The sequence below is a fragment of the Sphaeramia orbicularis genome, chromosome 12, assembly GCF_902148855.1.
Source record: "Sphaeramia orbicularis chromosome 12, fSphaOr1.1, whole genome shotgun sequence".
Classification (NCBI taxonomy): Eukaryota; Metazoa; Chordata; class Actinopteri; order Kurtiformes; family Apogonidae; genus Sphaeramia; species Sphaeramia orbicularis.
In genome coordinates this window covers 51,120,466-51,264,644 of record NC_043968.1, presented here as the reverse complement: position 1 = coordinate 51,264,644, position 144,179 = coordinate 51,120,466, and the positions used below count along the sequence as shown (strand labels likewise).

Here is a 144,179-nt window from a genome sequence, read left to right as displayed (position 1 = left end):
ATATGGAGCAGCGTGGCTGGGGTGTCCTTGCATCGGTCTTTCATCCCTGTCCCTCCACCTCTCATCACCACTCATCTACAAGCACTGTCACTCTGAGCCAGGCCTGAATGGACATTTAAATGGTGGAGGGACAGACAATAGGATGGACATAGATGTAGAAAGACACAGAGAGAGAGAAAAGTGGGAGGGGATGATGGAGTTCTCCCATGACATCGCGGAGACAACGAGCAAAGCGAGGTGGCACTGATGAATGTCACCCGAGATAACCATGCTGATGTGTGAGCATGTATCTGCCTGTGAACCCTCTTGTTTGTGCTTCCACTCATCTTGTCATTCTCTCTATTCTTCCTCTTTCACTTCACCACTCTGTCTCTCACTCTATCATTGTTCGTTTATGCTCCACAAACATTTGCTCCCATCTCTGTCATCCGTCACTCCCCCCTCCTCTGCTCTGTTCTGCATTGCTCACAGAATCGCTTTAGATATGTATTGTCTCTCTTTCCTGACATTTACAGTGATGCCACTAGCTACGCAAAAGATAGCTTTTAAGTGAAATAAAACATACATACTACTATCATCCTGGACCAGAGACAGTGTCCTCCTCTATCAAAACAAGTGTGATGATATACAGGTGAAAAGATGCCCACACAGCAAGTTGGACCAGATCTGATTGAAAAGTCAATGGTCTACATGAAAAGTAAAATATATCATGTAACTGCCTTCCACATATACAGGGGTTGGACAAAATAATGGAAACACCTTCACCTCAAGATGATAATGCCCCAATCCATACAGCTAGAATTGTTAAAGAATGGCATGAGGAACATTCTAATGAAGTTGAGCATCTCGTATGGCCGGCACAGTCCCCAGACCTCAACATTATTGAGCATTTATGGTCAGTTTTAGAGATTCAAGTAAGACGTCGATTTCCACCGCCATCGTCTCTAAAAGAGTTGGAGGGTATTCTAACTGAAGAATGGCTTAAAATTCCTTTGGAAACAATTCACAAGTTGTATGAATCAATAACTCGGAGAATTGAGGCTGCAATTGCCGCAAAAGGCGGACCTACACCATATTAAATTATATTTTGTTGATTTTTTTAAGGTGTTTCCATTATTTTGTCCAACCCCTGTATGACATATGGCTTTGAGAAATTGAGATGTTCTTAACTGGCCAATTTGGTACCCACAGTTGAGGAATAGTCCCATCTCCACATTAAATATCTCAGCAAGTTAATAAGACCAATATTTTGGGAGATATTAGTAATTTTGGAATACAATAGCCTCACAATCTCATTGCATTGCCTATGACGGTTGACGAGAAGTGCAGGACCACACTGCATGATGGGAAATGAGGTTAAAAACAGGATGCATTTCCTAACAGTCCCTAGATATCGGTATTAATATCACCCGTGGTTCCCCTCAGGTCAACGTGCTTGTATACATATATTAACATTAATGTCATGTCTGTGCACTTAGTTCAGAGGAGGGGTTAAGATATTATTAAACAAGCATTGCTAAGGCTTGTGATCTTTAACATTTTTATGGCATCAACTGAATTGTTTAGGTACCACTGAGTATCAAAACATGCCGAGTAACATTAGAGAGAAATATCTAAGGAGGAAATATAATCAGTGTCAGCTTTTATGCATTTTTATTAAATGATATTACTTAAACAGACAACTCCAACTAAATATGCTTATTTATAGATGCATCTATGGTGCATCTCTATTACATCTTTATTAGATTAAGGCCCATCTGTTGGGCAGTCCCCATTAAATATGATATCTCAAGAAAGATTAGACAAAATATCTTCAAATCTGGCCCAAATGTCCACAGCATGAACAGATTATGATCAATGGAAAGTGAACGCATCTGACTTAACGCATTGTTCTAATTTATGTTGTTAACCTCCTTTGAGTGCAAATGAATGATTTGTGTATGTATTCTGAAAGTATGTGCAATTTTCTTGTTGTTAAAATGGGAAGTTGGTACAGAAAAAATACTGTTTGCTGGTAAACCTGTGAACAACCCCCTGCCCTAAGCGTGACTTGAATGGTGGAAAAAGTTGGAGCCTTAAATGCACAGTATTTAATTTCTGCTGATAGAGCTCTCTAAGACAATACAAAAGCAGTATGATGATGTGAATTACAGCACAAGTGCAGATGAAATCTATCAGGCAGAAATGATGTTTACAGACAATACAATGGATTTAAGTTTTAACATTATGTTTAGTGACATGTACTGTCATTAAATCTTTCTAAATGAAAGATGATCATTAATATTAATGATGCAAGGTCAGTGATAGGTGACCAAATACAATGGGTCATTATAGTGAATAAAAATACAAAATGATAGTAAATGTCACACAGGAAAAGTAATTTGTTATACTTTTAATTACATGCATAGAAAATAACCCTTTTTCAGTCACTTTAGCCTGCAAACTCTATTGAATGAGTAATATGTGACATCCATTTCAACGGCATCACTCCCATTTTGATGAGTACAGACGACCAGACAATTTCACAACCATTTAGAAAGCTTTTAGGGTTTAAGGGCTGGTATTTGTGTAGAACTGCATCAATCCACTGCCTCACCAGTTTAAACCCAGTCCCAATTCCACACTGGAATATAGTCTGTGAAACTCACTATAACTTGAACTTATCTTTCCTTACTCCTTGTGTCCCTTTCAAAACTGTCATTACCTTCCATCACCATTTTTACCTTGATCTCCCAAAGCACAATTACTCCTCAAAGAGTACAGACTGATGTTTTGCCACTAAATGCATCTGTGACTATTGCTAAAAGCATTATGCTACTGAACTCAATTGTTTTCTCATCCTTTGTGATGTGCTGCCTTTAAGACAATTTAACAATGCATTTTTCTGTGCCTTATAATGAGGTAAAAAGCCCCAGTTAAGCCATTATATCAAGGAAGGTGCTCATTATTGTGATTACAAGCAGGGTAGTGGCACAGCTGTGTATAAGGTACCATAGTTAAAAGAAATTAAAGCATAATTACAATAAATCAATGCACTCAAAAGGGAAGGGTTCACTGAGATGGTTCTGACACCAAAGGTAAGTAAGTTGAGGTTGCCAAGCAACAAAATGTAACTTCAGCCAGTAAACAGGGTAAAGATTGCTTGGCAACTGAAATAAAGCCCACTAAACAACTGGAGATGCAAGATGCAACAGAGTAATAAATGTGTGCACTTTTATCTGACGGTTTTTAAACTGGAGCTCCTATTGTCTTACACTGCCGTGCCATGTGACAGTGACCATGTTAACATGCCCATCAATATTCCTCTGAGGGCAGATTCTGGATGTGACAGGGGTCATGAAAACCACTTATTCCATTCTGAATAAGGCCCTATTCCAAATGGAGCATCGGCTGACTAAAATATGTGAGATATACTGATATTCCTGTTTTACGAGGATTCTTTGACCATGTATACAGCACATCTAGAATATGCATCTTATTTTCAGGTTTACCACAAGTGAAAAGAAAAGCACCCATTTCTGGTCAAAAACAGACACATCTTGTTTTAAACATTACGCAATGGAACATCAACAGGACTTTGGATATGCATGAATATCAAAAAGCTTCAAAGATGAAGTTTGAAGAAAGAGGTAGACTGTGTTCTAACAGCGGAACGTCTGTCACTGATGGAAAATGCTGGAAAAAAACCCTTTTCTTAATGGAGGTATTCACAGCTGCATGTAAATGAGAATTATAGTATAACATTTGTTTTCATCAGCTATGCAAACAGCATAGTAGGGCAAAAAAAAAAAAATTGTTGGGCAAGGTAATGTAGTTGGTGAGAGGGAGATTTGTGAGTTCATGTGTGTGCTCTTCTGTAACAGAATGAAAAAGGATCTGTCACAAGTAGTATCAGTGGAAAAGAAAGATGTGTCAGGTGAAAGTAGATGGAAACATGGGAGACATGAACAGTAACTACTGTTCAACTCCTGCCTTGATTAACAGTAGTCAGTAACTTTTTGTTTGTGAGCGTGCCTGCATGACTATAAATGTGTGGTAGGTACGTGCGTGTGTGTGTGTGTGTGTGTGTGTGTGTGGGGGGGGGGGGGGGGCGGCACTGGAAAATCCTTAATTATCAAGTCTGGGGGGCACTGGAAAATCCTTAATTATCAAGTCACTGCTACCAGGTGTGAAATCAGTGATGCTGAGCCCATTTCAATGAGCTCATCTCAAGCCCACATTAATAACAGAAACTACTCAACGTGTCGACTCAATACATATTTCACAAACATTATGTTTGTATTAGCTTGGTATCACTTTAAAAAGCCAATTAAATTAAACTGTAAACTCATCAGAATGTCTGCAAAAAATAATTTACCGAGCTGAATGAGACATCCTCAAGTGTTTTCACACAACAGGGGTAGAAAACTAAAAGAGGGGCTACCATTTTTGTAGAAGGTAGAAATAACTCTGAGTATGTGCTTTTCATTTATAAATATCATAATACAAAACAAATAAGAATTATACCTCTATGTGGTTATTTTGTTTTTAACTATTTATTCACTGTATTTACAGAGGGTGTGCTACATAATGATATATTTTGTTAACTGGCTATGTAATAACCAAGATCAGGATATTGGATTTTGGGCATAATTGTGCAGCCCTTAATGACAAAATATTAAAAGTATAATAATAGTAGTAATAATAACACAAGTAACTAGAAGCACTCGGAGAGCGCAGACCTCCGCCAAGGCTGATCAGTGGGCCCCCCCGTAGGCCCCCCCACCCCCGATCACCCCCAAAAGTTAATCATTTCTTCCTTATCCCATTTCCAACAAACCCTGAAAATTTCATCAAAATCTGTCCATAACTTTTTGAGTTATGTTGCACACTAACGGACAGACAAACAGACAGACAGACAGACAAACAAACCCTGGCAAAAACATAACCTCCTTGGCGGAGGTAATAATAATAGCATTAAACTCTATGTAGTAAACATTATTGAGCATATTTGAGAGTGACATCAGGGAAAACTTTACCTTTTTATTTTTTGATGATTATAAAACATGGTTCATCATTTATTTTCTGTTGATCTGTGATTTGCATGAAAAAACAATCAAAGCTATTTAGCAAAACAGGTATTAACGTATGCATTGCAGGACAATATGTAAAAAGGAATAAAGGAAATCAGAAGTTCAATGATAATAGAATACAGTTAGACAAAAACATGAATGCATTTCTGGAACATAAATCAGAGAAAAAACATCTAGGAAGGTGTTCATTTAGTCATTCATTAGTCCTCTCCTTCTCTGCACCTCTTATCAGTTTGTCAGAACAACCCTTGAACTGGACTGCCGGCTCTTATGCAATAAAAAAAAAGTCTACCTAAAACTGTAGACTAATGTTGATGTCAATTACTTGGCCCCTCACACAGCCTCTGACCGTGTTTTTAGACCACTGAGGTACTCACATTCCACCCCATATAATGTCAGAGGTAAACTTATATGTAAGTGTAGTAATGGAGTGACTCTGGTGGTTCGTATGTGTTTGTTTGCTCTCCGTGGACTCAAAAATGAAAAGCACTCCATTATTCATTTGTGCCTTGAGAGTGTCCACAGAGACCGGCAAACACTGGGTCAGAGTCTGAGAAAACACTCTTGGGCCGTTTTTTCTTGCTTGTTTTCGTCCTCGTTCTTTAGGCATCTACTTAGAAGACTCCTCTGACCTCTCAAGCTTGATCATTACATTGTTGCCCCAGGGAGTGCTCTATACTACAGACTTTTTAAAAGCCTACAACCCTCAGTGGCAATTAGGGATGCAACAGTACAGGTTATCCATGGTTCGGTACGTATTGCTATTCTTGAGTTACGGTTCACGGTACAGTACGGTTCGGATGCAGAGGTCAACTGGAGCCTGGCTGTGCACCAAAACGTAACTGGAAGCTGATGGAGAGCTTAAGGCTCATTCATGCTCGCTTTACATATGTAAATAGGTACGTCTGTGTCTAACGTTGTCATGCATCACTGCCTTCATACTTCCATGCGTCCAGTGCGTTAGAATGAGCGTTTCTCAATCGATCCACCAGAGGGCGCTGCTCTTAATTACTACACTGGCCAAACACCATGAAGAAGAGTAAAGTTTTTTGAGAAGAAGAAAGTCAATAATAACAAACATGGCGATGACAGAGGAGGTTTAATTAATGTGGATACTAATGCTAATATGGATGAGGGTAGTTGTCATAAATATGTCGGTAGTTTTTCACTAACTCACACTGTCGCTCTTTGAAAACTGCCACTATTTATGGAAATTATTCTGTTCAAATCTCAACACTACTTCCACTGTTCCCGGTGGTACTCCTCCGTATTCTCCATCTGGATACAGATCCAAAAGCTCCCGGAAAACCGACACAATTACATACGTAATGTACACAGGGGACGGACCGTCTGCGCCTTTAATGTCAGACGGGCAGGGTGCAGTGTGCAGCCAGGGCTCTGGCCTGCTGTGTTCAGTGCACCCAACCTGGGCTCCGTATCTGGCTCAAACCATTGATAGTAAAATTCCGTAAGTCAGTCATCTTGCAAAGCTCTAATATAAATGCGAGTTGTCAGAAAAATGTCATTTGAAAATGACAAATGAGCCGTACCGTGATACATGCTCATATTGAACCACTAGGGGCGTACCGATTGGTAGGACAGTACGACATGTACCATTGCACCTCTAGTGGCAATATTAACATTTATTAAGTTAACAACCTGCTTTCCAAATATAATAACTTAGAAATACAGTAGTTTTTTTTAATACAAAATGAGAATACAGACTGCTCTGGCCACAGCTGAGATGCATGTAATTGTCTGTTTCTTCTGTTTTAATCCCAGCATCACCTACCAGCACTGTTGAAGCCACAACCCAGGAAGAAACCTCTGACCTCTGGAGCTTCTCCCATCAGCGGTTTGTGGTCTGCTGTGAATGATTCTGAGGACACACACAAAGACACTATGTGAGCAACACTAGCATTAAAAACAAGACAAGTTCCCTCACAACTATGGTGTACTGAGTAAAGAAATAATACTCTAGTCTTTAAGTGAAATTCAACCGTTGGTTAAGAGTGAATTTTACTAAGATAAGGTCACAGGTGGAAATCTCAGAATAAGGTTTTTTTTTCTTTCAAGATGTGAAGAATAGTGGTCGAATAGGAGAAGGTTTAGGCACTCATGGCAGCAATCATCATTTCATTTCCAGATCACACATGCCATGATCATATTAGAATTACCACTTGTAATAATCTAATAACTAATTATTGGTTATATAAATAAAAATGGACTGAAATGAAACTGAATCAAATATGTGTTAAAAACCTCAAGAATTTGGAGGTTCCATGATTATGTTGCATGTAAATTTGAGTCAACATGTGAGTATGCATTTACACACTGTTAAACAGTCTGTACCCAGATGCAGAGTTATTAGATAAGACCCCAAAGTTCAGGATTTCTGCCCGTTAGTGGAGATGTGAGTTTAGGAGTCACAGATTCTGACAGAGGTTCCACTGTTTTTGTTTCCAATACATTATGTGTACAAACTAGACCTACGAGCAACAGAAGTTTTTGTGGAAGTCTACTAGAATCTGAGTTTACGGTCCATGTATCTTGAATGAACAGGCTACACGTGGCAGATCTAAGGGGTGTTATTGCTTATCTCCGTCAACATTCCACAAAACAAGTTGTCAAGGATCGATATGCATATATGCAGAAATATGGATCTGAGCTGGAGATAAAAACAACTGCTGGGGCACCTTAGCAAGTGTAAGATTAATTTGACCAAACCAATACATTTTCTTATTTGACATGTTTCCAGCAGTGGGACTATCTCAAGAGAAATGACTGTTAAAACAGAGATATGGTTGTTTGTAAGAGTCAGGCACCTTGTTATAAATGCATGTCCATAAGTATAGAGTACTGAGAGGTATATTTGGGGGGGAGGGGGGGCGCTGTGAGTGAGCAAACAGTTTTCAATTTCATGAGTCTGGATGTTCCATCCATCATGGGCAGTGTTGCAAATCAATGAGCAGGATTGATTTATGGTAACACCAGATTATTGTTTGAATTGTGTGTAAATGTGATGACATTTCTCGATTTGTTCAGTATTTAATTAACTCAAATGTCAATCAAAGTCCAAGAAATGTCTTTGCATCCTGATAAATGTTGAAATTCTTGTATAACAACAGGGAAAGCAATGAGAAAGTTAATTTGAATGTACATCTCTTTGTTCTTTTGGGTCACAATGTAAATGACACTAACCAGCTCTGAGTTTCCACATAGTTTTACATGATTATTGATGATTGAATGAGTTAATAAACTAATGATTAATGAATTAATGAGTGTCCAAACCAGTGCAACAAATATTTAAAGTTTAAATATAACTATGCTTCAATAGGTGTGGCTACATTTACAAAAATGCATATACTTTTATCTAATATGGATGCCATAATAAGAGGCTGATCAATCATTTTTCCTTTAATATTGTCTTTAACCACATTTCAACCATCTGATTTCTTTACATTTGTAGGTATAACATGACATGTCATTTTTTTCTTTACATCTCATGAATATTTAGTTTTTCAAATCCATTCTGTGTTTATGGTTCCCTACTTTAATTTTTTTTTTCCACACTGATCTACCCTTCTGTGGTTTCTGCCCACTACGTCAGATTTTGGGTTTGTACAGAATATGTAAATGAACACTTCAGCTCATTCGTTTCAGTTCATGAATCCATTCTCACTCTTGAAACTAAGCTGCATTTTTTTGTGATGTTAAAAAATCCAATTTGATACAGTAAGTCTTGAGACAGAATAGTTACAGAACTGTTCACTCAACCAGAGACAACTACCTTGACTGAAAGTCACAATTTGCTGTAATCAAACTATCTCCTGGACAAACACTTCACACAGATTGGTAGTTTTTATATTCATGAGCAAGTGCTGTACGACAAAAATAACTATTTCACAAATAGTTCACAGAAGAATGCATCACACTTTTAAATTAGTCCACTTCTGATTTAAGAAGACTCCTGAATATTGTGTGTTGCCTGCCATAATGCATACTGTTGGAAGCAGAGCACAAGAAGGACTAGCAGTACTTGCACAAATATTAGATGCATCAGTGAATGCGTTATGTGTGTACCTGGTCCACAGACTGTGGACTTGATGCCAGTCTGCTCTAGAACAGGAACTCTGTTGATTGCTCCCTCAATATGTTGCATAAATACATCCCAGTCCAGGTCAAACAAGCTGAAAGCAAACTTATCCGATACCTGGGAAATTCAATGAACACAAACAGAAAATACATGACAAACATATTTTCTCTAAAACCAATATTTTATGTGAAAATCAGGACTACAATACAAATAAAATACAAATAAAAATAACTGTGTTACATCAAGTGGTTTTGATACTATGTACTCTCAAAGATAGAATGATAAAAAAAACAAAACATTTTCAAATTAACAGACTGTTTCTGTCTTTTCAAAGTTTTCTCCTGATTGAAAATATTGATCTCTAATAAGGGGCTTCATTATACTTCTTCGATGAAAATTTAAGAAAATGTAGTCATAATGTAAAGAAAAACCTAGTTTAACAATACACTGCTGAGATTTCTAAATGGATTTTTGCATCCATGTCTGAATTACATAATATTTTGAAGTCTGGCTTCTTTTTAAATCTTGTTTTAAGGAAAAAATAATCTGCAGTAAAGGTCTTGATAATATTTTCCACAAAGTTCCAGCCTCTATAATGAGAGGTTATTTGATGCTCTTGGTGCATGACGGATGTGCCCTTTTCCTTTTTCTTCCTCATTGCTATTTGAGGAGTACATTATGACCCAGTCCAAATAGAAGTGCCCACAGTGTGTGAGTGAAACACACACTGCAGCCACAACACAACCCTGCAACATCTGTTGAATTGCCACTTTCTCACAGGGGAATAAACATCTGTCAAATCAGACCTCTTCCTCTCAGTTCCTTGTCCAAGCTTTAATTTTCTCCCATCTGGACTTCTGCAACTCCCTCCTAGTCAGCTGGGCCAAAATGTAGTCTTTAGCTCCTACAACTCCTGCTGTGCACTGTGGACTGCCTTGCCTTAAAATGCTCCCCTCCTACACTAATCTAACTGACTCAGAGTGCTTGGATTTAAAAACTTGGTGCCTTGGCCCACTTCAGCACCACCACCACCACGTTCTGAGGAGGAATTTGTAAGTCACGTATTTTTCCTTTGGTACCAATCTGGGCTTTACTCCATTTGAACTCCTCTTCTTCTGGGTTCTCAATGGTGTTATGAAATTCCCATTTCCCACAGTTCTCTTTCTTTTACAGGGTGAGTGTAGATAGATATTCTCAGTTTTAATTTAATGTTATTATATTTTACATGTGTTAAATATAAGTACCTCTTTCGATTAGAAGCCTGGAGTTTGACAGAATCAATGAGTGAAGTTTCTGTGGTTTAGCAGTCAATGTCAGAGGCGACACTTAAAGTTCTGATTTAGTCTTTAACGTCACTGGGATGAGCCAGTTGACAGGAGCTGCTTTTATATGAACAAAGAGCTCTGCATTATTACAGAGCACTGACTCTCAGCTGGTGCTTCTCAAGAGTTGTGCTCTTTGTCCTTGACACCACAGATGTGTCATTCCCTCCAAAGCCATCGATCCTGTTCATCTATACTCAGTAGGCATCCGCTATTCTCTCTCTCCCCCTACTAATTCTCTTCATTTCTCTAACTCCGCTTTCTTCCTCCATCCGCTTCAAGACATCAAAGCAGCACTCAGCTGCAGAACGGGAACAAAAGAAACTGGTTGTGCACAAAGAAATCCTCTACAGTCACTAAGGATGTGTTAAGAGGCAAGAAGCCAGGCAGAAAGACAGACATGAAGGCAGACTGAGATATCATCAGTGTCCTGTAAAGGCCCTGCCCTAAGTGCCAAAAGTTGTCAAGGTTATAAGACAAACACAGAAATATTTTATGCTGGGTAAAATTGTATTAAGTATATAAACTGTATTACAAGTGCATAGTTTAAGGAATAACTGAGGACACTAAAATGGGAATTTAACAATAAAGGTAAATGTGATCATAGAATACCAAGAAACATTTGGTCTCTATAAAGCACCTTTTAGAAAGACCATAACAAATTTTAAATCAAATGCTTTTAAACAGATCAATCTCTAAAATCAGACGTCCCAGAAATAAGTCAGTCTGGTCCATGATTAATTACTCTTGCCAAAAAATGGTTTTGTCCTCCCAGACTTTTATAATTTAATTTATAAAATCAATGCAGACTTTAAAGTTGAGATGCTGCAATAAAAGTGAAGCAAAAGTAGAACTGATGGTTGATGCAGTAAAACATACAGGGATGTGATCCTACTAAGGATTTTTCAGTATTCTAACAAATATTGGGATACCATTTTCATTCATTAATACTAGTTCATTCATTCATTCTTTTTCCAAACTGCTTAATCCTTGGGAGGGTCACGGGGTTGCTACAGCAGCAGTGGAAATACTGAAAAAAAAAACCCTCCATTTTACCAACATTTGCTCAACTACCATGTATTTGCAACATATTATAACTAGTTACAAGATAAATGGGATACAACAACATGAAAAAAAGTAATTTATTGGGAAGCACTATGCTATTTCTAGAGAGTACATAATTATTATAGAATATATATTTTTGAGGAGCTTTATGCTTTTATTAATGAAAGTTGGACAGAGACAGGAAGGGTGGGAGAAAACATGGAATGGAGGCGGAGACTTGAACCCTGGTCCCTGTGGTAAAACCTGAACCAAATGGTTTCTGGTTTTAAGAGGAGATTTGGAAATATGTAGTCATATCTGAGTTATTATCAATTGACACAGAAATACATGATCCACATTGTTGGGAAATGACTAGTTATATGTATATGTAAATCATTCACTCATTCGTTTATGTACTTCATCAAACTGTTTAATCGTTTTTAGGTTCATGGGAGCTGATGCCTATCCCAGCTACCAATGGGCGAAGGCGAGGGCACCCTGCACATGTCGCCAGTTCATCACAGGGCTGGCATTTACAGATAAACAATCACTCAGTCTCACATTCACACCTACGGCTAATTTAGATTGACCAGTTAACCTATAAAGTATATGTCTTTGGACGGTGGGAGGAAGCTGGAGTATCTGGACAGAAGTCACATGTGCATGGGGAGAACATGCAAACTCCACATAGAAAGTCCCATGCAATAAAGCTGTGTATGACTTTTGTCACCAATTTTTCATCAACTCTGTAAAACTCCAGTGACAGCCAAAGTATAACGAATCTGTTAGTCTTTCCATAATTACACACCTGAATCACTTCCCTCATGGTGAACAACTTCAAAGTTGACTCCATCACAAACACTCCATTTGTTTACATACCAAACCGGAACCAAACCAATATGTCACTCAGGCCTTTTCAGAATTCCACACAGCCACAGCAGCAAAAAGTAATGAAGCCGTTTCCATGTTTGTTGCTGCTGCGGCAATACTGTGGCTGTATGGAATTCCAAAAAGGCCTAAGTGACATATCGGTTTGGTATGTAAACAAATAGTGTTAGTGATGGAGCACACTTCAACATTGTTCACCGTGAGGAAAGTGATTCAGCTGCGTAATCACAGAAAGACTAATGGATTGGTGATACTTAAGCTATCACTCGGGTTTTACAGATTTGATGAAAAAATGGTGATGAAAGACGTAAACCGCTTTAAAACTAGTTGCTACTACTTAATACTAAGAATCTCTTCCTATTCACTATCACTGCCTTAGAAGACAATATCTCATCTCACCTTAAGGTATAAATTATATATACTGCAAGTGTGCAAATATTGTTTTAGCTAACTGACCCAAAGCAAAAAAAAAAAAAAGACAAATTTAGATATTTTTAAAAATTAGTGAGCGAATGCATGAACAGGTACACATGCAGAATCCGAATCATCTTGTAAACATAATGTGCTGCGCACTTTTAATACCCCATGGCCAAATATAGTGTAAGATTCTGTTGAAAGTTACTGCCGTATAATTTAGATTAGACTGTCTTTGTCTTTGTGTAAAACTTATTACATACATATTTATATGTGAAAGTACTCAGACATCATAACTGCACAAGGCCATTTGACCTTGAAAAAGTAGAACATGATCGCCTATTTTCAATAGGCTTCTGCTCCATGCTAAGATTCATCAATAATATAAATTTTGTGCTGATATCTCAATGCATTCTTCAGATAATGTGATTATGTCGCTGAATGGACAGACAGACGGAAGGACGGGCGGGCGGAGAGAAGGACGACAAAACAATTACAATAACCCTTTGGCCAGAAGTTGGCCGAGGGGTAAAAACAGTTGACCTCCAAGCAGTTACTGTGGCACAACAAACTAAATAAGAGCTAAGGTCAAACTGGCACACACACAAAGAGAAGTATATTGACAGGATCAATGTTAATTTATCAAAATATTTGATTTACTGGTGAGACACACAGACAGACAAGTTATTACCAATACGGAAGCTCACCTCATCCCAGAAGATAGGATTCTGCTCATAACCACCCACGGACAGGGCATCACCTTGAAGGCGCAGGTAAACTGATGCATCATGGTCCCTCACATTTGGCATGTTCTGCAAGAAGTGAAACAGAAATCATAAAGTAGTCCAAACAGTAAAACATAAGGGAAAAAAATAAGGAAAAGAAATTATAGTCACACCATCTACATGACCAAATGAGATGTCTTTGCTGTTGTTGCTACACAAAATGGATAAAAAATAATAATAGTTTAAAGCTATTAAAGTAGAGACATAATGTACATTTATTTTAAGACTGGAACAATAATAGTTGGAAACCCAGGGAAAACTGTGAGAAACCTTGAACTGAAGATGTATTTTCATCAGATCAGACTTAAATGAATTCATCTTGGTTTTTCTAGTGTTTTTTGTTATGTTTCTTTCAATTTCATATTCATTTTATTCATGAGTATATATCGGTAACACATTTCCTCCCATTTTAATAAGTCATTAATTATTTTCAATTGATTTATCTAATTATTTTTCAACACTGCCTTATTCATTTTCACATAGCTATAGTAAAAAAATATACAATGTCCACTGTGTGGTTTGCTGATGATTATTATTATTACATAATCAATGTGTTCTTCTACTGTAAAACACTACTGATGTTGTACAGCTTGTATACCTGTTTCAAAACAGATAAACAACTTAACAGTTCTGTGAAATAACTCCACAATAATAACTGTAATATAAAAACAGGTCAGATTATGTTTAGGCTAAAGGGAATTAGCATGCAGTGTTAATAAGATACTTTTAAGGGAACCTATAAGTAAACAATATTGGTGTACAGTGGGGACAAAATAACTGCATTTATATTTTTGCGAATGCTCAAGGATGTCAGTGGCACATACACACAACGCTGCTTAACACCACAGCATTTCTTCTTGTACAAAGTAATTCAGCTGTGTATATTTTGTGTCATTTCTTCACCTTTTCATCAAAATTCCAAACAGCTCTCTGAGTGCAAAGCCAAAATACCAGAAGAGGCTGACATTTGGAAAATGCTTCACTACGTATGATAAAAAACCAGTCTGCTTCTTTTCTTGTGATCTGCACTGAATACAGACCGAGCACTGCACAAGACTCTCCTTCACAGACTCACACAAATAAAAAAAAGCACACATTACTATTGACTCGCCTTTAGATCCTCACCAGGCAACAACAAAAAATTTGCGTGTATTTCCACAGAAAAACATGATCAGCACAGCTTGTTTGACCTGACAAGTTGCACAGCGTGATGTGAACAGATTTCCTGACGGCGTTCGGATGGGCGAATGTGTCATTTTGTGTGTGGGCTGATGTCTGTGTAAGTGATGTAGCTGTAATGCTGGTTAAGCTGCTCTTAAACTACATAACACAGTGACAGCGAAGCTCTGACAGTACAGCTAAAACCACAGGCCTGTAGAGGATGAGTGCAGTTATACATGTGTACACTAACTAAAGCTTTCACACACTGCACTATCAACCGCAGAGTTGCAGTGCATCGTGGGTACAAGCCTGTCAAACATAGGCACTCCCCTTCATCCCAAAGACACACATAATCAACATTAATGGATATGAACACAAGTCCATGTCTCTCTGTCACAAACAAGTACACATATCTCATTCCAGCACACAGCGGACCAATCTGGACTATAACAAGTTGAAATGAGTGTTGACACAGTGCCCCCTGTTGGTCATGTAATGTTAGTACAGACAGATATCAAAATGTTTGTTTCTATGGGGAATTCTGTGGCTAGCTCAATTAAAGGTACAACGCACATTTCTATTAAGTCACCCATCGGATAGATTACTCTACATTAAAAATAAATGAAAATAAAAAAGTATAACATTTATTTGATTGTGCATGAGCAAAAATTAGATATGATTGACACCAGTGGTACCTCTATAAATCCTACACCAGGAAACAATTTTTACATTACATTACATTATATTTATGCATTTGGCAGATGCTTTTTTACAAAGCGACTTACAGGGGAAAACCAAAAATTTAAAAAATAAATAAAAAATAAAATAAAATACAAGAACAGATTAAACACATAAAGCAGCTGTGCAATTAAAAACAGTGTTGTACAGAAGATTTAAAAGCAAAATTATAGACTAAAAATACAAGAATAGATTAAGAAGACATAAAAACAGCTGTACAATTAAAACAGTGAAATAAAAATACCAAGTAAAACGACAAAATAACCGTAGTAATACATTTAAATGGAATGTTTGAAAGTGCTAGGACAGGAGGTGTTAGAATTAAGAATTATGTCAGAATTTTTCTGACATAACTTTGATACATGCGAGAAATTGTAAATGGACTGCGTTTATATAGAACATCTCTACCTATTCATTTACAAAGCACTACATAAGACATCTCATTTTAACACACACAGCCAGTCAGAGTATGTTAGCATTCACTGTCTTATCCAAGGGCACTTCAACAAAACTGAGCGACAGTAGCCTGAGGCAAACAAGGTACAAGACTGCAAACTTAGCAAACAGGCAACAAATTAAAATTATGTTTGTCACCAAGATTAACAAAATGGGTTGCTAAACAATATCACAGACAATAACTTGCACCCAGTTCGTGGCATGGAGGTGTTTCAGCAGACAACCTCCAGGACCAGGCTGATCCCACCCAGATGTACGACTGAACGTTACAGGAAATCCCTCCTGCCAGCAGCCATCAGGCTATTCAATGTGCAATAAAATGGAAGTGTTATTTCACTGTCACTGCCCTTGTTTCTCTTCTTTACATTTCCATGGTTTTATTCATCTCTGTAGTTTTTGCATATATAATATATTGTAGCTCACAACTGTATATTCTTGCATATAATCTTATTCCTTTATTACCTATTACTAAATCTTTTTCATTTTAGAGTATTTTTTATTATCTTAGAGTGTTGTTTTAATAATTTCCTACAAAGGATCAGTAAAGTATCTCTATCTATTAAGAACCAACAACATCTATTTGACACTGTGTGGTAGCAACTACTCCTGAATGAATGGAGACCAACACTATGTAAACTAACACTTCAGACTCTGGATTGAATCAGTGCAACATTTTTAACTGGAAAATGTCAATAATGAACCACCAACATAATATCCATATTGGATCAATTTTAATTTGACCTGTAGTGTTTCTTAGTGATATAAAAAAAAAGTTAAATAAATAAAGTTGGAGAGTTTTGTTTCAGGATTGTTAAATGAAAATGTGTTAAATGTGTTACAATGTACCACAGGGTTTCAATGGGAATAACTTACTAACACTGCCAGTCTTTTGGTGTATAATTAACGTAACTGTTTGGCACAGAAAATGTAACGTCAAGCATCTAATCTAACTAATGGTGAACTATGTACTGCCAGGTCTATTCTCTCCAAACATCATTTTCAAGTGTGGTTAGGCAAACATACACCAAGCGCTGCTTTACAAAAGACCAAAAGTCATGAGTTTTACAGAATCTGCTGATCTAAACAACCAGGTACTAGTCACAGGTTTAATTCCACACTGTATCAGAGAGGGGGAAAAAAGCTCTTACTGGGAAAAAATAACCCCAAAAAGGCAACCTATTGCTGTTCCTTAAATGTGGACAAAAGATTAATCATAAAGAAACGCATTATAGTATGGGTTATAATTAACAGTTTGCTGAGTTAAAGATTTAGATTTTTCTTTAGCCATTGGTGTTTCATATTTAACCCATAAAGACCAAAACACTCACTGACGACCAAAACCATCTACTGATCTAAACTGTTTGATACCTGTTGATCCACTAATCCTATCAATACATGTAAATAATTGGGGTAAACGACAGTTTGTCATCTTTTCATGGTCATCAAATATGACTCATTTGGATGTTCAGAAGCCCCGCTGTTACCCTGGAAACCCTGTCATCTTCTACAACATTGATTCACCAGTAAAATCCATGGAGTTGGATCAATGACAGTGGATGGACACAGTTGGTTTTACATCCAGTTATTGATATATTTTGCTGAAAAAGTCCATTTTTCTTCAGTTTTCTCTGTTTAGGATAGAATAACCCCCAACTTTAATCTGAGCTTTTATGAACATCTACATGATCAATGAATTAAATGTCAGAAAATACATGATTTTTACTGAAAAAACACAAAATACAGAGGATAATATTCAAATTAGCAGTGATAAATTGCTTAAGAAAGGTTAAAGCAGCGTATGACTTTTGTCACCGTGATTACTAACCTGAATCTCTCCCCTCACAGTGAAGAATTTGGAAGTGTACTCCACCATAAACAGTCCATTTATTTACGAACAGGGCCAGTATGTCAGTCGGACATTTTTGGGAATTTGTCGCAACGTGCATTGTGGGAAGCAGAGCTACACACAGCCGCAGTAGCAAGAGTGTGTGGCCCGTCTGACATACCGGCTCTGTTTGTAAACAAATGGATTGTTTATGGTGGAGTACACTTTGGAATTGTTCACCATAAGGGAAGAGATTCAGGTGTGTAATCACAGGAACATTCACGTATTCTTGATACTTAGGCTATGACTCAAGTTTTACAGATTTGATGAAAAATTGGTGACGAAAGTCATATGCCACTTTAGAGAGAAAAAAATCAATTTGGGAACTGCCACTAAAGTAGCACTGGGTCTTTATGGGTTAAAATTTAATCTTAATGTATTTTATTTTTAAGATGCATATTTGAGAGCACTTAAACTGTAATTGTAACTATAAAAAAACAAAACAATAGATTAAATATATTAAACTCAAAATTATGTTGATTAGAGGCTAAAATGGTCTAAAATGAAGAAATAATTTTAAAAAAAATCTATGCTATGATTACAGTGGGTTTTATGCTATTATATGTTATTTACATTATTAAGACTCTAAACAAATGTAACTATCATTAAGGAAGCAAAAGTAATGTGTTACTTTGTATAAATGAGAGGTGGGGGTGGAATTTAATAAGTTTTCTTCTTCCCACTCCTTTTTGAGCAATACTTATTGAATTTATTTTGGTATTATTAGTGTGCATGGCATATATTATATATTGCTATACTGTCTTGATCACTTCTATTTATTATTATTGTATTTGCTCTGCTATTAGTTCCTTGTAAACATAAAAGTTTTGCTTTTTTCTTCTGCTCAAAACAAATAAATGAATGAAAATGAATGCTTTGTGGGTACTTTATTCGATGAAGGTCTTACCTGAATACCTTCGATTCTCTCTGTCACTACATAGGCGTGATGCATTGCAATGAGAGGCACCTTGACCCCTGCCATCTCCCCCAGCTTGGTGGCCCACACACCTGCACAGCACATGGAAAAAAACATTATATAACCACAGCTTCTTTTATCTAATCTACACTAATGTAAAATTCCTCTGCTACAGTGTACAAAATTACCCATAACTCACCACTGCACAGACACATTAATAAACTATGTTTAATTCACATGTCAAATCTTCACTAAACCACGGTCCTTTCAGCTGTCCTTTTCAGGACCTTGGAATATAATTTAGACCACATCTGACCTGCACAGTTCACAACACAGGGTGTCTCAATGGTCCCATGAGCCGTTTCCACTGCTTTCACCCTTTTCACTCCAAGGTCATCTGTCCTGACTTGGATTCCAGTCACAGGGCAGTTCTCAATCACCTATTTTAGGGAGGATGGTGTTGGAAAATTGGAAAAATCATATAAATGTCTGTAAAATAAAGAGGAGTTGTGCATAGAATGAACCAAATACCATTAAATCACACCAAAGTCTATTGATTATTAGGGTGGCTAAGAAAACTAATCAATAGTTCACTCTGTACTCATTTGGACACAATGAGTTACAGATAAGTTGCACACAAGATTATGACTTATATCTATCTAGGAAACACTATCGTGCAGATACTAGTGCTATTTTTGAACTCCTGTGTTTTATTGCTTCAGAAAACTAATGGCAGCTTTACAAACTTACTTTCCCAGAGTACAATTGATTTGTTTACATATGTGCAAAAATTAGATTTAAAAGAAAAACAGATGCATGAAGACAGCATGACAAACCTGGCCATAAGTAAATGACATACACGTGGATAACAACACTATAATTACACTTCTTTCTTCTGTAATATTCAGCATGTTTCCATGAATAGAGCAGGTGGGTGCAATGTGCTTTGAAAGACAACATCCAATCAGTAGATGAGTGCACATTACCATAGCTCCCCTGGCCGAGGCAGCTCTGGTCAGGGTCGTACATGTTCCTGCTGGGTCCATGGTGCCGTCTTTTGGCACATACAGGGTTCCATACAGATCATCAACATTCATCAGAGGATACAGGTCCTTGGTCTCCGCAGGTGACAAGACATAAGACTCGATGCCATAAACCTTACCCAGCTACAGTTGAGGAGAGATGACAAGGTTTAGAAGCTATGCTCTCAGCTGCAAAATACATTTACTCATCCGTCTCCATTACAAACAATACACTTTCTCAGTAAGTTTCACATCAGGCTGATTAGAAAATGGTGGATATGCTGTTATTACTGCGATGCTGCTGATGCAAGACCAATGGTGATGTCATTAAATTACTGTTCTCCACAAGAGTTGCTGCATGTAATTCTGTCAGACTTAGCCTCATAACTCTATTTATCATTTAACATTTCATAAAGCTGAATCTCTTTGGAACCACTTTTTTTCTTTAGGGGAGAAGCCATAACTCAACGTCACACTGCATAGTTGGTCTGCAAATGTCTCTTTCTTTAGTTTCTTTTTCTGCTGCTCTCATTCACTTTTCTGCATGTTTCATGAGTAATATTGTTTAATATTAAATCTTGTTTTCAGCACTGCAGTTGGATCCAATTATTACCTTTTTTGTACCGCATTAGTAAATAGCCTATTTGGCCTTGAAAAAAATGCTAAACGGTCACTTTTGCTCCCAGTGACCCTTGAGTTGAACATTCTGTTGAGATACACAATAAAACTCTTGCTAAACAGTGCAAATATTCATCTTGACACTGGGAAATTTTGTATCCTACTAATCTAGTTTTCTACTGATAAGTACATGCAGCTTCTGATCATAAAGAAACTTTGGCTCTTACCGACATAAGGCGCTTGTACTCATCCAGCCTCTGCTTATTGGAGGCTATGAAGAGACCTCCATTCTGGATCCAGCCCGTGTGGAGACCCGTCTCTTCCTCCAGGTCTTTACTGATCACATTTCTGGTGTGGGCCAAGAGCTCTACCTCAACATCACTGGGACGAAGCTGCCACAGCAGGCCTTAAGACAATATACAGTACACATACATTACAGACAGTTGCCTGTACAGATAAACATCTACAGGCTTGAAAAACAGATTAGAAATCAGGAGTAGGCAGATAAAAAGGATATACATATATCCTTATATTTTCTACTTTACAATGTGTCATTTTCACCCTCTGGGACACACTAACACACATTCACACACTGGCAGCTCATCCTCTGGGAGCAAATGGGGGTTCAGTATCTTGTCCAAGGACACTTTGCTATGTTGACAGGAGCCAGGGATTGAACTACCAACATTCCAGACTGTGAACAACCTACCTGCACCAATTTGGCAACGTTACAGCTTCTTTTGTTGGATGAGAAATGCAGGTCAGTTCAGCAATCACAGAGCTAGTTGTGCAAGATCTAAAATAACTGAGGTGACTCTGTGTGCTTGTCAGTGCAGCCATCATGCAAACAACTCAACAGTGATTGGATTTAGGTCATTAATGAAGACTGACATCAGAATGTGAATGTAAATTGCAGAATTCATCACCCTGTGCTGTCACGGCACGTTGCAACAGTTGGTTACCTGCAGTGTGCCAGGTGGTGCCAGCAGTTAGTCTGTCTCGCTCCAGCAAAACTACATTGGTCATACCCATTTTAGCCAAGTGATAGACAGTCTGACAGCCCAGACTGCCACCTCCAATGACAACCGCATCCGCTGACCTGAATCAGAAAGAAGATAAAGTGCAGGTCATCTGACAAAATTGTTTTAATTACATGACTCACATGAATTTATCTGGAAAGCAATACTAGCTTTCAGCTCTGCACAAGTCCTTTTTCAGCTGAAATATAAAATAACATTGGAAGTTACATTTTACTAAGTAAATCAATGACTCCAAAACTTCTTCATACAAAAACATGTCACGAATTTCCATTGATTTACATTTTTAATAACTCTTCCAATATCAAAACACTGTCTGTAGGTTTTGGGTTTTTTATCTTCTTGTATTTTTTCATTTCATTTTAATCTTGTTACATCCTACACATTGTATTTGTCTTGTAATGTCTTCAAGGCTGGATGTGTATTTTATTCTTTATACATGGTTTTTGACTTTTGTCATTTATATTTTCGTTGTTATGTATTGTACAACTGAGGCATCTGTTCTAAATTTTTCATGGCTTTAGTTAACTTTATAAACTGCTCCAGGGGTCACTTTTATTCTATTTTAAATAGGAAAATGAATTCACACTTGATGTCTTCACAATACATTTCCCTGTGCCAGTTGGCAACCCACTAAAAACTGCTCCACAACCCATTTTAACTGCCTTAAATTTGTCATGACTGTCATTTTTCAAAAATTAATGTCATGCGTAAATGTATAATATTGTGGATAAGAAAAGGACTTTATTTTTTGTGCATTGTGTTGCACGGGGGAAACATTTAAGAGTCACACAGAACAAGTGATGAAGGTTGTTGTGCCATGTGTATTTTTCACTGACTTAATCCGTCTTAATGCAAAGAATGGCACTCAAGATTAGTTGAGACTTTTGATAGGTATTGCAGTGTCTCTAATAAGCTAATCAATAATTCTGTCTACAAAAATGTTTATTTTCGGACCCTTGGATCTTGTGAAGATGAAGTTGTCTCCTTCTTGACAGTACAGCCTGAGTTTGACTGTCGCTCCCTGCAGGAAATACACTGTTTGGCACACAGGTGGATTTTATGGAGATAATTTGGAGGAGTGAAAAAAAAATTCATCAGTGTGCTGAACAGTGGTCCTGTGTATTTCCTGGAGGGAGTGAAAACTCTCAGAGCCACAAAATTTCAAAGGTGGTTAATTTTATCTGGTATATTCCTTGTTTTGAAGTAGATTCCATCCACTTTGACCCACAGTGCATTTGCAGTTTGGGTAATTGTATTTGCTTATATTAATTCAATGATCACAGTCATGTGCTGGTTTATTCCTTTGTCCATTTATATACAAATACTATGTATATATTTATGCACGACTTTCCAGCTTGATGTAAGAAGAATAAACACCATTTGTACATCCATCCATCCATCAGGTAAGCTACCTGGGTAAAGGCTTGGTGGGCCCAGAGGAGACTCCTTCATCCTGTTTGAGTGTCTTCTCATAAGGAACATTTTTCTCCTTGGTTTGCTCTGTGCTGTATGACCGGGTGCTTGTTCGGCACAAAGGAGACAGTGGAGGCCGGGCTGCCAACACCACACGGCGAACTGCGCTCCCTAGAAAGGCCATGGACCCCTGTGGAACAGCAGATTAGAATAAATGTGACAACCATGTGATTTCTATCAAAAACCTGCAGGACTCCACAGACATCTAGATCAATGTCATACACAGATGTGTCAGGCTTTTGACATGTGTGGGGAGTTGTTTTTCTGAAGGCAGAGTCACTGACATGTTTCAGTCACATAGAGGGTATGGTTTAAAGTTGAGATTAGGCCAAAAGTGGTTAAACAAAAGATTAATATGTAACATTCACAGTGAGACAAAACAACACCACTTTAGGGAGGAGATATTTAGTATTTACATTCAACTGTCGACATTTATGTTGACAGAGGGTCAAGACAATCAAGTTGGATTCAGTTCCAGTTCAACTGAGGACCTGGGGAGGCTTGGCTGGCTGTAAAACGTACTCCTTACGCAAAGACGCACCAACACCTCATATGAACTTCAGGTTTGTTTTCATGCAGTAAAAAAAAAAAACACCCAGAGGTAATGGATCGACTGGTAAAAATTAACATGATCATACAAATGACTATGTATCACAGAAGAAAACCAACCTCCCACATTATGATGCTATTTGTAACATATATTTACACAAGCCAACCTTCGATCTGCATGAGTGGAACTTTGTTGTATGGGTGCTGCACGCTTCTCACATGCTTACCTAAAGTCGGCTCCGCTTGCAAACTCAACCGGAAAACACACGATGCAGAGTGTAAGGCTTTCAGAAACCGTTTGCAAAAATGGCCGAATGTTTTCGCAAACCAGAAAGCCAAAGTGCGTCAAAAGTGTGGCCGGGGTGCAGTGGTTCAGACGCTGTCAGAATGTGCTGAAATGAGGTTGGACTTGGAGTTCCTGTCTTGACTCCGCCCACTTACACTGAACCAGTCCAGTCTGTGGCTGATCCGCAGATGCACATACGTGGAAACTCTGGAGAGGGCGGGCCATCCAGGACCAAGCTAGAATTAGGGGGGGTTGTTATTTTGCAAAATTGTAGATAGCATAGATGTACCCCCCATAAAATATGTAGAAGGTCCATTTGAAAAAGAAAATACCAAATTTTGGATAATCAGTCCAGGATAACCCCCCTGTACATACCCTCTGGAGTTCGGAACATTGTTTGCGCATAGAAAATTGTCATTTTTGTCATTTTGCTTATGGTGTCTTTATTTTTCACACATAATAGTCAAACCTGATTTATCTAATCATCCTGAAAAACATTTTACTGCTTCATGTGCATCCACATGAAGCCGTACATTGGAATATTAGCCCAAAATATGCATATTTTGACCTAAAATATGACAATATTTTGAACCTGTAATATGATGTATGCTAACAGTTTCTTATTTTCAGGTGAATAATGGCTACAACTAGTACAAGCATGTCACTTACAAGGTCTCATGCCAAAAAGACTCTAGGTGCTGTGGATTATCTCCAGAAACCCGAGTTTCCACATGGAATGCTTCCTACTGGCAAGGGCATTATCCAAAACATGCTGTATCTTTTACGCCCGAATCAAGCAGGCCAAGCTCAGCGGTCCAGAGTTGATGCAGCCCAGTTGGTAGCAGAACTGCTTCAAGAGCACTGGCTCCTCTGCAATCCCTGCACAATTCACACCAGACATATAAAGAATCATATCTTAAAACTTTATGGTGACTTCACATGCCTCATTCAGACCAGGAAAAGCAGGCAAAATGACAATTTCGCAGAAACAAAGATCTGGAGGCATTGAAGGAGTTTGGAGGTCCTTTCACATCACCTGCTGCTGTAGATGAGTATCTTGCTGATATTGGCATTGATGATAGCACAAAGTTGGGACGTCTTTACCTGGAGGTTCGTTACGCTCGAGACACATCGCTTTCGTTGCCGAAAACCAGCGACCTGTTCCGCCTCATGAAGAACCATAGGAAACTCCCAATAGAAACTTATGCTGTCAATCTGAAAATTTACCTTGGCAACATTATTTCTAGTGCACAAGTCACTCTCGATGATTTTACTGAAGCCATGGATACAATCCTGGATCAGTAAAGTATATTCACTATTTTCTGATAAGCTAAGTCAATGTTGCTTTTGGATTTTTGAACATTTGGGCTTCAATTTCTGTTAAAACCCTGCATCAGTTTCATGGACATTACTTCACTTAACCTCTTAGAACATTTATTGCACATGTTTTGTGATTTTTGTGATTCAATTTAAATTTGTATTATTAAAGTTCGTCAAATGTCTGAAAAAAATGGATTTTTACAGGTGTCATAACTTCAGTGGGTATGTACAGGGGGGTTAGCTTTGAGCAATTTCATAAATTTGTACTTTTTCATAGTCAGAAAGGACAGGTACATATTTTGAAGTGGGTAACTGAAAAATTTTGTGTTAACACCTACCCCTACTAGAATTTAGGTCAGCCACTGCAATTTTAGGGAAGCCGAGAACGGCCTTGGATTAACACATAATTTTATGGTCGTTATCTAGTGATAACGATTTAGTTAATTTGTTATCATGAGATAACAAACTTCGTTTTCTCGAGATAACGAATTAATTAAGTCGTTATCACGAGATAACAAAGTTCGTTATCTCGTGATAACGAATTTATTTATTTCGTTATTTCATAGTAGCAGATGCCAACAGGTACCACTTCCTCCTCATCTCTGCCTCAACAGCTGTTGCTGACATGTGCTGTACAGAGCAGAGCACACATTCAACAACAAGTTACCGGTAAGTTACAGTAAATACAAGCTCTGTTAGTTTGTTTACTGTGTGTTTAAGGTTCAAGGGGTAATATGTTAGTCTGAACAGATGAGAGTTTGACCAAGTTACCAACTAACATCTATCCGTTTGCTTCAGCTAACATAATGTTAGCTACTTGCTATTGCTCAAGTAATGCTCATGGACACTTTACTGTCAGAATCGCAACTTAACTTCATGTTAATGTTATCGATGTGTTAATGTGTTGTAGTTACAAGACGAGACCAGTAGGTAGAGCTCTATGCTAATGTTTAGGCCAAGAGTCACGTCTCTTCTCAGTCAAAGAAATGTGGGAAGAAGAAAGACGTGTCCTTGTATCTATTCATTATTATTTTCCTGTTCCAGGTATGGTAATGTTATAAAAATGATAGACAACAACCTCAAGTAATACATATAGAAGTTTAGGCAACTGCAAACTAATTCTTACGAATTGTAAAGTGTTGTTTGGTCTACATACTTTATTATAGAAACAGCTTGTTAGCTAGTTAGCATCCTATCACTATGTTTATTACACTGAATTAGCTTCGCTAGCAAAGTTAGCATCCTAGTGCTAATGTGTTAAATAGGAGTTGTATGGTCGTATGTGTTGGACCTGATTGTGTGGTGTCATGCATGGTCATTTATTTGTTAAACATATATTCGTGTCCATGTTGTACAATGTAATTGTGACATAATTTCAGTCATAAAGAAATGTGGGAAGAAGAAAGATGCGTCCTTGCATCTATTTATTATTATTCCCTTGTCTCAGGGCATTGACACACTGGTTTATGTAGGCTAGCTTAAATTTAGCGGGATGTGCTGTGTAATGTTTAATCAAATGTTTATTTATTCCCCTAATAGTGCTTTGTGTCTTATGTGTCATATGTACGTTATGCTTAGTGGTGCAGTACAGTGCGTTACAATCATCAACTCAAAAGCTAATGTGGCTATTAAAAACACTGGAAGTATGACAACCCTTTTGTATTTACTGCTAATGAAGGGCCAGCAGTCAAAAGGTGAACAACTTTTTGCACCTGGTCACAAGTATGACTACATTAACTTGTCTTTTTTTTTTTTTTTTTTATTTTACAAATCACCATACATATCTGATGATACATGGCCTCTGAAGCTTCAAGATCTCCCACATAAATGAATGAGAAGCCTTTCATCTTTACGGCCCTCTGCCGCTTTAAGTAGGTTACCTGCAGGTAGTGTTTCACATTTTGAAAGATTTTATCTTCTTTTTCTGTTAATGTCAGTAAGATATTTATTTTTCTCACATATTAGGCAGCCAACTTGGAGTAGATGTGACACAATCCTCGGTGGACGGGAACCTTCCAAGGCTGTGCGCAGAATCCTAAACTTTCAGGCACTATCATCAGTGATGGACAGTGAATGGGACTCGTGTCAGTTGGTCGTCCCCTACATAATGTAATAGCAATACAGGTATGAGGTACAGCGGTGGAATGTCTGCATTAAAGATAACTTTGAGGAAGCTCAAATGCCGTGTTTTTGTTGAGATGCAGATTAACTCCTTAATGTTTAATTACACAAAAAAGATTTACATTTTTATGGTGCAGATGTCTTTCAAGACAGTTTGTCAAATATTGCTCTTATACATTGCTCTGCCATAGTACACTGTATCTGGATAAAGTTCAACAAATACTGTAATGTGGTGTGTAGCTGCCTTATTTTAGGCATGTGTACCTTGTCATATTTACCTTATTCCAATATTCAGTTACAGTAGTTTCTTCAATCTGACCTCAAGATTATTTCACAGATTAGATGGCTTGCTGTGTTTACCAGGCTGCTGACCACCAACATTTTATGATTGGCAGTTTGTGAGTAAAGAGTTTTAATCCAGGAAGTTTTAGGCTACTCCTAAGTGTTCCACAGACTTCCCACCTGTACAAACATTTGGCAGACTTGACAGAGAGGTATATGGTGTTCTCCTTGTGTATAATTGTCAATTGTTTTCTGAAATGTATTTATTATTTTAATGCCTGTTTTTTTTATTCATGTTTTATCATTATCAATATTGCATAATTATTTTAATGCCTTGAGTTTTTTGTAGATACTGATGTATGTAGTACCTTGCCATATCCTGTTGTCTCTATGAGAAATTGTATTTTTGCAATAATAATAATAATTAAAAAATGATCAGTTGTGTTGATGAAAACTTGCATGTTGAGTGATTGCTGTGGGTGCTTTCATTAAGTCTGTTGTGTAGGTTACAATGCACTAATTGAGAGGGGCACACGAGTTATTCATCAAACAAGATATAATTTATTTGAATAGTCTGTGAAGTCACAAACCATACAACATACATACACACGTACACATATACATACATGTAGTACACATACATGTGTATGTCATTTGTGTTAGGTTCTCAGGATGCCCCTTTCCCTCAAGCCTGACAGAAACTGCTCCATGGTGATCTGTTAATAAAAAAAAAAAGTTAATGTTGTCATACTTGTTAGCAGTTGCAAAAAAGTTTATCTTTTGACTGCTGGACCTTCATTAACTGTAAATACAAACGGGTTGTCATAGTTCCAGTGTTTTTAATAGCCACATTGGCTTTTGAGTTGATTATCGTAACGCACTGTACTGCACCACTTAGCATAACGTACATATGACACATAGGACACAAAGCACTATTGGAGGAATAAACAAACATTTGATTAAATGTTACTGAACACATCCTGCTAAATTAACGTTAGCCTCCATAAGCCAGTGTAGAAAAGCCTGACTGGTGTCTGTCGGCTCGATAACATTAACATGAAGTTAGGTTGCGATTCTGACAGTAAAGTGTCCATGAGCATTACTGGAGCAATAGCAAGTAGCTAACACTACGTTAGCTGAAGCAACCAGATAGATGTCAGTCGCTAACTTGGTCAAACTCATCTGTTCAGACTAAGATTACCCCTGAACCTTAAACACGCAGTAAACAAACTTCACAGAACTTGTATTTACTGTAACTTACCGGTAACTTGTTGAATGTGTGTTCTGCTCTGTACAGCACATGTCAGCAACAGCTGTTGAGGCAGAGATGAGGAGGAAGTGGGACCTGTTGGCATCTGCTACTATGAAATAACGAAATAAATAAATTCGTTATCACGAGATAACGAACTTTGTTATCTCGTGATAATGAATTAATTAAGTCGTATCACGAGATAACGATAATAAAATTATGTGTTAAGCCATGGCCGTTCTCGGCTTCCGTACAATTTACCTGCAAAATTGAATGTTTTTTTTTTTGTGTGTGTTTTTTTTTTTTTTTTTTTTGTTTTTTTTTAATACTTTTTTTTTTTTTTTTTTTTTTAACCCTTTCATGCATAGTGGTCACTACAGTAGACAGTTTAGTTTAGTTTAGTTTAGTTTAGTTTAGTTTAGTTTAGTTTAGTTTAGTTTAGTTTAGTTGAGTTTAGACACAGACATAACATAACAAAACATATGGAAGAATAAATAAATAAATAAATAAATAACAATACACAAATAAAAAAAATCAAATAATAGAAAAAAAGAACAACTGTTGTGCCTGAAAGGGAGTAGGAAGAAGCCACTGCTTATCCAGTCCTACCCCCTGATTCCAGTCCTCAAACTGTTAGTGCTTAATCACATGATATACAACATAAGATTGTGATTATCTATAAACACACCCCTACCAACCTGTACCCCCATACAGTCACAAAAACTTCTACATACACACATACAGTCACATACACTTCTACATACACACATACAGTCACATACACTTATACATACACACATACACATACACACTGTACATCAACACACATCTGCACCCCTGCACAGTCTGCACAGTTATTCTACAACTGTTCTCTTGTATATTCATGGATTTTATTGTTTTAGTTCCATATGCCAACGCAGTGGACGCTTATGCATCATCTCATACACTGTAATCCATGCCATTACTATAACTGCTGTTCTTGATAAACCTGATCTGCATTAAGATGTTTGAGTGTAAATCAACTGCTAGTTGTTATTAGACTGTAACAGTTTTCTTAAATAAAGTTGTTGTTTTTTTTTTTTTTGCATATTATCTCCATGAAGTCAGTAATAACTAGTATTACAGTATGATAAAATGTGAGAAAACATCAGATTAGTTGCATTAAAAAATGTATTTCATAGTTTTCACACAGTTTATCACTTTTTGATATTGCATTTTAAATTCATGTTTCTTTGCTTCAAAAATTAAACGCATGGTGTCCAGCTGAGTGGACATTTTTGTAACTCCATAAGAAATAGGTTCATTAAGAAATTTCAGTCACATTGTTTTGTTCATGCCTAAAGAGGAAAAAAAAACATTCAGGAAAAAAATCTTGACTAAGGTCCTCATAATTCATGCATCAAAGGGTTAATTGACTTTCTTTATTGGAAGCAGTTTCACAGGCAACAACACAACAGTGAGAGAGGACTTCCATTCTTTCATGTTTTCTTTACCTGCAAAATTTATCAGCAAATGCAAATAAAGCCACAAATGAATAGTCCTTTTTGTGGTTTTCAGTAAGAAATTGTGTGGAAGCATATGTGAGGGGGGGGTGTATGGGTAGCAGCTGTTTCCAGTCCTCAAGGTCCACAGATCAAACCAAGCAGAAGTAGAACATCAGAGCAACATCAACTGTGTCATGTATGCACTGAGAAAAGGGGGATTTTGTTTTATTAAGTCAATGCAAGCGGGAAATCCAGATCACTGATCACTGAGAGGCCAAAGAAGGGAAATATCATTTAAGTAGAAAAAATCAATCCAACACACTTTTTTTAGTTTTCTGATCAAATTTTTACACCCAGCTCCCCAACCCTCAAACCCTTTTATGTAAAAAAATTAAATAAATAAATCAGTGTGTTATCCACCATATGATAAGATGCATGCGTCCAAAGTTTGACAAGATGTAAAGTTCACACATTTGTACATATTGTTCTTTTTTGCACAGCATTTAAGCTTAATAAACAAACAAAGCAGGGAGAAGGTCCTCATTTTTGTGTCAACAGAGGAAAGCAAGCAAATAAATAGAGCAGGTTGGTAATCTGACAGGTGAAAACACACCTCTTGTGTTTGCATTGAAGTATAAGGCAAGCATGTTTTGTCCTACAACCCTTTACTCCATGGGTTGGCAACCTTTGGTATCTAATTTGCCATTTGAAGACAGAAATAAAATTTAAAAAAAACCCTGTCTGGAGCCAAAAGAAACCCTCATGTTTTACCTCAAAGTGGTGACTGTTAAAGAAGCTCTTTAGGATTAATATGTATGGAATAAGTAGAGAATAAATCAACATTTCAGTGCATTTACAGAACTAATCCCAGAGTAAATTGTGTGTTATAGTTGCTCAGTTACACAGTTAGAACAAGCAATTTGTGCAATAGGCTATGTACTAGACAATTATTATCAATATGATAATAAGTAAACAGCAAAATGTTGTGTGTAATTATAATTATTATTAATTCATTATGTGGTTATAAGGAGAATTTATACAGTAGTAGTAATAGTGTTAGTAGCAGTAGTCTACTTTTACTGCTACTACTACCACTACTTCTTTTTTTTATTCATTTGGAGTAACAAAACATAAGAATGACTCTATGGCTGTGACAATAATAGAAATGCTTGGGAGGGTGGGGAGGGGGGTGTTGACCCACTTGAAAGGGGCCCAAGAGCCACATGTGGCCCGAGAGCCACAGGTTGTCCACCCCTGCTCTGTGCCGTTCAGGGCAACGACTGGGCCAAAACACTCAGGACATTTCTAAGCCAGAGAGTGTATGTGTAGAATATAAAGGCTCTATTTATTAAGAGAAGAGAAGAGAAGAGAAGAGAAGAGAAGAGAAGAGAAGAGAAGAGAAGAGAAGAGAAGAGAAGACTCTTCTGCATTATGAAACCTCTCTGTTGCTTGCAGCCATATGCATTTTCTACATGCCATGTTTGCATCATGTGTCCCCACCTCCAACCCAGCAGCCAATAAGATGCAGAGTTTAGGTTCCCTCCTGTGAAGAGGAGTTCTCTCCAGTTCATACAGCCTTGAGCAGGACAGGAGCTAGATCTAGGAGCTGCAACCAATCTTTCCGTGTATGTCTCGCTTTGTACGTTCTGCTGAATGTGTGAAACTGAGAAAATAGCTTACGACCTTTAAACTTTGCTTTGTCCAGACCCTTTTTATCATTGAATAACACTGTGTGGCACATGTGAAGCTATGTAACACACACCCACAGTAAAATATGCTTAGTGTTTATATCTGAACAAGAAATGACAAATCTGAATTAAAATGAGAATTATGCATTTTTACAATGAATTAAAATGCAAGGGTTTCCTGTTGCTTTCAGACTAATTCCAAATCACAGAATGAAATGGCTTAAATTAAAGTCACAAATATGGGAAGGTGTAAAGTTTCTATAGACTTATGAAACTCGAGAATAAAGCCTCACTGAGGCAGCTGGTTATTGAATAAGATAAGTTATTGTTCCCCCTTGTGATGACTGTTTGTCACTACAGCTTCTTTCTATTTCTGCACCACACCAGGTTTGTCTCCTGAACTGAGGCCACTGTTTTAACCCTTTCATGCATAGTGGTCACTACAGTGGACGGTTCAAAACTGTTCTCTTGTAAATTTATGGATTTTGTTGTTTTAGTTCCATATCAGCCAACACAGTGGACGCTTATGCATCATTCCACACACTGCAATTCATACCATTACTGTTACTTTGCTGTTCTTGATAAACCTGATCTGCAGTAACATGTTTTAGGGTAAATCAATTGTTAATTGTTAGACTGTAACTTTTAAGTTTTTTTTTTGTTTTAAACAAAAAGCTTTTTTTTCTTTTGCATATTATCTCCATGAAGTGAATAATATCTAGTATTAGAATATGTTAAAATGTGAGAAAACATCAGATTAGCAGCATTAAAAATGTTTTAATTTCATTGTTTCCATATCACTTTATTCTATTGGGTTTTATATACATGTTTTTTTGCTTCAAAAATTAAATGCACAGTGTATCTGAGTGGACATTTTTTCAAACTAGATGAAAAAAAAAAAAAATTGATCACATTGTTGTTGTTTTTTTCATGCCAAAGGAGGAATAAAAACACCCGAGAAAAAAAAAATCTTGACTAAGGTTCTCATAATTCATGCATGTAGAGGTTAGAGAAATCAAACACAAGAGTCAAAATAATTTTTTATTCAACATTTGAAGACAATCTTCTGAACAGTTTCCCTATTTCATTTCATCTGAATATCAATGGTATTGACATTTACGTGCCACAGGCTTTTGACAGAAAAGTAATTGCACTTAATTCCATGTTGCACATGACCTTATGTGACTCAAATACCAACAACATAAAGTCTCAGCAAATAAATTAGGACATAGGCAGCAAAAGAAACACACATATAAAAGATAAAATTACACATGAAATCATACCATTATAAATGCTGAATGGAAGTTAAAATGAAGGACATCAGAATTACAACAGTTGCTTTCATTGCAACAGATGTCAAAATTCCCAGTGATGCACAAAAAAAGTCCTAAAAGTATATGTTCTACTACAACATAAGTGAAACATTCTCTTTTAAAACCACATGAGACACAAAACAGCATATGAAAACAGAAGGCACAATACTTAAGGTGACATTTTGTTTGGAGTATCACACATCTGCTGCTAACAGGACGGGTTCACACTCCATCATACCTGACCAAATATACCATGGTTCACATTGCCCCACTTGTGCAACTGTGTCTAATTAGCGTTAATCTGCAAAACATGCAATTAGAAAATACTGGTGGCAAAGTTAGTAAGATTTTAATTAAGAGTATGTCTCACTTTGGAATGCAAAGGTGAAATAAAGTTGAAATGGATTTGGTGTCAGTCTGAGGGTTAAGTTTAGTGCTTCTCCTATGTTACAGATATCATCTGATGCTACAAATATGACACCAACTATGATGTAGAAGTCAAAATTTGGGTATAAGACATCAACATTAATCTAGTAAGACCTGTGAAGACACTTTATCAAAGCTTATTGTTAAATTGCAAACATTCAATGTGTTAAGGCTACTTAAAAGGAGATGCAACCACTGAAACAGTTTGATACAGTCTCTAGAAAACATGAGGTACTTGAAAACTGTTAATAAAGCAGAGAGAAGTGTCACTTAAGGTTAATTACAGAGTAGACACAGTTACTGGTTTAGCTACAGAGAGAATATTTAGCATGGAAAACGCAGGCTTTTCTCCAACATTATAAACATATAATCATAGAACTCACACACTGTAATCTCACTCATACAATCAAGCAAAAATGCAACAATATCCACCACACAATAAGTACAAAAAAGTAAAAAAAAAAAAAAAAAAAAAGAGAGAGATCGAAGAGGGGATAGTACTGGTGACAAATCAGTTGTGCAAGTTCTTTTGAAAAACTGTGCAGAAAAGGCATCTGGACAAGTAGTAACACACCTGTATTACATGTCTTTACAGGCACAGCCTTAATGAAAACTTTTATGCATACGAACCTCAAATGTCAGCACCACACACTTAACAAACATGCTTTCAAGTCCAGTTTAATTGACACTGAGCATGTCTGAAGGGTGACATGGAGGAGACTGACATAATGTCTGAGAACACTTTCCTTCTCCACATTTGTCTCTCTGACCTTCTTGCCTTTTGACCTCTTGGTTTTCCACCTCAGTGCCCGCTCCGCTCTAGAGTTCATCTCTGTAGGCAGCTGACAGCATCTCTGGTGGCGGAGACCCTTTCAGAGTCTTGTGGGAACCTCTCCAATCGGTGCGTACTGCGTCATCATCCCACAGAGTCGATGTCTCTGTGTCACTCACCCACTCGGGATCCCCAGCGTAGTAACATGGCTGCACCAGGAGGGGGCGTGTACTGAAGGCCTGGAGGTTTCTGTTGGGGAAGTGGGACTTGTAGTCCTCACTGTCAGGAGAGAGCAAACTAGATGTAACTGTAATTTTTATACATTTCTGAATTTTAAACACATTTAGTGTGCTACAATAAAAGACTTTAACTCCTGACAATCACAAGAAAAACACACAGTGAGACGTGCAGACTTGAACTTTCGCCTTAATAGGACAGTTTATCAGACAATAGCTCAGGTGTTTCTGTTTTTAGGCTGCATGTAGACACAACATGTCTCCGTGCAATATTTTCAAGACTAATTTGGAGCACGCTGTTTTTAATGAGAGGTGGAGACCGATTTTAAGAGGCAGCTAAGTCACTTTGTGAATGAAGAGCAACAGCAGGACCAATGTGTGGCGTTCTGCCGCGCATTCTTAGCAAACTAGTCAAGCATATCAAATTAGAATCAAAGAGGTGAGTGAGAGAGAGAAAGTGGGCTGGCCTAAAGCCCGTTTTCCACACATGATGGAGCACACAGACGCTGCCAAGCCTTCTGGTCTGCAGACCCTTTGGTCCAAGGTGCATTTCATCTCTTTTTAGTCAGAGACTTACATGTATCTCATTTTCTCTGTAAGATCATCATTTCTGCATGTAGAAAACAAAACTGGCTCATTATCTCCGCCAAGGAGGTTATGTTTTTGCCGGCGCTGGGTTGTCTGTCTGTTTGTTTCTTTGTCTGTCTGTCTGTCTGTCTGTCCGTGTGCAAGACAACTCAAAAAGTTATGGATGGATTTGGATGAAAATTTCAGGAAATGTTGATACTGGCACAAGGAGCAAATGATTAAATTTTGTTGGTGATCGGGGGGGCACTGATCTGCCTTGGCGGAGGTCTGCGCTCTCCAAGTGCTTTTCTAGTTTCAAAGGTGTCTCCACTATTGCTTGCCAATCACATGTAAAATGAATAAGAATAACACTATAAATACATTTACATCTACAAGTACATGGTGTGAAGGAATTAAGGGATAAAATACAAAAGTAAAAGGAGAGCAGTGGATGTTTCACAGTGAATGGGAGGACCACCTGTAAGACAGATGTTCATATGGTAAACACACATTCAAAAGACAAATGCTGAAACATACACACATCTGAATCCTCTTTGTCAGAAGTACAACTGGCAAACATGCAACAAAAAACTGGCAATCCCTCTGGTCCAAAGTCTGAACATCATAACCAAAAAATGTGAAAGATTACAGATTTCTTTCTCAGATGTGTTCTGTTCCAGCTTAACCAGTGCTACAGCTTTTCAAAGACACTAACAAAAGTAAACCACAGACTTCGCTATAGTTCTTTAATCTAAAAATGCCACAAAAGGAGCCTAAATATATAGCATTTCTGTGTCTACACATTTAGGCAACTATAAGAAGGAACAGTTATGGGATTGCTTTTAGCTTTATGGGTCTGGCAGCAGACAGTGGCTCTAAAGCGGTGAAAAAATACCATATTGTGCAAGTCAATGAATATAAACACAACTGATAACAACCACTGTCACCAAAATATCCACAGAGGATGAAGAAGAAACAGATGAGGTGGATGAAAGCACATTTGAGGTACGTACTTTGGATGCTTGTCGTACATGATGGGGAGGAATTCATCAACAGGAAGCATCTTGGACAGCGGTTCAGCATTGAGAAGTTTTTGGGCTCCTTGCAGCGAAATTGCATAAGACAGAGTCCAGTACGAGTAGTCGGCCACCACCAAGTTCCGAACGTTTTCCACCATCTCCTCATTTCCGGGGTTAACCTGCTTCCTGCCGAGGTATCTGCAGAAACATAAATCCATATTGGAAAAAAGTAAGGAAGACAAAGAGAGAAAGACTGAAATCTGTTGCATTTTGGAAAACTGTCCTGAATACTTGAAAATCATAATGAAAATGGTTTCAATTTGTGGCAAAGGTTTTGTCCAATCTGGTCTTTTTCACTTTAATCAAAACCATTTGCATCCATGTGCTGTAAACACTACACTGACACACAAATACACACATCTAAACTTCTAAACAGGCACAGCCTCACATTCCCCAACACATACAACACAGAAAACATTATCCTAACCTACCTTATTCTTACTGAAACATCAATTCAAATGTTGACTATGATTAGTGTGTCGTCTTACATGATGTCCCAGTCCAGCTCCGCCAGCTCCACCTCCTCCATCAGTCTGAGGAGTCTTCGTTTGAAGTTTGCTTGGAAGCGAACATCGTCCTCAAAGATCAGAGCCTTATCCATCTGCAAGTCCACCATCTGAGGAGAGAGATAACAAACCAGTGTCACTATGAAGTTCACCTGTAAAGTGTGACGGAGAAACCAACCATTCCAGATCTATGTGTATGCTATCTCACCTCCTTCCAGATGTAGTAATGGCTGAGGAAGCAGCCCACCTCTCCTTTGGTCAGAGTACGTCCAGAGAACGGATCATAATAACCTGGCAGCAAGTCCACACCCAAGATCTTAATGTCACTGCTGTTCAGTGCACTGCATGTACACACATAGAAGGAACCAGTGTCGGAAAGCGGTGGAACAGACATATTTATCAAACAAAACATGGGAAACAGGTGGAAACCACAGAACAGTTACATTCTGAAAAACAATAGATTTCTTTTTTACCACTGCATTAGTCAATATCAATTGAAAAGGCATTAATAACTGTCCATAAACCCCTGATTAAAACAAAGCACATAAGTGTATTTATACCATAACAGGCTATACACACAGTGCAGTCTACCTATCATATACAATAAATTGCTTGTTTGGCTAAGTATAATAATAATAATAATAATAATAATAATAATAATAATAATAATAATAATAATAATATTCTTTATTCATGTTCTTTCTGTTTTTCTAATATTTTGTGTCATTTGAAAAGGTACAAGATGCCATTTCTAGTGCAACTTTTATTTTATTTTAAGAAAATTATCTGCAATGCAACAAAATGTACTTCAGACAATATGATATCATGAAATTGCATAAATATACAAGCCACGTGTTATCTGTACACATTATAAGCTTTCCACATGTATGTTCATGCCACGTCAAATACCATACACTGAGGGTTAAGGTTAGGGTTAGGGGTTACAGATATGTGAACTGGAGATCTTGTTGTAAATTGACACGCAATCAAATGGCATTGAATAACATGCAAAAGGATGAAAATGCGTATGTATAGCACACCAAATGCCATAAGAACTGACGTGACATACAACGCAATTTCATGAGATCAGTCTACTTCAGAAAACAAGAGGTATTTTTTTTTACTGCAGAACTGTAAATACACATTATTCTTTGTTATTTATCTACATATATATTTACATTTTTGTTTACTGCCTTTTCAGTGTAACTAGATGTTGAAGAAAATAAGAGTTGAGCAAAAACTGGATCTTTTGTCCTCTTTCATCCTGTGATGAAGAGTGACTCTAGGATCAGTACACTTTAAGCAGCACTAACTACTAACACCAGTAGCACTAGTACTGTTACATATACTAATAATGCACATCATAATAATGTAAAATAATATTGATGTAATCCAGAGCATTTGCAGTAAACTGTTACTCCCTTTGAATTTGTGATCCGAGAGAATTTAATGCCATGTATTCTGTAATTCATTTAGAAATACATTTTAAACGTCCCCTCTACAGCACTGGAGCTGTATTTTCAGAGACAACACCAGTGTACACTGTTCATCATCCTCTGAGCAGTGCTTCCACGAGCTTGTTTGTCTTCACATACAGAGCTTTGCAACATTTACTGGACCAAGTCTTTTCCCAAGAGCATACTCACTTTCCATCCACAGCGTGCACCACCTTCACGTCAATCTCCAACTCGTTCAGAGAAAACAACATCCTGTCTCTGCGGTCAGGACGGCGTTGCAGATTTATGAGATATATCTGGAGAGAGCCGAAGAAATGTAATTGGTATATACTGCAAGTCTGAACTGACATGCCCAAAATGTGGCTACAAGTTCTAAGGATAAGATTCATTTTAATGGACAGACTCCCACAATATACTGAGATGTAGCAACCCTCCATATCAGACCATACACACAGAAGGTCCTGAGTTATAATCTACACTTTATACGCTTTCATTTTATTTCATGAGTGAGAGAAGAGAAAGGGACAAGGAAAGAAAAGAGGTTTAGGGAGATAAGAAAGACCAGGCATGAAGATAAGATTGGAAAGTAATGTTCCTACTCTGCTTTATCTGAGTTATGTCACTGTTCTTAGATTTAGATATTCTTAAGTTATTTTTCATTTAGTATATACACATCTATCCTATCCTTGTCAATTTTGGTGTAATTACCCATTCTTTTTGTTTTATAGCTGTGAATAAAGATGGAAGATTATCTTAGAACTTTCTCCTGTAAATAAAAATGTTAAATATCCTGTTTGTTTTGGCTCAATAAAAGTATTTGATAATCTTAACTGTCCTGTTTAACATGTTATCCCTCCATATAAAAACTTCTATGAACCAAATCACCAAAAAAAAAAAATTTTAAAATCATCTGTTACTCACCTCATCAAAGCCCATGAGGTCTCTTTGTTTGGGAAACACATGGACATGGCGAGACACTTGCATGGGAGGACCATCAACTGTTTTATATGAGAAATGAGATGAGAAAATAACTGAATAAACAAAGCCAAAGTGACAAAGGAGTTTGTTACTTGTTGTCATTTTGTTTCCCTTCTTGCTACCTTAGTATTTTCCATTTGTTTAAATATGAAAAAGTTACATTTTTAAGTACTTATAAAACGGAGTGAATGCAGATTGTACTTACTCATTGACTCCAGATGGACATGAACAAAGTTGAGTCGATCATCTTCCAAGCTGTGGTTAGGTTTTGCTGGTATATTCAGGTAGCCGTAGCGCTCCTTATTACACAAGTACATCTGTATTTCTGATTTGCACCAATGTTCACAACACCCAAAAAGAAATAAGAGAATTAATACGCAGTACTTCAGAATTTAACAGTAATTTAAAGTTTCTGTTCATTTGACCAAAGCCTCAATGCTTTAACCTGCAACTAAGTGTGTATGCATGGCATTAGTGCATTTATTGTTATTCTACGTCTCACTGTGTTTTAATGGATGTGATTCAAATAAAACCACTGACAGGCACAGACAAACCTGTAGCTCGGCAGGAGAAGGCAAACACTATAATGTCATCATACGGCCAGGAGTAGTCCTGGTGGGGAGGGTAGAAGGCCAGTTTCTTCATGCCCTCCTTCCTTAAGTCCAGCAGCACCGTGGAGTGGACCATGGGCACCGGAAAGCAGCCAGTTCTGTGACGGTGGCGGGTGGGGAAATATTCCGCTGTTCGACGATAGTACCCCTAGGAAAAAGATGGAAAGGCATATGAGAATGTCCGGCCAAATTAAGAATACACAGACTCACACAGGCTCATCTTAGACTCTAGACTTGGGACAGCTGTGGCCTAGATGGCTGGAGAGTCGGCTGGAGAGTAGGCTTCTGACTGAAGGGTTGCCGGTTTGATTTCCTGGACTGGCAAAGTTGTTGGCTGGTGTGCCCTTGAGCAAGGTACTTAACCCTCCCATTAGCTCCCTGGGCACCTGATAAGACGAGCCCACTGCTCCTAGTATACAGTGTATGTGATGCATGATCTAATGATGAGTTAAAGGCTGAAGACAAATTTCTGTGTGGTGCATGTTTACGTGTGTGAACCCCTACTGACAAAATAAAGATTCTATTCTATTCTATGCACAATTTGAGTCATCTGTCTCAGCCCCAGCAGGTCCAGATAAGTGACACAGGTCTGTCAGAGGATTTCTCAACTGTAAAAAAGGTTTTCCTCCCCTCCATCACCTTGGCCTCACTCCTGGAGGATTTGTTGGGTTTCCTCTCTATATAGTTTTTTTAAGGCCTAGACATAAATTTGTGATGTACCTTGAGATAATAATGTAACACAGTGGTTTTCAACCTTGGGGTCGGGACCCCACGTGGGGTCACCTGGAATTCAAATGGGGTCGCCTGAAATTTCTAGTAATTGATAGAAAAAAATAAAAAATAAAACAACTTAATTAAAAATATATGGTGAGTTGAGAGAGACAATCCCAATCCATAAAAGACATGACAAACTCTGAAGCTGAAACTGAAGCACTGTGGTACTGTTTATCTTTCAAAAGTTCATTGTGGTCGGTTTCAGATGCTGCAGCTCTTTCATAATTCATAGTTTGAGTTATTGTTTGTTCAGTATTAATTGTCAGTCTTGTAAATCCAAGCTGGACTGACTGTACATATCCTGACCAAGGAAAATAAAATTCTCACTTTGTGCAGTAATCTACACCTGGCTTTTCTGCCTCTGTCCAGATTAATACACATTATATAGACTAAATGTCGTCTAAAATTAATATTTATTTGCAACATAGTATAGCAAACTATTACATGATCAAAAACAAATTCATTTTAGCAAAAAAAATTCTCTGTTTTGAATGTCTGGGGTTGCCAAAAAAGGTTGGGAACCACTGATGTAGCATGAATAGTGCTCTATAAATAAACCTGAATTGAAATGAATTGAAATGAATTGTCACCAGCTTGCCTATCTTGAACTGCAGATCATGTTGGAATGATTGGTTCCCAACACTCAACAAATGTTTACATTGATTCTTAAACTAGATTGTTACATTAAACTATATAAACAACACATTACATAGATCTAAAAATTGCAATATATTGTTTTTCATAGGTAGCTGAAGTGCTGCTTTCATTTTGGTTTAAAAACACAACTTTACGATCACCAGACAGTTTGCGAAGCAAAAGTAATGACATAAGATTACAAGTAAATATAAGACATTACTATATAATTATTACAATACGGTGCTCAGGTTTTAAGATTAAACATATAAAAATAGAATTAAAAGAGATGTAGGATGAGTAGTCATATGATATTATCTTTCAGAGTGAAATCACTGAGGATATGAAGAAGTTTGTATCTGTTGGTTTTGATTAGCAGGTATTGGTATCAAAAACCCAAAGGCAATCTCTGAAACTCTGGGTGCCGGATCGACATGATGGATTCCACTTTGTTTAAGAAATGTTTAATATACAACTCTGTGGATCTTCTCTGTCAGTGCAGTTTTTGTCGAAGACTGATTCATGGATAACACATAAAAGAAAGAGTAAAAACAGACTGAATAAAAGACCACCTATGATTGTCAACCTCAAACTTACAGTCTTAAACATCCTGACAACTTAGGGAAAAATAACTGTTTAACATTGTAATATAAACCAGACCATCATAAAATAGGATTTGAGATAGTTTGGAGTTAGCATTTGTTCCTGGCTTCTGCACTCTGCATAAAGAATCACAACGCTAGACATTTATTTCCACTTTGCTCATGTGTCAAACTCTTAAGCAATAGCAGATTTTTCCACAACAGCCTTTTTTTTTTTTTCCAAAATGTAACCCTCTATTACATGGTGAATAATACATTCATAGTGTGACATGTTGCTCACCTGTGGAGTTATGCCACACCAGTAGTTGGAATAAGCTCCTGCAGAGTCTAGCATGGGTGCAATGACGGACTTGTTCTCTGCTATTAGCAAGTTAAGAGTGTCTGGGTTGGTGATGATGTTGTCTGTGTCAGAATACTGAAAGAAACACACAGAAGCAGCAGGAAAAAAAGACATGAACATTGTAAGAATCATTGTCAAGACATTTCTACAGATTCAATAAAGGCAGCAAACTAGGGACAAACTTTATCCAATAAATCTGTGAATGGACAGACATGACTGCTACACTGCTGCCACAGGACAGATTATTTAATATTTACCAAGATGTAGTCAGCCCAGCGTTTCCTGGCAAAGTTCAGTGCTGCCTGTTTCAGTTTCATCACATACTCATATCTGCTGTTGGGCCAGTGTTTAGGGCCCATCTCTCCAGGATAAAATCTGAAAACAGACCACACATAATATTCTGGGACACTGATTTGCCATTTTCTCATGATTTGCAACCAAAATACATTTAAATTCAAAACTACTTTATCAAACCACTTCTCTTAAGTAAGTACCAAGTTCAAAAAGATATTAACAGTTAGTATTTATTCTACTAAAATATGTTTTGGCACTAAAAATAGGTTAATATGGCATTTTAAGTAATTGTTTAATAATTTCTAGAAGTCCAGATTTAACACAAACCACGCAGATAGGCACATTTTAGTGACCCACTAAAGAGTCGACTTTCTGTACTAACACCTGTGTCTTTTCATCCATGTTTCCACTCAGATTTAAGTGCACTACGCAAACAGGCTGAGACGCGTGGCATCATTCCTGATGCTACCAAAGCAAAGGTAATTTTTCTCCCTCAGGTAATTTACAGCTTCCACTGTGACTGATGTATGAACTACAGACTCAGACGCATAGTGTATATGCAAGAGTTAATTACAATTTCAGTGCGTATGACAAAAAGGCACAATGCTACAAGTGTGTTAGTTTATTTTGTGAATGACAGGATACTTCTGGGAACTCTTGGGTGTCATTCAGATCTTTTGTTCCTTGTCTTTTTGCGTTTTATTTTTGCAAAATGGACACGCGTCTCCTTAAATCATTACTTATTCTTTGCCAGGTCAGTACTTTGTGGCTGGAAAAAATGTGGACTTACGTGGGCTGATCCATTGGTCTCCATTCAACATAATGGTAAAACTTCTGCATGACGGTAAGCCACTCTTTCAGGATGGCTGTGGTGTTGTCTGTGTTGTGGTCTGTGGCTGCCCTGAGGAGCACAGAAAGAAAATAGATTACAAAATAGACTGCAGAGGAAGCGACTTGTTAGATGTTTCACCTGATGGGTTTATGAGCAACTCTAAATTCCATTTTCTGTTCTTGGTTGCAGCTGCATATTTTACCACTTAGATGTTTAAAGATTTTTGATCAAGTAATGTTATGTATCATGGCAAAGACAGAAGTGCAGCCTGTAGAAAAATGACTGAAAAGCATATAGTATAAATGGCCAAAAAAAAGTACTGTGGACCCTTTGAAATTCCCTAGTTTTCTACATGAACTGGTCCCAAGCACAGACAAACACAATATTCTTAACCTAATATGACACAATTAGAATATTTAACATCTTCATTAACACATACATACAGTCACGGAAAAAATTATTAGTCCACCCCTTGTTTTCTTCAGTTTCTTGTTCATTTTAATGCCTGGTACAAATAAAGGTACATTTGTTTGGACAAATATAATAATAACAACAAAAAATAACTCATAAGAGTTTAATTTAAGAGCTGATATCTAGCTATTTTCCATGTTTTCTTGATAATAACCAAAATCACTTCAGTTCTTACATCAATGTCCGTGGCATTGTACTGCCAAAAACAGTGCTTTCAGGCATTCCGTGTTTTCTTTTCTGTCTGTTTTAGTCACATGATACACACAGGAGTTAATACTCGATTGCATCACCATTGTTTTCGATGACTTTTGATGGTCTAATATTTTTTTATGCGACTGTAGATGCAGATCAGATCACATTTTAAGACCGATTCATGCACTAAAGTGAATTTTACATACTTTTTTCAAATGCATTAGAGAACGTACTCATAGCTCCCACTCTTGTTGGAAAATGTAGCACCACATGTAGAATTTCAATGCCACTACATCAGTACTCATCATCCAAAAACAGTGCTTTTAGGCATTCCATGTTTTCTTTTCTGTCTGTTTTAGTCACATGGCACACACAGGAGTTAACACTTGATTGTATAACCATTGTTTTTGATGACTTTTGATGGTCTAATAATTTTTTGTCTGCGACTGTAGATGCAGATCAGATCACATTTTAAGACCGATTCATGCACCAAACTGAATTTTACATACTTTTTTTCTGCCAATGCAAAACAAATGCATTAGAGAACATACTCATAGCTCCCACTCTTGTTGGAAAATGTTGCACATGTAGAATTTCAGTGGCACTACATCAGTATTCAGCAGCTGTACAGATGTGATGATGAACACCACTGCAACTTGGTTACAATTAAACTTCCACTTACAGCCAGTTGTATTAGAATACTTTTTTTTTTTTGAAGATCATTGACTTTTGAGCACATAAAGCTTATGAAAGCACACAGCAGGGGCATCTATTTCCACTGCCAAGAAGTGTAATCAATAGAAAGGAATCCTGGTTGAGACAAAGTCAGATCATGCAGCAGGCACCCAAACCCACAGAAGGCAGTGAATGTGTCGGAGTGAAAGGACCCTGAAAAGCGCAGGGGGAACAGGGGAGGGGGTAGGACACTGCCTTCACAGACTCATTTAAATGCCATTGACCTTTTGAACGGCTCCTAAAGTCGGATCAAAAGCAGAGCCCTGTCAGTGCATGCAGTCCACAGTGTCCACGCAGGGAAACCCACCACACAGAGATGCGATCTTTGGGGTAGTTGAGTCTCTCCAGTGCGCCAAGGTAGTACGGCAGGGAATGAGCAGCGTTCCGGGCTATGATCGCGATAACCACCGTAGGAGGCTGCATTTTCGACTCCTCCGGGTACTTTTCCTCCGAGAAGTAACAGCGAGCCCTGAAAACAAAGGCTCCTAAAACTAGAAGGCGAAGTAACATGGTAGAGGCTGAGAGGACGCAGATCCACGGCGCGCCCGAACAACACGTATCCGCTGTACGCGTCAGCACTCACAGGAAAAAAAAGGGCTTTCCCAAATGTTCAACCCCCCAATTTAATGTACAAGCCGGCTCGCTTTTTCCAAGAACAAATCCAAACTCGGTAGGAGAGAGGATTCAGTTACAACTTCCGCCTCAGGCTCATGGAAACAGGAGAAGTTACAGCCGATGTTTGTAGTTTGGATGAAGGCCTGATGTGCCGTGAACGCACCACTTCTCAGTTAAATCTCTGGGGTAAAAATGTCACATCCTCCAGGCTGAAGATATGACGTTTAGAAGACAACACCCAGACATGAATGATACTGTTTGCCCGCAGAAAACATCTAATTTATTTCTTTTGCACATAAAGTTACCAGTTGGAATCAGTTCATCTAGTTCTTCCACAGTGAATACTTACAATATACTGCAAAGTTAAAAGCCTCAAAATGAAGTAGTATTTAGCTTATATTAAATTGAGTACTTTATACACTTTATCTTGGATGAACCTGGTTTCTAAGCTGCTGTGAAAACATGAAGTTGAAGTATAATCTCAGTGATTGTTTGTTCTGGCAGCAGTTTCACACATTGACCAGCAGAGGGAAGATTTGATCCAAGAGAGGGATCTGAGGAGCTCCATCCATATCAGAGGCATTTATTGTGTTTTAACTTATCAGAGTTAAAGCTTCATACATGGCAGAAGCAGCAGTTTACTGATCTGTTGAAAAAAGTAATGACTGTATGTATATACAAGTATAAAATTAAAATATTAATATATATGAATAATATTTTCTCTAGCTCATTGTACCTTTACATTATATCCTTCTGAGCAGCAAATTAACCAAAACTTTGTATTATATTTGGGTGCTTCGATGAAACTGGTCCCTAAAAACAGGACATAGGGGCTAAAAATTCAAACCAGATGTAGATTAATGTTATGAAGCAAGTTTGGAAGCACTTTGGGTCTATTTTAAAAATAAATATTTACTGAGATAAAAGAGAGACTATTTTTGAGATAAAACACATTTTATATTATTTTACATTATATTTAATACAAAAATCTACATGTAACACAGTCAAAAGGACACAAAAATTATGCGCTGCTATTTTTTTTTTAATATCTCTTTATTCTCTCACAGGTATATTTTGGGAATTTAACGAATTATGCAAGGCACAGTGTTTCACAAAAATGACCACTGTTGCAAAATTATTCACAGTTTATATGTGTTTAACTGGGCAGGTTCTGCATATAACACAAGTGGACATGATGGGTTATATACAGAACCTGGAATGAGACTACCAATTCATGAAAAACCTGCATATCTGGGTTAGAAAAACCACTAGGATTGTTAAATTTAACACAGTGTCTTCATTTCTAGCGCTACATAAGACCATTTCAAGCCATGAGGTCCAGATAAAATGCACTGACACCTAGGTAGCTTTTCCTGTCCCAATTTTAGTCCTATTTTTGGCCCCAATATTTTATTAAAAATTCATTAATTTTGGGATGGCTCAGAGCAAGAGTATACTTTTTTTTTTTTTTTTTTTTTTTTACAGTAATCTGAAGTCATCATTAGATACATCCTGGGAGGAAAAATGTCCAAATTTCTCTTTTACTATTGGGTCTAAAAAAGTTGGCAAAGTGCTAGGTATCAAAATGAACCCAGTTTCATAGAAGCACCCATTTAGAAAAGACAACAGTGGGTGGAGGTAGCTAAGTAATTCACAGAACTATTGTTTATGAAATGTAAATCAGTTATGAAAATAAGCTGCAACACCTATACATACATACATACAATCTTGCAGTATTTATATTTGACTACATATATCTGCTCAAGTAACTCTTTAAAAGAGATGCAGTTGCTGCTTTTACTCAACTATATTTAGTTGACAGCTTTACTTTTAATGTGCAGACAAAGGTAGTGCATAACCAAAATACCTGCTACCAGTTTCTTATGCAGCACATTTATATTTGATTAGCTATAACTTGTGTCTTTAGTTGTATTTTTAAACATTTTTAAGGAAAAGAGGAGGAAGGAAAAGCAACAAGAACATACAGACAATCAAAAGGAATAAAAGCAGTTAAATAAGAATAAAACAGGAGTCATTAAAGATGACCATGTGTAGACCAGTTAATCAGAAGTAAAATATTTAACATTATCATTAAAAATGTCCTCAACTAAATTATTCTTTTAGACTATAGGATTAGAGCATTTACTGAGTGCATTCTTTCTCTACTACTGGTTGAACTTACAGTATTGGAAGTACTGCACCATCTGAACAGCCCTTCAACATTACCTGTTGATATTCTGTTCTTGGAGTATTAAATGCTTCTACATCACTTTTCATCATCAGATGCTGCGAATGTTGCTTGTCACTGAAACATTGTGTTTCTGTTGTCATCAGTGTACAGTTGTGGAAAAAATTATTAGACCATCAAAAATCATCAAAAGCAATGGTTATGCAATCAAGTACTAACTCCTGTGTGTATCGTGTGACTAAAACAGACAGACAAGAAAACATGGAATGCCTAAAAGCACTGTTTTTGACAGTACAATGTCATAGCTCTTGATGTAAGAACTGAAGTGATTTTGGTTATTATCAAGAAAACATGGAAAATGGATAGATATCAGCTTTTAAATTAACCTCTTATGAGCTATTTTTGTTGTTATCATTGTATTTGTCCAAACAAATGTACATTTAGTTGTACCAGGTATTAAAATGAACAAGAAATTGAAGAAAACAAGGGTGGTCCAATAATTTTTTCTGCAACTGTATAAATAGCTTTTTTATTTAGTACATTTGGAAATAACAGATTTCATACATCTTTTATCAGATATTTGCATTCTATAAAGCCTGATGGCTCTACAAGTCACAATTAGGATAAATGTCTACTTTTTAACTATGTGTTCACAAATATTTTCCAAAGGTATGGGTTGAGAAAAGCTTTTTTTCATGTATAATTCACAAAAGACCTGGTAAAGCGAATGGTAAATGAGCAGGGGGGATTTATAACTGTGTAGTCTCTTAGAGTAAAGGTTAAGTGATGGGCTTAAGATAAACACAGGAGGCTTTACCAGGAAGAGAAGTGCGATTAGACTGATGTTTAGTCTAATATTCATCACCATGTTAAGAACCAAAACTGAGCCATAGATGTAGAAAGTACTTTAAGATCTGTTAGGAGTGTTATCAGTTGAAATTGTCCTCAGTGAACAATTTGTATTTAGAGGAACAATTTGTATTTAGAGGAATAATGTGAACCAATTTTCTAAATCCTAAAGTACAGTTTATTGAAATCAAAAGCAAAATTGCATCCACAGGTGAAATATGTTGTGGGTGATGTGGTTTCTCTTCAGGTAGAGCATGTACCATGTACAGTACCTCAGTGGTCCAGATTGAAATCTGACCCAGATCCTGTGTTACAAGTCATCCTATCTGTTCATTTTTTTTCTTGTCGGTCTATGCTGCTTTAACTGTCAAAAATAAAGTAGCAAGTACTAAAAATAAACATTAAGTTAGAGTAGTTAGAGGTTACCTCATTCATCCTCATATCATTCTCATATATGCATAAGCACATGCACATAAGCAGATATTCATACAAATCCTTGAAGAAGAATACTTTCAGTTCAACACAGAAATACTTCATTTGAGAACGAATATGAAAATGGATGATTGTGACCGCTTGGAAACAGTAAAAATGAAAAGAGCTCTGCGGACAAAGATATTAAAGCCAGTGACTGTAAGGTTTTGCAGAGGAGTAAATATGCTAAAACTGCAAAAGCTAAAATGATATGAATTGTATAAATAGTATCTATTTGAAGGTGCATCTGTTCAGCCTCCAAGTTCTAATTCAATCAAAAAGTGAGGTCACAGAGCAGAAGGAGGTGTGATGGGAACAGGAGAGACAGAATGAGGATAATGGGTGAAGAACGATAGAGAGGGAGAAAGGGAGAAATGAAGACTGGCATATATGTGGGTGGAAAAAATAAACCCAAGGTGTAAAATGAATTTTGAAAGTTTTGGCGGGCTCTATGAATAAGCGAAGGCAGTCATGGCAGACAATAGTGGACTCGGGTTAAAGGGGGTCGTTTGTGTGGACAGGTCAGAGGTTGAGGGTCAAATCTCTCCTTTTCATGACACCCCGAGTGTTGCCACACTCTCACACATACACACACTCGCTCGCACATATATTAATATGTCAGGGTCACTTTCCCAGCATTTGTGGCTGCAGCAGATCTGGGAGAGTTCAGCCTCGGGTGCACTAACTTTTCACTGAGAGGTCAAGGGTGGAGGTGGTGTCTGTGTGAGGGGGTGTGTGAATGAGAGACAGAGGGAAAGGGGAAGAGAAAAGAGAAATGGAAAAGGGTAGTTTTGACCATAAGGCAAAATGAGACTGCAAGAGAAAGGTGGACAAACAGTGCACATTAGAGTATTAAAGATGTTAAAGTTGGCTTTACCCCAGGGGTGTCCAACTCATTTTAGTTCAGAGGCCACATGCAGACTAATATGTTATAAAGTGGGCCGGACCACTAAAATAATATAAATAATAGGACAAGAACTTATAAATAATGTAAACTCCAAAGTTTTCTCTTATATTTTTGAGTGAAAAAAAAAAAAATTCCGTAATGAAAATGTTTACATCTACAAACTGTACTTGAACATAACATGAACAAATATGAATAACCCAAAAATTCTTAATAAAAAATAAGTGCAATTTTAACAATATTACACCTTAGTTTATCATTCATACATGCACATCATAACTTACAGATCACAGTGTATCTACAAATACACAAAACCTGTAGTAACAGGCAGAATACTGGTACAATTCTATACACTGTGCTTAAGACATTTCAGGTTATTGACATTTTTTGTAAAAGGCTAGTCTGTAAATGTAAACATTTTTGTGTAATTTTACCTTTTTTGCACCAAAATAAAGAGAGAAATTTGCGGTTTTCTTTATGTATAGGTTATTATGCTAGTGTTTTACTGGTCTGACCCACTTTAGATTGAATTGACCTAAAAGGATTTTAACACCATTGTTTGTTAATATCTTCAGTGTAATTTTTGCATTTCACAAATTTATCCCGCGGGCCAAACTGGACCCTTTGGCGGGCCAGATTTGGCCCCCGGGCCACATGTTTGACACCTGTGCTTTACCCCGATGGTTCAACAAAATTATTTAAAAAGTTAAAATTCTCTGTGACAGATGATTTTATTTACATTCCCTCTAACAGTGGTAGACAGTGTATTCATATCCTTTCTTTAGGTACTAATACTGCTGTGTGCACAAGAAGATGTTCTGATTATAGCAAAAGCTTTAAAATGGTGAAGTCAATGTGCAGTAATATGGTCCCTGAGAGGGTTATGCTATCATATATAATGTTCTTGGATTCATATTAATGCTGCATTTTTTCATATTTAGCCTCTATAAGACTTACAGAGAATTAAAGATCTTTTTTACAAGAGTGTCTTGCCCAAGAGAGGCAGCAGCACAGTTTACCAGGTTTCAGACAGGGCTGCAACCAAGCATCTATACACAAACACCATATGAAATACAAGGCAGGTATCAAAGGGCAAGTTGGTAAAATATATAAATAAAAATCTGCAACCAGATGTTTCTGCCTCTATGTCACATAAAATCCCTTTAAAAGTGTCCAGTGAGACCAACTCCTTAAGTTTCAGGTCATTTTGTGTGAGATTCCAAGCAGAAGGAGCAGCAAATTATAAGCCTTTTTTGACATTTCAGTGCAGAACTTTGGAGAAGACAGTGCGAATATATCTTGACAAGACTATCTGTACTATTTTGACAGATGAAGTTTTGTAGATACAATAGAAGTAGACCCACAATGCTTTTATAGATAAAAAACATGCCAGTGCTCCAATCTATGCATATAAGTCTGATCATACAACAAGAGCATCCAGCAGACAGTGATGAGTGAGGACTGTAAAGTTTGTAATTAACCTCAGTGCTCAGTGGTAAACTGTACTGAAGGGTAATGTGCATGCATTAATGTGTATATTGCATTTTACTGCTGCGCATGTTTGAGAATGAGCTCATACTATCTATTTTATACACTGCAGGTTGTTTAATCCACCTCAGTGCATCATAGTGTATAAGATCACTTTGTGTTCGTAGCATCGCTGTCCTGTGAGAACCGTGTATCTCTACAAAGTTAACTTCAGAAAACAGGCTTATTTACGACAATGCAACCTCTTTAGCCCTATTGGTCCGCCCGTGGGCCGAAAAAATTATATTAATATTCATCTATTATAAAAATATAATAAATCAGGACAATGGATGTTTTTTTCAACTTTTGCTCAAAGTTTAGACCCTAATGTTAATAAAAGTACATCAAAAGTGTATTTTAGTGCAAACTTTAATGTTCAAGCATGATTTTTAATCTTTGTGGGGTGAAATATACGCTATCAAAAATCTCCGACACGAACAATTAATTTATGCATATCATCGTCAATCCAGCCGGAAAAAAAAACAGGTGAGGATAAAAAATTCTGATTTCTCTTTTAGTTTGTTACAGTTTACTCAGGCATAGTAATAGATACAATATTTTAGACAATGGGAATAGATTCTGTGAGGTCTCTAAATGTCCATAGACACCAAGAACATCCATATGAACCGTCTTATTGTGAAGTAATTCTTCATTTACTTTGGGTATGTCTTTTTAGGTGTTTTTCCCCTGAAAATATGGTCAGGGTTAAACTGGTTAAGAAGCAGGAGAAATTTCTCAACGTATAAAAGATTTCATCCGTCAGTTCATGACAAACATTTGAAAATAGCACATTTTGGAGGAAGGTTATGGAAAACTGTAATTTGGAGAAAAAAATGTGTAGTGGGTTTAAAAGTTCAGTAAAAACAACAACTTCTTGTGTAATCAGGATAAAAAATTCCACAAAATGAAACAAAAAGTAAAAAGGGGTATTTTCAGGTAAGGTACAAGTACTTGACTTAAAGAATGTAGTTTCATTCTACCACTGCCTTCTGACAACCCCAGCTCTGGAATTTCTAAAATGAAGGTGAAATAAACTTCATTATGGATGCTCATAGCAGTGAAATGTGATATTTAGATAATTAAACAGTAACTTTGGCTTCTGAATTATAAAGCATCATGTAAGGCAAGTTTAACCCTTTCATGTATAGTGGTCACTACAGTGGACAGCTGTCCCCTTGTATATTCATGGATTTTGTTGTTTTAGTTCCATATCAGCGAACAAAATGGACGCTCACACTGCAGAAATCTAAATCTTACCAAATGTATTTTTCTTATTTCTAGTCCAAATATCTCATCACACTTACAATAAGACATAATCATCTAAGAGTAACTTTTCAGTGAGATATAAGAACTTATTTATAGACAATAGATCTGCAAATTCTTATTTCAAGTAATCTTACCAAGATAATTTTCACTTGTTCCACTGGCAGATTTTTTTTTGCTTGAATTAAGCAAAAAAAATGTTACTCTTTAGGTGATTATATCTTATTTTAAGTGTGATGAGATATTTTGACTAGAAATGAGAAAAATACACTTGGTAAGATTTAGATTTTTGCAGTGCACGCACCATCCCATATACTGCAGTTCATACCATTACTGTAACTTTGCTGTTCTTGATAAACCTGATCTGCACTAACATGTTTGAGAATAAATCATTTGCTAGTTATTGTTATTAAACTGTAATTAGCAGGGTTTTTTTAAGCTTTTTTTTTTTTTTGCATATCATCTTCACGACGTGAGAAATGACTAGTATTAGTGTATGGTAAAATGTGAGAAAACATCAGATTAGCTGCATTAAAAATGTTTTCATTTCATAGTTTTCACACAGTTTATCAGTAAATACGTTTCTTTGCTTCAAAAATTTAAAGCATGTCGTCCAGCTGAGTGGACATTTTTGCAACTCCATGAAAAATGGGTTCATAAAAACAACTTCTATCACATAGTTTTTTTAATGCCTCGAGGAATAAAAACACTCAGGAAAAAATCTTGATTACGGCTCTCACAATTCATACATGAAAGGGTTAATTCACCTCCATGGCTGTGATGTTACAGCAGAAATTGAATAATATTAAAACATAACAAGTTCATCCAAAACTTTCAGTACAAGTGGATTTGACAAGAGGTAATCATGTGTATTTGTGCTAACTTTGTTTAACATGGTTTGGGGGCTTTCCAGGGGCCCACCATATGTGCATTTCCTCCCTCACAGTCTCACACATTCACATCCTCCACCATCACTATGCCACCAGTCCCTCTTTCATCTTCTCTTCGGTCAGTCAGAACGTTTTAGTCAGTGTGAGAGAATGAGTGGCTGTAGGTTAGGATGTATCACAGTCACAGTGATTTTGTCTTTGTGTTCGTGTGTTGGGACCAGGGCTTTTAGGCAGCACAGAGTCGTGACATTCTCACAAGCTTCCGGGACCTTTATTGCTGTGGCAATAATCAATAGCTTTCCCACAGAGACGTCTTTTGGCTGGGTGGGTCAATACCTGTCACTCAGGGTCTGAGCCCTGATACGTACCCTCTTACTCAGCAGCTACAGTCAGCTCACTTTGTTTGCTCTGCTCCTTTCATGTCATCCTATGTATCTTACGAGTGTTGCCTTTTAACAGTTTAAGGAGATGTTTGTTTAATCTGGACTAACATCCAGTTCAGTCATATCAGTTAGTTTTCTTTGCACAGTGAGTGCAGTTGTGCTTGTGTGGAAATGCTGCAATCAACGACCACTTTTTTATACTGTATTTACTGTGATTAAAAAAACAAACAAACAAACAAAAAAACATAGAAAACAACAACAAAAATGCACATTTGAGTTTTATATTGACAGATTAAAAGACTTTTGTGATTAATTTTCTAAACAATTAGAAACTCATTGTCTTTCAGGAGCTTAACTGAATAACTGTTTCACCAGTTAACGTTTGGTAAAATGACTGATTGCATGTTGGTCTGTTACTCCTGAAACTCTGAACTCATTATAGCTAGAAACACACTGACATGAACCCATAATGGTATAGTTTTATGAGAATCAGACTTGTTTATTCAGCTCCTGAGAGATTGACAGTAATACTTCCTTAACTAGTGAAAACGTGCTTTTGTTTGAGCTTTAAGGGTGCACGTATCATTGCTATGATATTACAATGTTATATTTTTTCTATAAACTGTCTTCCAGGCTGGATGCTGGGCTGAATGTTTCTTTTTACCCCAGGTGGACAACATTACTGTTTGACTCAAGCACTTAGATAGAATTGCTTCAGTAAAAAAAATGACCTTTTTTACTTCAAGTCTGGTCTTTACACAACACCACTTTGTCAGCACAAAAGAGCTGGTGCTCAGCCTGAATGCTTTGGCAAAGACAGATATAATGAGATTATGAGGTCATTGATACAGGTAGTATTGCATTATCAGTTCTCATGACTATGAAACAGAACATTGTCTTAACATTTATAGTATTTAATTTGATCTTTATACATTTTTTTCATTTTAATGTTATCACATGGCATTAATCCTGATTAATCGCTAGTGTAGATGATGATAAAGAAGGAGTTAAAGAGTTTTCTCATTTTTAACCCATAAAGACCCAGAGCTACTTTTGTGGCAGTTCCCAAATTAATTTTTCTCTGTATTTAACCTTTCTTAAGTGGTTTATCACCATTTATTATAATATTATCCTCTCTATTTGGATTTTTTCCATTGTAAATCATGTATTTTCCTGTATTTAATTTCCTATATTTAATTTAGACGTCCATGAAAATTATAAGTTAATTCAGAGGTTGTTATATCAAAACTGAAGAAAAAGTGATTATTTCAGCAAAGATATCAATAACTGAATGCAAAAACAAGCATCCCCAACAACTGTCAATCCTCAAACTCAAATGTGTTTTACTGGTGAATTGATGTTGTAGAAGATGATGGTGTTTCCATATTAACAAAGCTTCTGAATGTCCAAATGGGTCATATCTGATGACCATGAAAAGATGACAAACTGTATTTTACACAAATTATTTACATGGATTGATAGGATTAGTGGATCAACGGTTATTAAACATTTAATATCAGTAGATGGAGGTTTGGGTCTTTATGGGTTAAGGGTAAGGACCATTTGATATGAGCCTGATAAAATGAAGGTCCAAGAAGATTCCTAATAAGGAGATGAAAAGTGTTTTTTATTTGTCGTCCATCTTTCTGATAGTACTTAAATTTAAACCAGTCATTTTTATTTGTTGCAGGTCTTGTGAAAAAAAATGTGGGGTCTAATTTGGTGCCACATCAGTGAATGTGTGAAGGAGGTATGAATTAACACCCCTAAAGTGATGATCAGGTAAGTGTGAAGTGATCACATAAAACCACAGTGACCTGATCATCAGTTCATAGAGAACAGCACAAATTAATGATACACCTTGTATTAATTCATGTGTTAAATCATCACGAGTCATGCATTAATTAAGCATTACTGAAATATGTCATGTGTGCCCTTATTATAAACTGCTACTACCATATTCAATTATGTTACACTGTCATTAGATGAGTTATTGTTACAACAAAAAAAAAACACACCTTATTTCTGATGTACATGCATAAAATAAGACATCTGTTAAAGCACATACATTTGAAACTTCCTGTGCACGTTATAAATGCACATCACAGGTATTCACGAGTGGACTGCATTTGGAAATTTTTCACACCTCTTCATGCATATATAATTCCAATTAACAAGTTATTTGTGAACATCCACAGTGTTTGCCCTATGATCTATACAATGTAATGGCGACATTAGTGGAGACTTCTCTGCTTCTCATCTTCTCTGTTACTCCCTGGATGACGCTGTCCGTCGCCTCGTTGCCAAGCAACAGCGCAGCCACTGTCAAAGAATTCTGGGGGATGTTTAGGCAGCGGCATGCTTGGGGGGGGGGACTGTGTGTGTGTGCATGTGTGTGTGTGGCAGTTGAGGAGTAGGAGGTTGAGTAGTGTGTATTGGTTTGAGAAAAGAGAAGCAGGAAACACTCAGTTGTGCATTTATATGAGAATTTTCTTTTAATCTTTTAATCTCTGCTATTATGCAACTCGATGATTCAAGATTTGTTTAGGGTTTTTTTTTTTCTAAATCTAGTCTTTCATCAGTGTCCAAAGTACACTCGTAATCTCAAATGACTGAACTTTAACTTTTCTCAACCCCAAAAAACTTGTTTTCATACTGATGCAAATATATGTAAATGTTCCTGATTAAAGTATGTTTTTAACAATGTTTTTCTGGTCTCAAGGTCATTTGCTTTAAACATATTTGGGGTGTTAGCAGAAAATGAGAAGACTGACTTTTTTGTGTGCAAAAAGGAAGATGCATGCTTATGTGAGACTATAGGGCACAGAGTGAAATTTTTTAATGAAAGCTAAAAATGTCTTCCTTGTGTGTCATGGCCTCAAGACTTCCTTAAGACTTACAGCACTTCTTTTTATACATTATTTTTCTGTAATTGGTTCCCTACTTTTGCTGCCTGTCTCCTTTAATGCCTGTGGTTGTGCATCATACCTCCTATCTCTGACTTTTTCTCCTCTAAATATTGCAATCTGCCAGTATAGATGAACAAGTTCCGCTTTTTCCACACTAGCTGAAAGCAAGCTTGATAAAGTTAATTCACTGCCAAGGCGTAATACTAGTATCTTTTATTTTTTACAATACATAATGCTTCAGTACACAGATAAAAGACTTTGTCCACTTTTTCCCATGAGCCTGTTCATACACCCTTTTACCTCACTGTCCATTTGACTCTATGTCCTGTCCTTTCCCTATACATTGCCTAAACATGCTTCCCACTATAAATTTCAATGACATTCCCTGCCACAGCGTTGCCTCTCTCTCTCTAACCTCCCTACTCTGCTCTCCATCTTCTATAGTCATGCCCTAGCAGCAGGGAAGAGATGCCTTCACCAGAGGAGGTTTATTTTAAGGATTCCCCTGTTCCCTTTGTCCTCTCTCTCCTGTCCGTCTCTCGATGGGATGGTTTCACAGCCCACCCCGCCGACTGGGCCTCCCTCTTCCCTGCCAGGCCTTTTAGCCAGCGGGTTAAACATTGATTTGTGAATGGAGAGAAGCACAGTGGCCCCTGCTTAGAGTGCACTGGTCCCCTACTGTTTCTGTGTGTACACACACACCCCTACTATACACCACCAAGACTCACAGCCAACATGAAAGCTACTGAGCTAAAAGCCCTTAATTACACAAATGAAGATATTGTTTCAAATGTTTTTGTGTTTCCACTTATCCTTTAATATCTAGTCCGGTCAAGTAGAGCTTTGGTTGTGGAGCAGGAACAACATAAGAACAAAAAGCACAACAATCCAATGCAATTTATAGAAGAAGGTCTTAAAAAAAAAGTCATTTGGGTTTAAAAGAAATTTTAAAGAAAGTATTAAAGAATAATCCAAGAAAGAATAATAAAAGGATTTAGTCTTTTTGAGCACTAAAGCCAGTTGTTATGCACAATAAACAAAACATATAGGAATATATAGGATGGCAAGATTCAAAAGTATTATATCCTCCTGTGCAAAAATAAACTCCGTTAAACCTGTCTGCATAAAATCACAGATTTTGATTCTGTTGCAGATGATTTAGAATTTATTTTGTTTAATGTCAATACAGGCTAATCATTTAAAAAGAACATAGCAATGGTCAGTAGCCCAGCAGCCTAAACTAAATGTGTCAAAAGACCCATTACATGAAGAGATGTCAAGGTGAGAGTGAAAGTGGGCCCTCTTGACTCTTTGGGTTTCCCGCCTCTGGAAGAGTCAGAGCATAAAAAGGCAGAGAGAGAAGAGGAGATGGAGGGGTTTGCTTTTCACCACTCAAAAAAAGAGCAATGAATGAGTGACTGGCTGAATGAATGAGAGGCGGGCTCGGGCTGAGAGGGGCTCAGGCCCTGTGGATCAGCAGAGGTTAACTCGGCTTCTTCAGAGGGATGAAAAGGGAAAAAACGAATTGAGCTTTAAAGAGGAGGACCCCCTGCGCCTGGGGCGGGATCAGTCAGGATGATTTATTAGAGAGAGAGAGAGAGAGAGAGAGAGAGAGAGAGAGAGAGAGAGAGAGAGAGAGGTGGCGTTTATAAGCATCAAAACGCTGCAGCGCAAACGCAGCATGCAAAAGTGCTGATATGCATGACATGTGGATGGGCTTGATTCACGTTTATGTTTCAGGTTTCCAGTGAATTCCAAATAAACAGACTTGAGACTTCTCCCACACCGAATTATGACATTATACACAGACATCTGGGCATTTATACAGATGTGTTACATCAACGTGTTAGAATAACTCCTTTGTTTCTTTGTGCGTAAAACTAAATTTTTAAGGGAATACAAGTGTGTGTGTTTTTTTGTTTTTTTTTTGGGGGGGGGGGGGTGCTCCAAAGGCTGCTTGTGTTGCAATATTCCTAAAACTACGCACGGTAAATTGGTCACATTTATAATTTATTTCCAAAAGCGCTGAAGGCCAAAACATTTAGCCTGACCGTGACATTTTGAAATAAGTAGAAGGACAGCTGCAAGTACAGTGCATTGTTTTGAGTTTTGTTTCTCTCTCTCTCTTTTTTTATCGCTTCAGTTGGTGTAAAAACGTGCTAAATAGACAAAGTTTGATAATTATTAATACATGACAACAACACCTTTATGTCCCCATCAAAGGTCAGTCACATGAGCGTCATAATTCACTCATTTTCTGTCAGTCCGGACAACACTCTCCACAGAGGCCTACAGTAGGCTGCCCTTTCTGCTGCAGAATGGATGCACATGGCGTTGAAGGCACCGCTTTATGTCCAAGTGCCTGGTTACAGCGTTGCACTAGTTTGCTCACACAAGAGAGGGGGCACAAGAGAAACACTAAACGTCATGCAGTGCGGTCAGAGAGTAAACAGTGTTGGGATTGTAATCTCTTTTTGGGTAGAAAATAGGGCTGTTGTGTCTTTAAGAGGGGCTGCTGGTCCCTCATCGCAGCTGCTGGCGTGTGTGTATGTGTGGGGGGGATAGGGGGGGTGTATGTGTGTGACATAGAGGACAGCGGAGATTCATTACTTAAGCAGTACAATGGACATTTATCACCCCGTGGTGTTATTCAAATTCAGTACCAAGCGAGGACCTTCTCCACTCCTCTCTCCGCCTTGCGTCGCGGCCGCATCGTTTATTTGTTGGACCAACGTAAGAAAAGCCAGGAGTGCAGAGACACATCCATCCAGTCGGCCAGTCAGTCAGTCAGTGAGAGTCGTGGAGGAAGGATGGGAGGAAGGAGCGTCGGTCCGGAGTGTTGGTAGCCCGCTGCTCTCCTGCTCTTCATCCTCTCTTTTTTTTGTCACCATCCGACGCTGTTCGCTGGGGGGCATTTGGACGGAGCGCAGAGATCCGACAGAACGCACGTCGTGGGAACTGAACCAAGGACGCACCAACGGGAACTAAGGGGTTTCCTTTAAAAAAAAAAAAAAAAAAAAAAAAGAGAGAGAGAGAGAAAATCGGTTTTATTACGCGAAGGAAGAATATCAAGGCTCCTTTTTTTAACAGGAGTGTTTTGTGTTCTATCCGTGGAAAGCCATTGTGCATCTTGAGGCATCTGAACTGAACAGTCTTTCCTTAAATCGATGACACTACACAGGTGCAGAAATGGCGAAACGTTTTCCTCGCTCATCAAGGACTTTGAAATGAAAGAAAGTAGTTGCGCCTTTTGATCTTTATCTTTTCTGAAACACTTGAAAACTACGGCTCTTCAGCGGAGGAGATGACATTTTACTTTAAAATGCGATAGTCATTCAGCCATCTTAAGGGCCCAGAGTTCTCAAAAGACTTGGGTTTAACTTTACAACTAGCAATCGATGTACAGACCTAAAGAGATAAAGCTTGTCATGGAAGAAAGTGCGAAATAACATGTATGGATTTGAGGATGCTTACAAACGAGTAGAAAAAGTCATCTGCAACAGTGCATTCACAGGGTTGAACCTATTTGCCTAAACAAACAATTTGCAAGACAGATGGACTTTCTTCACCCTCAGGTTCCAGCTTCTATCTGATATTTAAAGAGGATCTGTGCACTACAAGGCTGTATTTCAATGTTTACATGGCAAAAATATGTTGAGGATTAGGTTAGAGTCTTGCTGCAGCAGCTTAGTGTTAGGAGTCCACAGTGAGGAAGCTGGTTTTTTTTTTTTTTTGTTTTTTGTTTTTTTCTAAAGGAAAAGGCGAATTCAGTTGGCAATGCTGAGCAGTGAGAATGTCAGAAATAATGCACAGTACCGCAACTCCCCATAGAAAAAAAAAAGAAAGAAAACAGTTATCGGTGTCAGATGCTAAGCCAACACTGTCAAAGGGCATTTAGACGTAGCAGGTGCACCCATGGGCCTATACAGTTCGAGCCCATGCAGGCACACTTGATTTAAATAATTAAATGCTTCATTTCTTCTTTTAGTCCGGGCGGACGATATACAGAGTCTTTAGCACCTGATTGTCCAAACGCAATTCTTGAGTAAACTCAAATTAATCCCCAAGAATTGTGTATGGACATCTGTTGCTGTAGACTCACATTCATCACTGCTGCCTCTGGCCAAACGCCACATGAAGAATGAGGGCCTCCAAACCACAAAGAAGCCTATAGGGGAGCCTGTAGTCTGGTTTTGTTTTGTAACTGTTACATTTCAGGTAAGACACAAACCAATATTTGCATGTTATGAAGAAAACAGGAGGGGCTGGGCCAATAAAGTGAAGTCAACCTTATTCTGCTTCATGTAATGTGTTTTTCGAGGTGTGCCTTGTGCTTGGCCCGATTGGTATTTACATTTTGTCGAAGATCTAATCAAGACTGTTTGTTTTAAATGGCAAATATCGACTAGAGGCATCGATGGATCGACTGTCTTTGGCAAATACAGTAGTAGAAAGCAGCAACTTGAGTGTTCACAGTGAGGCCTGCATGCAGCACAGATGCACGTTGTGGATGAGATGGGCCAAATCAAAAAAGAAAAAAAAAAACAAAACACAACTACTGGATCGTTATATGGAGTAATATACCAGGGCAATAATTCAGATAATTTAGAGAAATTAGAAAAAGGGTTTTCGTGAAAAGATGTACTTGGTTGTAAAACTGCGTTTTAAAGAATGTCTTAGGATCGTTTAAAAAAAATGTTTCGAATTTGTTAATTCAAAGTTCAAAGTGCAAACTAAGCAAATAGATAATAATAATATAGCTTAAGCATAGATGAAAATGCATGTAGTGTTTCCAAAGAAATATATACGTCAGTTTAACTGAAATAAAGGTATGAAAGTATTTTACACAAAAACACATACATTAAAACACAAAAGAATCCTGGAATTAATGCTGCGCATCAATGATAAATCAGGTCAGACACTTTGGCCTGTTTGCTGTGTTTTTATAATTTAACTTTTATTTTCACACATGAATTATCAACCATACGTCGAATGATTCTTGTTGAAAATTAAAGCAGTGAAACTGCATTTGTCATAAAGTAAAAAGAGGTTTAAACGGTTAAAAATATTTATTGCTACAAATGTGCTTTATAATACGACTGAAAGATCTTTTTGAACATTAGATTTGTACAAAAGAAATATCTAGGAACACATGTTCAGTTCTCGGTTATAGACGTTGAAAAACACAATAGAAACACACACAATAACTAACGTGTGCGTTGTTGTTGAGGGATGTCCTCTCGCCATGAAACATGATCAGAGCATCATGTTTGTTCTTCTGTGTGCTTTTTTTTTTTTTTTTTTTTTTTTTACTTGAAGTCACCGTGGATAGAGGGTTTTCTTATGAACGTTAATGTAGGTGCAATATTAATAAGGTAATTTTCTTCTGTGGAAAGTGTGATGTGGGCCCACTGGTACACCTGTTTGTCGTGCCTGTTACAGGCCTGATAGGAATGGGATTCTTTTTTATTTGTTTGTTTGTTTAAATGCAGCAGTGTCCCTGTTAGCACTGTGACATTTTAACTGTGGGCAGAATTATTAAAAACAGGCTTCCTCTTAATTGGAAGTATTTCACATAGAAAACACGCTCACAAGAGTTTGCATTAGTTTATGTCACTTGAACGCTACATTTATTTTTAATGTCTTCCACACGTATATACAACTAAAATTGGGTCCCAGTACTGTAATAGGCTCCCAGCAGGAAAGTCTGTGCTATGTGTGCAGAAGAATGAAAAATTGGCAACAATTGCTTGTAGCCTGAAAGCAGCAGGCAGGTGTCACTCTGTGTAAAATATGCAGAAATGGGCTTCCATTCAAACGGTTTAACCATTTGGCACCATAATAATGGATAAATTAGGATTAAGTGATTGTCTTTACTGCAGATCATTCATTTTATTTAGCAGACTACATGAATAAATAGGTGACATGTTTTGCAATACATTGTCTACTCAAAGATTACAAGATAAAACCTTTAATTAAAACATATATATGTATACATAAATAAATGAATGATATTCTGGAGACTGTTTTTGATAGCTGACTATAACTGCGGGTATACTTTACTTGTATCTCAGCTGGTTTGGAGTGGTTAAGTGGAAACACAGGCCTACATGTGGACATTGTGAACTTTACAGGCCAAACACTGCAGGGATCTGGAGGAACCTCAAACATTAAGAACCCAGTAACCTGCATACGACCTATTGGAAATTATACAGAACCATAAAGCTGCTTTTTAAAGCACATACACATAAATACCAGCCTAATTTCGGACCTGAAGCTCCTAACAGCACAATATGAATTTATTTACCAGTTGCACACTTTAAAATGCTGCATCTGCTATAAAAAAAAAAAAAAAGAGTGTTCGGCCAGTAAGATGCTGTAAAAAAAAATCACTCGTATAACAAAACATTTACAAATATTTAGAGTAAAAGTAGGATGGCAGCCTATAAGCAACAGCACCTCTGTTGTTTTTGATCATCTGACAGCAGGTCTGCCTCACACACACACACACACACACACACACACACACACACACACACACACACACACGCACACACACACACACACACACGCACGCACGCACACACACACACACACACACACACACACAGTCCATCCTTGGCCTGCTCTCGCTGACACAGTGTTATATTTTGCTCCTCCATCCCCTCGCAGCCTCATTTGCATTTCCTTTCTACCGGCCATTATCGGTCGGTTTCCCGTTGCAAATCGGACTTCACAACCGAGAAAAGGTTTTAGGTCGCCCCGGGCGTTCAGGGGAGGGCAGCCCGGAGGCTAGACCTCGACCTCCCGCAGTGGTCGTATAGTTCACACCCCACCCGCACACACCCACACCCACACACTACGGGCTCCATACACACTCCATCCCCCTCTTATGAATATTCCTGGTAGGTAAAATCTCCCCCTAGTCTGGTCTAATCAGCCTAAAACTGCAGTGTGATCACAGAGCTGGGCTTAAATCGATCAGATATAGCCTAAGCTATCACCGTGAATTATCGAAGCGTGATGTAAAATCCTAATTGAGGAAAATGTTGGGCTATAGGTCCCTGTGTGCGGTGCAGGGTGGACTCCTGCAGACAAACCCGGGTTTCACAGCTCTGTGCATTTATAGGTTAGTGACACTGGAAACACTGGGATTGCACTGTTTAATACAGAAACTGGGCATTCCAAAAATCGAAATCTGAATTTTCTAAAAACATTTTCTTAATATAAACTATTTAAGACGCTACATAAGACAGCCGAAACGTTTAGATAATAATTGTAATAATTGATAATAATTATAATGCTTAATACCAGCTTGGAAATAGATAGTTCTGAGATATTTTACAACGCATTTTATAACTGTGACTCCAAATAAATATTCATTCTAATAGGTAATGACATAGAAGTCACAAAATTTAAAATAAAACAGCACAAGAAAATGCCTATTTTGTTTAGATATTTGCAAACCAAAAGAAAAAAGACATTAATTGTGTAATAAGTGGAAATAAAGAAAAAAAAATCTGGGCTTGACTTATTTAAAAAAAAAATGTTTTAATTTTTTTTTTTGACAGAACAATGAAAAAAAGGAGTAAGACAATATTGCTGCAATTATATTAAAAGTAAAAGAAAAGCACAGTGTGAACAATGTAAGATTCCAGTAGTAATCTGGACCCACTTTCATTTTAAGGTCATATTTTCATTCTGTGCAGGAACAGTTAACAGCATTCATTTACACCTGCATATTGACCATTGTGCAGTGTATATAAATATGTGACCACCACTTACAAAGTCCTGTTTGGTCAAGAAAATTTTGGACTTTTTTTTTTTTTTTAACTTACACAGAATTTCTGTTTCGGAGCTTTCATTTTATTCCTGGTAACCACCTCTGAATTTCGGTTCATTCCTGCAGACAAACATCAATCACCTCAGACATCACAGTGCAGGCTGACAGATGCAGTGTCCAATGGGGGGATGTTTGGTAGGGATGTTAGCAAACTGGTGAAAAGGATGTAAAGAAGGGCTGAGTCTATGTTACAGAAATGTAAGGGATGTATCCAAATGCTGCATTCATTCTCTATCCTCCATGAAGAGTGGAAATAAACACAATATTGTCTTGGTCTTGTAGTTGGTAATCCAGCTCCCCCTGAGAAGAAAACACACAAAATATTAAATATTCTATTATGGTAGGTGGAAAGATAAATATAAGTGTTTATTAATGTGTGTTTACTGCTGCTGCCATCCCATTGGGTCCAGTCAATGACAAACTTTTCACTTCATTTACATCCATTGTTGAATCTTGTAATTGAATCAATGTATTCAAATTGAAGTTCAGACTGTGTGGATGTAAATGTGTGTTCAGATAAGAAACCCCAAGGACATACGTCGCTCTGATGTAATATGAAAACATTAAGGGACTCAGAGTACATAAACAGTGTCAGTGAAGATCCAAACCCTCGCCTATTCAATCAAATACTCTTCTTAATTTTAATGTTCACACAAGCATTTTTTATACATAGTGTTTATGATGAGCTATGCATGCAGTGTTTACAAATGTGTAAACACTGCATATATTGTGATAAATCAGTTAACATTTCACAGGTGCTTACAAAAAGACAATGTAGGTTAAAAGAGCTTAAGATAAAAATAAATGATGTGACTGTATGCAGCCACACACACACACACACACACACACACACACACACACACACACACACACACACACACACACACACACACATATATAGACTCTGTTCAACATCTGACAGTGAACATGTCTCCCAGTGCTCACCATTAGCTCCCAGTCTGCATCATTGATAAGCACCAGAATCCCTGGTCTCCTGTGGGAAAACACACCGTTTTCAGTGAGACACATTCCCCAAAGGTAACGCACCACCACATGCATGTAAAACATAGAAACAGGTGGAGCATAAATACCACACTCTCACACACATGCACAAATTTAGTAAAAAAAAAAAAAATCATAGTATAATATTACATCCAGTAATGGTTTAAAAGTAATAAAGAAAAAATAGATGATTATTGTGAGCATCTCAAAATTTTCTCTAAATGTAACTTTGACAATTTAAAAAATCTATTTTAAAATAAAAAAAAAAAGCACATAAACAAGAAAAACTAAATTACTGGAATACGTTAACTATTATTATTTATGGTTAGAAATTGAGCATTAACTGAGAGTGGTGCCTGGTGACACAGAGCTCATCATTACTAACATTCAGAAACAGACCATGTTTGCATTAAAAAAAAAACACAGAGAACAATGTTAAATGTAGGTAGAAAAATGCAAAAAAAAAAAAAAAAAAAAAAAAAAGAAACTGTTTTTGTAAAATAAAGGAAATTAAAAAAAAAAAAAAAAGAAACAAATAAATAAACAACCAATGATCATTTATATTATATTTGGTGAATTAAATTAAAATAAACAACACAAAATTCAACACTTTTCTGCATTACAGTTAAAATCACAATGTGGTATATTTTAAAATTCTGTATTGTACCTGTGTAAATAGACACAATATGTGTTTATGTGTGTGAAATTAAGCAAAATGACATTATTTGTATAAAATCATTTTAACAAATGTGCTTAAAGCACATTTAACATAGACAAGACCAAAACACTTCTCTGGCCAATGCAAACAGGAGGTAATGATAATTTTTTTTAAATAAAGTGCAAATTAGAGACATGACGATAAAAACAAACTGTCAGCTGAAATTAATGAGAGTCCAAAAAAATTGAAAAAATTCTAAAGGGGATAATGGGGATAGTGGGTGAGGGGAAGAGGGTGCACCTTTGGGTGCAGACTTCCTAAAGGTTGTTTCTGTAATTCTGTGAAAGCCAGCGAGCTAAGAGCAGCACTAATGTGAACAGCAAGATAAGGGCAAGAAGTAACACTTGAAACAGACACAGACGCCTCTCATACTGTTCAAATAAGATTCAATCCACCTTGTAGATGCTCTATGACGTCAGTGAGAAAGGGCAGCGTGAGTACAAACATACATCTGCGCGCACACACACACACACACACACACACACACACACACACACACACACACACACACAGAGCTAGGATGACAGGGTAAAAAAAGGAATAAAGATGGTGAGCTAATCACACTCAGTAGACATAGATCTTTCTCAACGATGATGAAGAAACACCTTGATGATGGGATGGTTTACTAAAAAGCTAGTGTTGCGTCAACATAAAGTCCACACACATCTAATCTATAGGGTTTATAGGTAGCCCAGCTTTTTCTCTATTCATTGCTTGGGTGGTGCTATAAATAGTCGTGCACAAAGGCAGCTGTAAAAGTCAGCCAGTCCTATAAGACTGCTGTGTGCCCTGGACCCACACAAACACATACGGACATACAAACACACATGCTCCCACTCTAGCACACAGGTAATCATCTTACTGAAACCTATAACCTGAAGGCTAGACTGTCCCCCCTCCCCAACATTTCAACGTTGTTAAACTGCAGAAAAAAGGCCTTCACAAATGATACTCGACTCAATCCGATTCTGTTTCATTTCGAAAATTTCAACATATTGAAAATTTACCACATAGAGCAATTTTGACACACATTAAGATCATATTAGTCACTTATTTTGATACAATAGTATATAGGATATTTTCCCTCACAGATCAAGTGTGTGTCAAGTGCACACACACACTCACACAGAGTCGCCTTGGACAAAGAGCTCAGGTCGTTCCTTCAGCAGGTTCCGTTGGATCCACACCAGCAGCTGCTTCACGTCCCCTAAAAACAACACATACACACATACACATGCACACACACACATACACACAAAGCCCATACACAGGCAGACAACAGAGGTTAGAGGTCAGGGGTTAAGGGTCAAGGTGCATGGTTCCAGCCTCCTGGTCGATATGACGCGACAGAGGCACCAGGCGGGACAGGGTTATGTATATTAGTGTGTGTGTGTGTGTGTGTGTGTGTCTGCATGCATGTATATGTATGAGTGTATGTGGATGTTGGGGGGGGGGCACTGAAAGAGGGGGGAGGGTTGACTGATGTCAGTGGCCAAGAGTGTAATATTCACCTTGGTTAGAAAGAAATCAAATGAATGATTTGTGGGTGTAAATCTTTAAAAAAAAAAAAAACAATTCTTATTTAACTTAACTATTTTACACTCACATAAAACCATATATTTTTTAAAACTATGTGTAAATTAACATTTATTCAACAAAAAATTAAGAAAGAAAGAAATCGCTCTATATTTCATTCCAGTCCTAATGTTGTGGTTGAACTGCTCAGGACAATTAACAAATGTAAAATCCAATTTCAGAATAATTCTTTTCTTTGTGAGAGTCAAACACTAAATGCTGTCTGCTTGCGCCTGAATATCATTGATGCTTGAATTTTCTATGAGTCTGACCTCTTGAACAATCAGATTGACCTTGCCTCAACAATAGGTTGAGCCTCTCTCAGACCAACTGACAACCACAAAGGCAATGACAATGAGAGGTTTTAGTATAAATCCCCACTAAATATCTAACAATGAATATATTACAGTTATGGCGGTCATTTAATGTTAGGACTCGGGGTGTTGTAGATGTGTGTGTGTGTGTGTGGGTGTGGGGGGGGGGGGATGTGTCCTGTTTTCTTATAGATATAACAACATTCTCTTAGAACTGAGAAATGTGAAGACAGAAAAAAAATGTGATGAATGACTAAAAATACATACATTTAATATTTTCTCGTGGTCATTTCCTGGCTGCGTCTGTGTACGGTCACAGCTGCCTGCTTAATGTACATGAGCAGGACAACTCGCGATAACGTTTGAGAGCGCGACTACTCGTACCCACGTCACACACAGATTGTGGCCTCTACGACTAGCTTGACGGGGAATACTCAGAAACAGAAGAGATGAAGGTCAAATATGGGCTAAAATTTAGCACATAATACATATATATATATAATACTAAAAACAGAGGAGTGAAAGAGCAACTACATTACTGATCAGATGGGGGAAGACAGAACAGCAGCAGCAGATGAAGCAGATACAAGGCTAAGAGGATGACAGTGAGTCATCCCAGGCCAGGTGTATAGAGAGCAGTGAAGGTGTAGCAGGTAGGCGTAGATCAACACAGAGGCTCAGGAGTTCAGCTGTACCAAAGCAGGAGCTAATTTCACATTAAAGCAGGAGAAAGGCAACAGCTTCTGATAAAAACACTTTGAGAAAAAACCCAAGAGGAACCATTCATATTTAAAACACTGGTATACATATTTCACCAGATCAACTATTCAATTTGATCAAGAATCCAGCTTTAATGCATTTGTGTTTGAAATCTTAAATGCAGCAAGCATATCATCTTTTGTATTTTCAGATTAACATGTATGAATGGGCTTTTAGTGTTTTTTTTTTTTTTTAATTTTTCTAAAAACAGCAAGAATTAGCTGCATTATTTTCTTTTGAGTCGTCCTGCATGTGTGCGTGTTGGAACATGCAGGTCCAACTCTGTGTGCATGGTGTCCAGGTTAATTGCATCGCTGTCGGGCAGATTAGTAGCATAATGATAGTGCTAGTTTTGTACGGTTCCAGGGATCCGTGTAAAAAAAAGAAAAAAAAAAAAGACAAATACCCCTCTTTAAAACACACGCACACACTAGACTGGGTAGTGAATATTGACCTGCACCTCTGCAGGGCTAAAAACAGAACTAATCACTACAGCAGTCATAACTCCTTCTTTGTGGTGACTCCTTTCTCTGTTCTTTCTGCCTTTGACTATTGGTATTTTTCTCCACCATTACCCCTTATTCGCTCTTTCATCCTCTCGCCCATTTACTTTTTCATTTGCTCTCTCACTCTCCTTTTCACACACTCTCTCATAAAACCTGCTCTCCTCCCCCTCTGCCTCCCTACCTTTTGCCCTCTCATTTTTATATCCCTCTTCAAATGCAGTCTCGCAGGCAAACATGTTAAAAGTTGCAGTCAGAAAATAAACAGGTGGCCTTAGCTCAGCACTAAGGTCAGGAATAATTTAAACTTAGGGAAATGGAGCTGCTTTATGTATGAAACAAGTCATCAGGTCCCTTCTTGTTCAGTCTTATACTGAGGACTATGAATTTAAATCAAAACCAGAATACAAATGTGTCATATAAAAGATGGTTTAAAGAAATTAGGACAAGGGAGGTAATAGAATACAGAAAGACGGAGAGGTGGGGGTTTTGATCACGTTGCGGTACAGCCAGGTAGAGGGGGGAAAGAAAATGAGGGAGCAAACAGACAAGAGAGAGGGAAAATGCGTCACAGGCTCCAATTGCATCTTGGGAAAACTGCGTTGCGTGGGTGGAAAAGAAGACATGGAGGGAGGGGATGAAAAAGGCGCCATTTTGGTGCGATTCAAACCCCGCTTTTCTTTTGTGTGTTAATATTTCCCCTCTTTCTTCTCCTTTGGTTTTCTGTGTTTGCGTGACCATGGCGGTCATGTGAGGTGGTGGTGGCGGGAGCGGGGGCGAGCGATCCATCTTTCTGGTGATGCACGGGGTAAAAACTGTGTGATCCATAGACCACAGGGGTTTCGTTGTGTATGTGTGTATGTCTGTTACAGAGACTGAGAGATAGAGAAAGAGGGAGTGAGGAGAGTGTGGGGGTGGGGTCTTTCAGTCGAGGGTCATCAATCACCGGCTGGGGTCAAAGAGAAATACGAAGGATTCAGAACCAATTATATCTGCCTGCGCTGCACCCCCGCGTACTCACACATACACACAATGATGCGTAGAGTGGCATTAGTGTGAATCAACATTTTCAGGATTAGCAAACCTGCCAGAAACACAAGCAGTCTGCACTTAAGGTGCTAATAAGCATCCAGAAAATGTTGTGCCAGAATGTCTCGGCCCCTGTGAAGTTCTCAACTTTGTGAACTGCAGGGCAACACACTGGGTTTAATAGCGTCTGACTTGTGTGAACATGCAAACACACACATATGCACAGGTCGGCTGGTGCAGCAAGGTCATATCTGCCTGACATTCCCTGCTCTGGTCAACTTTTGTCTTTTTGTTGTCGTGGTAACATCAGCACCATGGATGAACACTCTTTGTTCGGTCAAATACCAACGATGCATATTTCTCTCTTGGTCGCTCAAACACATATGCACAACTACAAAACAAACTTAAACTCTGGGTTTTTGTCACTGACAGTATGATGAATATGTGTAAGTACAAGTATCCACAAAACAAACTGCAAAAACTGTTCCTCCCTCACCTTTGCTACCCCCATTTGCATATTTTGCCAATGTCTTAGTCCTGAACAGAGTTTGGGAAATAACAAAAAAAGAGCTGCAGGACAGGTTTTTGTTGGTTCCTCTGCTTGATTGTTACCCATGATAGAGGTACCCTGCATCCCACAGAAAAACGTGGATCATGAAGTGAAAAAGGTTTTTAGGAACTGATAACTATGCATACATCAGAAAAAATTCTTTACCTTCTTAAATACTCCACTGCCCCCCCTTAGGGACAACTTCAAACTCATCAGATTAACCAATAGATACCATTAGTAGTCCACTTAAGTCCCACATAGAACAAAACTAAAGCTACATAGATATAATGTGAAAATCTTATATACCTACACATAAGACTCAGTGATATGGACAAAAATTACCAGAATGAAAATGTTCATATCAGTCAATAGCAATATTTAACACGATAAATATCAAATGATTGTTTCTTTCCCATTTAAAGGCCAGTTTCTGGCCCTGACTGAAAGCTGAAGACAGTAGACTTCTATTTATGGTTTTAAATCAGTCATAAAAGATGTAACAAAATAAAGGTGACATAAAATACAATTAACTGGGGATTTAAACTCTTCAGTCTATTTTGCTGGTGTTGGTCACAAAATGACAAAATGATAAAGAACATTCAAAACAATGACAATCACATGGTTGATCACCATCAAAATATGCTATGTAAAATTAAGTAAAAAAAAATATATATTACAGGGAGATATTTTGCAAGTGCTTCAGCTGACAATGTAAAAAGAAAAATGCGAAACAAAACTATTAACCTTTAATACAATGAAAACAATAAGTGTTGCTTTTTCATCCTTGTTTATTCAATGTTTAGAAGGCAGAATTAAATTTTATGGGTGGTAAATTTCAATAAAATTGTAAAATTAGAGGAAATGCACATCATTCATCATTGCTTGAAGAATAACATGTACAGGGTGTCCCATAAGTCTCCATACATAGGAGACATAATACATTCCATACATATATGGTTCTAACATGTATTTCTTTATATTTCTTCTTTATAGTTCTTCAGCAGACATGCATTGAAATGTGTTCCCGACAAAATGGCAGTCATATAGAGCATATTATATAAATAAAAATGGTTTATGTCAAGAAACGTTTATTTTTCCTATGTATGGAGACTTATGGGACACCCTGTATTTCTATAGTATACTAATGCATTTTTAACAGATAAGTGGCACATTTTGTACCTCTCCATCTTCTTTTAATTTTCATATTGAAATTTTCAGTGTCAGACATAAAGTACAAAGTATTACATATACTGTATTTATTTTCTGGTAATGAAACAACAACCAGTGAATTCAGTGAGTTGATCACAATGATTGTGTTGCAGTTGTAAGACAATTGATTCCCAAAAACATAGAATAACTATAATCTTTCCTTTTAGTTATACACTCAGTAACACTCTGTCATAATCACATACATCAGATCTTCATCAAAATGATGTTATATTTGATAAAATTATCATTGTATTTTGGTGATAATGAATTTATCTATTTGTTAGAAGCCTTCTTCCAAGTCGTCAACCTCAGAGTACAGGTATTCAGATTATATTAATTTAGTGCAATAGTGGATAAAACAACAAAACAGAGGGTGTTATACTCTCTGAAGCAAATACAAAATGAGGACAACTTTTCAACTACTTCACATCACCCATGTCCGGCATTTTAAATATAGTATTATTTTTTAAAATGTTTATTGCTTCCAAAAATGTATTAATCAGTTACATATTTTTATCAGTTAATTTAAGGGAAGCATCGACAGAATTACAGAGCTGCTGGTAAAAGTCTTGATTTTTGACAAATTAAATGCAACAAAGCACTATTTACAACATGCACAGACAAGCAACAGGCGATACTTACAAGGTTCTGATTGGGTCGGGAGAGTCACATGATGTTCCTTCACACCTTTAAAAAGCAGCTCTGCCCCCCCCCTAGACAGGAACAAAAAAATCAAACATATTTTTGCATACATATCTATATTGATCGCACATCATTCAACAGATCAAGGCTGTTTGTTCTTCTTGCAACAGCATTACTGTGAATTTCATTATTGTGTTTACACAAGTTGTCCCTAAACTGAATTAAGAGAACTGGAAAATATATGCATTATATATAAATTTGTACATGATAAAAGCATAATAGTAGCATAAAAACAGTATTTTGTTAAGTTTTTATATGTATGCAAAACACATACACATTGAAGTGAAATGAACAGGAGAATAAAATACTTCATTTGCATGTAGCCTACTTCATCTCATTTACCCTAAGTCTAAAGCAGCTTGGCCAGACACAAAGATTTTTGATTTATGAAGACGCACTGGTATGTAGCTGGAGCTATAAAAGTGGTCTACAAGATTCAAGTGTTTCACATGCTGCTCCTCAGATAAGAAGGCCAGAAGAGGACAGTGCATGACAGTCAAAGTGAATGACAACATGACAATGTAGGCTACACTACAATATAGAATGATGTAAATGTTACAACCTTTTAAAGTGTGATCACGTTTAATTTCTTTAACCAAAGGGATGAAGAACTTTGACCTGTTATAGACTCTGCTTATAAACATATTTACTTTGTTTTTATCATCTGTATCCCATCCCCCATGCCTGTGATGAACTGTGAAAACCTGAGTCTGTATTCTGCAGCATCAGCTTGGAATAAACTGCAAAAGACCTGAAACAAAGGAGTCACTCTCACTAGATGCATTCAAAGTGATGTTAAATGAGTTGGAGGTGGCACAGGTTTTGCCTGATTCTTTTTTATAATTACTGAATTTGTTGATGACATTTGTGATTTCATGTCTGTAATGAGTTATTTGTTCCTAATATGGCTGAAACCCTGCCTTGTTAACTGAGTTGATGCCTCTCTTGGCTAGGGCATTCTTGTAAGAAAAAGTTTTAATCTTAAAGAGCCCTTTCCAAGGTTGAAGGTTAAGGAAATCTTGTCTATTTTCAACATCATGCATAACAAGTTAAATACTGCCACTACTGTTTCTGCACACTGTCTTGTTTAGCTGCACTATTGTTGTTTTATGATCACATATGTAATAAATGTCTATGCTATCTATCTGTCTGTCGCACACATTAAGGTCTAAAAGATACACACTTCTTTCCCTGTTTGTCTTCAGGATATACTCTGTATATGGCTGAGATGATAATAAGAAATGTCAGTGTTATATAAACTGGAAGATTTGATGCATGACTTTTTTTCAAATCTAACCCTATTTACAACTGTGCAAATCCAGTCCGTTGACTTTAAGCTGTTTTTTATTGTTCAGAGATGTAGAAAAAAAAAAAAACCTTAAACCTGGCATTTGTTTGAAAATCTTACAGCGGGTGCTTACAGTCGACCTTCTGTGTGAGGTCTCTTTTCTTCCTCTGGATGGGCTACAGAGGGTGTGATAACGAGACAACACCGGCTGTCTGTTCTTCTGAAAGAGCTACATGTTTTCTAAACAAACTTCAACACAGCTAGCAGTTAGCTGCCTCAGAGATTTAAGGTCTTATTAGACACACGTCGGACCACGAAAAGCGAGTAAATTACTGCTAATGAGACACCGCTTTTCTGTCCACCAAACCGCTGAAAGGACACCAAAAAGAGAAACGGTTCACAGCTGAACAGGGTTTTAAATCCACTTACCCAAACTCCAGGTGTATGTTTAAGGGCGCTGCCATGTTGTCGGCAAATACAGGAAGCAGTTGTGAGAAAGAGCGGAAGTGACGTAGAAGCCCTTCCTTCAACTGCACTGACAAATGAAAGTGTTTTAACTGAAATGTCCTCTGTACCACTTTAGACTTTTTTTTTTTTCTCATTTAAAATTAAACATACCGCATAGCCTATACTTTTGAATATGTTGCTGTGCCACTTAGACTGCTCAGTGCAGTTTACTCACAATATTATTTAAATAATAATATAAAGTTTTATGGGGTTCATTACAGACTTCAGACATTTTTTTTGTTATATATCACTTGTATTTTGTTCTGTCCCTCCAGTTCATCATGGCTTTGTCAATCAGTTTGTCCTGAATAAAGTAACTTCAAATAATTGTTTTCGGTCTGCACTGATTTGTGCTTGGGGGATAAAGCCACCCAGTCCTTGCATTAGATAGAGCTAATTTAATGTATCACAAAGGCACTCTGTCACTTTCAACAGGGAAAGGTTTTTCATGTGCCCTGTAAGGGATCTATATATTTTAGTTTTACACAATATTCAAATTAACTCCAATGCAGTCATTTATTCTTGGTAATCCTTCTACTGTACCCACCTACATGGCTACTTGCTATGGTTATGGTGATTATTCATAGATAAGAACCTTAGTGTAAGCTAAGTGCAAAAATGACCCATATTTGGATTCATGTACGCTCATCAAGATTCAAGATTCCTTTATTGACATAGAGCATACACAACAAAACTCAGATGCACTTTATGGAGACGGTGCTTGAGTATAAAAAATAAATTCACAATAGAAGTTAAAAAAATATTCAAATAGCATAACAAGAGCTAGAGTAAATAGTAAAAAAAATGTTAAAACACACACACACACACACACACACACACACACACACACACACACACACACACACACTGCCCTCTCCCTTTCAGTCACACATTCACACATACATATCTAGGTAGGTGCACAGGACAGTGAGAGGTAAGTGCAGTTGTTATTGCACGTTGTTGTTTTTACATTATTGAACATTATAGATTTTTAATTATTACACACTGATTATTGTTGATTATTACACATTGCTGATTATGATTATTGAACATAGTTGATTTTTCATTATTCCATATTGTTGAATGCTGATGATTGCAGAATATTGCACATTGTTTATTATTACATATTGTTGATTATGATTATTCCACATTGATGATTATTCCACATTGTTATGATAAAAAAAAGGAGTGAAACCATCAATACTGTAGAATCAAAACTTAAAAAAAACAGCCATTTTTGTAGATTTTATTTATGTTGTGAAGAGTTATGCATTATGATATTAGTTTAATTCATTTTTATGAAAGTAAGCAGCATCCATTTTTAATGGTTATTCAGTTTATCATTAAAGTAATGTGCACTGAATGCAGATTTTAGATTTCTTACCAGCCTATTTCTGAAGAATAAATGTCCTTTCCTAAGATGAGACCTGTGTAGAACTACTGCTCTGTTATTTTATATGTGGTACAGGGACTCTATTAGACATGAGCCAAATGTGAACTGAGATGTTTTAACCTATAAAGACCCAGTGCTACTTTTGTTGCAGTCCCAAAATATTTTTTTTCTCTATATTTAACTTTTTTTAAGTGACTGATCACCATTTATAATAATACTATCTTCTGTATTTTGCATTTTTTCATGGAACATCAGGTATTGTCCTATATTTAATTTACTTCATTAAACCTCAGATTAAAGTTGAGAGTTATTATATTAAAAACAGAGAAAACTAAAATAAAAAAGTGACTTTTTCAGTAAAGATATCCATAACTCCACATGAACCCAGTGTCCACTGTCATAAATCCAACTTCATGGGTTTTACTGGTGAATCAGTGTTGTGGAAGATGATAGTGTTTCCACGGTACAGAGCCTCTAAACATCCAAATGGGTCATATCTTATGACCATGAAAAGATGACAAACTGTATTTCACGCCAATTATTTACATGGATTAATAGGATTAGCGGATCAGACGTTATTCAACATTTTAGAACAGCAGATGCTATTGGTTGTCAGTGGCTGTTTGGGTCTTTATGGGTTAAAACAATCCCATTCTTTTTATGCATGAAAGTATTTATTGCACTTCAGCCTTCTGTTTCAGCACTCTTTTTCACACCCTTCTCACTATTTAACTGTGCTCATGTATGTCTGAATGTGTTTGAATTGTCAAAGCCAATATGGAAATAGGCAGAGGCATGACATGAGTGTGTGAATGCACATCTGTCTTTCACTCCGTCCTCTCAGTCTTTCACTACTTCCATACATCCTCAATCATACTGGTGACAGTTCCAGTCCCAGTATATGGGGCTGGGTGGATAGGGTGGGGGTAAAAGGGGGTCGGTCAGAGGTTTGAATTGCAAATCCTCTGCCTTCTGTTGGCGTCCAAGCCGTAGCAGGCCCTTCCCTGTCTTCATTCATGTGTTAATGAGGAGTCAGCACAGGGGCACACAGACAGATCGACCAGGGGCCTGGCAGGGGTGAGGGAAGTGTGAGGTGTGGGTGAGGACACAGGCGGGAAAATGAGGAATCTCCCAATGGTGGACGCCAACGTGGAAACTTTGAAAGATAATGAAGACATGAAGATGTGTTGGTGGTTGCTGGGCGAGTGAAAACAGCCATGGGTGAAGTGAGAGAAACGGTAGAGATACTGAGGACATGTTGGGACGTGGGTGGGATTTCATTGGCTATAAATTTCATAGCCCTAGAGTGAGATGTCCTGGTATGATTGCATGTTTACTGGGTGTCACCACGCATTAGCTAAGCTGCCTTGAAGTTCATGTACACCAAGATAGATGGTGCACCATGCTTCTGTTGTCCACTCAGTAAGATCTGGTGCTTTGTTCATCTCAGTATGTGGGAAATAAATAAATATAAGATTACTTTTATTTAATATAAATATCCATTCAGATACCTTTGGACAGAAAAAGCTAATTAATTGGAAACATTTTTTTTACTTTCTAAGTCAGAGTAATAATTTCCCAGTTCAGTTCAGTTTTTGGTTTCATGTAGATCTTTGCATCCATGTAATCACAGTCTTGTTTTGCACTGGAATTTTGAGATTTGTCTTTCCACAGTTTTTTTTTTTTTTTTTTTTTTACTTTAACAACTTAGAAATATTTTTCATTTCCACTTATTTACAGGCTTCATTTTATTTATCCTGTGTCAGTTGCTGTTCAAGCTGATTCTGATTTTGATTGATTTATTATCTGTTTTTCTAATAATAATATTTCTTGTACAACAGCTTAAGTCTATGGGTGGGAGTGGGCCAAGCAAGCTGTCTTTATTCATGGGGTTGTAATACATGCTACATAATGTGTAAACAAATTGTGTTTCTGTTTTTAGGGTCGTCTTTAAGTCTATCCCTTCAATAAAATACGTTCAAATCACATATTTTGGTTATCAGGAAATTCTGTTTTAAAGCTTTATTTGTTATTTTTAAAAAAAATGTAAAATTGTTGCTCCCATCATCAAAGGCTGATATTCACATACCCTTTAAATGAAAAGGAGTATCTACTGAAATCTACATTCAAGACCTGATCTGAATCTTATCTGGATAATATTTGCTCCTAATTTCACATATTTATCGTAGCCATATTTTTATACTTATTCATACTTATATTTATATCTCCTATTTCTTTTCATACAGTACATTTCTTACCCTTAGTTCCCTCGTATTTAGATTTGTATTTTGTGGTTTTTATTTTGGGCACTTTCCAGAGCTGAAAACAAAATTTAGTTGCACTAGACTACTCGTGATTTGCAATAAGAAATTCTATTCTGTTCTGTTCTGTTCTGTTTTTTAAACTGAATCACTTGATTACTATGTGAAGGTGATCTGATATGACAAATACTATGCTTTTTTCCTCTTTGTCTTTGACTGTGCAAAATACTGCCAAAATTACAAGAAACAACAACAACAAAAAACACCAAATGCAAAAAAATTCAAGAAACAATTATCACCCCACACACACACACACACACACACACACACACACACACACACACGCACACGCACACGCACACGCACACGCACACACACACACACACACACACACACTCACACCACTACCACCACCACCACCACCACCACCACCAATATTTGCCTGTAGATGAACGTCAAAAGTCACGGCTACGCTGCCAGGCACCAGCTATAGAGCAGCCAGGGTCACACATGATCAGATGACAATGACCAACACAATGGATTAGCTATAAAAGGACTGGGGGGAGAGATTAGGGGTGAATTGATGACGGTTGGCTGGCTGGCTGGCAGGCCCGGGAGGCCTGGGAGGTTTTGGGTCTGTTTCAATAAGGAACATAAAGAGCTGAAATTAACATGTACCATGATACCAAGCAGAGAGAATCCTCTTAGAGATTACATCCACAACATGTTACGCCTATGGAACTGTATGGAAAGGGGAGACAAAGTGCACAGTGAATGATAATTTTCTATTGTAGTAGCATCCTATTGTGTTCTTTTTTATGCCATTATATGCTGTTATATTCAGCGTTGTTTTGTCCTTCAATGGTGAATTTAAAACTCCTCCTAATTCTCTTCCTCTCGGTTTTTTTAATTTTTTTTGTGGGAAATATTTCAGCTGGAGTAAACTGCACTGTCTTCAGTAGAGGACAGCTGCCAGGACACACCATTGCCTCCTTCATGAAGGGGTTAAGCGGTAAGAGCAATAGCAGTACTCCTCCAACATCTCTGTTGTGGCATACATACACATACATGTTGACAAAAGCACACGTTGACGTAGAATAACAGGCTCACACATGTATGAACACACATCCATGTACACACACGCTCCATCTGTCTTTGTCTCCCTCCCACTGCCATCACCATGGATCTGTCTGCAAAACAATGTGTGATGCTTTGCACAACACGCATGCTCAGTGCACTTCACCCTGTGCATTTTTAGGGTATTATTTTCAGGAGGTATCGCTTGTAGATTTTCTTATAGTATGAATAAAAAAACAGTATGAAGTTGATGAAATGCCTTGGATGCTGTTGGGTGTAGTGTGTTATAAAATGACAAAGAAGTTCAATACCTACTGAGTTCTGTACTCAGGAAGTACTGGACTCTCAACCAAGCTGGATAAGAAACTAGGATGCTCATGACTGCAGCTGAAGTGTTTGAACTATCCTCAAAGTGCTTGGGTTTGATGTTGCTGCCCCTAGTGGTTCATAGTGCACATTGCATGCTTTGTGACTTGTTATTCATTTCCTTTACTACAACTTACTTAGTGAGATTATGTGATTTGGAAGCATGTTTGAACATCATTATGAGTACTTACTTTCACTGTCTTCTCACCGTGTAGTTCCATGTCAACATGTGTATGAGGCGCATGTGTCGATATGGAAACAAGGAACTTATTTTCTGCAGGTGAATGAGAACTGGTCTTATGTTTGTCATGGTCTAATTTTCACTACTTGTAGACAGACATGCAGAGGCAGTTTTTGTGTGTTTCTGAAGCTTTTTTTTTTTTAGATAAATCAGCTCAAACCATTATAGCTCATTTGTTTTTTTTTTTTTTTTAATGAAGGAATAGGCCCCTTTGTGTGCATTAAATTAAAAGATGTCTAATTTATTAACATCATTTAGGCTATTTACAAGAAACGACACTACTGTTCATGTAGAGTACATGCAGTTAGAGTGTAAAATCTCATAAAGTGTTATATGATTATGTTGTGTATTATTGTTAATGAATCTACATACAAGTTTGTTTTTATTGCTGCAGTTTGAACATGAAGTTAGATTCAACTTTTATCCTATGAGTTATACTTGTGATTTGTTTGTAGAATTTTATGTGGCTGACTGATTGGTAAATTGTTGTTAAAAATACACAATTTCAAGTTCAACTGAAATAGAAGTATGGCATAGAATTACCATAAACTTTAGATTTGTGCTTTAGTAAATTACTTGATTACCTGCTCCTACAGCTTACATTACAGTTCAGACCATGTACAAAGAATCAAACTTTGACACAAGCAATCATTTTATTTCAAAAGTGAATTGCTATGTACAGTACGTAAAAAAAAAATCATGAGCTCAGTCCTAAATCATTTCTTGTCTTTTTGCTTTTTCGGTTCATCTCATACAGTCCTGTTAAACACAACAGGAGGAACCGCACACTGTCTGAGCACTCCTGTACAGCATTCATAGGAGAACAAATAAAAAGATACAGCATCACATCATCACCATCATCATCATCATCATCATCATCATAAATACCAAACCTACACCAGTAGGCATCATTTCAGTCTTAAAACACACACAATAAATGAGTCTTCTAATCCCTGTGTGTGAGAGTGTCTTCCAGGTATATCATATTACAATTACTGATTCACTGATTTTTTGCCGACTAAACACTGCCCCCTGCTGGACCAATGTAGGAACTGGCACATCTCCACACTTCAACTTGGATCTGTACATTTGACCCCAACAGTGGTCCACATTAGATAGTTGGGAGGTTCAGCACGATCAAACATTGAAGGATATCTGATGTGCAATTCATAAGCAGGAGCTTGTAGAATTATCTGTATTTGATTGATATCTGAGACTTTCATTCATAAATAGATTACCGATCTGAAAAGGTAAGGAAGAACAAAAGCTGGAAAAGTTAAAAAATATGATGTTGGAGCTGATGTTGGAAAGTGAAACAATTTTCTGAAACGCTGCAGTTGCATTGCTGTTGGCTGAAATGATTGTATAGCTCTGAGAGTTGGCTACAACACTCTCAGGTCCATGTACAATAAAATATTTAACATATAGTAAAACCAATGTACTATCCCATAAAAACAAACAACTGAATTTAATTCCCTCAAAGAATTACAAATTCAAAACACAAAACATGACAATCTGTGTCGCAGGGCTGTGGTCTACATGTCTTTGGGGTCACTTGGGAAGTTTTTACCTGAAAAAAAGAGAGGACAACAGATTTCTCTGTCTGCTGAGTATCATTATGGCCATCTACAGACACAAGTAACCTTCACTGCATTCTGTCTGTATCCTGCATTTTGCATGTTTGACTCATTTTTACCATTACAGTAGTAGTTGTAAAGCAATATTTCACTTGTTATCACATTTACAACCACATACATAAACCATTTTAACATCTTTGTTTTTTTTTTCTTTTTTTAAGACCAGTGTATAATCTCATAAATGAAATCCCAAGATCATGCAACATTAACATCAAGATTATCTTTTGAAAAATTTACCACTCCTGTTCATCTTGGGACAGTCAGTGGTTTTCTTTTGTATCGCATATAGTGGATCCAGATTGCAGAAGGCAGCATCACACTAAAGTATTACATTGAAAACTGAATAAAGTGAAATATTGCTTTGACTATATCAAAGAAAACACATCCCATTTATCCTCTCATTATGCTGTTTTTAGCCACATTTGGACACACAATATCAAATTTATTAGTCAAACAAAGCAACAACAGAGCAAAGTTTCTTTGTCTTCCTAATGTTTTTAACAACTCACAAAGCCCTCATATTGAAGTTGCTGCATTAGTACCGTAAATGTTTCATTTCTGATACATTTATTAATGCATGCCTAATACATTTTTAATGGGATTCAATGGGACTGCCTGATACATATTTAATGAGATTTTATGAACATGATTCACCCGGAATGAGCACTGACAGATTTTGATGAGCTTGGTGAAGAAATGTCCAAAATGTTTTGATATTCTGTGATCATAACAAATAAATAAGACAAAAAGCACATGAAATATTGATGACATTAAAAAAAAATGTAGGAATGTAAACACACACACACATACATACACACACACACACTCTCTCTCTCTTTCTCTCTCGGTCTTTCACTCACACATACATACAGACAAAACGTCTTTATATGAGCTATGTAAATTATTGTCTTATCTGCTACAGTGTGTGACAGCAGTAGTTTGAAACAACAGAATATCTGTGTTTCACTGGAGTAAAGCCAAACTCTGCAGCTCCTCATACACATGTAACTGTTTGTACCAAGCAGAAGAGATAGTCATCCATCTATTCTTTCTTCTTTTCCATGTAGTTCATCTCCTCCCTGTTGCTATTTAAACTTTTAGCACTGAGTGAAGAAGTCCAGATGGAGGAACAGAAGGAATTCTGTGCCTTAAATGGAGTCCACAGTGAGTGCAACACGTATAATAAGCGAGACCATCTCTTTTGTGTTCCTATTGCTCACATCACATACTCTTTTAGCTGCCTCTTCATTCACTTACACCCTCCAAGTGTTCATGTTGGAAAATTTCCACATCGTCTTTGCGATGCAAAGCCAAACCATACCACTATGAGTGGTGGGTGCAGATGGGGTCATTTTGGTGCCATTGGGTGTTGGGTCAGGTGCTATAGCTCGCTGTGGCGGACAGGAGGTTCTAGCTTGTGTGATAGGGCAGTGAGGACCTTGTCGAACTTCTCGTAACGTTCTGACTGGCTTCCCTCAGAGCCTCGACTGCCCCACAACAAACGCATCTGGAACTCTGTCTGGAAGATCTCATGTATCTCTGCTCGTTCCTGAAATCCTGTTGAGGAGAAAAAGAGTCTTAATAAGTGACAGTACCGTGATGTTAAATACAGCAAAACATACATTAACTGAAAAAACAAGTCAATAAAAAATATACAAAATGAAAAAAACAAACATATCAAATAAAAAAGTTGCTTTGCACATATATATCGTACCACTAAAAATTCAGAGTGACCATTCTGTGCGATGGTTCATTACACTATGCTTTCAAACTGTATCTCCTGGACTTTATGAAGTCTCTATAGAGCAGTGTAGGACACCTGAGGGACTTTCACTCACTGGTGCCTGCTGTGAAGTGCAGCAAAAAGCTTTGAAAAGGCATTCAAGTCATTTTCCACTATATTTGATAGGTGAAGCAGAGAGAGGTGAGCATCAGAAAGGTTGGATAACAGACTTTTAAGCTGAACTTAAGTTAAGATCAAGCATTCATGTGGAAATATTAATAATAAAACTGTTATAATGCTAAATTGGACATTTTGAATATTGTGGGTAATTTTGAGACAGCATTTTGCAGTTCTCATATGAGTTTCCTTGGTTCTGTATCAAGGAAACAGCACAAATACATGAAGCTGACTTTTACTAAATATGTGTGCACAATTTCTCTGTTCAGTGTCACTAAATCCAAAATATCACCAAACAACTAAAGTTATGATGGGTTTTACTCTAAATCCTCCTAAACCTTTAAATCCTTTCTTCCTTAAGGTCACCTAAATGATCGATTAACTAAATGAAAAATTGCTTTCAACCATAAAATCTGAACATTTTTTTTTTTACCTCATGTACAAGGTAAGTATCCCAGCTTTGACTTATAGAGGTGTTGATAAAAAGAGTAAGCTGAGGTCAAGCTGATCAATAGCAAACTGAATAAAACTGAAAACAGAGATGTGAACTGATAGCTATTGACAAGACTGTTCAATAAAGCAGTAATGACCTCAAACTGAGAACCAATAGGGAGGTTTTAAGGATCAATACAGTAAACACAGTAACCACACAAACACATGATCATTACATCAAATCAGTGCTGTCGTAACACTGGCGCTGATCACATCCATCATTATTAACAGCAATACATTAACAGCATTAAACATAATACAATATTAGAATGAACAGGCTGTGGCGACGAAATGGCTCTTGAGTCAGAATCTGTAGGTGTCTATGGATAAAATATAACAACAAAACTGACTGTGTATGAGCATGAAGCTAAAAGTTAGAGGTATACTGTTAATAAAATATACTCTCCTTAAAAAAAATCTAGAATTTACAAAGGCACAAATAACACATATGTAACACTGATGTATTTTCTGTATAAAATGCTGCCTGGCCTTACCCTGCAGTTTGGTCTCAGAGTTTGTTCTGTAGATCTCTCCATGATGTGCGATGGTACGAGCAGACTCTAAGTGGTACATGACCACATCAACTCCCACCTCTGCACTCTCCCAGGGTTCCAGCCCCTCGCCAAGAGCCATGCCCCGCTCCAACAATGACAATACAGGAATGATGTGAGGGAAGGATGTGCTGGAGAGGATACTGGACTCTGGAAGTGAACAAGAGATTACTGGTGTAAGTAGGGATGAGCATTTTAATTTAATTCTCTGAAGTCGAACAATCAAGTCCATTTAAGGCAGTGGTTCCCAACCTTTTTTGGCTCGTGACCCCATTTTAACATCACACATTTCTGGTGACCCCAGACATTCAAAATAGAGACTTTTTTTTTTTTGCTAAAATGAATTTGTTTTTGATCACGTAATAGTTTGCTATACTATGTTGCAAATAAACATTAATTTTAGACAACATTTAGTCTATATAATGTATGTTATTATGGACAGAGGCAGAAAAGCCAGGTGTAGATTACTGCACAAAGTGAGTATTTTATTTTCCTTGGTCAGGATATGTACAGTCAGTCCAGCTTGGATTTACAAGGCTGACAATTAATACTGAACAAACAATAACTCAAACTATGAATTATGAAAGAGCTGCAGCATCTGAAACTGACCACAATGAACATTTGAAAGATAAACAGTACCACAGTGCTTCAGTTTCAGCTTCAGAGTTTGTCATGTCTTTTATGGATTGGGATTGTCTCTCTCAACTCACCATATATTTTTTATTATTTATTTATTTATTCTTTTATCAATTACTAGAAATTTCGGGCGACCCCATTTGAATTCCAGGCGACCCCACGTGGGGTCCCAACCCAACGGTTGAAAAACACTGATTTAAGATGATTAGTTGTGTCTTTATTGGTAACACATGCCCGTCACCCAAACAACCAAAAAAAATTTAATAAAAAAACCCTGACTAACCAAAACCAGTAACATTTAATTTTTAAAAACACTTTAAATTCATATAATCATGAACATGTACAGCACTGGGACAGAAACAGTAGAATAAACATTAGTTCCACTTCTCTATGAAGTAAACATAAATCTCCACCACCACAAATAAAAGAGTTGTGTGTAGTATCAATATTCAAACTCTCAGCAGGGGGAAGTCACATACCAGAACACACTCAGGACTACCAAAACCACCAGTGAATCATATCCAGAGACTGTATCACTCATTGAATTAAGTACAAAGATCACTGTTTACACATTACATGAAGATACATCACATTTTCTTCTTCAAACAAAAACAGTGACAGTTGGTGAAAATAACACAGTGTCTTATAATCTTCACATCCTGTATGATCTGAATAGTTTACATTATAGCTCTGTTAATGTTAATGTATGTAGAAAAGAGCCACAGTAAAACTAGAAATCGCCTCCATCATGCTTGGCATTACTTCATAGCTCTTTATCCTCTTGTGATAATTTGAGGCCATTTTTTAATATTTTAAAAAAGAAATACTACATATAGCCCCTTTAAAATAGATGTTGCCCAACCATTCATGGACTTCTTTGATGCTGCACACATACGACTACTGAGCTTAATCTGATTCTGATAGTGATGTGATGTTCTCGTATTGATGTTTGCTGTGTTACTGATTTGTGTATGTGTTTTGTAACAGAAAAAGTTTAATACAGAGATCAATAAAAAACACAAACTGCAGAGGATAATATTAAAAAAAAAAAAAAAAAGATGTTGAGTACGCTTAGGGTTTTGACTAATCAATATGCTGATTATTCCTGCACATCCCTAGTTGTACGCTCATACTCACACACATTTTCTCCTTCATGTACACGCATGCCCATTATGATATCTCACCTTTGCCATCATTCATATTCTTCATAAAAGGTTTGAGTTTCTTCTCATACAGAATAGCGCCCTCTGTATGTCTCTGGCGTAATGTCACCCACGTCTGCTCCAGGCGGGAAATCTGAAGTAATGAGAGAAGGCACAAAAGACCACCTTCAGTAATGTTACAACATTATAAAAAATGTACTACATTGAATAATAATCTGCACTTAATATTGTCTTTCCATGTAAAGTTCAATGACCATGTCCAAAACTTATTAAAATAATAAGTTCTCCATTCTCAGAGAAAATTTACAGTCTATACTAATGCAAATATTCTCTTGTAAAGATTATCTTTTTGGCACAAGATATTTCTTGCCTCAATAAAAATCCAGTTTAATCTCTTTTATGCTGATAGCTTCAGGTTTTCATATCATGTTTGTAGAAGCTGCAAACTAGATCATAACTGGAGCCAAAATGTTGCTAGTAGGTCTGTCGCACTAAATTCAGATTTTTTTGAGAAAATCCTAAATGCATCTGCATAGAGATCATTCTGCAGAGAAAACATCAAATATTACAGTGAACATGTTTTCTTATGGTGGAGGGGGGCTATATTATTTTGATAAAAATCTTGATGGAATCTTAGGTTTTTTGAGGTTGTGTTTTTTAAGCTGGTAAGAGACACTTTATCTCAGTCTTCTTCACCTGTGGCAGCTCCAGGGCTCTCATCACAGCAGCAAAGCCAAACATATTTCCCATGTTGTTTTTTAACTCGGCTGCTAATTGGATGGTCTTATGGAGCAGTGCTGCCCTTTCCTCTGTACTTCCTGTGCAGCCAAGCAGGTCCACAGCCATCATGATAGACATTGTGTAGAACCTGATGAAAAGGAATATACAAATCACGTAAAAATAAGACTAAATATTCGGTTTTAAAGCCAAGATGGAAATTCAATTAAAGTCTGTAAAATTCACAGTATGTTATTTCTGCCACCAGGGGTCTCTCAACCAAAACAATAATAAAAGGCATAATTTGATGACACTGAAGTAGCATGGGATTGAAGGAGACGATTTCACCAACACAGCCGACGCAAATCTGTTTATCTGAAGTGACACAAACCACATTTACAGACTATGTATAGACTTTTTACTCACATTAACTAAAGACGCCACCAGTAATATTATTAACCCATAAAGACCCAAACATCCACCGTTGACCAACACCATTTACTGATCTAAACTGTTTAATACCTGTTGATCCACTAATCCTATCAATACATGTAAATAATTGGTGTAAAATGCAGTTTGTCATCTTTTCATGGACATCAGATATGACCCATTTGGACGTTCAGACGCTCTGTAGTGAATGTGGAAACACCCCCATCTTCTACAACACTGATTCACCAGAAAAACTCATGGAGTTGGATCAATGACAGGGGATGGAGACACTGGGTTAATGTTCAGTTAATAAGAGATTTTGCTGAAAAAGTCACTTTATCTTCAGTTTTCTCTATTTCTGATATAATAACCTTTGAATTTACTGTAAGATTTTGTGAACATCTACATAATTTATAAATTAAGTACAGAAAAATACCTGTTTTTTACTGAAGAAATGCAAAATAAACAGAATAATATTATAATAAATGATGATAATCACTTAAGAAAGCGTAAATATAGAGAAAAATTCATTTGCGAACTGGCACAAAAGTCACACTGGGTCTATATTGGTTAAACAGGACATGACACTAGTGACAAGTGACAAAATAAAATGGGTCATTACATAGAATAAAATTACAAAGACAAATGTTACTTATTATAGATTTAATGAGCTGTACATTATTTTAATTATTTCTTACAATCATTTACACAACTGAAGAGTTAACTGAAGATTTGGAAAAACCCACTTCTAATAACATCTTGTTACACTGACTGAGCAATACTCAGTCAAGTTTAGGCATCCGGATGAAAGATGAGGAAGGGGGACGAGAAACATGTGGGAGGTTGAAAAAACAAAAAGAGGACAAAAACGATGAAAAGAGTACAAGAGGAATAGAAGAGCAGAGACAATCAATAGCTGAATTAATGAACAAGCTGCTGAATGATGTATTAAAGGAGACATGAGACAGTGATTGTACCTCTCTAGTAGGTCAAGTCTCAGCTGGTGTCCATGTGGCAGTGTTAGTAACTCCAACCCTGAAGACACTCCCATCATCCTTTGCATCTCTGAGGTTACGTTCAATATTCTTGCAACCTGCTCAAGAGAAAGGGGTAAAAACAGTCAGCTGCACGTGGTGTATCCAGGTACAAGTATATATATGCTCATGTTTTCTTCTGCATGGGTTGTATTTCCTGTCTGTGTTTGTGTATACCTTGCAGTCCACCATGGTGATGTGTTTAGCTGCAGTCCTTGCATCGACCTCTGCCAGCAGCTCTTTAACTCTCTTCAGCACGGACATCTCCAGTGGTTTATTCTCAGCTGGCATAAGGCAAGACTCATACCTGCACAGAGACAAATTACACCTGATAAGGAAATACTGAACTAAAGCAATCAAACTGAACAAATAAAAAAGTTAGAGGTGAAACGGTACAAGAACGTTGTAAGATCATCCAGTGGACGAATGTGGTCAAATAAGCAAGATAGCACAGATCAGATTGTGTTCCATAAGACCCAGTGTCTCAAAACAGATGTATATCTCAGTTGTCAAATCATATTAATGGATTCTGAAAGCCTTTGGACATTGAATTTTGATGTCTAACATCTCCCTTGACTGTAAAATAGGACAGTAACACATAGGAGTTGTTTCACTCTGCAGAAGGAGGTTAGTGCAGAGTTTGACAGGATGTTTCACATTCATCTGAAGGGCAGAAATTATTGTTTTCTCTGAGTTGGACAGCCAAAAAGCTCTAGTCATTTACATTTGACAATATTCTGCATATTTCACAGTGGGTTGTGAAGGCATTATTAATAAGGTAAATTAGGTTTTTCATAAAAAAAAAACAAACTCCAAATAAACCAGACACAAATTATTATACAGCGGAGAGCATTTCAAAATGACGTGACTGGAGGGGGACTTTTTATTATGACCACAACTCCCTCCTGAATGAAGGATATTGGTATTTTTGTGTTTATTGATGAAGTGGTTTGTCCATTAATGTGAGAGTTGGTGATTTGATCCCTGGCTCCATCAGTCCACATGTTAAAGTGTCCAAAACAAGACACTGAGCCTCAGGCTGCATCATGGTTTGAACAAACATGACCCTCAAATGAGTAACAGGACAAATAACAATAATATGACTCTTCTTGACTCACTCTATTAGAACACTAGTGAGATATATAGCAGATCCAATGGTCATCACATTTTCCAAGAAAAGACATTAGACTGATCACTAGATAATAAGAATAACCTGAGAATACCACATGTTCAAACATACATATTTTAAGGGTCTATTTTTGCATAATCCCAACACAAAACACTTTCATAGCTCCATCTCTGCTGCTAAATTGATATACCTGAGTTTTTTTTTTTTGTTTTTTTTTTTTTATTACAGTCCTGATCTGCTGTCCCTCCATGGATCAGTAAACCAAGTAAAATACAGTATCAACACTATGTCTGACCACAGCACAAATTCTGCCCTCAGGCTATTTCCCAAAGGATCATCAGCAGTTCACTCAAGTCTATTTTCCAGTCTCTACTCACTCATTGCCAAACCAACTGCCCGGTCAAAACTGCCTCACCTTTTTAGTTCTTTACGACAAAATGACAGTGGGTGTGTTGACCTTTGAATGCAACGATGCTGCATCATAATAAAACATGCTTCTGTTTAAAGACTAACAGTCAAGCTCAGTACAAATAGGTTTATCTGTCTTGGATTTCCCATATTATCAAACTAGCACAAAACATGGGAAAAGTTCAGAGTTGTAATCACAGATATGTGGAATGTGATTTTTATTTGTTAGAAGTGTCAAACACATAAAATAAGATCATGCAGAATTGATATCAACTGCTTTTAGTACATTTACAGACAGAAAAGTGTGCAACTATGAATTATTTAATTATTAAGAATTATAATATATTATTTTTCAGTAGTTTTCATTACAGTTTCAGTTTAGCTTTTCATTTCAGTTTAGTTACACTGAGTTCTAAGGGTAATTTTATTTTAACAAATTGTCTAGTTTGAAATTTGTTTTAATTTTTCAGATATTATGTAGAAAGTATTGATTTGTAGAAGCTGTTAAGGGGCAGGATGAAACAATGGAATCAAATATGATTTACAGCGTCTGTGTTTACTAACGGTCCCATATTGTGCAAAACCATTTTATTCTTGTAATAATTGAATCTTAAACACTGGGGAAAATACACTCAAAGCTGATTGTACTGTAAATCAATTTCATGTTAGTTCATGGCGCAATGCTCAAAGTAGGATTTATTTAGTTTTATTTTTTATAGTGTTCTTAATGCCATTTCAGTTAGTTTAGATATATATTTTTCCACTAGTTTTAACTTTAGTCTTAGTCTACAGTATTTAGTTTGAGCCTGATTAGTTCTCATGGTGTTAAACACACCTAATTTTTTCTCCTAATCCAAACATCTTTGCAAGAATCCACCAAACTATCAAAGCTTTGCTGACATTTTTGTACAATAGTTTGAGGGCCTCATCTTGTACTTTATGTGCTGGTTTGTGTCCTGTACCTGGATGGCCTGAAAGAAGAAGTTGTCTCCACCTGTGGGGCGCTGAATATCCCCTCTACTTCCTCTCTTGCTCCCTCCTTCCTCCCTTCTTCCACTCGCAATCGCTCCACGTAGCTCTTCGCTGGGGGTTTGGGGGGCCCAGCAGGACATGGTCTGAGGTCACAGTAGCTCCCTGCTGATTCTGAGGAATGTGACTGGTAGTTGGGATGATGGGCAGGTGAAGAGTGTGCCGAGTGAGAGGTATGTGCAGGATGCTCTGGTGGGTTGTTACTGGTCGATGGGCTGAGCTGAGGGTCACTGGAGCGACGCATCACAGGGGAGGGGGGGACAACAGCCAGCATCCGCCCACCTGAGTGACTTCTCTGTCTGGTTACTGATACAAAGACAGAAATGTCATTCAAAGGCTGTGTTTACAAATGTGAGGTGGGCAGTTTATGCGTTGAAGGTTGTGTGTCTTGGCACTTACTCGCACTATATGCAGGAGACAGCGGGGTTTCTCCCACAGGTGACAAGGGGCAACGATACTCCTGAATCTGGTCCATGCTCATTGCACAGTTCCGCATTGCGTCTTTATGATGGTGGATGGTCGACGGGCTGCAAACACAGCATTTTGAGGATGTTAAAATCTTTTGGGTCTGGATTATAAAGCTGTCAGTGTAGTGAAATGAACGTCACAAAGCTTTCAAGAGGTCACACTATGAGAGGAATGGTGCAGTTAAGGATGTGAATGCTAATTTATTACATGGTGAGATAAATGATCATATTGCAGAGGAAGACATTTTAGCTGGTGAGACCCTTCAGGATTCTGCTTAGTGATTAACATTTGATTTGTGTTACTTATGAATAAAAACATTTAGGACTGAGAAAGCAGGAGCAGATTAAGTACAATGAAGAGTACTATGTAAATTCATATAGAAGGATATCAAATAATGTTAGAGCTACAGTTGGCAGATATCAGAATATTAGAGCTGCAATTGATTAATCGACTCAAAGTGATAAAAAAAAAATCATTCAACCACAATTCTCCTGAATCAAAGCTTTGTTTCCTTAATTTCTCTCCTGTTAAACATTGGTTCCACTGTTGTGTTTCACACGGACGCTTATTGTGACGCACAAAGAAGCTTCAATTCAGGAAAACTGCAATAGAATATCTCCCTTCAATCAATTCGAGTCGATTAATCGAATCGGGACTTTTTGCATTGACGTCAAGCACCTAGTCGATTAATCGGTTGCAGCTCTACAGAATATGCAGAAATTCTGAAATATACAGCCTCGTAGTGCAGCTTTCTCCTCTCTGTCCTAAGTATACACTGCATTGAAAGATAGATGACAGGATTTCATTTCATGTTTTTATGGAAAAGAGGTGCCATTACAGCAGTCAATCACCCTTTCCTCTATTCCCATTGAAAAGACCCCTGATTGGCCAAAATTTTCTATCACACATAAGACGGCCCAGAGCAGGTTCAGAAGTTCTCCTCAGACTACTTGAATTAGAATATACTGAAAGGTTTTCATGGAATATTTGCACACTGCTGACAAGTTGAGCATATACCCACTAAAGCTTTAAATGGAAGAATTATTATTTTAGTACATTAAAACTTGACAAATGTACAACCATGTTCAACCCAAAAAACATTTTCCCTTGCATCTTTGGTTTCTAACTGTCACTATTAGAATGTTTCAGTCACTTACTCTAAAAACTTGTTTTCATACTCCCTGTGTGAAACAAAATATATTTATACTTTGTCTGCTCCTTCTTTGTGGATACTTATTTCTAACAGGAATTCAGTGCAGAAGTGAAAAAGTCATTTCATAACTTCACTGTGAGGGAACCTGAAGGAGTGCTGATGGGGTCTTTTATCGTGAGGGGACAGCAGGGACGTGTGAGGGATGTGCACTAATTTGGTGCTTAAAAACAACACTACTATCACACACACACAACCTGCACTGGGGCACAGGTTCCGGCTCTGGTTCTGGTGGTGCCACTGGTGTCTCAACTGGACTGGGGCTGTCTGAGCTGTCACTGATCATGTATATAACAGAAAGCAATTGAAATAACTAACAACAGTGAAGCAAAGATAGATATGAAAAAGACTGGAAAAACAAGTAGGCTTGATATAGTGATTTCTCAGTTACTAAATAGAGCAGCTGAAAGACACACTCACACATGACACACACTATTTTCTCCTGCCTCACCTGTGAGGTATCATCTTTTCAGTTGTCAGCCCATCAGTCATGGTGACACTCCGTCTCTTGATGTATGCTCCCCTCTGACTGGAAGGTGAGTAGGGTGAGCCTTGCTTACTATTGGAAAGGGCAAAGGTTGCCTCCAGGTAGCGCAGGGGGAGAGTCCTGCTGACCGGACAGTAAATGTGGACGCCGCTAGACTGGGAAACCAGTTTGCGCTGTCCCACGTAAAATCGCACAAGCTCCTGAACTGAGTCAAAACTGTCAGACTCCAACATATACTGCACCTGTGAAAGAACAGAAACTAGGGTTGATCACTGCACTCCTCATAGAGCTGAAAGTGTTACATAGAAAAAATATCTGTCAAACAACAAAGCCATAAGAGAGAAAATTTAACAAGGTCAAAGGGAACATATTTAGCTGTATGAAATCAGTAGCAGTGGTAAGAAGTGTGAAAAAAAGGAAAAAGGTACCTTTGTCTCACTGGATTTGACCAAAACTTTGCTGATCTTGAAGTGAAGCACCTCATTGTCCCATCTACAGGTTAGTACGTAGTCACCCACACTGGTCAGTGAATCACGCACCAGGAAATCTCCATTCCGCAAAACCAGAGTCTCTGATACCTGCGTGTTGATAAATGACCATTTGACTTCAATATTTCTTGTTAATGTTTCAAATGTTAAACACTAAAAGCAGATGAAGGGCTCTTACTTTACACAGCCAGAAGCATACATTGTTCACTGAGCTACAGTATGTGTGAACATTATGTTTCAGACACTCCTGCTGTAAAATAATGGAATTTAGTGAGTCATAATTATTTATAACAATGCCCAGGGACATTTTGTGTTGTTAAACAAACCCAACTGTCTCTCTCCATACCAAGCTATCTGCACTATATACTGTTTAAACTGGTAATGATGGATAAAATCCCAGCAACAATGGCTTGGGAAAACTTTCTGATGACACATTTGATTGAATTCACCACTAGAGTAAATATGAAACTTATTTTGAATTTATTGACACAACACCCAGTACAGAAAAGCAATCTCCCATTCATAGCCTTAGGCTGTGTGTTTTACTGATATCAAATGCCACAGTGTATCTCTGGTTTCTGTAGCTTTGTGAAAGGATTTCACAAATATCGCTCAGATGGTCACATTGGAGACACATCTTCAAATTGAATAGTATTCCTTAAAAAAAATACTGGCAAAGAGTGTGCAATACCTTACATTTGCTCAAAGCAAAAATATATTACATATGCCATGGAGCTCAGAGTAGGGTATGCTTCTTTATGTTGATGACCAGCAGGTGGCAGTATATACACAGATCAAAGCAAGGCCAGGATTCCCTCTTATCTCCCTAATTCTAACCATAAATTCACCACGATGACTTTTTGTGGCTCATGTTGTCCCATTTTAGACCTGGAAAAATTATTTTAAAAAGCCCCATAAATGGAGACGGACATGCTTTTGCTGTACATGCAAGGCTTCATATTATTTAGGAGACTTTGCATAAATAAATATAAAAGTAAGAAAACCAGTTAAAAGGGAAGGCTGGGATTTAAGAGCTTGTATAGTATCTGCCCACAGGGTATGTGCAAAATCTAGTCACTAAATATTGTTTTGGTGACCAAGGGGGCTCTGGGTTTCCCCAAGTTTACACTGGGGCAAATTCATGAATACATGAATAATTTATGTAAATTAAATGAGGAAAGCCTCACAGATGGTTGCCTTGAATTTACGTGTGTGCGTGTGTGTGTGTGTGTGTGTGTGTGTGTGTGTGTGTGTGTGTGTGAGACAGAAAACAGAGGTTGATCAAGAGACAGCGGCTGTGTCTATGAACAAGGACCCTCCACATGTGCCTGCAGCGTAGGAGGGGTTCAGGTCTGCTGTTGTGTATGTCTGTGGATCTGTGTTTTAGTCACCAGCTGTGAAATTCAATTGCATACACCAGCAATGCACGCAGCTGTCTGTTTGGCATGCTTTCCCTCCTTCCAAACGCTAAAGCAATTTAGTCTGAGCTGTGACAGATGATGGGATTCATTAATCAGTGTCATTCTGTTTGTAAAGTATTTAAACTGTGCTTTCAAAGTCAGAGATTTTGGCAGGGTAATCTCTTGATTCTTACTATTGGTTGAAAATCATGTTAAGACACATAGAAATATTATAATGTTAAAGTTTTTTGTTTTTTTAATAGATTTTTTCTCACTTATGCAGCAGACATGAGGAATGGATATGTAAATATAATAAACTCACAGCAGTAATTCATCTTCTTCACATTTTTTCTAATATATTCATATAATTTCGCTGCTTCATATACTGACATTACCAACTGAAAACACTGATCAAACCAGATCTGTAGCCATGTCTTTGGTATTCTGTGTTTATGAATGAGAACTGCATATTTTAACAATGTATAGGCTGAAAAATGGTGGTAAATAACTAAACTAAACAGAACTAAACACAAAGTTTGACTTGAAGCTTTTCATTCATGAACTGATATTACTGGAAGCAAAAAAGTTTTCACATTAAACATATAAAATTGTGGTCAGTCTTATTAAAACACAATATTATCTTTCTAAAATGTCTTATTGGATTGCTTATATTGACAGTACTGTCATCTCTTACTATACCAGACTGCACTTCTATGCATCACTACAATTTAGGACTGGCTTATCTGCACAGGACTGTATGTCGGCGTGTATACAAGTGTGCACACACTGCAATGTTGTACCTCAAAGTTTTATTGCTTTGGAAAGAATGTGTGTGCACCTATCTGCTCGTAACAGTCCATTCAGGACTCCTAATGTAACTGCTAAGATGATGCACTATAGTGTGTGCTGTGTATAGGTTTTACAGTGGACTTTATAGAGTGTGTGTTTGTATGTTTGTGTACCTCTCTGGGTATGTGTCCATGGTACCAGCCATGGCTCCTGATGTCAGCAGGACTCAGTTTCAGCTCCTCTTCCAGCTCTTTTCTGAGTTTCTCAGGGGGAGACTCTAGCAGGTACTTCTCCTTGGAGAACTGCACAGAGCAAACAAAAGAAAAACAAGCAGAGGACAGTTTACACACTGGACTCATTAAATGTAGTTAGCGCAGTAAAAATAAACTTAGTTTGGATGCACATACTATATATAACTTCTACTAATTCAGGTAAATCCCATAGCGATTAAGAGCTCATTTTAAAGCGATATCTGATACGCAAAATCTTTTTTAACAATATTAGGGAGCAAAATGATGCTATAAATATGTAGTAGACCACCAGAGTGAAGTAACATAACACAGAATATGTATGTGCAATTTTACATCATAGTATGTGTAATTTAGATGGTCCTTGTGAAAGAACACACCTGTGTTACAGAAGGCAACACTGCAGGGAAGCACTGCTGTTCTCTGCTCTACACAAGTACATACACACTCACTCTTCCACACAAACAACCATACACTCATACTGAAGAAGCAATCCAATCGACCCTGACCTGATTACTAAGGGCCAGAAATCATTGTGGTAATCTCTTATTGTTGCAATGCACTGTGGAGACTGAGCTTTAGCTTTGGAGTGTGGTCAATGCATAATAATACTAAATACACACAAGCACACACTCACAATCCAAACATACGCAATGTCAGACTTCCTATTTCAGATTTAAAGAGTGCATATTTCAGTTTGAGAAGACTGAAGGGGAATCTAGTTGGTGAGAAATAAAAATTCCACTCTTTATTTCCATGGTTTTTCAAACAAATATTAACAGGATAAAGTGTCTAAAGTGCTTGATTTGTCTTTTCCTTTATGTCACGCAATTTATGAAGCATTCAACACACAACAGACTCCTAAACACAGTTATGTGTTCAAGAATCTGCTTCAAACCAACAGAAGTATGGAAAGAGAAAGAGGAAATCCCCCATGGAGACCTGGCTTTATTATGAAGACACCACAAAAACTGTTGATTGTGGAAAGATTGAGATCAGCTAGATGATCCTAGATGAGGCAAATAGGAGGAGTGCATACACCAATACATGCACGCACAACACAAAGTTTTGCATGAATACACACAAAACACAGAAAATCCACCCAGGAATAAACAGTGAAAGGAAATCATCTCACCTCTGCCAATATGAAGAGAAATGAGGCTGTAGACCAAAATAAACAGTAAACAGAGTTGTCGCTAAGGCTGGCCTGTCATTCCTCCTAATATTTTCCCCTTCATCTCTTCCTGTCTGTGTTCACCCACTTTCTTTCACTTTTTTCCCTCTTGCCTGCTGTTCATCTTCCTTTTCCCACCGTTTTCATCTTTCAAATACATAACGTTGCAGGAAGTTGGCAGAGACAGCCTGAGTAAGGATGGGAAACGGTGTTGGTCTGTGTGTGTGGACTGGGTCTGACTTCCCAGCATGAGTATGCGTGATATGAGGAGACTACATGAGCCAAACAATCGATCTTATCATCTCTAGGTCACTGCAAGATGAAATTATTAACTTCCTCCCCTCCTCACACTTCTCTGCTTCTCTTCTTTCTCTTTTTTCCAATCCTCAAGGGAAGATGAGGGGATATCGCCTTGGAGGCTTATTCTCCCAGATTAGATTTGAGGTGTATGCGTGTGTGTGTGTGTGTGTGTGTGTGTGAAGGGGAGAAGAGGCCAGTAAAAGAGCAGTGGGGTCAAGTGTGCAGTTATTGCTTTTCCTTGTCTCTATGGAAACCCAGGAGAGGCCCACCATTGAACTGATGCACAACAATGAACTTGGTGTGTATATATATATATATATATGTGTGTGTATTTATATATATGAAGGTTATGGGGCAAATTGAAATGTCAGCAGGGCTCTATTTATGATACGGTTCATGAAACCGGCTGACATAAAAAAAAATACATGTTGACAGTCAAACAGAAAACAGGCAATAAACAAGTGATGGGAAAAGCGATGTGAACATGATCTAATTTATCATTCAAACAGAAGAGGCGAGGGTCCACAGTAGAAACATCCACAGTCTAAGGTTGTAGTCTTGTACCCCATTTCATGATTTCTACTTTCACATATTTAAAATTATGATTAGAGTATTTGGAATAAAGAATTCAGAATATGCCAAAGATGCCAATGTATCGAATTGCAGAAATATAAAGTAAATTTATTTACACCATTGGCCGGGTGATTTATGTGACCACTAGAGGGAGTAGTGAGTCACTCTGCTGGTCTCCCAAGGTGGGGAGAATGCCATGGGTCTTTGAGCAAAGTATCAGAAAATGACATGATGGGATGAGAACCACTAAAAAACAACTTGGAAAGAAAATGACCACGTGATTAAAGTTAGCAGCACTTGTTTTCACCACTGGACACAGCTGTAAATTAAAAGAATGGAGTTTGATGCTGAACTATCAGCTTTTCTTGATTATGAGGCTCATGAAGGTATGAAGTGATTAGTATCCAATATTATGATCTTTGCAAAATCCTGTGTTCATCCACAGTTCAGACTAAACAGTGACAGTTCTGACCTTGATTGAATGATTCCAAGCAGATCTTTAGTGCAGCTATTGATAACACAAACCATACAGAAAACAGAGGTGATCTGTGGTTTTATTACCTCCGCCGAGGAGGTTATGTTTTTGCTGGCGTTGGTTTGTCTGTCTGTCTGTCCGTGTGCAAGATAACTCAAAAAGTTATGGACGGATTTGGATGAAAATTTCAGGAAATGTTGATACTGGCACAAGGAATAAATGATTAAATTTTGGTGGTGATTGGGGGGGGGACTGATCTGCCTTGGCGGAGGTCTGCGCTCTGCAAGTGCTTTTCTAGCTGTGGCTGTTTTCTGTCTATAACTGGAGCTAAGCTAATAGAGCTATAATGTAAACTATCAGACATTTAAGACATTTATATCATCACTGACTGTCAAAAAAAAAATGCTATGAGTTCTTGTTGATTCTGTATCTACCTTATTATCACCTTCCGAAAATAAAAGCCTTAGTCATTTTTTTAAAACAAAAATTAATTTTGCTTAAATACTCAGTACTTATCTAAATATTCATCCAATACTCAATTTGTGTTAAGTTTCTTGTGTTTCCTGAGAAATCTGGAAAAAATGACAGAAAATTATTTCAGGAAGGTGACGATATGCATCTTGATTACACCATAATACACATGTTGGTAAATAATGAGCTTTATACTTTTTTCTTTTTTCAGTAGGTTATTTATGTAGGACACCTTAAAGTGGGATATTACATCATAAAACAGACAAAAGGAAGATAAGAAAGTCTGATCTGAGCAACATGGTAAACTAAAATGATGGACTCATTTTAAGGTAACAAAAATGTTTAACTTTCAGGTGACTATATGAAAATAAAACTACAACTATGGATATTCTAATCCATTTCTGTAATCAGGTCCTCCTAAATCATGGTAAAACTGGGCATTCATGAGTGGTTAAATTTAACTTCATGTCCATGTCTTCAGTATCCTTCATATTTCCCGATTGAAGTTGATTAAATAAAACTTGTCTTTTTAAATATTTATTTTTTTCTGACTCAAGATCTGGATTTAAGTGTGGAAACAGTTCCTGTGTTCCTAATTAGTTTTGCTCAATCCAAACATAACTATAGAGCCTGTCTTGCTGTGGAGGTAGACACACTCTTCTTGTGTAAAGAATTGAGTTATAAAAAGAAGCAACAGAATAGAGAGGAATAGGACAGAAAGGTCTATTCAGAAAAAAATGTAAAGGCTGATGACAAAAGGAGATGATACAATGGGACAGTCTCCAACGGAGGATATGTAGCTTACAAAAACCAATGTAATAAAACGAGTATTGTTATATTTTCAAGGTCTTGGTTACCATAGCAATATTTTATTATGTTCATAGTGCTGTTGATGTGCAAAGAAGACGATGGCCTTCCATTTTCCATCAAGTTCAGGTGAAAATGCCTATTTGCTTTCTACCTTTACTATTACTATCACTAAGACTGTGTGACTACAAAATCCTGATTGAGCTTTTTTATATCCAGAAAAGCATGCACATGATAAAGTATCCCATTTACTGTAAATGCTATGAATAAAGTTTACGGCAAATATAAAATGATTGTCAGATGATATATATGATCATATTGCACAGCCCTGGCTATCAGTATTAAAACTATTACAGTGTCCATGTTTATTATTATCTCTTTTATTATCTTTTTTCACTGCTACTGTGGGACTAACAAAACCTTTATACATTTGCTATAAAATAAATGTTTCTCACTTGGTCACATACCTCTTACGTTACCTTGTTATGAAGGGAGAGCAAGTTTATTTCTTAGGGTTTTATCTAATTTGCAACTCTGTAATGTGTACTTTCTTATGTTAAATATCAGTATACAAGTACATAATCATATTGCATCTGATAATTGACCAGAAATTGGACAATAAAGTGAAAACAACATTCATTCAGGGTTGTAAAGACTGGTCATAACCCAGAGACCTGCAGATTTATGAACCACCACAGACAGACAGACTGATAGAACAACAAACATATATCAAAACAAGACGGCAGACATCCAGGATGGCACAGAGACAGACAGACGGACAACAGAAACTCATTAAAGTAAAAAGAGGGGCAGACATGCAGGAAGACAGGTAGCCCATTAGCCGATGAGAGAGTTTAGGCAATTTAGCAGCTGATGCAGTACTTTGTTTCCCCAGGGGGGTGAGGAGAGGGAAAGTGATTGGTGAGTATGTGTGTGTGTCAGTGCGTGTGCATCCATGTGCTGGATGTGTGTGCACATTCATCCATGTGGGCGTGAGTGCACGTTCTACATGGGTGGTGTTATAAATGGATGGGGCTCTATTTTTGGTGAGAACACAGTTGCAAAGAAAAAGCCACCAGGTCGGTCAGGATAAGATCTAAATGCAGGTGGAAATATAAAAATAAATAATAGGAATAAGGAATCCTGCATGGGACCATAACAAGGTACAGGGTTCAGAAATGTGTGTGCATGTGTGAATATATGCTATAGATAACAGCACAGTGTGATCCATCACCTAATTTACACTAACATGCATTTGATCGTGTTTCCTCACAGAAAGCCAATTAGACAGTTTCATCCCATGACATCATCACATCCTGCCTGGGTGAAAATTGGCACTACTATCACTCAACATCAGTAGAAGGAAAGAAAAAAAATGGAACACCTAAAATGAAAATAAATGAAAGGGATGATAATGGGCAGAAATACAAAATATATGCACATATTTATACATATATTACGCACACACACACCCCCTCAGTTACACAATTTCTGCTGTGTGTCTGATAATGCAGGGTTGAGTTTAGTGCTGTTGTCTGTTCTACATTGAATTAATTAGTAATTTGTTTATTTCTGTGTGAACTTTGCTGTATTCTTCTTGAGCGGGGTGAGCACTTGAGACAAATTCATTTACAGGTAATTTACCAAAGTAATTGATTAATTGTTTAGTGTATAACCAGTCAAAAGGAATCTATAACACTATGCAGATATTAACATGATTTTCAGATTACTTGTTCAGTCCAATACACAGACACATTTATTACAGCATATAAAAATGGAACTGCAGAATATTTTGTGCATTTTTCTTTGCAAACAACTACCAAAACCATCACTACTACCAATTAAAGTCAACTAATTGATAGACTGTATGCATTAAGTAAAAAGAATAAACAGTCTCAGGTATTTACTATGCACATTTGGGGAAAGTGTTAACTCTGGCACAAATCACCATGATATTGTTGTTGTTGTTGTTACTACTGCTTCTTGGATTAGTTTTTTCACTAATTCTTGCAGACTGAGCTCAAATCCAAGCACCTTGAGCCATTTAAATGGATGCAACTAAAAACAAACAACTCCAAGTGGAAAAGAAGGCATGTGAAACGAAATGGAAGATAATTGCTGACAACTATAAAATCCTACAGCAGAAAAAAAAAAAAAAAAACTCTGGCTTTTACCAGCACGGATGAAATGTGGAGAGAGAAAAAAAAAAAAGAGGTAGACAACACATCCCACCAACAAAAGGGGCAAGGAATGCATTTAAATAGACTGGAGCACTTCAGATCTGGGCTCATGTCAGAGTGCACCTTCTTTCTTTTGCAGCTCGCGGGCTAGCCTCTAACCTCGTCGTCATGGTAACGCCCTAAGTGGTAGTGGCAGCGGGAGGTGGAAAAGGGCTGGGCTTGGGATGGGGAGGAGGAAGGGTCCCACCTCCTCCACAAACACACACACACACACACACACACACACACACACACACACACACACACACACACACACACACTGAGGTCAGGGGTCCGATCCTTAAAGAGCCCTCCTATCCCTTGATCTGCTCCATCGCTCCCCTTCACCTCTCCGCTCGCCTTCACCTCCATGTCTACTCTCTTTTGGGGAGATAGAGAACAGGATTATTGCGTACAGATCATTGAATCCTCCTATCTCATATTACACACCCCCACATACAGGCATCTACACATACTGAAAGGCCTGTGTGTACATTCGTGGCCAATATCACACCTCTCCAGACTGTTGTAATCCCTCTGTGCCCTCCAGCCTGATTTCCATTGTTATATTCTCACTGGTTCACACGGGTATACGACTCTTTTAGGTACATGTAAAGTGATATGAGCGTTAGAGGAGGTGATGCCAACATTAGTTTTTCAGTGGTGGGAATGGCATTGACTCAAAGCTAATAAAACTGCTTCTGAAATGATACAATGAAGAAAATTCACTTGCCAAATTGTATATTTTTGGACTGTGCACATATATTTGGGCTCAAATTTTTATTTATTTTTTTTTACAACAGAGCAAGAGAAAGGCATGTTTAACAGAATACCTTGGCAGATTAAAAATTACCCTCATCAACTGATATTTTCCTAGTAAATAAAACAGTGAAAATGGCCCTAAGTAATTAATTTTATGATATAAAACAAGATTAGAAAATCAGTTTGTTACAATTGAGGAAGAGATTGTGAAAGCCAATGACAAACTGCATTTTTCCTATGCAAAACAGTCAGTAATGCTAATGCTAATGTTGTTCTTTTATTTGTGGATCCCTATTTATTTGCTCTCCGGGTGCCTGACATGGCAGCAGTGTGTGGTGTGTTCCTGCATGTTCAGGTAGTGATGGGTTAAATGTAGAGGTTCAGTTTCAGTGTGTGTTGTACGTCCACATGTATAATGTATTGACAATTCTTCTTCTATCTGGCAAAGAGAAAGGTAAAATAGAGTGTATAGTCTTTTGCGGTGATTTGCACACACCCAGTAGTGTCGAATCTTCTTAAACCTACGTGGTTTCAGATTTAAGCCAACCTGAGTTCAACACTCCAGAATCTAACAAACTCAAACTTAGTTAAAAACGACTTGAAATTATCTTCACTCAAAGAATTGGGTTTCATTTTAACAAACCAAGTGTAAAAACCTACACCTTTTTGCTTTTCTTATAAATAGAGTCAAATGTAAGCAACAAAGGTTCTGATTTTAATGATGTGCACATAAGATAAAACATTACTTTTTAATTATGCATACTGAATTGATTATCTGTGTAATGACTGCCTGTATGTGGAGCAGATATAGAGTGTTTTTAATATGCTAAAAATAATTAATGAAATGAAAAGTGATTCATGCACATGGAAAAAAAAGGAGGAATTAGATCCAGAAGTGTCCGAAGCCCCCTGGGCCACACCAGCTCAGGCTATGAATCAAAGCATTGACTGAAAGTGAGAACAGTGTGAAAAAGCTATTTATAATTTTTTGCAGTGGTGTTTTTAGGCGGCAGTGTGCGCAAACACTTATCACCAACGGGATATACCACGCAGTCAGTAAAAAAAAACAAAAAAAAACAGCAACACTAAAAATAACAGTGCTGGTGTCTTACATGATCAGAGAGTATCAAAGAACCAACAAGTTTCTCAAACAGAGTGAGGGTGATGACTGGTAGAAAGACACAGAGGAGATGGAGACTATGAGACTCAAAATTCTGACCTTCTACTGTCATTAGGAATGAGTGTCTCCTAGAAAAAGCACACACACAAACATACACAGGCCATTCATCCCCGGAGGCAGCTGGATGCTGTATACATCCATCCTACTACGGAAATATTCGCGTGCACATGTATGGATGTGACTGGTGTGAGCCGTCAGTTGGTGTGGTGTCAGAGAAGAGACCTCCTGGATTGAGTGACAGCTGGTGCACAGGATATGACATGCAACGACACTCCCACTGAGACTGCAGGAAGCACAGTGGCGCTCTCCTTGCCTCCCTCTTTAAATTACACTCTTCCTCTACTCAACATTTATGCTTGCTGTCTCTGTATCATTTTAAAAAGGTCATACTCTCCATTATTTAGCGTTTCCCTCCCTACTCCACCATGCTGTCAATCACTTCAGTTTCATCTTTCTTTCTCAAGGACGCGTAAACACTTGAGTATAAAGAAATGACGAAAGACAGGATGCCAATTATTAAGTGGTATTCATATAGGTTTAGCCATCTTGTGTCCATCAGCAGTTACACGGGAAAACCAATGATGTCATTACAAACACATACTGTATATTGCACGAAAGTGGACAAAAGTATTGGGACAAATTCCCAATAACATTAGTCCAAAGATCTTTGTATTTTGTGATATTATTGTAATAAACATTTATTTTGTTTACACCATCATCTATGCTTATCAACTGCTTCATTTTTTTTCTTTTTTACTTAATTTTACTAATAGAAACTTTCACTAATTTTAATTGTTTTAAATGTTTCACAAGGTTTCTGAGATACTTGTCATGTCTGACCATAAATAAACATTTTAAGCAACCATCTGTAAGAGACATATCAGCCTATAAATCTGTAAGAAATCCTGATTTGACATTTATTATGATAATTATTGACAACTGACACCAATATTTTTATCATACTATTTCTTATCAGCAGGAATATGAAGCCCTATAAGCTGTGGGTGTGATTTGTCCCAATACGTTTGACCATGTAATGTATAAATAAGAAACTGTTAAACAGCTGCTCAAAGCCGGTCAAACAAAGCCTCAGTTCAGTATTCAATGAAAATAAAACTACAACTTCCAACAGTGTCAACAAAATACTAATTATGAACTCATGACTGAAAAAAAAAAACAAACATAAAATGCAATCTCTAAATTCTCTTTTAAAACTACTGTATAAACTTGGCTTAAAATATCAAGTAACCATCACTAGTATAACTGTTTTACTTCATGTCTTTTATATTTGTCTAATTTACTGGTAACAAAAGTCATAAAATCAGCTTCATCATGACTGTGTGAATGTTGTTTGATCAGGCTGATTGACAGTCCGTCAGTTATTTTCCCATTCTGATTATATTATAGCTGAACTGTGATTGATGCATAGTAGTCAACAATCACACCAAAATACATAAATACAGTGTATTATAAGAAAGAACCCAAATCTTTGGCAGAAAATACTGTGTTAATGTCAGCTCATAGTAAGAAGCTTATTAAGAAAATGCTATTTCAGGCTCTTTCACGTATTAATGCCTGTGTCTGCCTTTCTCTCTGTGGACCTAAAACTCTCACTGTCTCTCTGTGCGTCCTCGTCTGACTCTGCCATTCATATTTTAATGCGTCTCTTTCTATGATTCACTCCTTTCAAATGTTTTTGTCTGTGGCTCAAAGACCTACGGGAGCATTTCCTCTTCTCGTCTCCCTCATTCTAATCAACCTGGTGAGCAACATCTATCAATACTTTGATGAGAAAGCCTAGAAAATACACTAGTGTGTGTACATCCATGTACCCAAAGACGAACATCAACAATCAGCCACCCAAAGGCCTGAATGTCCTCTGTGTGTGTATGTGTCCACATGTGTCGCAGGGCTGCTAAGCTGTGGTTAGTCTAGGTTTGTATTTACCCATCATATCGACAGTCTTCTGAAATTACTTGTATCTTTGCAAGCTCATTTTTCGCGGTTCTTTGAAATCTGTTGCATATGGAGGGTTTGTACATCCCAGCAGTGTCACCGGCAGTGGGAACAAAAACAGAATAAGTGAACTAGACATCACAGGAACAAACACACACAAAGAAGTGTGTTTTTTATCCTCACAAACTTAATGTAATGAGACAGAGTAACTCCAATATATACATATAAATGCACAAGCTGTGGTGGTATACATACAAACACACACTCACTTCGACACACAAAGAGAGGGGGGCAAAGATTTTAATGATGTTTGACTGTGAAGTATGAGTCCTGACTGCATGCCTCTCCCTTGCTTCCTAACCCGTGTTTTTCCTGCTAAACGGGCCTATAGGCTACTCTCCATCACACACAAAAGAAAAGTGGAGCAAACATCCATTTCCCTAAAGCCTTCAGATACACACAAACATCCTATCAATACAAATCAGCACAAAACAACACACAAAAGTAACAAACATACAGAGATTACAGTGAAAGATGGACACACAATGAAGAAACACAATATTAACACACATATACAGAAATGGAGATGACAGAGTTCTATTCATTTATCTAAAGGTGCCGGTGATAATTTTTGTAATTAATGTGACAGAATGAGTGTTGATGTTAGCCAGAGTGCGATACAGATACTGATTAGCGATTACACAGATTCAATTAGACCTTTCTCTTGATGAAATTAGATAGCTTGGTTGAACCTAATTCAAGCCAAATTAGTTTAATAATTCTGCTAATGAGGCAGCAATGTAGCCCCACACATTAAGATGCAATTTTGCAGAAGCAGAAGTAATTGCACGTACAAATATAAAACAAACATGTGCACTCTTCTATTGGAAGGTCTAACCCAATGAGTGTTAATTACAGTGAAACTTCATCCTTTATTTGCCGTTTTCTGTATGACAAGTTATGTCTATAAATACAGAACAACATACAGAACTGTAAATTGCAGTTTCTTTATCCTATTTTCATGCTTTTACAAGCTGTTGTTGTTCCACTTCTAAATCAGAAATGTCCCGAGCTGGATAAAAGGACTTTTTGTTATGGAGTGCCTTCTCGGTGGAATAATTTACACAAGAGGAGTTATTTATTTAGTTGTAGTGTATGAAAGTTGTTTGTCTTGATTTTATTTATTGTTGTAATAACTTCTATGCTACTGTCCTAGCCAAGATACTCTTGGGAAATTGAGTTTGAGCTCAATGAGGATTTTACTTCATTGAATATAATGAGGATCTGGATAGAAACGATATGATAATAAAATAAGTGTCAGTTTAGGGTGGGGAGGTTTGTGGAAGCATTACAGACTATTTTTACCTTGTGGCTGGCATAGCAATGGTATTGTTTTCACTCATGTCCGTGTGTATGTCCAATAGAACTCACAAGCTGATGAATCAAGTCTTTGTGAAACATGGTAGGTTTATTGATTGAGAGAATATCTACAAATGACAAGATGTTGGACTACAGACCCACATTCAGCAGAGTCAAGTCTCTGCAGTCTTGTACTTTCAACAAAAAGAGACTGAAAGCAAAAAACATCCAGATTCTGCCCCTTTTCTATGGATCTGCTCCAAAATGTCTGGGCTCCTCCATGGCCCATGTCCTATCCTTCCACTAAAATTCACAAAAATCTGCGCAGTTTTTACATCGTCCCGTTGATGGACAAGTCCACAAACAGACAATGGGTTAAGTAATTGTGCTATTTCTTAAAAGATAAGTAGCTAAATTAGTAAAACTTTAACATACTAAATAAGGAAGTGAGAGTGGAATGTGAAGGAGAAACAGCAACACCGAAAACCATTGACGATAAGCGCCCGCATTCAGTGGATGAACTGTACACCTGCATGAATTTGATTGCACATTATCAGTCAGCTAATAGCCACACAGCTGGTGAATGTTACTGTGAAACATACATAAGTGAAACAGCTGAGGCCAATCAGCAAATGGAATTGTAACTTCAGCGCTCTGCCTGAACTAATGCTACACAAGCTGATTCATTATCTTTGTTGGATTTTTAGAAATTGGCTGACAATTTGCACGATATTTGGATTGAAACAGCATGTGATGAATAGATACGATGGAGAACGACAGTGATAAAAAAATAAAACCCTAATTATATCTATAATAGTATGGAAAGACTTTGACGACTATGCAAATAGATATGTACACATTAGACGAGCACACATTCACATCACACTCTTTTAATGTCGACTCAGCAATGCCACACCTATGGATGCTGTTACTATGGTAACCCTATACTCTGCATGCCCCAGCTGGTGTATCCCTGAGGATAAAAATGTATGGGAGCATGTGTCTGTGTGTGTGTGTGAGAGAGAGGTTAATATGCCCCATGTGTGCTTTGCTCTGTCATGTGCAGTGGTGTGTATTGAAGAGGAAAACATGTCTGGTTGGGAGCAGTTATGGTATCCAATTGTGTGTATGTCTGTGTGTGTGTTTTTTATCTTATTGTGTGGTTATTTCATGTCATCAATTTCTTTCTTCTTTTCTGGACATTGGTTTGTGCAGCTGTTCATCCGTGACTGAAGACCACTTCAATACACAGGTCAAAGATGATACACAGACAAGATGAAAAAGAAATGTCACAAGACCCTACAAATCAGCTAACCTGCCAATAACTTACACCTAATTCTTAACTAATCCAATTAAATAAATGTTAATAGTAGAACCACAACAATAGCTGTAGTAAACAAACACCTCAGCCCACTCAATCTCACTGCAACTGTTTTCTCACAATGACTCATGCTTCAAATTTACTCACATTACACTGTATTCACTATGGCTGAGTGGTTTCTGTTTCCACTTCTCAGCTTTCTTGACATTTCACACACAAAAAGAACATGAAGTCATCCCATAACAAAAGATGATCCACTTCAATTACGTGACACAAAGGTTCTGATTCAACCTTGTGGCATTAAGTTCTGCTGTGTCGTTTGTTTCACATGTTAAATGAGCTGTAGAATGAGAATAGAAGCTGCATATACACAAAACACCAAGGATGCAGTTGTCGATAATATACAACAAAAATAAAGAATATAATATATTAAAAGAATGCAGGGTCTGTCCTGAATGTGCAGATGCTGTCAATCATTACTGGACAATAAAACTCCAATAAAAAAAAAAAAAAAAAAAAAAAAAAAAAAAAGAGTAGCTGTTCAATCACTGCATTACTGCCTACTTTTTGGCACTTCTCATACTTCACCTCTTCACTGCAGTGTAATTTATAGCCCGCTTGAAAGTATACACACACACACACACACACACACACACACACACACACATGACTCATCATAAGGGTTCGCTTCACTTCACTATATTTTTCACCACTTTTCATCCGGCTTTACTTTGTCTCCACTAAACACAGCACCCTTTTCTGCACTTTTCTAATGACTTCTGCTCAGGATTTGGACATTTATTTTTGCAAGCTTTCTAACAAATGGTTACAAAACATCTTCTTGTTATCCAACAAAAGATGCCTGGGAGAAAAAAGAGATGAAAAAAGAAGTGAAGGAAGGTCAATACTCATTCCAGCTTCCCAAGCAGCATTACTTCTGAGCTGTCAATCTGCCCTCACACTCTCCTTCTTCGTATGTACTGTTACATTTTCTATTCCCCCTCGTTTATTCTTCTCCACCTTCTACTCAACATTTATCCTCTCTGTTCTGTGGAGTCACCTAAGCTGCTATTTCCATCTTTCCACTGATAGGTCATCTCTCACTCCATCCCTCCTCCTGCTCTTACCCGCCATATCTCAACCACAGATCATATCATTCCCCTCTCGGTGCACTCTCCACCAGTGATCCACCTAGTCAGTCTGTCAGCATGGGTGTGTGTGATTATGTGCGTCGATGTCAACTAACAGGAGAAACATCACTTTACTCCAGCAGCCAGACAGGAAAAGGAAGAAAAGCGGGGGGAGGGGGTGAGCAGGATGTTAAGACACAATGGATTAGGATGTCGATGATAGAGAACAGTAGAAATATAGGATAAAAAAGAAAGCTCAAATGATTATTCAGTTGAGTTGGTCACCATAAGTCAGTTATTAACCCTTTACAGGGCACTCACAGAAAAACTCTGAAATTCAAAATTTTAACCTTAGTGTGTTATTGGAGGACATGACAAGACTTTACTACTTTTGTGAAATTGTTCAAAATTTTCTATTTTCATGTAGAAAGTCAAGGTCAATGAAATTACCATATTTAGTTCCTTACCTGTAAGTAGCAAAAAAACAAAACAAAAAAATCCAAGAAGTAAATATAAAAAATACAACAAAAACACATATAAGGTGAAAGTAACATGTATTTTAGAACGTTAGAATATCACGTTTAGAACATTATGTAAAAATGTATTGTTTGATTCATGTATTAAGTTAGTGATAAAGACGTAAAAGCACTTGAGGGGTAGGATTAAATAAGTTTATACTTTTTCCTACTTTTTGACCATGCAAAATTCAGACTTGCATGTACTTAAAGATAGATTCTGTACATTTAAATGTTGTTTTGTTTTTGTCTTATTTTGCTTCATTTTGTTTCTTTGCATGTTCAAAATAAATAAACTGTAGCACCATAAGTGCTGACCCAGACACCTGTCAACATCCACATTATCCCTTTGAACATCATTCCCTACATTAGTACCATTACTTCATGGTACCTAACAAAGCAGGTACACTCACTGTTCATGCAGAGGTGGACCTTACAGACCCTGTAGACCACACTGTTGCCTCACTGTCCTCACTGGAACTGTTGTCACTTTTAAATAGTCAGTTGACAGATAAAGGGTTAACATAATCAGTGTTTCAGCACCATCGCCTCACAGCAAGACGGTCCTGGGTTCAAACCCAGTTCCGACCAGCTGGATCCTCTCTGTGTAAATATGTGGAGAAAATACCATGTGTCTGCATGGGTTGTTTCCAGGAGATCTGACTTCCTCCCACCATCCAAATACATGCACTTTAATAGGTGAATTGGTCATTCTAAATTGCCCATAGGTGTGAATGTGAGACTGAATGGTTGTTCGTCTCCATCTGTGTTCATCTGCATATGTCAGCCCTGCGATGAACTGGTGACACATTCAGGGTGTATCGCGATTAGCCTGACGGTAGCTGGGATGGACTCCAGCACCCCCACGACTGTCCAGAGGATTAAGCAGTTCAGAGAACGAATGACTGAACATAATTCAACACCATAAATAATACTGAAAGGCTGCTCCTGATGTAGCATCTTCTTGTTTTGTGCTTTTGGTCAATCAAAATAAGCAATTTATGAGATCTTACTACCCACTTCATTCACAGAGAATTACCCCATAACTTAGAAATTTTAATCAAATACTGCTATTATTAAAAAAAAAATCTCCATTGTTGTTTTTACAATTACTATTAATACATTTTAATTATTTGTCTCTGATTTGAGCTCCCTGCCTTGTCTTTTTGTCTTTAATTGAGACAGAACCTGTTAACAGGAATGACAACCCGGACCCAGCTGGGACAGCTGAAAGATGCTTTGGGCAGTTTATTCGCTGGGCTGTAAATACAAACCTAACCTTTCATTTTGGCAGCTCAAGGGGAGCAGCGTGTGATTAGTGGGACTGAGAGTTTCATGAATGTCAGCAAATTTGAGAAAGATCGCTTCAGAATATGACCTCATGATGACAAATATGTTAATTATGGTATGTTAAATCAGTGTCAACTCAAAATAACCAACACCTTTGCTCAGCTTGAGCTCATTTTTTCTTTAAGGAGACAGAAAATAGCTTCGTACAGGAAAATATACAATTCCCCCAAGGGCTATGCCACTCGCCGTCACCTTCTCTTCTCTGGGCTGAACCATTAATGGCTAATTTGCAGGCTTTTGGGGGTTAAAGGTCATCATACTGACGGATGGCAGGTCTACGGAGTCGTCAATACTAACCTTCTTTTAAACACACACGTGTACAGAGGAGCAGATTGGTGTTCATGAATTTATACATTTAATACAACCAATCACACACACGTCCAGACACACATGCACACCTCCATTCCTTACTCTGCCATTTAACTGCACGCCAGTACCATTACCATCCATACTAGTACCATCTATCTTGACAATGACAGGTGCGAAGGGAAAACCACAAACCCACAATGCAATTCTCCGATGCAGTTTAACAGGAAGAGGACGAAAAGGGAGGAAGCAGGAGCTGAAGGACAGGCAATAAAGAGAAAATATAAAAGGAGGGGGTTGGTGAGGATGGGCTGCAACTGGATAACATGAAAGTAGGAATATGTACCTGTCACTCATTTATGATTTTTAGTGGAATACAATTAATGTCCACTGCTAACCTTTCACATGTGTTTGCTTAATTAGAATTTTTTGGTACAAATTCAGTGAAAATTGCCACTATTGTCTGCCACATTTTTACTTCAAACTGAAAAGAGTTTACCAGTACATTAAATTACTTTTATTGAATTCTTTTTACTTCAGTTTTCCAGTAGGCTGGAGTTTTCTTACTATGGATACACACATATGGTGACACAGCATGTAATTAATTAATCAGTGATGACAGTAGAGGATTAATGAGCTTGGTTAAAAAACAGCCAAATGACAGGATGATGTAAGACAAATGCAGGTGCTCTTAGAATTACATGGCACACAGCCTTTAACGCATTTCTTTCTTTTCTTTTTTTTTTTTTTTTTTATAAATGTTTTATTTATTTTCATTGTGCATCTCCAAAAGTACAATACAAAAAAAGAAAGAAATTCACATTTTATGATATAAAATTTTGTGACACACAAAGTATAAACCCCACCCCCCCAGAACCAATGGCGATCCCCATCGTTTAATGCATTTCTATACATTTACTGTTCATACCACTTAATATGATAATTGTATAGGCTAGTTCTAGTTACAGGTATCTTTTAACAAAAGGATTTTAGGTCAGAGCTGTTAGAGCTGTGCATTGGTAAGAATCTGGGTACATACGCCATAATAAAAGGATTATGATTTGATACATTATTGTTAGGAAAACACCACCATTAACATAAAACTAAAAGGACTAAAATGTTTATGCATTGGCATCTTTTGTAGTCCCTGAACATGTAACATCATTGCACTACTTTGTCAAAATGTGGGGAAAAGTAAATTATTAAATAAAACTTAATTTAGCATTTTTAGGAATTGATACAGGATCATAAAACATAACATTGCTAGACTCAAGTGTATCAGTATTTTCCTACATCTACATTTGAAGGTATAATTTTTCATTAAACAACCGTCATTTACTGGCATGCAATCTATAACTCTTTTCGGGCAATTTAAAGCACACCAAAAATCTATTGTCGGTGTTCTCAAGTGGAAACTGAACACCTGTATTCTTACTGTCATCATTCTCCTGTTTTCTTCCTGTGCACAACAGTAAAATATGGGTTCATAGCTATGGTAACTTTAGTGATTCTGAGGTAATTTCAGAAACAGACGCAAATCTAAGAATCCCAGATGCAAAAGCTCACTCTAGATGAGAGGTCACATGGTAGAAATGCATCATGTACAAGTTTATCCATGTCTGCATTATGACATCATGCTTCTTCCTGTGTCAGTACACACACACACACACACACACACACACACACACACACACACACACGCGCACACACACCAGTTTTGCCAAGTCACAGTACAAACAATGACCTATTGACTGGCCTTGGAACTTGACACACAAACACACCTCATGCACAGGAATAGATGATGATGATGCAGCTGAAGATGCAACTGTAGAGGGCGGACGTAGGAGAAGGACTGAGTGGAAAATAGAAAAATAGGATATAAAGAGGAAATAGTATGGGCAATCTGATATGGGAAAGATGATGATAAACTGAAACAGGAATAAAGACAACAAAAAAGTTCCTTATAGAGGGAGAAACCAGGGAAAAGAGAGGAGAGAAAAGAGGAGTGGACATACATGATGAGATGGAAATCAGGAGCATTTTGAACCCATAAGCAGACTACAGCTGCATATCAATCAGTTTTATCGGCCCATTACAAGCACCCGTGCACACACACACTCCTCATCCACTTGTTTTTTTCCCCTCATCACCCCTGATCATGCAGGCTGGCAGAAAAATGCACACCCTACAGCTGTGATGCCATTGGCCAGCAATGATGTCATCTCTTCCTGGAGGCTGAGCATCGAGCTTTCCAATTGGCTGGCTGAAGCAGATAGTAGGAGAGCAGCGCTGATGTATCAATTCCATTCATACAGAGGCAGCAGCGGAGCATGTGTGTGTGTATGTGTGTGTTTGTTTGTGTGTGTTTGACCACTCCCCACTGAGGCATACAGGCAGAGCTATTAGGGCCGTGTCCATCATTCAGAGACAGACAGTACATGCTGTGACACTCCTAATGGACACTCTCTGCCACTCATGAACTCACATAGACACATTTTAAAATTTCACTCACGCTCGCACAAATGCACACTATCAAATATGCAAGTAATCAAGCATGCATACACACACACACACACACACACACACCCTTGCACACTAACAGCTGATGGGGGTTGGGAGGGTTGAGATGGGTGTTGTCTCCCTGTTGTTACCGGGCTGTTGTCATGGTGATGCCGATGGAGCCTTTACTGCTAGCTGGGACTCTCACTTTGTACTAAACTGCAGAGAAACGCACACACTCTCACACCTTTTCCACTGGTGCATGCACGTGCACCCCTTTCCAGAGTGACTGTGCCCTTGCTGTTAAACACAGAGTTCTGTAAAGGGAGACTCATTTCAAGTGTGTGGAAGTGTGTACATGTGTGTGAAGGTGTCAGTGTAAACACTCCCATGAGAGACACTAGACACATTTCTCCAAGAGATGCTTAAGGGAAATTAGCCCGTGATAGGCTGTTACAAAGTGCTGTGCATTTACTCTCCTTCTCTTTTCTGCTCTCCCCCTTAGACGAGTTACACTTCCCTCCTCCTCTCATCACCCACACCTCACACTTCTTACCTCTCTCTTTTTAAGACTATGATATCACTCCCATGTTTGCAATTACCAGACTAGCTGTTAGGATTTCTTCCAACATATCCACGTGTGAAAACAAGATGCAAAATAGCCCTCAACACTGCAGCTGCAAGTTTATATGAAGAACGTGTGCATGACAGACACAAATATCCAGAATGATTTGTTGTCAAGCAGTATAATCCACTTTGAGATTTCCTGATAAGAACATTATTGACTTTCTAGTTGATGTTTTTTGCTTGTGCTTTGTCCATTAGTCTTTTTTATCTGGATATTTCTATTGCTTTCTGATTACATAAAAGAGACATAGTGACCTATCTCCACATCCATCTCCCTCTGTCTCTCTGCTTAAACTGATCGTTTTTTGCTATAGCATCACAATTATGTATGAGTTATATGTTTCAGCACATGATTTGCGTGCCCACACTGCATGAAATTTATCTCATTACACTGATGTATTAATCCAATTTGATCTGAATTATGTCCAACAAAGATATCTAATATCATTCTATTAAATCTCTTTAATCTCTAATCAGTGTCTGGTTCATATTAACACCCTCATCCTCTTTCATTCATACCTAAAAATGTTATCAGCATCTTTATAAACTGGATCTGCCCTGTGTTAAACTAGTACATGATGCTAAATTAACAGAATGACTGATTAATGGAAATATACATATACACATATATATATATATACACACACACACACATATATATATATATATATATATATATATATATATATACACACACACACACACACACACATATATATATATATATATATATATATATATATTTATTTATTTATTTATTTATTTATTTATAAAAACACTAATTTTTAACATCACAGTAATACATTTAAATCAGGAAATCAGTAGGAAATCAGGAGTTTGTCTCGTCAGTTTTCATTTTGAGATTTTCTTAGACAATTCACTGACAAAGTGAATACATGTCAAGTTACTGGACATCCATCTAATAAGCTCTAATCAAAAGACGTATGCATGTATGTTCAGGCATGTGCATATATGTGTGAGAATGTGGGCATGTGCAGATGAGTGAAAGGGTGTTCATTGCCATTCTCAGCTGCTCTCTGCAAATCACCCAGAGACGCTTTAACAGCCCTGGGTTCTTTTCATACGGAAAATGATGCATTCAAGTCTCCACAGAGGTCCAGGGCCTTTTGTAACTCAAACACACTCTGCCCAGTGGGATTTATTAGAAATTAGAAAAATACTCAGCTCGAGAGTTGGGGAAAGCTTAACTCAAATAAAGTACATGGTCAACCTCCCTGACAAAGGATCTATCTAAAATGTAAGTAAAATGTGGTTTAAATGCACTAAATGCAGTTCATTCCTGTTATGTTCGGGTGCAATCCCACATTTAAAAGATTGTCAGGAAAAAATATACGTATTTAAATCCTTTATTTAACCTGGAAGGTTCCATTAAGATACCATATCACTTTTCTTTCCTTCTGAGTTTTCAGTTTCATATGTAAAATCCAAATGTTACATAAAAACAATTAACGAGAAATACTAAACGGATGAATAAGGAACAGATCAACATTATCCATACCACATACGCCTTAGAAGCAACATGTTTGCTTCCTGGTGGTTTGTTTCACATCTTTACAGCATTCAAAAATATACCACCATGGCATGATTTGGCTGAAATTTGGTTTAAAAAATTCTTATACCCCTACCCTTCATTGGATTAAATGAACAAATGACCATAAGAGCCATGTAGAGAAAAGAAAGCAGCTGCCTTCGACTGTGGCTCCTATGGGCCAATTAAAGCCAGAAGGCCTTATTTTTATATTAAACAATGGGAATTTAAAGCATGAGAGCAAAACTCCCTGTGGTGGAGGAGCTTATTGTAACATTTGGGAGAACTTATCAGCCATTGCCAATCCAATAGTCTGCCTTCTTTGAGGTCAGAATGGGTCAAAAGATGAAGGGAGAAAACAATTGCTAACCTCCTGCTCCAAATCCCTGCACTATGCCACACTCCCTCTCAGCTGTGTCTTTCCCAGCAAATGTGGAGTGTGTTTAAATGTGTGTGCACAGGGATAGGAGATAGCTCTAGTAAGAGTCTCTGTAGTAGAGAGAGTTCAGAGAACTGATTCACTCAACTACACACACAGTTTAGCTTTATATGTCACTTCTGAAAGTCTGACTAGACTATTCATCTTCCAACTCGAAATGGTGGAATTTGTGAATGAATGTTGAGGAGAGGAGAGGAGAGGAGAGGGTATAGTGTCAAATAAAACAGTGAAACCAGAGTAAATCACACTTTACGTACAAGCTTTATATAAATGTGTTAGAATTGACATTAAAAAGCAAAACGCAAAAATATGTAAATTATAAAATCTAATTACATTAATTCTTGTGTCTTTCTTTCATCTCCAGCGGCTTCTATTATCTTCACCTATGAACAGGAATTCTTTTAGAATAGGATAATCTCCTCTCTCCTAGACTTTGATTAAATGCACAGCAGCATATGCCACAGGTTTATGTTCCTGTGTAATTCTGCTTTAAAGCTCTGCTCCATCATGTCAGGAGAGAGAAAAGATGATTACATGAAGCACTGAGCTGGAAAGCTTTGCGATCCTGGCCTGCAGCTAAACGTTTTGTGATATGAAGAGACTGGTCTGGTTTGCATTTTTACTTGTTTGAATGGCGATCATGCTAAGTGCTTGAGTTTGCTGAACCATGCAGTGCCTGCAGACACATTTCTCCTACAAGGTGTCTTCACATAAAACTGGCCACATTCGCTCATTTTAAAGTAACTATACAAATGCTGTCATTAGCTGTGAGTTTTAAAGACTGCTAAACCTAATTTAGACCTGAGGTTATTTTAAATGTGCACAATTAACCTTCCAAACACACCCTCATTTGGAAAGAGGCTCAGTGAGCCATAAGTTAACACATGTGTTAATGCACACATTATCTCTATACAAATCCGAGCATGCTGTCTTCTGTGTGGAGAAGCTGCCAACCTGACAGAAGACTGAAGCACCACTTAAACGCTGGTGTTTTCTCTTGCCATCTAAGCCAATATGAAGATTCAAAAAGGTCACAATGTATCACAAAGACAAGGCACTGCCAAAGAGAGGGACAGCACGGTGGACTCTTGAAAGTGGTGTTCCAATAGAAGAAAACCCTCTAAAGACATCTTTGAGGTCACTTTAAGCTCCATCTGAGGTCAGGTGTTACATTCACAAAAGATAGTTTTGTCTATTTTACTTATAAATCCTCTTAAAGAAAGTGTTTAGGAGACAAGACAGTCAGAAGTGAAACTAAGAATATCTTACAATAGAATACACTAACAATGAATCTTACAGAACATTAGGCTTATTAGTTATAACAGCTATGAAGTTTTTCATTAGTTTTTACTTTTATTTCGTCTTTCAGTTTGGTTTTCAAGTTGACTTTAGTTTTAGTTAGTTCTAGAGGTGCACAAGTGCATGGAGGAATTAAACAGTTTGTGTTTCAGTGCTAGTTTTAAGACTTGTTTTAGGGTTACGCTAACTTGGTGTGATCTGTACAAGATGATAAAAAGGTAGGATAAATGCATGTCATCAAACACAATGAACAGCTCATTTCCTCTGCAATTCCGGTTTATTCTACTCTAATGGCACTTTTATTGTCAATTTTATCCTTATATTGGTAAAAAAAAAAATCCCTCCTAGTTTTGATATTAGTTTTAATTAAGCACAATAACTGTGATTTGATAATATCAGAGCGAGCTATTTCTCTGTTTCCAGTCTAAGATAACCTCCTGCTGACTGTAGACTGATTTTTAACACTAGGATGTGAGACAATTGTTGTTTGATTACACAGATTTTATTCTTCAGCCAATTCTCAAGTGTCTGTGTAACAATTTCACACATCTAAACGTGTATCATTAAGTATTAAAATGAACTAAATTGCAAGTTCTGATGATTTCATGTCATATACGATATACAGGGCAGAGAACAAAGAAATGTGAATGGAGGGTAAATTGTTAGAATGGACCGCAGCAAAGCTCACACAAATATAGTTGACAGACAAAAATCACACAAACACACACACACACACACACACACGCACACACACACACACACACACACACACACACAGACTTCTTCCTCATTACTGCCAAAAACATCACAGTGCTCTAATGAGGATATGGTCTCTGAAACAAGGCAATTTAAGCACACACACACCCACATGCACAGCTGCCCTTCACACTATGAGCCTGCAGGGTGTGACAGGCAGGCATGCCAAAAGAGGATTTGTGGTGAAAAGCTTTGGGGAGGAGGAGAGAAGAGGGCGAGAGGGAGAGAGATAGGAGGAGTGGAGAAGAGGGGATTACATGGTGAATATTTCAATACTAAAACATACCAATTGGCTTGGACTCCCTTTCTGGCTCGGACAGACAGATACACGCATAAAGGCATTAGCGTGGCCGTATCTTCCAACTAAACACTGACTAGACTGAGAGCGAGGGGTGATGGGCTAACGCTAATACAAAACCACTGGGACCCCTGGGGATCGGACTGACAAGCTGATTGCTGGTTAACCTACTGTGACCGACTGAGTGGACTAAAACCAACCAGGCTCTTCTTATTATGTAGAGACTACAGTATGTCATCCTATGAAAACAGAAATCCCACTAAGTTTCAAAAGGTACAAGAAGAAACTTTCATATATCTTTTTCACTAAAAAAATAAACTTAGACAAAAATGTACCGTCTGCGAGCTTTAAACAGTGAGTATTATGTGGAAGGCTCGGAAAGTCAGTGTGTTACAAGGTTCACTGTCTACCAGGACACATACATAAGGGACATGAATGCAATAAAGCTGGGCAGCTTAATATGTATGATGTATTGGCTGCAGAATTTCTTGGGAAAAAAAAACTCTTCAGCAGCATGTAATAAACAGGACGTCTTTGAAGATACAGTATGCAGCACAGGGACTTAACATTTCCAATAGTAATTTCTACAGAAAAACATTTTATCAGTACTGTATCATTCATTTTCAAAGTTTTAATTTTAACTAAAGGAAGTGTGGTATAATGGTATAATTTTAATCGCAACATCAACAGGAAAATGTCATTTGCAATCCAGACACGTCTATGTTTGTTTTATTTAATTTGCTTGATAAACTATAGAGCATAAGCAGTGAGTGATTAGCATGAATTGTTAGTTTTTTCTCTTTTCATGTTCTACAAAGGCTTTTTTCATTTAAGGGCTTTGTTTATTTGGGTGATTGAAGTCAGTAGCATCAAGGAGTTTTGGATGTATGAGTGGACAACATGCATGTATATGTTCTTTCATCCCATCTCTTTTTCTGAAAACCCTTTTATGCTACAAAACATAAAAACCAGATTTGCCAGAAATGAGGAGTAAAACACAGAGATACTGAGTCATTTTTGTAGCCTTGTTGTCCAGCACATAACTATTTTGTTTTTCTTTTCAGGATTATACTGAATGTTTTCTCCTCCTTGTAACTTGTAACAAATTTAGAATACTAGAAAAATATAGTTTGATCTTAAACTTTTTTGTTAACAAGAGGCACTAAGCCTTTCTAGGTTCAAACAGAAACTTATTTAACAGTGTTCACGTCTGGCCAGCAGAGAGGGGGCATGTTGCAAGGTTGGGGGTCGACAGTCGTGTTCCACATAGGCTGCAGGAACGCTAAAGGACAGAGGGACCGGCTGCTGGCTGGCACATGACGGCAGCTACATGCTGCTCAGGTCAGCAGGGAATGAGGCAACACAGTGGGAGTGGGAGAGGGAGGGAGGGAGGGGGATGGACAGAGAAGGAACTCACAGGCAGAATGGTGGGTTACAATGAAAAACAATCAAAATGCAACCAAGGAAGTAAATATATTTGCTTGTTTCTCTCAGTGTTTCCCTCTGTGTGTGTCTCTCTTTTCCTGTGTGTGTCATATAGTTGCTGTGGATGATGGAGCTTCACCACCGTGGGAGTCCACCGGGTAGATACAATGTCCCAGTTTCAGATCCACACTGGAAGCGCTGGGTATAATGCAAACATAATGGATAAGCTGCATGACTGTATGTGTGTGTGGTGTGTGAATGCATGTGTGAGTGTGTGTTCACGGTTAGCTTACTACAGTCTAGACCAGGGGATCAAGTGTAATCTCTCCACTGATACAGCTGATGAGCTGAGGTCACACACCAGCGTCGCTGGAACAACCGCAGTCAACTAATTCATCAACTGGTTTTAGACACTATTCATTTTATAGGATTTTTCCTAATTTATCTAAGTAAAAATATTACAACTCTATATAAACTGTAAGACTAAAGGTATATATCTATATATCAACATAGATATAGATATATATATGATTGCTAACAATTTCTCTAGTACCTATAGGTAGTAGAAGGTAGGTAGAAGAAAAAGTCTACATGAGCAAAATGGTCTAGTATCATTAGTGCTGGACACAGCAAACAGGTAAATTGTACTATGAGTCATTATTCTCACCGCATTTCCACCAGCACACACAATTTTTTGCATCTTATTTTAGATTATATGGAAATATGGAGTGTTTACATGATCAGAGCAAAAAAAAATACTGACCAGGCATTAATCCAGTCACTAATAATCTTAGTTACATTTTAAGATGAAGTATGAAGCAAATAAAAAACCCCACTGCACTGGTATATGTAATAAATCACTATCCCCTAGAGGCAATAGAAGCATCAATATGACGTTGAATATGAAGAAAAAGTAATGATTATGGCATCATTTGTCAAATACTGTGGGTTACATGGCATGGTATTGTGCTTGACAGGCTATCTTTAATTGAAATGGATTGCCAAGTCAATATTGTCTACAAACGGAACAGACAGACACTTTGTAAACAAACTGAAGTTGCTGAGAATTAGGTAATTATTTTTCTTTCACAACAAAAAGGCTCCCACTTAACTCTAACCATGCATCTGCAAATTAATTTACCCCTCACTCACACACTTACCCCTACCACAACCACCACAGAGCATGAACCTCACAACAGATTTAATTAAAACAACTTAATCACTCTGAGCTTCAAATCACTTCACTCTAAACAAAAGCAGATGTTTTTAACACATATAAAGAACAGAATTAACATTCTAAGAGAGACATTTATTTTCAGAAGAACAAAAACCAAGCAAAGTAAACCAGTATGAAGTGAATATCTCTGCTAGTTGTCACACAGACGAAATGTCCTGCTGCCAGTGAAAAGGTGGAACACACCAACAGCTCACATCAGGGTTACTGCCCTGAAACGTAGTCAAACCACACAAACACAAGTTTGCAGCGTAACAAAGTTAAGCCGTAATTACAGCAACAAACAACGTAGCAACATGAAGTGAAGCGAACAGAAAAAAAGAGAGAAGCAACAAGAGGAAGAAATATGAACATCTACAACTGATACACTTCAGTCCCCCACAGTATCATAGCCCCAGGCATGAACATATTTTGCTTCCCTGTAGTCTTCGATTTCCTATTCTTTGTCCTTTTTGTATATTCTTTAGTTTAATCATGTGAAGTTTTTGCCACTTTCCAGGTTTGGAAAAGTCTTAAAAGTTTTAAAAAACAAAGCTTGTCAGAAAAAAATTGATTATACTCATGCCCATGTGAATATAAGTCTCATAATTATACTTCCTGGAAAGGTGAAGCAAGCTTTTTTGGGAAAACCACATCAAATATCAATTGCAAAAGACAGAGAAACATACAAGTATACATGTAGAAAATATGCTGTAGCTTTCATTTTGTCCCAGGAATAACAGTTATTGGGTTTCAAGTGCCAAGCTAGAATTAGACCAAAGTTAAACCGATACTGAAGGATACTGGAAGCTCTACTCAACTATACCCTTCACACACTCTCTCTTGCTCTCATACACAAACATGCAAATAACAAATACGGTGTCTAGTTCTTCTCACACATACAAATCTCTACTTTTCTCACCACACCACTCTGTATCTTCCCATGCAGTGATTTCACACAGCCCATCTGACACCCAAGTATTGTACAGCATCTATGATATCATCAGTCTGCCTGCAACCAGGCAGGCTGACATTACCGGCTGCCGGGACAGGAGAGAAGCCAACAGCGAGCACACCTCCCACAAATACACACATGTATAGTTTATTGTGCCAAATATTAAGGATACTTGGAGGGGATATGATACTAAAACATACAGAGCACACATATGCCAGTTATGACATATCTTGCACAGTAACGACTTTAGGAAGCAAAGGGTGTGTGATTCTGCATCTCAACACATGCACACTCTAAAAACAAACACACATACATACATACAGAAGCACCCACTCACCTGAACCTGCATGAAGGATCCCCGGTAGAAGCAGCATGCTGCAGCCGACAGGGCACTCCACAGACTACACCTCTCCGTCATGGTGGGCACACACCTTCCTCTGCTACCTTTCCACAAACCTTTTCCTCCACTTCTTCTCCCACTTTCTCTCCTTCTCCTTCCTCCTCTTCTCTTCCTTGCCTCCTTGTCCTCCTCTGTCTTTCCACCCCACCCAGGGTGTCCGATCTAAACCTCAGACCCGGGGCTAAGCCTGACCCACCCCTGCCAGCCTCTTTGCCTGCCTCTGTCTGCCTAACAGCCCTTCAACATAGTGACACCACCACAAAAACCAGGCTAAAAGCTAACAGTACAGCTACAGCTTACAAGCATCTGCCAGCAACCACATCAGCTATTAGCTACAAGCGAGCTGCTAACAGCTGGGACTGATAACAGCTAGTGATATTACAGCTCCTGACATCTCCACTGCCTCTGCCCTGCACCGGCTTCTGTCGCTTCTGCTCTTGCTTCTCTCCCTCTCACTGCACTTGCTGCACTTCACGCGGCTGCTAGGGATTACCTCATTGCTTGCTGATGAAAGGAGTGTGGGTGGGGGGAGGGCGGACCAGAGGGAGAGAGGGTGGGAGGGAATGGATGGATGGAGGGAAGGAGGAGGAGGAGGAGGAAGAGGAGGGGGAGGAATGCTAGCAGGAACAAGCAGTGAGGAGTGCTGTCGAATTGCAGGCAGACCCCACCCACCCACCCAAAAAGCCCCCGCTAGTGCCGCGCTGAGACAATGCTGACATAGGGTGGGGGATAGGGAGGGCAGGAGTAAAACAGGGAGAAAGTGAGGACCAGAGGAGGCAGGGGGAAAGATAATTAAAAAAAAAAAAAAAAAGAGAGAGAGAGAGAGTAAAGAGAATGCAGATAGAGGAGGGAGGGAAAGAGGTGGAGGTTTGCACCCTCCCAAAGGAATCTAACCTTTCTTTTGCTCTGAAAGAAACCCAACAGGGGTGCCCCCTAACCCCCTAACCCCCACCTAACACACACAGACACACACATTCACACCTTTTCTTCCACCTACTCTACATTATGGCAAATGCAAACCATTAGAAAAGCAAAATACCTACAGAGAAATTGGTTCTTACAGTGAAATTCCCTTATACTTTTGTGTGTGCATGTGGCAGAAATAATGATACGTTTCTAAAAAGCCACACAGACTGCAGCTAGACAGCTCATTATAAGCTGAAACACACAGGCAGGTGTTTCAAGGATAACACACTATGATTTGTGTCCGTTCTCATACAGATACACACAAATACAAACACATACAGGTACATGCACGCATACCAGCAGGCGCCCATCGAGGTGGGGAGGGGCCCGGTCTCCAGAGGCTTGAGTGAGTGACATCACAGAGGACGCTTCACCATGGCAACACTATGAGAACATTGACAGCATCCAAAAATCTGACACTGCATTTAGTTGGGTCTGCACCACTGCAGGCAAGCATAAGAGAGAAATACAGCCAAGAAGGGAGAGAGATACACAACACTCCAGGATGCAGAAAATAATACTTTTTTTCCCCATTTTTAAAAATTTTGTCTCTGAGGTCATCTCTCCACCGCACAACATACACAGCATCTGATGACGCCAGTACTCACTTGGCTAAGATGCCTTTTGAATACATGCTAGTGGGTCACAAGCAGAAAGAGAAAATGGGCAGATTGATAAGGAGCAACAAGACACAGGATGGATTCATTAACCAAAGCATCTCTTCTTAATGTAATCTCAAATCACCCTGTGTGGGATTAGACAGATTATACAGTTGGGACACAAATAATCTCATAAGAGGGACCCTGTGCTTTCCTTCCCTCAATCCTCTGCAATTCCATGCCAAAACAATCCCAACATACCACACACTACATCTGGCTGATGCCCCACACACAAGCAGCCCAAAATGTATGTCGTATGAAAAACACATATGACAACATGATGGATGCAGAGAAAATACACATACTATAGGTCACAGCTGGGTCTTAAAATTGCCATCATTAAGGTTGTACTTCCCACTGTGACAGGCCATAATGAAAATGTATTATACTGTAAAGCCCAGAAGCCAAACACCAATCCATGAAATTATACATTTTACAATCTTCAATTTAGTTGTGACCATTTCTCCATGTATTCAGGTTTTGATATGAGACTAGGTTGCATATACTCCAACCCTATGATTTTTGTATTGTATGTTTGAAACTAAAGCACACACTGAGTTCCATCTTGTGTTTCCACATGTCATTCTGCATTCTCAGATGAAAATGCTTAAGTCAAACAGATATCAAAACAACTGCCGCTGGGAACTGCGATTTACAATAAAGCAACAGATTCACCATGAGAGAGTCACACCATGTTCTCTGACAATATTTGACACAAGGGGAAAAGAATAATGTTAACCATAAACATATATGCTACTGGTAATATATTCCATTTATTTACTGACTCATTAGATGTTTTACTAACTGTAGAGAAAGGTGTAATTTCTCATAATACTGCATATGCTGTCTATTATCTAGCTCATTCAATATCTTCAATGATACATTTATCGTGACACATATAGACTGTACTTTTTCATAGTCACATGTTGAAAATAAAATGACCTTGTCCTTACTAGAACTGCTCTACTTAAATGTCACCTCTGATGACTGCCTGGCTTATTTAGTTTTTTTTCTATTCCTTGTCATTACTTTGTTTTCACCATTCCTTCCCATTGAATTCATTCTATCCATTCATTTATTCCTTCTTAACAAATGCCTCTGACAGCAAAACTTGTATACAGGTACATCCTTCCTTATTTCATGTCCCTCAGCTCCCTCTCCCTGCTCTATCAAATACAACCTCTCCCCGACCCTTATCACCATGTTCCTTCCCTCATTTCTCCCTCCTTCTTATCCCAACCTCTCATCACTAACCTTCCCTCCTCCTTCAAACCTCCTCCTCTCTCTGAACCCCCCCCCCCCCCCTTTTCTTCTCCGTTTTACCCTTCTCCTCATGGCCATCCCTCTACCTTCCCCTCCTTCATCCACTGTCTTTCTATCTGTACATCTCCTCCCCTGCTTGGAGGCGGTCTTCAGTTAAATATTAATTAGTGAACCCCATCCCGCAGGCTGATAGGGAGCACAATGGAGAATCCCTGCATGTGCCTGCAAGCATCCCACTAATGAAAGAAGTGTGTGCTTGTGTGTTAGACACACACAGGGCGAAAGATGAATGGAGTGTGTATGTATGGTGATGAAGAGAGAGGCACATGTGTGTATGTGCATGCGTTTTAAGGATGAAAAGAGACACACTGCGGGCAGATCAAGATTACATGTGCACACATCATTATATATGTCTACGTGTGCACACACTTGTGCCTAAAAACAAAGACTGAGCTCCGCTGGGGGTTAGGGGGATGCAGCTAATGATCTATGTGTGTGTCTGATTGTGATCAGTGTGTTTTCACAGGGCGGACCCTTTTCACCAACTGGTTAATCCGTATCGAACCAGGAGATACGTGTTTCAAAGCCTTTTCACAACTCAGCCCCCATAATGATGCAAAGACAGAAAAAAGGCCTTCTACAAACGCCGGGACTGATTCTGTTCAGACGTGTTGAAAAATGTCATTATGGTGTGAAATAGTTCAATTAAAAATCAGCTTCCTGCTTTCATCGCATTAAAGTGACTGAATTTTAAACCAATGTGTTGCTGTGGCAACTAAACACATTCTTAGTGTAAATAAAATGGTTTGTAATACAGAGATCGATGTTTTACTGATTATTCTGTACCTCCTGGGTGTACTCCTCAGTAGCATGAGCACACTGATAACAGTGCTCGACCTTGAAAGGGATGGACAAGTAATAGAAACACTTCAGAATAAAACCTTGTAAATCCTAGTTTGGTGAAGCTGTTTGTTCAGACTCACTGGAAAATTATTCAAACCCTAGTAATTTATGAGGCTGCAGTTTGTGACTCAAGATGTATTTTAGTCAACATCTGTCTATTGCAGTTATATGTATTTGGCCACACTTATAGTATTTTCTGCCACTGTGTACAATTATAGTGCTTGCTCCTAATTCTAGTATTGACTGCTGTAAATCACAATTTTGACGGCAACTAGGCAGAATGAGTCATTTAAATCAGCACTGTGTGTCTGCTGGCAGTCAGCACTATGTATAGGGTAAATGAGTTTGATATAAAGAGGTCAGATGGCTGCTACTCATATTGCCTATGTGTCATCTGAAGCATTTGAAAAATCTCAAAAGTCACTGTGCTTTATGACTTTCCCACTGGCAGCAGGGTAATGTATTATGGTACACAGTGTTTTTGCTATTGCATATGTGTCTGGTCGTTTTATTGTAATGAGCAGGCCGCAACAAAATTTGCTGATTTTTCACAGTTAGGTTGGATTGGGCAGTGATCCAGGGTGAAAATCTGCAGGACTCAGTGGAACAGTATCAGCTTTTATTTAATCATGTGATAGATAATATCCATTTAACATAATTATGACTGTTTTCATAAAACATGGAAACCATTTGCCCCATCTCCCGCTCTGTCATGTCGTCTCAAGTGATGCTTACTTGCATTTTTTCACTTATTTAATGTCACCTAAAAGTAACATACAACTGTCATACACATAAGAGAAAGGTGAGGATGTAATAGAATAGAAAATGTCTGGACCCTTCTGCAGAAATCTGGAACTGCAAAGTCCACATGGCCCTGTAAATATGATTTAACCTTTCAAAAAGATCCTTTATACTATGCATTTTTACAATAATTTTAGCCCTGAAGTCACCCTAATAATTGCAATGACCCTTGATGTCAGTTTGTCACAGTACTGTTTGATACGTAGCATATGCATAGTGATTAAATGGTAAATGAGACTTTTCAGGGGTGTGTTTTCACAGTCTACACCCCGTCTCATTTACAGTGGCGCCACATTAATTCAATGTACTGTAATTGTCACACACATGCATGATCCCACAGGGTGTTGCCTTAATTTAATCAGGTGGCACAAAGACGCACACAGATTTTGGAAAGTCAAACCATCAGCATAATCAAGAATGCAGTAATGCACCGATACACAGCTGAGCCCCCTCAGACGTGCACACACATTTTTTTGAGTATGAGGCTCGTGCCAGACATATGTTAATAAACCTTGTATGAACAGACCCATTTCACCCCCAGCCCACTACCCCAATCTACCCCTCCCTTCAAACTAACCCCAAACCACTAAATAGGACAGGAGACAAAGCAGGGCTGGGCTGCAGGCAAAAACAAATGCACACAGTCATAGGGTCAGTAGTCAAACGTCAAACACATGTGTAAACCACTCAAATTTTCACAAGACACAAACCACTTAAAGCTGTATTTCACCTATTTCACCAAAATATGTCCTCTACACAATGAATTCTGATGAATATTTCATGATAAAGCCTAGCAGATAAACAGCTCATCCTGAATGTTTCGAGGCTTTATTTACTAGTTGGCATTTTTAAGTCAGATCACTTTTTCCTCAAAATCTCTGTTGCCGTCATTACATTTTTATTTATTTTTTTTCAGTTTGGGTTATGTGTAGAATCCTGTGTGAGTGCATGTATTAATTATGCGCCCACGAGTATATGCATGCACATGTTACGAGTCAAGTGAGGGGGGGGTCAGTGGCATGGTCTGTGCCATTATAACAGGGAACACTGAGGCCAACTCCTGATTTAAACATCAGCTGTCATAAATGTTTCAGAGAAATGGAGGGAGATGGAGGGATAGCTGGCAGCTTTGGGTGAGGAGGGTGGGGTGGTGGGTGACAGCAGGAGGGGCTGTCGTGGCAAGGATGAAAAAAACATCGGGTGCAGAAAGTGGTAGTTTGGGGTTAAAAGCCGTAAACAGCCACACATTTTAAGAGAATGGATATTGTTTAAGTAGTCAGTTCTGATAGAATTATTGACATATGAGATGTTTTAGGTCACGAGTTGTTTACCACTCAGATGCTAATAGCAGACAGCATATAATTAAAAAATTAGCCTTCATGTCATAACAATTTTGTTTACATCAGTAATGCCTATATATACAGAAATGATATATTCTGCTCTTCATACTTTTTTTCAACCATGCAAAATTCAGACTTGCAAGTACTTGAAGATAGATTCTGTTCATTTAAATGTTATTTTGTTTTTGTCTTATTTTGCTTCATTTTGTTACCTCCGCTAAGGAGGTTATGTTTTTGCCGGTGTTGGTTTGTCTGTCTGTCTGTTTGTCCATGTGCAAGATAACTCAAAAAGTTATGAATGGATTTGGATGAAAATTTCAGGAAATGTTGATACTGGCACAAGGAGCAAATGATTAAATTTTGGTGGAGATCGGGGGTGGGAGGGGTGCAGGGGCCCACTGATCTGCCTTGGCGGAGGTCTCCGAGTGCTTCTAGTTTTAATTTGTTTCTTTGCATGTTCTAAATAAATAAATAAATAAATACTACTTTCCTTTAAGAATCACTTATTTTGTTTGTCTCTCTGTCAGCATTATCCAAAAAACTGGCAAGTAATTTTCATGAACATTTTAAGAATGGGTAAGGTATGGCTCCACCTATTAAAAAACCTACCAAAGGGGCATTAGAAGGTAGAGTACTTCCTTGATACCCTCGACCAAGAAGATTGTGTGATCACTTGTCAGTGTCAGTCATTTCTGCCTACCATGGTGGAACAGCAGGGCATGGGCCAAGGACAAACCCCTCACATTTTGGAGTAGATTCATAAAAAGGGGAGAAGCCTGGAATTGCTTTTCCACTTTCTTTAACATTAAAGAGCCTTATGCAAACTTTGAATGTGTAACAGTCGGTAACAGTTAAATAAAACACAGACTATTTGGAACAACTGAAAAGCTAAGACCAGTTATTGTCAGTAAAACTAGTGGCACGCCTAATAAGGCCGCAAAATATTACAGTAAGCCAGAATTTTTGTTTTGCTTGTGGTTTAATAAAATAGGGAAATGAGAAAAGAGTATTGGCCTTGGAAAAGGTCTACAGTCTCCAAGTCCCTGTCTTATAAATGAGCATGGAAACAGTGTAGAGTACAGAGTGCGGTGCAGGTGTCACAGAGGGTTTAGTGCTTACACACCGCAGCATCAGTGAACCCTATAAGAGGCAGTGTGAAGGGATTTAACTGGAGTCAATTTGTTATGGCCATGGGAAGTTGGATGTATTTGTTTTACAAAGGAAATACAGGTCAGGGTCATAGGAGAAGGCTTTTACCACTTGCCTGTGATGTATAATCAATAGAAAAACTGATCCCAAGAGCTCGACAGTAGACTTAAGTCTCCTTCCTCCTCTCTCTCATCTTCCTCTTTCTTCCTCAGCCTCACCATCTTGCTCTCATTCTCTAATTTTTCCTGGGCTCCTAGTCTAAAATATGGCATGTCCGAGAGTACAGATAAATCCTGATCATTCATCTTCACTGCCATGAAACCTCTGAATACACTCTGTGATCTTTAGAGTTCATAACCTGAGACTGTGGCCCCACCTACTGGCAACAGAACAGAACACCTGCCTCCTGCACACTGCTGACACTGGCACTGCTTAACTCCAAATTCAATTAGCTAAATGGCAGACTGAATTAGGCGAAATGCAGAGTGAGCTTGCTGAAATGAGGATAACTGTTGAGGACTGAGGGCTAATAATCAGTCACAATTATATCCGAAAGCTCACATTAAAAATCTAATTCAATATGAGTAGAAAGAGGAAGAAATTCAAACTGAATTTTCTCATTAGACGGAAACCTTTACTCACATCTAATGGTATTTCAAGCATAAAGTGTGAGTCTCTCACAGATGAATGGGAAGAATGGGGAGGAAATAGCGTTCTTTACATTATGCATAAAAAAAACATTATTCAGTTTTTGTACCTTTCATCATTGACTAAAAAACCTGTTTGTTTTTTCACATTCATCCTTTAAAATAGTAATAAAAGCTAGAGTTCCCTCATCAATGAGCAACGTAAAGGATTGCTTAAAGAAAGAAAATAATGACTGCAGCCGCAAAAAGATGACTGGAAATTAATATTAGAAATGACCATTTTCTTAGTGCAAGAACAATTTATGTGGGCACAGAATTATATCATTGCACATTCACCAACACAACACACCCACATCCACATAAAACAGCACTCTGATCACATGATCATAACACAGATCCCTTGCCATTATTTTTCCATCATATTTAGGTCACAGTATCAATGGAGCTATGATCAAAATATATGATAAAAGACAAAAATTGCAGGTGGAAAGTTACCTTAATAATTTTGATTTTCTTTAAGTTGGCTCATATATTTGGCATTTCAGTTCTGCAGTTTCTTGCTACGTGTCAGCTGACAGAGATGTTCTTTAATATCTACGCTACAAGATAATATACCAGCAGAACTAATTCAGTACTCCGCCTCTATTAAGAATACACATGAACATAATAGAAAACAATAAACGTGTGTGAAAAACAGACCTACCTGCACATATTCAGCCTGATTCTCTACTGGATCCATGTGGCTAAAAAGACAGAAAAGGAAACATCTCAATAAACTGTGCAAAAGTGAAAAGAGCCAAATGTTAGGCAACATATAGAATAAAACCTGAAAACATCTGTTAAATATGAGTGAACTTGTTCAGTGATACACTCACGTTCACACAGTGTTTGAAGAGGTCTTGTAACAGGTGCAGTACATGTTACCCCAGACATAAAAACATGGCAGAATTCCCATGACCCACTTCACAGCCGCTTTTACACCGAGTCAAATGTTGATGCATTCAAGCTTCATGGAAAATAGACAGATAACAAACCCCACTGAGCATCTAACGTTGCTCAATATGGAGCAGGCCTCTGAACTCTCTCGGGCACTATAACTCACACTTGTACACTCATGATGGATCCAGATCATGTGTCAAAAGCCCCACTGTGCTGTAGTCCTGGGAGCCATACTGGGGGTACTGCTGTGCAGCTTTGTGATACAGAGCAAGAGACTGCAAAAGAGGCAATTACACTCCTAGACAAGTTTTAAGATCAATCAGCATAGCTCCCAATTGCATGATGGGTCCCAGAAGGCCTAGAGTAAAGCTGTGTTACACATGACCACAGAGAGGGCAGATCAAAGGGTCCCATCATGGCACTGGGCTTGGGAATGTTAATAGGTCCCATGGCAGAAACACTCGATATTCCCTTCCCAAGCCGCTCCTACACTGAAACCTAGAACTCACATACAGTATGTAAAGCATTTGCCTTTATTTGCATTGATTTAGACTTTAAAATACCAACTGTACTGTCAGTGATGCACAAACAACCATCAGGATAGTACAGAGCTCTAGTGTATGAGAGGCAGCTCACTCAATGACACGCCTTGTTTATGCTCTGACATTACAGAAAACATTTTGCAAATCTAACACTGAAATGCTATTATTTTGTTTGAATCCTGCCTTTTCTTTTCTTTTTTTCTTCACATATGCGGCAAAAGGGACGCCTTTGACATATTTGTCACATTTTATATTCCATTTATTCTTTAATATATTTTAGTCTTTGCATTGATGGTTTAATCCTGTGTGATTTCTTAATCCAATGGCAGGAACCTCTTATTTTAGGCTTAATAATTAAAAATGACTGTGACAGTGCACGGTGCCAAAGCTTTTCTTTCCTTTCACAGGACAATGCTTTGACACCTAAGGGAAATTAACCCTTTTATGCATACTGATCGCTACAGTGGACAGCTATTCTACAGCTCTTCTCTTGTATGTTCATGGATTTTGTTGTTTTGTTTTTTGCACATGTCTTTATTAAAGTTTTAACACATTACATATGTTTTCTGACATGAATTGGTAACATCTCCCCTGAGCGTAATAGTTATAGTTTTCACGCAATTTATCAGTAAATACATGTTTCTTTGCTTCAAAAATTAAACGCATGGTGTCCAGCTGAGTGGACATTTTTGCAACTTCATGAAAAAAACATTCATAAGAATTTTTTTAAATTATTATTATTACTATTTTTTGGTGAATTTTTTTTTTTTACTTTTTTAATTTATTTTATTTATTTTTCATAAGAAAATTTTCTATCGCATTGTTTTTTTCATGCCTAAAGAGGAATAAAAACACTCAGGAAAAAAAAATCTTGATTAAGGTTCTCATAATTCGTGCATGAAAGGGTTAAAAAAAAAAAAAAAAAAAAAAAAAAAAAAAAGACCTTTTATTTCACCATCAGATCACACATGCTTATAAAGAAATGCAAAATATGGCATACATGATAGGTTTGTACATGATAGGCTTAGTAGTTTGTACATCTATTTTCACTTCATGTGTACAGGAATTCAATGCATGCGCATATTTTAGCTTTGATATGGGCAGAGAATGGACTGAATAGCGGGCAAACAATGGCAAACAAATGCAGAGCGACACTTTGGAGACAATATAACCGGGAAATGAACAGTTGGCCTGATGGGTGGGAGGGACCTGTGATTTAGGGCTGAACAGACAGAGGATAGGGAGCTCTTTCATGTCCCCATACAGGACTTGCAATACACTATAGAGCTGGATTTCCCACGGTCCTCTGCGCTGAACTAATGGGCCGATGCTGCACGCTCCAACACGCACGTCCATGGGTGCCAGCACCACCGCAGCTTTCAGACACGCATGCACATACACACAAAGAGCAAATCCCACTGTAACACGATATACGAGTATGTTATCGTGCATGGGATGTTGAAGGCAAAGAGGCCTTGGCATGTCATGGGAAAGCAGCGAAAAATGCCATCAATGCAGCCGAGAAACGGATAGGACTGAGGGAGGGGCAACTTTTAGGAACTTTTAGTCTTTTTTTTTTTTTTTTTTTAAAGAAATCAGTCACACGATTATTATATGACAACCAAAGGACAAACACACAGAGAGGGGCTATTTTTGTTTCTGAGTTTTGTGTGCCATTAGAAATCAATGCAATATGAAAAAAAAAAAAGAAGAAAAAAAAAACCCTCCAAAAACGGCACAGCTTTCCTGCAGTATTTGATCAATAAAAGAAATCAATACTACATGCTGTCTTAAAAAAGAAAAGAAATGAATCTTATTCTCTCACCTCATCCCATCGCCCAAAAGAAGACCTGGCTGTCCGCGGCTAAGTCAGCACAAACTGCGCTCTGAACTTCCTCACAGTGAAGTTAAAACGCAGATCTGCGCCCCCTGGTTTACGCACGGAGCATGACTGGATTAACCTGCAGGGGCATGAGGAGCTGCAGGGCCCCTGTCCACTTCCACTGGATGAGAAATGTGGACAGCTCTTCAGGTTAACCCTTTCATGCATACTGGTCACTACAGTGGACAGCTATTCTACAGCTGTTCTCTAGTATATTCATGGGTTTTGTTGTTTTATTTGCATATCAACCAATATAGTGAATGCTTATGCACCATCTCATACACTGCAGTTTGTTCCATTACTGTAACTTTGCTGTTCTTGATAAACCTGATCTGCAGTAACATGTTTAGTGTAAATCAGCTGGTAATTTTTAGACTGTAATTAACAGTTTTCTTAAATAAATAGGGTTTGTTTGTTTTTTTGGTTTTTTTGCATATTATCTCCATGAAGTGAGTAATAACTAGTATTAATGTATGCTAAAATGTGAGAAAACATCAGATTAGCTGCATGAAAAATGTTTTTATTTCAAAGTTTTCACACAGTATATCACCTTCTGTTATTGTGTTTTAAAATACATATTTCCTTGCTTCAAAAATTAATATTAGTGTCCAGCTGAGTGGACATTTTTGTAACTCCATAAATAATAGGTTCATTTAAAAAGAAATTAATCACATTGGGGTTTTTTTTCATGCCTGAAGAGGAATAAAAACACTCAGGAGAAAAAAAAAAAAAAAACTTGACTAAGGTTCTTATAATTCAGCTGTGTCAAACATGTGGCCCGCGGGCCAAATCCAGTTTGTCAAAGGGTCCAATCTGGCCCACAGGATGAACTTGGATAGTGTAAAAATTACACCGAAGATATACTTAACCGAGAGTGTTGAACTAGTTTTAGTTCAGGTTCCACATACATTGTGATCTCAAGTAAAATAATAACATAATGACCTATAAATAATGACTCCAAATTTTGTTCTTGGTTTAATGTGGAAAAAATATCATGTTATGCCTATGACTAATGACAACTTAAAAATTTTCTCCTTGTTATCGTGCAAAACTAACATTAAATTCTGAAAATATTTACATGAACAAGTTATTCTTTAACAATAAAATGAGAATAACCTAAAATGTCTCGAGAAAATTTAGTGCAATTTTAACAATATTCTGCTTGTTACTAAATGTTTTGTGCCTTTATAGAACTGATCCATAATGCACATGTATAAGTTGAGGCATAATATTGTTAAAATTGAGTTTAATTTTCTTAAGAAATTTCAGTTTTTTCAGATAATTCTCATCTTTTTTGTTTGGATAGTTTGTAAATGTAAATATTTTCAGAATTTAATATTTTTGATTTTTTTTTTGTTTTGTTTCTTTTGCACTAAAACAAAGAAAAATAATAGGAGTTGTCATTATTTATGAGTTATTATGCTATTATTTTTTTTTAGTCCGGCCCACTTGAGGTTAAATTGGGCTGAATGTGGCCCCTGAACTACAATGAGTTTGACGTCCCTGTTGTAATTCATGCATCAAAGGGTTAAAAAGTCAACTACGCTGATTTTTTTATTTATATAAACAAATATGTTATTTGTGCGTAAAAATGAGTCTAAACATGGTTTTTGAGATCTTTCTTGCTTGGGCTTGTTCTTGAAGAACAAACTCTGATCCCCTAAATCACAGGTGTCAAACATGCGGCCCGGGGGCCAAATCCGGCCCGTCAAAGGGTCCAATCCGACCCGCGGGATGAATGTGTGAAATGCAAAAATTACAATGAAGATATTAACAATCAATGGTGTCAAAATCATTTTAATTCAGGTTTCACATACAGACACATACAATCCAATTAGATTTCAAGTGGGTCAGACCAGTAAAATATTATCATTACAACCTATAAATAATGACAACCCCAAATGTTCTCTTTGTTTTTTTGGTGTAAAAAAGTAAAATTACCTGAAAACGTTTATATTACCAGACCATACTTTTACAAAAAATGTGAATAACCTGAACAAATATGAACAAACGGAAATGTCTTAAAAAAAGTAATTGCAATTTTACCAATATTCTGCCTGTTACTAAATGTTTTGTGCAATTGGAATGCACATGTGTAAATGATAAACTGATAAACCGAGGCAGAATATTGCTAAAATTACACTTGTTTTTCTTAAGACAATTCAAGTTGTTCGCGTTATTCAGATTTTTAAGGTAACTTTGTAGATGTAAACCTGATCATAATATAATTTTCCTTTTTTCACCGTTATTATTTTACTGGTCCAGCCCACTTGAGATCAAATTGGGCTCAGTGTGGCCCCTGAACTAAAATGAGTTTGACACCCCTGCCCTAAATCCTCCTCTGAAATTGTTCCTCATCAGGAAAATAGGTAAACTATATTCACAATAAACTGTTAAAGATATTTCAAGGATTAAAAAAACAAATGAAAATCACCTGTTAACGCCATCAGAGCCATGGTTTTCTTCATCGGGTCTTTTCTCTTTGTCCTCTGCTTCCTCCTTTGGACCAGAAACAGAACCGGACACAAGCCCAATATCCCCATCACTCAAGGTTTGTACATTTGATTGAATGGGTTGAGGAGATGTATTTTCTGTTGTGGATTCAGAATTCAAGTGTTCACTTCCCTGATTGATCCTTTGTTTATTCCAAGTCTCTGGTTGGAGGTCACTATTAGAGCCACCAGATGGCGACACACCTTCAACTGCTGCATTAGAAGAGGCCGTATGGGTGTTCAAGGCACTGCTTTCACCTGTTGGCTCATGTTTTGTTTTAGCATCACTTCGAGGGTCTTGTTCCAGCTCAGCATTATATTTAATTTCAGCTTCATCTTTAGCCGCCCTGGATGAAACAACAGAGACCTTTGGAGGACAACGGTCTTGGTCTCCTGCAGGTCTCTGACTTTGACTTCTGCTGATGCTATATTTGTCTTTACTCTTCTTACTGCTACTGGAGCCTCCTATAAAGGTGAGAGGAACATGCACAAAAGTAGATATAAAACAGATAAAGTTACAAAATAACAATAAGAACCACATTATACAGTAAATGTTTTTGAAATTTAAATAGCTTATTCTATATCATGTATTTCCACTGAAGAATTCCTGACTTAAATATTGTTCATCATTTGTTCACCTTTACTCTTGTCCCTCTTCCTCATCAGTAGTCGAGGCAGTGTACCCATGTGTGTGTAGTTCTCACTGGAGCGGACGTAGCTGGCAGTGCGAGGACGCATGGCGCCCAGGTCATCCACTGTTGCCTCAGCAACTGGAGCCAGTACTGATGGATCACCACCTCCAGGTGCATGTCCTGCTCCTTCTCCAGACTTCAATGGACTGGACTTGGAGTCAGATTTTTCAGTGGAGCGACGAAAAGAGATGTTGGTGAGACTGCCGAACCACTTCAAACCTTGACAAAAATAGTGATTTGGTTATAAAAGACAGAAAAAGGATGATAATTGAATATCCTTGGAGCATTAGAAAGAAGTTATGAAGTAGAGAAGTGAAAGAAGAGAAAAGGAGAAATTAAAGAAGCTGAGTAGTTTAACTTTGTCCCTAGTTTTGTTTTCATTCAACCTCACTGCTAGCTGCAGCAGACAATACATGTGTACCAACACTGTGGAACGAATCCACAAAGAGTGGAGTACCCCTGGTAATTGCACAGGGATTTGGACAATGTTTGTATCTGCAATCTGTATCTAAAATCTGCCCCATTTTAAGAAACTATTCACAAAAGATTAGGGGCTAATGACATGCTGGCACAAAAACAAGGCAATAAAGATTTTAGTGTTTCAGGTGTATCTCCACATTTCAGCAAAGAGTCATAAAGAAAATTACAGAAACTGCAAAAACCCTCAAATTATGTTTCTCAAATGAGCAGACACACACTGAGCTCTCTACAATCATAAAGCAACTTTCATGTGTGTATAGCATCTCACATGTACAACTTAATCTCATGAAAAGTCCATTAAAGGAGGTTCCAGATGTTTGCAATGAATTTCTCCCTTTGCAGGTGCTTTGTGAATCCCATGCTATGTTTGTGCCTCACATGGACTAGTTTTGTGCCAACAAAATCTTGCTTTTACTGGAATTGTATTTATTTAGAATTGTTTTTATTTATTTCATTGTATCTGTTTTTACTGCGCTTTTACGCTTTTATTGTTGTTGTGTTGTAAAGCACTTTGAAAGTGCTATATAAATAAAATTTCTTCTTAGAATTATCATTTTTATATATTTTCAGACATGAGTTTTGGTGAAAATATATAATTTTACCAAACAAGCATAGATAGTAACATGATATTTTATAATAATGTTCACATTCACACAATTTACTCATTAGCATCAGTGAGGCTGAAAATATGATGCACACAGTCAGCCTTATATATAGTTATGGAGGTTTGTGCAATTGCTTATATCCAGTGTGCTGAATTATTAAATAAAAGTGGTGTAATGTTCTCATCTAAATGTTTCCAACAACACAAATGCTAAGCTAATGCTTATATATACTCTTAATAGCCATGGCTGTAATTTGTAGAGTGCCACGTCTTGGATTGCCCCCCTTCGCTCTCGTACTTCATTTGTGATCTAACCTTAAAGAAACAACCTCTTTAAGAGTCTTTAGATATTACAGGCAATATATTGTATATTTTTATTGAGATGAAGTAAGTGGAAGCTAAAGGTGTAGGGTCTGCATTTCTAAATTTAGCCTTCTAATGTCTGCTTTTACAGTGGTTTAAATTTTCTTTCAACATAGAACTCATTTTTGTCTTCTTTACATCCATTATGGTACAAAAGTGACGTGGCATTTTCTGTTAGTCATCACAATCTAACTTCACGTCTTTGGGTGACATGAGGTGTAAACAAAGTGCTGCAGTACACTATGACACCAAAAGACTCAAACAGACAGTACTCACCCAGTTTTCGTAGACTCATGATGTGGCCGCAGTGTTCGTGCAAGATCAGCTGCAAGTGGGTGATAGATGAGCTGTCAGATAAAACAGAAGAGGAGAGGCAGAGAGGGTGATTTTTGTTGAGCAGTAGAAACCTCTGTATGAACCACAGTTCCTCTGTGGGGCTGATAATGCACAGAATTTGCATGGGAAGAGAGAAACAAGTATGAAAGATGAGAGGCAGCGAGAGGGGAAGGGCAGACCTCGACACTTCCTGTGTCAAGACGAACACCAATGTGGAAATGAAAAGATGAGATGACAACAACTGTCACTGTAGGTTTATGAATATGAATATGCCTTATATATAAAAAGTGATGAAAAAAAGTGTGTGAATACAAGCAAATAAGTGCTCACTGAAATAACCTTATTATAAACTCTTCCTTAGGTATAAAATGTTTTAATGACTGGCTATTTGCTTCAAGCTGGTCCTAATATCTTCCCTGGTGCAGTTTGTACAAATAGTTAATGTTTAATTATTGCAACAGCCCTTAATCTAATAAAATGCTGCAACAGCTGCATAATTAGGCCAATTCCAAAGTCCAGACGGTGCATTTTGTTTACTAATGTAGCCAAAAGTGTGTGAGAAGCTTTCACTTCTATGAAAGAGATTCATTGAAACCAAACATTTTCATGGTATAGGTTGCAAGTGATAGCTGTAATTTTATTATTATTATTATTATTATTATTATTATTATTATTATTAATAATAATAATAATAATAATAATAATAATAATAATAACTGTATTTAAAACCTTTAGAAACAGATATTTCCTCCTTTGAAAGACAAGGTAAAAACAGGAACCTTGAGGGTTATTGTGAGAGCAGAAAGCACAGAAAATAAGGTCAAACAAATCCAGGACAGAGATGATAAAGTCAAAACAAGAGACAATTACAAAAACACAGACAATGACGTAACGAAGACAGCACAAATCAATATAACAGATTAATACATTTATAAGAGAATGAGATCAGTAAAACAATAAAAAGCAATAAAATCATATCACACAGTAAAAGCAACTTAAAGCAGAAGAGACAATAAAACAATAAATAATTACAAAATGAAAATGAAAATAATGGACATTTACACAAAACCCAACTTAGAAATGGTGCAAATCTTTACACAGAATAGAAATGCAATGTTTTCACTCCTTTTATATAAACCCGAATTATAATTTTTACATAAATTCAGATGTATTGTAGTTTATTTCTGAAAAGCCACAGTATGAAATTGCTGGGCGGATTGTTGTTGTTTCAGATGTCCACTCAAACAATGTTCAGATGTTGCTACATTGAAATGCCAATTATATATCTATTATATATCTATATCTATACACACACACACACACACACACACACACACACACACACACACATATATATATATATATACATAGAGACACATAATTTTTTTTTTTGTTGTTTTTTGTTTTTTTGTTTTTTGTTTTACTGTGGTATAATGTTTGATGCTGTATGAACCATAAGCCTCGCTGGGTTTTCACTTCCTGTAGATTGTGGGTGGGCTGCTGTGAAGACACTTTTTGCCTTCCTGTCACCACATCAGTTTATGAAACTTTCAATTCTCACTTCAGGCTCATAACAAAAATGCAAAAATGAAAACTGGTCAAATGAAACACACAAACAGTAGTACAGTGAAGACAGTGTTAGCAAATCTAGAACTCCCAGTTTAAATATGACATGAATTTCACCTTTTTTAATTGAGAGATGTCCAAATGAAAATATTAACATTATTTGTTTTCAGCATTTTGTCTGGTGTTATTTTGAGGACAGAACCAGAAGAGACTTCATCAGCTTAACACAGATATTCACGCACTTATATTTCAGTGTAAAGTCAGTGCTAAGCCATATTCGTCAAAGTAAACAATTACTAATCCTCCTTCTGCTAATGTCCTTTGGGTAGTAGTACTACTTTTATTCCATGTTCATTGTAAATGTTCATGCACATCTGATCTACAAAACAGCAGATAAATTAGCCATGTACATTGCAATTTAGGAGTCATTACCATTATTGATGTTGCATAATTGCTTATGAATTGGTGCCTAATTATCAGTGTAATGGTTCATTTGATTCCAGCGCATATGCTTCACACATTATATGTGTTGAAGTGTGTATATGTTCTTGCATTTTGCAAAACATCTGAAGGGAACTCCCCATTTAGAGGCACGGAGCCATTAGAGAATAAGAAAAAGGGGAAACCCACAAATGAATCAACTCAACTTTAATGCTGATCACTTTATTACTACTTGCAAACATGGAAGTAGATGCATTGCTTTGCAGTAAAGTAAGAAAAAAATACTCTCTACACTGAAGCAATGGGTTGGATTTTCATTTTGGACCTTATGTCCCATCTATGTTTTCCTCAGATGTTATTTGCCAGAGTGAATGGTGTGTGTGTGTGTGTGTGTGTGTGTGTGTGTGTGTGTGTATGTGTGTGTGTGTGTGTGTGCGTGTGTGTGTGTGTGCCGCCTTAATTTCACCTTGATGAAAAACAAGCCATCAATAATTCAGCTTTCTACCTCATTCCTACAATGACAAATATCAGTGACTTTGACCCAAGGCCATGCTGCTGATACACACTATGCTGTCAGACAGACTAAGAAAGCCAAACCTATTTTTTCAGTATTTAAAGAAACATCTACAAATGATATTTATTCAATTTCACCTCATAAATGAATTACATTTTCTCAGTGCAGAATGAGTTATTCTTGTCAGAAACACTGACACCAGTGCAATCCTCCCCTTTAAAACAAGAAAATAATGCAAGAAAAAACAAAACCTAAATTTTAATGTTGTTCTTTACACTCCATTTAGATCTGCTATAAAGAAACCCGGGAGCATAAAAAGACAGTTTCATGATACTCTTTTGTTATTGCCAGTATATTTCCAAGTAAATCACCATTAACTTTTGGTCAAGAGGAGCTTTTATTGCCTTTTCTAAGGTAATTCAGTTCTAGTTTAAGACTTGGTGTGGTTTTTTTTTTTGTTGTTTTTTTCTCTCACTCATATCTGGTGTAATTTACAACAAATCCAAAAACACCGGGTCAGTGTAGCAACTAGACAGCACGTTGAATTATTGCTGTTACAGTTTGAATGTGAATTACAAACATTTTTTGATCAATTATCCTTGCACTGTGCAACATAGGAGGCTGTGATATGCTTTAAAAACCATCTGATTTTATATTATAAAGAATACAACTTTTCTTTTTTTTTTTTTTTATCTGAGTATGACTGCATGGTCACTAATGACTGCCCATTTTATTTTGATTCAATGGTGCAATCAGAGTATAATTCACTTATAATAGCATAAATTACTGGTTTAAATCTTTGCTCAGGTAAAAGGTACACGGACTTATCGGCAAGACTGGCTAAAAATATTAATATTATATTACTGTGACTGTTTTTTTTTTAATTTATTTATTTAAATTACAATATTTACAATATTTGCACCAAAATAGTAGTTTTTGGTCTGATGTCAGTAGCAGATCTGAAAAATGTTACAAGGGATGCAACAGTGAAAGCATGTCATGATCAAAGTTATACAATAAATAAGGCTTAGGCTAAATATTACTTGTGTGGTACTTTTTGTCGCAATGGCTGCATATATATGTAAATAGATTCAATGAAAAACACAGATAAATACTTTAAAACTATTGTTGTCATATCAGGCCTTTGATCAACACACACTACCCAAGTGTTCTCATTGTACAGCAGGAACAATAATCCTAGGGACTACTGATAAAAATTAACATCATAGCTAATAAATCTTGTCTCATTGCAGATGTTCATGAATGTGCACTACCCCTACTAAATAAACTGATAAATATATAAAATAAAATTCAAAAATGTTTTAAATCATTAAGTGCCTTTGTAGCTCTGATTTCATTAATGATTCAATTGTTGCTTATCTAATGATATATATTTTTTCCCAACTAATTTTATTGAGTTTTTTTCAGTCACAGGTTACAGGTATACAACATGCCTTTGTATATGAAAAGATATGAAATCAGTAACCTGAGTGACAGTAATATACAAAAGCAAAATAAAACAACCCCAACAAAGAACAAAACAGACAACAAGCAAAAAGTACCTCAACATTAAATAATATTATACAGTCTTGTGTAGGTCAGTCAGGGTAAGCATGGTCCACCTCAGCATTTAATTTGCCTCTTTACGCACATAATCTCAGGCTCCTATATGTTCAGGAATAAATTAGGTTCCGTTTATTCCAGTCCAGTGGGGGAATGGCCACATATGTGAATCTAATAATATTTTTTAAAAATTTCAAATATTTGTCATATGCTCTCTTTATTTAAAAAAAAAAAAAATTGGTGACATGTTTTGCTTATCATTAAAATGCTTTCCAGCCCTGCGATGAACTGGCGACTTGTCCAGGGTGTACCCCGCCTTCGCCCCTATGTAGCTGGGATAGGCTCCAATCAACCCCCGTGACCCTAGTGAGGATAAAGTTGGTTCAGAAAATGAATGAATG

General features: G+C 37.6%; 4 protein-coding genes across 6 annotated transcripts in view; all 4 read right to left on the bottom strand.

The window, feature by feature from the left end:
- The window catches only part of sardh (sarcosine dehydrogenase), a 62,928-nt gene extending 39,080 nt beyond the window's left edge, over positions 1-23,848 (bottom strand). The window contains exons 1-10 of the mRNA XM_030150626.1: positions 23,707-23,848; positions 22,870-23,059; positions 21,380-21,516; positions 20,645-20,823; positions 19,764-19,943; positions 19,094-19,217; positions 18,769-18,869; positions 13,544-13,648; positions 9,156-9,285; positions 6,865-6,951 (exon numbers count right to left, since the gene is read on the bottom strand). Coding sequence (XP_030006486.1) covers positions 6,865-6,951; positions 9,156-9,285; positions 13,544-13,648; positions 18,769-18,869; positions 19,094-19,217; positions 19,764-19,943; positions 20,645-20,823; positions 21,380-21,516; positions 22,870-23,054 — 1,228 coding nt within the window. The 5' untranslated portion in view covers positions 23,055-23,059; positions 23,707-23,848. The remainder of the gene's footprint in view (positions 1-6,864; positions 6,952-9,155; positions 9,286-13,543; positions 13,649-18,768; positions 18,870-19,093; positions 19,218-19,763; positions 19,944-20,644; positions 20,824-21,379; positions 21,517-22,869; positions 23,060-23,706) is intronic.
- Positions 23,849-32,960: 9,112 nt separating this feature from the next.
- On the bottom strand, positions 32,961-45,484 carry cercam (cerebral endothelial cell adhesion molecule). The gene is made up of 12 exons (XM_030150981.1): positions 45,035-45,484; positions 43,288-43,398; positions 42,461-42,578; positions 42,144-42,278; positions 39,798-40,002; positions 39,449-39,568; positions 39,187-39,263; positions 38,455-38,561; positions 37,017-37,149; positions 36,791-36,918; positions 36,237-36,440; positions 32,961-34,699 (listed from the first exon to the last, which is right to left on the bottom strand). Exons 1-12 carry the CDS (start codon positions 45,235-45,237, stop codon positions 34,468-34,470), a joined length of 1,773 nt encoding a protein of 590 aa, XP_030006841.1. The 5' UTR covers positions 45,238-45,484; the 3' UTR covers positions 32,961-34,467.
- Positions 45,485-64,329: 18,845 nt separating this feature from the next.
- urm1 (ubiquitin related modifier 1) lies at positions 64,330-74,697 on the bottom strand. Its single transcript, XM_030150906.1, has 5 exons — positions 74,648-74,697; positions 72,871-72,941; positions 67,415-67,496; positions 65,515-65,563; positions 64,330-64,869 (listed from the first exon to the last, which is right to left on the bottom strand). Exons 1-5 carry the CDS (start codon positions 74,680-74,682, stop codon positions 64,801-64,803), a joined length of 306 nt encoding a protein of 101 aa, XP_030006766.1. The 5' UTR covers positions 74,683-74,697; the 3' UTR covers positions 64,330-64,800.
- Positions 74,698-81,070: 6,373 nt separating this feature from the next.
- Positions 81,071-139,785, bottom strand: sh2d3ca (SH2 domain containing 3Ca). Of its 3 annotated transcripts, XM_030150522.1 has the most exons (16): positions 139,635-139,785; positions 137,858-138,130; positions 137,162-137,684; positions 132,068-132,107; positions 96,204-96,332; positions 93,782-93,931; positions 93,318-93,595; positions 93,064-93,144; positions 91,588-91,715; positions 91,122-91,494; positions 88,800-88,929; positions 88,566-88,681; positions 87,139-87,310; positions 86,464-86,575; positions 84,587-84,793; positions 81,071-83,257 (listed from the first exon to the last, which is right to left on the bottom strand). In XM_030150522.1, exons 1-16 carry the CDS (start codon positions 139,651-139,653, stop codon positions 83,082-83,084), a joined length of 2,907 nt encoding a protein of 968 aa, XP_030006382.1. In that variant the 5' UTR covers positions 139,654-139,785; the 3' UTR covers positions 81,071-83,081. The 3 variants fall into 3 exon arrangements, with proteins under 3 accessions (XP_030006382.1, XP_030006383.1, XP_030006384.1); XM_030150523.1 differs by lacking the exon at positions 93,064-93,144; XM_030150524.1 differs by lacking the exons at positions 132,068-132,107; positions 137,162-137,684; positions 137,858-138,130; positions 139,635-139,785 and adding an exon at positions 123,574-124,102.
- Positions 139,786-144,179: the final 4,394 nt, after the last annotated feature.

What these genes read in the sequence shown, in the direction of transcription:
- cercam (XM_030150981.1), bottom strand. Translation starts at nt 45,237, where the DNA reads ATGTTACTTCGCCTTCTAGTTTTAGGAGCCTTTGTTTTCAGGGCTCGC. An exon ending in GCTGGGCTGACTACATCTTG is followed by an intron (nt 42,279 to 42,460) that starts GTAAATATTAAA and finishes TGTTTCTTTCAG; the next exon opens with TATTCTGACACAGACAACAT. An exon ending in GTGCACGCTGTGGATGGAAA is followed by an intron (nt 37,150 to 38,454) that starts GTGAGTATGCTC and finishes GTGTACATGCAG; the next exon opens with TGCACTGAACAGCAGTGACA.
- urm1 (XM_030150906.1), bottom strand. Translation starts at nt 74,682, where the DNA reads ATGGCAGCGCCCTTAAACATACACCTGGAGTTTGG. An exon ending in AACATACACCTGGAGTTTGG is followed by an intron (nt 72,942 to 74,647) that starts GTAAGTGGATTT and finishes GTTCCTGTCTAG; the next exon opens with GGGGGGGGCAGAGCTGCTTT. An exon ending in ATGCAGACTGGGAGCTAATG is followed by an intron (nt 64,870 to 65,514) that starts GTGAGCACTGGG and finishes TTTTCTTCTCAG; the next exon opens with GGGGAGCTGGATTACCAACT.
- sh2d3ca (XM_030150522.1), bottom strand. An exon ending in GAGCCCTGGAGCTGCCACAG is followed by an intron (nt 86,576 to 87,138) that starts GTGAAGAAGACT and finishes TCATTACTTCAG; the next exon opens with ATTTCCCGCCTGGAGCAGAC. An exon ending in GAATATGAATGATGGCAAAG is followed by an intron (nt 84,794 to 86,463) that starts GTGAGATATCAT and finishes GTTCACTTCCAG; the next exon opens with AGTCCAGTATCCTCTCCAGC.